This window comes from Aristolochia californica, unplaced genomic scaffold (genome assembly GCF_029961685.1).
Source record: "Aristolochia californica isolate CCGP_79_NKW_82.1479 unplaced genomic scaffold, dmAriCali1.0.hap1 SCAF_4, whole genome shotgun sequence".
NCBI classification, from domain to species: Eukaryota; Viridiplantae; Streptophyta; class Magnoliopsida; order Piperales; family Aristolochiaceae; genus Aristolochia; species Aristolochia californica.
Window position 1 is genome coordinate 2,998,795 of NW_027182103.1, and position 141,084 is coordinate 3,139,878.

Genomic DNA, 141,084 nt, shown 5'->3' on the forward strand with positions numbered 1-141,084 from the left:
GGAGAAAACGTTGCTCCAGTTGCTCAAATTTTCTTCCTAGACCTTTTATGGGAGATTAAAGAGTTCGATATATGGTGTGAAACATGCGAAATCATGATCAAAAAAATAATAATATAAATAATAATAATAATTAAATTTTTATTTTTATTTTTTCTCTAAAAATTCAAATAATAATGATTAAATTCTTTAAATTACAAAAAAAAAAAATCTTTAGGTTTGTGCAGAAAAGGCTGGAAAAAAATATCTGCTAGAGATATATTAACAGGACCGATATGACTCTCAAAACGGTAAGCCACCGTTATCTGATAGGCCCCACCCAAGATCTCCCTCATCTTTTTCATCCCATCATATAAACAACGTCACACGATCAACAACTCCTCGAGATCTTGTACCGGGCCCTCCACCCAATACGTGGCGTTTCGACATTCGCATCGATCCGCGTCACCGGCAGACACGAGAACATGCATCACAGGCACGTCTCCACGTGTCCTCTCGCATGAATACCCTAACCTAAATTTCTCTCTCAGTGCGACTGAGAAAGCTGACCTACCAGACTGGAACCGGAGTTGGGATTTTTATTCGTTTTCATCGTTAGCAACTATTATTAGGGTTTTGAAATTTTGATTGATTGAGGAAGAAAACCCGGAAAACAACTTCCGGCCTATGGGAATAGCGGAAAATGCGACCGGAGGGTGGACGAGGATTCAAGGCGGATAATCCATGTCGACTCGAAGAGAGTGGTGTCGCCTGGAGTTCCAGAGAATTCGAACGAGAGGGTCCACAAAGAGGAGGAAGATGATGATGGATCCTTTTCTTTGTCCTGAAAGGGCTTGGGAATCCCTGGTATTCTCAAATGGTCGCCTTTTGGTTCTTTTAAGCATAAATCCGGCACAGTGCGTCTTCCTCCTTTGAGAGCAGTCATGGATTCCGTCCCCGCCATAGAGAGCCTACCACGCATGGAGACATATCTTGGAGATGCATATCGGAGAATCCCACTTTCTCAAAAGAGTTAAATATGTACTGGTCTTCCTCCGCGCTTCATACGGATCTACGGAAACGCCATCTTCATGGAAATTATAGTATTCTACGCTGTAAGTCAATCCTTCTCTGGGTCCTCCTCTCGGTCATGTCACGGCGCTGAAAGCTCTTCTGAACCATAACCCTGATTAGCGTCCAATGAAACGACTAATGCGGTCAGAATCTCTTGACTTGAAAAAATGGAGAACCAACCAGGAAGAAACATGCAAATTACAGATAATCTCATTGTTTCGATCTTACCGTATGTCTTCTTGCATGGACGTCACAGTGGCTTTCAGGTCAGAGAAAGAGCAGCTTAGTTCCCCTTTCCCGAGGAGAATACGGCACAAAGAGCCTATCAGAGAACGGCATCCTCGTCGATACAGTAGTTAGTTGAGAAATCTGAGCTTTTACTGAAAAAATAAGAGACATTTTCTTTTTCTTCCTTTTCTGGGTGAGTACTGAATCATGTTATCGAGAATTCCGAGCAGAAATAGAAGAAATCGAAGCAGCCAAGTTTCTAATTTGCTACTAAGGAGTTCGACAAGGAAATCTTTGAATGAAACTTTATCAACAAAAAGAGAAGCTGCATCCAGATTACAGACAATGTCCATAGATCTAAAGAAACTGAAAAGAGTACTTCGTATAACCAAAAAATATTTACAGGATTAGCACTTCCTCACCCATGCACAGTAGCAGATCGATCAAGAGCTTGAGAACAAAATCTTTGAAATTGAAGCCGACCCATATGAAGAAAAATAACCATGCAGATTCAAATGCGAAAGAGAGAATTATATATGTACATGATTTTTTTTTTCTTTTTTTCTGTTTCTTCTATATGTTTTTCTTCTGCAACTGCGAGTCTTCTTCATTCTGATGTCGAAAAGATTAAACGAAGTCGTCTTCTTGTATATTACCGTTCATCTCTTTCATCTTCCTAGACAAAGTGCAGTGTTCACGTCCAGCCTCCAAGCGCACCCACCGCCGGCCATCCTCCAGACGTCGCAAGGCACCGTCAGCGAGTTCGTCTCCTTCTCGCACGTATACTGCACCCTTACACGACACGAAAACACCGGGACCTCCGCCTCCGGCAGCTTCTCCTTGGTCGCCAGCGCCAGAATAACCCCGGCTCTGCCCGTCTGCCCCACCATCCTCTTGTACGCATCGTTCACCCACCTCACGCAGTTCCAGGCATCTGTCATAAACGCAGGACACGTGTCAGCCTCCAGCCTCCACCGTTTCTCCTCGTCGCTGCCGCCCAGCTCCCAAGTGTCCGTCACGGACTCAACAGTCACGCACGACCACAACGGCCTCACCGGCTGCGGCACGGTCACTGCGGGGCTGACCGGGAAAAGCCCCTTCAACCCGATTGGCTGATACTGTCCGGAGATATTCTCGGACGACGAGGAAGAAGAAGCATAGGAAGGCGAAGAGTCATCCCCCGAAGGAGGCGGATCGTCCTTCCTTTCAGGCGTCAACGGCAGCAAAGGCAGCGTCACAACCGGGGAATGACTTTCCCCACCCTCGCTCCCGTCGCTGTTCATCGTCCCCTCCGGCGACGTCCTCCTCTGCTTACGACACCTCTTACTATCCCTCACGCCCCGCCGCCTCGGTCTAACAACACCAACTTTTCTCCCAGCGCCACACCGGGAGTCCGACCTCTCCAGCGGCGAGGACTGCAGAGGAGGAGCCCCCCCCGCGGCCGGCTTGGGCGCAATCGGCCGGTATCGGAGCATGATCCGATCGACCTTGGATCCCAAGTACCCCATTGAGCCAGCGTACCTCGCAATACAACAGCCACCTTTCCCCTCCATCTCAGGCAAGTGTACCTTCAGACACCGCCACAGGTATTTATAACAACAGTTCCGACTGCCACGTGACAGAGGGAAGCTAATGAGTCCGGCATATTAGCCAATGGGAGCGCGTCGGGTGGCAATTCGAAAGAGGAAAGCGACACGTGAGGGGAGGGGATACCGGGGGAAATAAGGAAAAAGATTAGAGGAGAAGGAAGGTGGATGTTCGAGAAGGGAGGCACGTGGACCAATGGGAGGAGGGAATGGGGAACCTACCGTTTTTTCTTTTTGGGGTTGGCGTCGCTTTCTATACTTAGTAGGGAAGCGGGAGTGGGACACTTGTTTGGAAGGAGAGCGACGTGGATCTACGGCGGAGATCGATGACGTCAGCGGAGCAAACAGATTTTTTTCCTTAGTTTGTCTCCCGAATTGAGGATTTGTCTCCACTAAGATGGATAAGATCCCCTCGTGTCCCACTCACGTGTGAGCCTTTTATTCGGATGTATTTGATACTAAAAGGGGGGTTAGTCAACCAATTAGAAATTTGATCTTCATCTTTATCTCATGCATTTACGTGATCTTCATCTTCGAAGGGTGAAGTCACAAAAACAACTTAATTGGTGAAACACATTGGCATCTTGATTTAATGTAAGAATGGTAATGGGACAAGTTTAATTTGAGTTGGGTTTTTCACAACGTGATAACACCTTATTACCTTGTGTTATGTCTTGTGTTTGCTCCACATTTTCCCTCGATGTACCCTATTGTAGGTGAAAGACCTATCATATTAGGTGACGTTAAGTGAACTTGTCCTTATGATCCTTATCCTGAGTGACATTTTATTCTCAATACACTTGATAGTTCTATATCAAATGGTTGGGCAAGTACCCCCATCTTTGCCAGGTTACGCAAGGCAGTAATATTATGAATCCCCCTTCAACTATAGCCTTGACAAACTTGGTAGGAATCATAGTTGATGTTGAATTTCTAGAAAAAAGAATATTTCATTAAATTGAGTACTGGAGCATTTATTTATAATAGAAGAAACAAGTAAAATCCAATTATAATTAAACTAACCTTGTCCTAGTTACACCCAAAGTTAAACACTAAAAGATAAGTCCTACAACAATTGAACAACTGAACATAAATAGAAGATTAATATAACTAAAATATCTTTAACTGAGATTCTTCTGTGAGACCTCATCTTGTAAAACTTCTGTAAGACTCCATAAGAATTTTGGCTTTGTAAGACTTGTTGTTGTGAAAAGTCATGTGAGGCTCTTCTATACCTGCTTTTCAACACTCCCTCAAGCTGAATTTTATAACTTCAATTTGTAATGAAAATAATTATTGGTATTCAATCTTTTTTTTCTTAAAATCAAATTCTCCATAAATGCAAAATTCTTAATCTTTTGTGTTCCACCCCTTGCTTGAATATTTTGGACACACAAAAATTATTACAACATGTGGAATAAAATACATATTTCTTATACTTCCTACTATTAGGAATTTGACTTCCTAATTCCAAACTAACGAGGGCAATACTAATAATCACGAAAGAAGGAAAAAAACAAACAATGAAAATAGCGACAAGATTTATACAGGTTTACCTCAAGGTGAGACTACGTCCTGTCTTTTGTCGTTGGAGTAATCCACTATGAAGATGAAATAGTTTACAAAGAGAAACCGCACACACTTACATGTGTTTTTCTCTAACCTCTTGGGCTGCAACTCCAGATGCTCCTTAGGATGATGATACTTGCTAAAGTGATAAAACCATAACAACGACGCCACCATATATAAAGAGAAAATTAGGGCAACTGAATTACAAGTGTGAAATCCCCACACTACTCTTAATGACACAACAATCAATATACCGCGCCAGAGGGTAAGGTATTAATTAGGCTCCACAAGTTAACACCTACTTCTCCTCCACAAGGTGGAAGGTATTGGCGTAATCCCAACTTAAAACAAAAATATAATTGTATTTATTATCTCCTCCATCAAGGTGTCTTGAGCATTAGAACTCAATCAGATATCGACTCTAAAAAAATAAGATGGGTGATGTATGTATAAAGAAAGTTTGAAACCAACCTCGTAGGATTTCAAACAAAAGTAGTGATAATAATCACCAAAAAGGATAATGTATGTCACTCAAAGGATGACGATAAAAACCCACTTAAGGGTACTCATAAAAAAATCTCAATGGACTTAAAACACCTATATGTATATAAAAAAAGAAACCAACCGAAGCAACGCACGAGAGGTTGGCACAAAGGGGTATGCAAAAGTCAAAAAAGGATGCTAGGAGAAAAGTAACCGATAAAAAGGAGTATGTGGGGAGTGTAACGAAGGAAAAATAACTACCTCGATAATAAGAAGGAGACAATAACGATATAAAAATAACTTAAAATTTTTGACCATGTATGACCTCAAGATAATTTCAGGAGGTGAGAAATTTTTTTTCTAAGTTGACGATGCAAAAGATATACAACCAATTAACAAAAACACGAAACTTGAAAATAACATTGACTACGAAAACTCTAATAATTACATAACTTAACTTACAAGTTTTTGTTTCCAAATTAATCAATCCATAAGAAACTACTCAACAAATAATCTCGAATACTTTCTAGATTCTACAAAATCAAAAAAAAAAACTTTGTATACTTTCCTAAATTAGACTTTACAAATATAAAAGACTTCTGGGATCAAAGAGGCTTCAAAAAAGAAGATATTGTTGATAATAAGAGAGTAAATAGAAAAAAAAGATTTTTTTTACAAAACTGACATTTGGTACTTCTGATACCAATATCTCCCAAAATATAGCTTAGAATCACAAACGGTTTGTATCTCAAGAAACTAGACTTAGAGAAATTTAATTTGATACCTAATTTGATACAAAGATATTCGTTCTTGAATCTTTTATGACCTCTTGATTCTCTTCGTTCAATAGCTTGACCCTTGCTGACTCCAATGAGAATATCTCCTTAAATAAAGACCCAATTGACATGATATTTTCTCCTTCTGAAACTAGACTTAAATAAATTTCATACAAGTATAAAATATGTTTATAAAATATAATTCTTTTGAGATAAATAATTTGATATATTTTGGACTTTATAATCTAGCTAAATTGAGTACTCTTTCTTCTTTAGCCAGAATGACCATCAATTCTTCCAAGATCGATATCTACCTCTAGAAAACTCAGATTGAGAATTGGTTGAATAGGTAAAAAAATAGACTTACAAATATTTCTTTTGATATATAATTCTCCATATAAAGTCTTGTTCTTAATGGTATAAAATGGCTCAAAAGTTGAAGTTTTTTGCTGCTGCTTGAACCTCTCTTGCAGTTTGACATTTCCTTTTTTGAATATCGATTTGTCTTTGTGGAAAACTCTAATTACAAAAATTCATTTTGTGTTGGAGAGTAGACTTGGGGATCTTTTCGTTCATATATAATTTGAAATATTAAAAGCTCAATATGGAGGTTCGAATGCTAAGAAAATAAACGGTATTGGGACTGAAAAGAGAAAAAAAAGAAAGAATACGAACCTAAAATACTAGAGATCATAGATAAAAAAAAAGAATCACTTTATCTTTGTGGGTTGACCAAGTAATTCACAAAACCTATACCATGTTGAATTTCTAAAAAAGATAAATACTTCACTAACTCGATGTAATTTGGGTACTTGAGCCTCTATTTATAATAGAGGAAACAACTAGAATCCAATTACAATTACATTTCTTTTATTCCAGTTACACCCCAAGTTAAATGCTGAAAGATAAGTCCTACAACAATTGAATAATTGAACATAAATAGAAGAGTAACATAACTAAAACAATTTTAATTGAGACCTCCTCTTGTGAGATTCTTATAGTACTCCACCATAAGAATTCTAGCTTTGTAAGACTCGTTGTTGTGAGAGTCATGTAAGACTCTTCCATACCTGCTCTTCAAAAGTTGATAAACACACATGAAGGGATATTTTTTTTGAATCTGTTTGTGCTGGTTGTTTTAATTAAAAGAGGTAAATTTACAAGTGAGAGAATATTTACTAGCATTTCACACATCTAAACCATAGAAACGTGCATCCAAAACCTAATATATAATTAATTAAAGTGACAAATAGAAATGGCAAAGAGTTTCAAGCTATCAAGACCTATATATATACAAGCTAAAATATTTAAGATAATTAAAAAAAGGAAAGACTTGATATGGTTGAATCAAGTTATAATCTGAATATTTAGTGACTAGCATTAGTGAATATTATATGAGTTATACCTGCATGTCTTGAAATATTGCCTACTTTTACCTATAATACTCCTCAATGCAATTCGGTTGTTGTTATATATAGATATGTTCTCAACCAGTCAAAATTAGGGTTAACTGATAAGTTTAACAACAGGAGCATAGTGATAGTTTTGATAATATGAATATTAAATTGAGGAAGTACATTTTTTTTATCATCTTTAGGTGACATATATAAAGGTGCACTAATTTATTTTGGTACCCAGATACTCTAAATATTAAGTCATTGATAACAGAAATTGTCAAAAAAGAGTTTAAGAGCATAAGGTATTCCTCTTTTTTTTTTTATCTATTTCTAGTTTTATTTTTTTTAAGTAGGTAGTGTACTTGAATTCCGAATCATCGAGAAAGCTATGATCAGACAAATATGACTAAAGATATCTATACTAAAAAGTGCTTTTATTTGTGCACCCTTTGAGGATTATCATATTTTTGTTTGACAATATTGCTAATCGGTGCAGCCTAGCATACTTTATCACTTGTTGCCGCTTGATAGTGGATTGGACTAATGTTTGAGAGAGAGAGAGAGAGAGAGAGAGAGAGAGAGAGAGAGAGAGAGATGTGAACACAATTGATAAGGATAAGGTAGGCTTGCCCATGATTTTAGGGCAAGAACGTAAGCGCCACAACTCCAATTGTAATCTTGTCTTCTCTTCTAGAAAATGTCTATTTTAGGTGAAGACCTAACAAGAAGACTGCAACTATCATCCTTATCCTCTATAGACATGAGTGCTTCCCATTTTAGCATTTTCAGGTTGTGTTATCATCATATAGCTGGCTTATCTCTCTCTCTCTCTCTCTCTCTCTCTCTCTCTCTCTCTCTCTCTCTCTCTCTCTCTCTCTCTCTCTCTCTCTCTCTCTCTCTCTCTCTCTCTCTCTCTCTCTCTCTCTGTTGCTATATGAAATTTAGGTCCAAGACATATCCTAAAATAATATCTAATGAAGTTAAGAAACCCATTTCCTTACTAATAAATCTGTAACCTTTTTATTCATTTAATTTTTCCCTACTTGAGCATTTACTTAAGATTAAGAGAATTTTTTAACCCTTCAAAATGGTTAATAAGAGCTCCTACATGGAGGAAAGTTAAATGGACCTCTTATTGCCTCTTATAGGTAAATAAATAAAAATTAATAATCAATCTAATATATTAATATACATATCGGTAAATTTTTAATCAAATAAAATGTCAAACACAAAATTGCTATGAAAATTGCCTCATGCTAAAAGTATTATAGCATCAACTATCAAATACTTATTCAAAAAATTTCTATACGGTTTTCTAGCCCATCTTGGCAAGAAAATCTTACTTAGAAAATTATATGATTTTTTAATAAGAATTTTTAATTATAAAAACATTTCTAAAAAACATGAGGCACTAATAGTCCCTATATTTATACTAAAAATATTTTTTCAACATTTATTGAAAAAAACACTAATAGTCTCTAGAAACGTATTTCTACTAAAATGTCTTTTTAATTTCTTCAAGAGCCACAAGGGACAAAAATATTTTTTTTTTAGGGGGGGGGGGGATTATGTCTCCCGACTTAGGTTGACTTTGGACTCTAGTTTTCCGTCGAGACGACGTAGAGCAAAGGCATGGGGTCGGCGAGGACCTGTCATCGGGGATGGAAGTGTGGCGACAGAAACAGAGGCGAAGAAATTGGAGGAAGAGGAAAAAGTTGGCCGGCAAGGAGCTGTCGACGGCTACAGAGGCGGACGGGAGGGGCATGGCGTCCCTCCCCTCTCGCTCCCACTCCCGATCCGGCTCCCGCAACTCACGAGACCGTTAACGAGCCGGCTTGCGAACTTTCGAGCCGAACCTTGATTCGGTCGAGCTTAGCTCGTTAATTCAAACGAGCCGTATCTGGATCTCAAACTTGGTTCAAGATCTAGGTATACCGAATCAAACCGAGCCGGCTCGATTCGATGCCACCCCTACTTCCAACCCTTAAAAAAAATAAAAAAGTATTTTATTTACAATGTTATATTCATTTGACCATCACTATTTTAACTTACTGGTTGAACTAGTTGATCAATTGAAATTGACCACTTCTACTATATGGTTATAGATTCAAACAATGAGATAATAGTGAGAACAAGCAGCAATCATCGAAGCTCTACTAAAAATATATGATAGAGATAGGTTTCTCTCTCTTCACTCAAAGTTCTTGATATGATTTCTCACTTCCCAGTTTACTTGGATTTTTCTCTAATTTATAGAGACTCAACAATAACATGATTAAATTCTAAATCTTTTTATCCTTAAATACCATCTAGGTTTCGTCTCTTTAAAATCAAATTTAATTACTTAAACTACTTAAAAACTTTAGTATATACTGTATTATACAAATATTTTTCTATCATTCTCACTTTATATCATGTTTATAATAAAAATTCTCAAGTGGGATGGCATCCCATTCATTGGACGAGTCCATTCACTAGCCTAAATAAATAAAAAATATTATCATCAATGCATTCATATCTATCAAAAACAGTTCTAAGTAGAAATGCTTTCAAACTGGACTTGCTTTCTTTGAAGCTTGAATTGCCAGGTTGAAAATTATTGATTAGTGTTCAATCATGGGTCTTGAATGCCACAACGAGAGACAACCATGCAAGCAATGTATTTGACTGTAGGTTCATCCTAAGCTGTGACATGCCAAAAATAATATAAAAATGGGACAAATAGATATGGTTATAAACTGGGCAAGTTTAAAAAGACTCATTAATTGTCTCTATTGTTCATGAAGAACCCTTAATCTTTAATATTAGCTTGAGAGAGAGAGAGAGAGAGAGAGAGAGAGAGAGAGAGAGAGAGAGAGAGAGAGAGAGAGAGAGAGAGAGAGAGAGAAGTTATTAATGTGATTGGTCCCATGAGTAAGAGTCTAACAAATTTCAACAATGTAAAGTCACACTTGTTAAAATTAAATGAAAATAAAGGAAAATTTTGACATTGTTCAATCATATAGCCCCTGGTGAGAAAGCAAACAAGCATTATTGATATCAAGATTTTAATCAAATGATCCCAATCTCCTTAATTTCTGCAGCCAATACTAACTAAAATCTATTTGCCCTTGACTTTCCAAACTACATGAAATTTACTAGACCAATCCCTTGAACATATAGGTGGCATCATCATGAAACCTAGGTAGTGGCACTATTAAAAGCATAAAACCTGGTTCCCATGTGTTACACCATGAGCCTTAGCAATGGGTGGAAAGTGTAGTGGGATGGTGGGGGTACTCTATCTACTGTCAAATACCAGTCGCCTCATTGGGCAAGATAAAATAATCTCTAAAGCTGAAACACAAAGTCATGTGTTCACATATCACTGATATGTGACGTTTATGCATGAATGTAACGATATAATACATATGTAAGGTGAAAATGTATAGGAGTAATCCGATACGAAAAGTTATTTGGTACGAAACACTATTTCAATTGTCCGATCATGATCAACGGCTATCTCAGCCGTCCGATTATGAGCAATGGCTAACAGTTAAGATAACCGTTTCGTATGTTTTACACTAAATAACTTTTCGTATTGGATCAGTCGTTATATCCGAAATACTTACATACTATAAATGTCCACTAAGCATATAGATTAGGGACAAAAACGATATAAAAATGACTTAATCTCAGCATATTAAAGTGGGTACAATGATGGAGGAAGCAACTGGAGGCATTCAGAAACTTTGTTTGATGAACCAATGGTCTCATGGCTTGGTAACGTCCGCAGTTGATCCACTCAACAAAAGATTAGCATCAGATACGATGACTTTTGTTTCTGTGGGAAAGAGGACAATGGTTTTCTTTGTTTTCATCCTCGTCCATATCTGAAAGCTTTTAGCAGCTCAAAGATATCAATTTGAGCAGTGAAAGTTCGGCAGAAACTGACAAAAATTTGTAGATTTCTTCGTCCACTCGCAAACCCCATTGGAATCACGGAAGACAGAATTACTTGATATGGTTGTTGTCGTTTTCTTCTGAATAATACCTCATATGAGTCCAAACAGAGTTTGAATGAACTCTTATCAATGATATGAGTTCCATTTACAGTAAATTTCGAAAGCGGTCTGAAGAGCTCTCTCTTTTAATCTCATATTTTTTATAAACTCATCTTAATGTCTTACAGTAAATGAGTTTTTTTCATTTCTTTTTCGTATATCGATGGATACCGAGGATGAGATAAGGTACCAGACAATGCAGACAAGGACAAGGTTGTAGTGCAGGCCTTTCGGTGCCCAGGCAATCAGCCAAGGATCACTTCAAGATCTACCATCACTATGATTTGATGGGCAATTCTTTGACCAAGACAATAAATAGTTCAAATTGAATTCCTCCACTCCATCTCTAGAAAGGTTCATTTCATCTGAGTAGGTGGGGAGTAGTGTCTGTTCATTGGATTTTTCTTCTATTTTAAGCTTAAACAAGAGAAACCTTGGGTGGAGTTGGTGTCTCTCTGCATGGTTTCAATTTATTTCTTTAATCACGTATAGTTTGGTGAGATTTTATGAAATATCTGGGTCTCTGTAGGGTGAAAACCCACCATTTTCTGAGTTAAAGCAGATAAGCATTAGATCTGAATACTCTTGCAGCATATTCTGTTTCAGCTTCTAACCCAAGAAAGTCAAATCTAAGGCACTGGAATAACTACTGGTTGGCCTTGGGCGAAAATTATTTGTTTAAATTAGCTCCAAGCCACCTTGATCCTGGAATGCTTGCTGACACATTCCTTTTTTTTTTTTTTTTTTTTTTTTTGTTTTTTGTTTTGTCAACTTAAAAAGCTCTTGTATTTTTTTCTTCACACTCCTCTGGGTGAAGAAAAGAATATTAACCTGTAAATGGTTGAGAGATTTTGATACCCATCTGGGTGACAAGCAGCTTTGAATATACCAATCTGAAGGCCATATAGATCAAAGCAATGACTGCAACCACCAACCTGTCAAAGCCACACTTGTCGAGTCTGGGCTGTGATCTTCTTTAATAAATGAAGAACGTTTAGTTTAAGCCTCTTAAGTCTTCATTGGGTAAACACCTTTCTTGAATTAATTTTTTAAGTCAAAGATATTGATGAGATCATATGGTCTTTAATGTTAATCCATACTTCTTTTGACACAAATCTACTCTTTTGTCTGCTAACATTTTCTCAACCACAGGAATAATAAACAAAGATGTGGAATCTCTTACTTTTTCACTTTCACTTTCTCCTCTCTTGTTTCTTATTAAACCCTGTTAACGTAATGCATTTAGGTCTCTCCTTTTTCTTGTCGATTCAGGGTTTTCTGAGTTGTATTCATGCAAGACTGGTACGAATCTATCACCTTAATCTCATCTTAAACTGAATCATGTTTCGATAAAAGAGACAAATATCGGCCGATGTTAACTTCTCTATTATTTATTCATAGTAGAACAATTACAGGGAGGGGTGGGCATAAGTTAGGTTGAAACGGGGAACTTAATCCGTCTTAAATGAATTTGGAGAAGAAAGACTTGGTGCAGAGATGAGATTTGTGTCTAGGCAGCCCCAAGTCAGGCCAAGTCCATTCGAGTTGCAGTCTCGACTTGGGTGATCCAACTCAGAATTTCAGAACCCGAGTGAGGCTTACATTCAATGCTTGTCAAAATAAACTGGTAGAAGATGAATGATAGACATTAAGTGAAGATAAGGAACCTGTGAGATTTTCTGAGATGGAGATCAAAACCAGATGAGATAGCAACCAGGGTGATTGATCTATTTACGTGAGATTTATGTGAAAGGAGAATCTAATCACCGTCTCTTATCGAGACACGTCTCAAAGAACACTAAATAGACAGGTGGGGAGAAGGGTGGAGGACTGTGTCATCAAGGTGAAGCTCATTAATATGACCTGAGAGAGAGATATAATTGGCCGGCAACCTAGAATTAGACCAACTGCACTGAAACCGACGGGCACCCTTATGTCGATTTCAGTCTCAGCCACGTAAAGAGAGATATAAAGACCAGAGAGAAAACAAGCCACTGGGCGGAAAAAAATTCTTGATCTCCTGCTCATTACAGGTTCGTTATTGTTTCACAAGCTTCAAGCTCTCAGAATTAATCTGCTCTTTAGATATCCATGCAAAACGAAGGCGATGACGATATCCCATGCTGGCTGAGGCCATTTCAACCTAATCTTGAAGGGATATCTTAATGCATAATATAATAAAGTAGCAAGGTAGCTTTAATGGGAATTTAACCAAAAGCAGGTAGGCGTGACACTCAAAGAACTCATTTTATGAGCACAGCTTCCGTTTATAGTAGGTACTTGTCAATTTTGTGCTACCCTGGTGGAAGCAGGGCCTGAGATGTTTGTTTCAGGACGGTGGCTTGTCGCCCAAGGGGGAGGAGGCAGCGGGTGATCTTGTTTCAGATATATATCTCTAGCAGTGATCCAATACGAATCCTGATTTTGTGCCAAAAATACGAAATCGCATTTCTTGCGATTCGATCTTGATCAACGGCAGAGCCTCTCCTTCCCCATTTTTTCCCTTTGTTCTCATTTCATCCCATTCGCCTAACCCATTCGGACGTAGTCACCTATATATATAGAGGGGTGATCCAATATTGGTTGCTACCATGTATATATTAGGAATTAGATACCCTAATTCAATACTATTAAGAACAATAATAATCGCAGAAAATAAAATAATCAAACAGGAACATACAATTTTTAAACAGGTTCACCTTAAGGTGAGACTTCGTCATGTCTTTTCACTACTGCAATCATTCACCAAGATGAAGAAGAAGTTTACAAGATAAAATCACACTCACCATTTTATCTGGGTTTTTCTTTAACCTCTCTCTACCCAACTCATGATAGTCAATCAACCCTAATAATGATGTCCCCTTATGCTAGGAGAAAACTAGGGTAACCAAAATACAAATATAAAATCTCCAAACTATCCTTAATCAAACAACAATCAATATATCGTAAACTTTTTGAGGGAGACTTCCCGCTCGCCTTCCAACTCCCACGGCGACCTTACTGCGAAAGTTGATCCACATACTGATTCTGTGTATCGGTGTTAATAACTCCAAAACTTAAAAGTGTGCGTTTCAATCAGGTCCATCCCATCTAGTGAAATTTCAGATTACTTGCAGGAAAAGTAAAAATATAGAATAAGAAACAATATCATCCTGTTAGTGGTTGAGAGATTATGATACCCACCAAGCTAACAATAAGTTTTCAGAAGACCAATCAACCTCCATGCCAAAAGATCAAATCACTCGGTCAAAAATAAAAAATAAAAAAACGTGGCAAAGCTTGAATTGTTGAGCAAGGGTTTGGATTCTCCTCTGATAACGGAAAGAATTTAGGCCACAAGGTCCTCATTGGATGGTACTCATTTAATATTAGCTTTCTGGTCAAAGAAACTGATGAGTTCAGATAGTCTTTATCCACTTCACTGGACATAAATCTACTCTTTTGTCTCTCGGCGTTTGTCCAGAAACTGAAGAAGCCATTAAAAATAAAGAAAGAAAGAGTGGCAACTTCTTACCTTTCATTTTCTGCTTTCCTGTTCGAGTAAACATAAAGCACGATCCTTACTTAAATAAATCTGATTGACGAATCAAAAAGGGCAACGTTGAAAGAATCATTAACCTATAAAGTAATCCATTTGATTAGCTTGTTTCGAAGTCGACAGTCTTTAGCTCTTCGAAACTGTTGATGTTGGCCCACTCCAACCATTTTCATATTTCTCAGGAAATATGAGAAAAATAACCCAGTATGATCACTCTCTCAGTAGTTTTCCTCTTCCTACACAGACGGAAATTTAGAATTATATCAATGGCCGGCACTGATAGTGATCGGCTTGCCTTTTTCTCATTTCAGAATGCAAAACTAATGGAAAGAAAACAGCATCGGATCTGCAGAACAGAAACCTATATTCAGAAGCATAGAATTGAATATCACCCGCATAGGTTCTTTACACTTTACTGAAATCTAAACTTTCAGAACTGATCAGACAGTTCTGGTGCTTGCCCTTGAAAAAGGGAAGAGACTGGTTTTCTGTATCAAAACATGGGAATTGTCAATGGATGCAGATTTTCGTTGTAGCATTGAAACCCCAAAACCGTGTCTAGTGTACAGATACAAAGGATCCATAATAGAAGAGTTTTAAAATAAACCCAGATTTTGATGATGATGCAAGTGAAAATCCTCCGTAATCTTTTCTCGCAGCAGATGATGGGACGCAGAGGGTTACCTACTTTTGTACATATCTCATATTTGTATTGCAGAAACAGTAGTTAGGTTTCATGGGAATTTTACCAAAAGCAGGACGGCGTGACACTCGAAGGATCAGCCCGAGGAGAAGTGTCAGATTATCGGCCAAGCTTCCTTTTTCGGTTGGTATTTGTCAATTTTGTGCTACCCAAGTGGAAGCAGAGCCCCAGATGTCCATTTCAAGGCGGCGGATTGTACCCTCCATGGACCTGCAAGAGCAGACGATTTCCTCTCGAATTATGGAGGAGAATCCTTTTTCAGGAATCCAAGGCTCGTTTCCACCTCATTCGGAAAGTAATTCCTGATACGGCACAAATCATTCTCCGGTAAAACTTCAAACAGATAGTGGCCTTAAAATTGCGGAAGCCACTATGAATCAACTTCAAAATTCTTGTATCACTTCACATATTCCCCTGAATCAAAGTTGAAAAAAGTAAATAAACCACAGTAGCCGCTGTTGTTGTAGCTCCGATCGTCTTCACAACAATAGTGACCCTCTAGCACTCTTTCTCTCACAACAATAGTGACCCTCTAGCACTCTTTCTCTCAATCCTTTTCAACTCCACGGAATCCAAAGCTTCAGCACTTCCACCAGCGACGGAGACGAACAAATATCCCCAGGATTTACGTAAACCTAACTTATCTGATCCTCGGTATGAACACTTACGACCGTAGTCATGCTCGACGGCTCGTTGAAGATGGAAATCCATCGTAAGGTTCTACAGATAGAATTTAATATACAAAACGTTCGATCCATGCTTTGAATTTGGAGAAAGGAGCTCGACGTGCCAAGAGGGGATTGAAGAAAATCAGACGTCTAGAACGCAATCATCGAGACAAGGAACCTAGAAAAGAGGGTGATAGCTGCTTCAATCAATGGCACCAACCCAAGTAAGATTTTTATTAAAAAAAAATTAAAAAATTTAAAATAAATAGAGGAGATTTAAATAATTAAACCCTTATAGTTAAATTTTAATAAATAATTATTATTTAAATAATTACCATAACTCAACATAAAAATAGCAATATCAAGATAAGGGTGGTTTACATGGTAAAGTGACAAGTGACCTCTCTCCTTTGAGAGGTGGGAGCCTCTCTTTTGTGTGAATCCATTTTTTATTTTTTATTTTTTTAAACTAATTTTTGTAACCTTTTATGAATGGTTTGTTGGGTATATTTGAAAATATAACATATTAATGATCGAATTTAAAATCAAGTTTTCTTTAATGTGTAAGTGGCACTTTAAAAAAAAAAAAAAAAAAAAAAGGGAGACAGCCAGGCATCAGATGCACTTAGGGTTCATGTTTGTTTCTAAGCTACCTAAGAATTAATTTCTTAATTATAAGAAGTGGGATGTCACTTGGCAAATGTTACATCATGTGAATGATACATAATAGAACCAAATCTTCTATTTTCTTTTCTTTTCTTTTCTATTCTATGGATTCCAAACAAACCCTAATTAAATTGATCAATTAAATTAGATTCAAGCAAATTGGGTCCTTCCTCCTGCTAATGAACTTTTGACTTAAGAATTAATCAAATCTAGATGAAGTAAACATTTTGAAGTTAAAAGTAACTTGTAAAGGAATGGAAGGATGTCCATTAATTTTGACCTAAGTATACCAAAGTTAAACAAGTTAACCTTAAGGGTCAGATTTAAAAATTGTCTTCAAGTCTTAAGGTTTTTGAATTTTGTTAAAAAAGCTTTCAATAATTGGTTAATAAGAATGAGATGCATTTTCATAGTTCAAAATATAATCACAAAAACAGAAATAAGAAAAGAAACATTTCTTAAAATGAAAATTTTATTAAAAAATTATCATATATGGTCAGGAAACTTGGTTTGGCACCCTTTTTGCTCCCTCTGACCTAGGGGACCCTATCCTTGCTTCTATAAAGGGTTTTCTTAGGAAACTTCTATAAAACTTTGACAAGAAAATTTCTAAAAATACATAAACCCCATTAGTGCCCCTGATTGGAAAGGAAAAGCTAGAAATATTTTTCTTGGGATATATATTTCCAAGAAAGTTTCAGAATAAAAAATAAAAACTTATAAGCTCAATAACTAGTGATATTAAAAAATAAATGTAGTAGTTTTTGTTGATAATTTCCTTGTCATGAATCAAATCAGACTATAAATATCGGTTATGATGTAACTTCACCAACTTGATCAGCTTACAATTTACATTCATAACAATGATAAACCAGAAACCAGTGACCTATAACCAGAGATGGGAAAGAGCTTTCCCTCTTTGACACTTGGTAACACACTCGAGTGTGAATTCTCTCAGTTGCTCCTCCACAGCTTCCATAGGAAGGCAGGCATCAACAATCTGCAAGTTAAAAGGGTGTCAGCCACAATATAGCAGCAAACCCTGTACATGATACAGATGCACAGACACACACATGATTTTCTATATAATGAAAACCTAATGTCAGACAAACAGGTCCAGACAGGAGAACTGTGAGTTACCTACCAAGTATTATCACGTAGTATTTGGTAATGCTGAGCCACTTTTTGTTGGAAATCGAGCTGCTCGTATCTCTCAACTCCATAACCTCCCCGATCTGCTGCTTTCTGTAATGAAACCAAATTTGAGAAAGATTATCAAAATCATTCACAGAGACTGCCTACTGCCTACAGATAAACATACCAACAAGATGTTAAATATAATGTAAATGTCAGAGTGGTTCCGTCCACTCTTGTTAGAGTTTGTGGTCTGAGTTAGGTACTTGGCTTTCCGCACCTTAAACGACTAGTCTTTTCGGGTTGTATTGGCTAAGTATCTGACTCAGAACTCCGAAGTTAAGTGAGCTTGGGCAAGAGTAATTATAGGATGGGTGACCTCCTGGGAAGGACTCTTGCCTAGGACTTTGACATGGTATCAGAGCTAGGCACGCCACGGCCCGCGTTCGTATCCCGTGAAAAGCGGCTCCAGAATGGGCGGGGTGGGTGTCAGAGTGGTTCCGTCCACTCTTGTTAGAGTTTGTGGTCTGAGTTAGGTACTTGGCTTTCCGCACCTTAAACGACTAGTCTTTTCGGGTTGTATTGGCTAGGTATCTGACTCAGAACTCCGAAGTTAAGTGAGCTTGGGCAAGAGTAATTATAGGATGGGTGACCTCCTGGGAAGGACTCTTGCCTAGGACTTTGACAGTAAAAGAGTAGTTTGGTCATTTTACATAATCTGTTTATATCAGGGAGAGTACCGGTAACCTCAGGAAGTATATAATTGTCTATGGTCCAATTTTCACAACTTTGGGACAAGTATCTACGGAGATATAGTGTGTACTTGTATGAGGGGTAGAGAGGAGTTAATAAAGGCAGGCTCGAGCTTTTCCCCTAATCCAGAGCTTACACTCTTCTCCAAATCCCTTTCTTCTTCTCTTAGCCTCTCTCACTCTCAACTCGTTTCCTTGATATTTTTCAACAGAAAAGAACTAGAGTTGGAAAGTGGTCTTATAGAGAAACTGACTAACAAAATAATCAACTCCAAATTAAGACCAGACAAGTAATAGAGAACATAATGCCAAATAATGACTTGATCTAGAAGTTCACCAGGATAGGAACGGAACAGGCATGTTCAAGACTGTTGACAATGGAGGCTGTATTCAAATAGAATTCAAACTAACTACTAGTTTTAAGTAATAGTTCTAAACAATAAGCTTTAAAAAGTTGTTCTAAACTATAAGTTTCTTTTACACCTGGATAAATGATGAAGCTTAGGATCAAAAGAAAAAACAAACAAACAGAACAAGACATAAATTATCTTAAATTTCAATCTACATTGTTAATATCAACTTTTACCAAATTCGTGAAAGTTCATTCTTAACTTTGCCTGGGAAAAGACCAGATCTGAACTACGCCCTCCACTTCAGGTCAACATCCTGACTAATATCCAATGGCTGGATTGGACACATTTTGGACATAAAAGGGTGCATTCAACTCCAGTTTCATGGGTCAGGCTACTTGGAGCAGGGTAGCACCAGGGCCCATTGTCAGGCTTACTTATCTGAGCCCTTTTTTTTTTTTTTTAATCTTTTTACGAATGATTGAAAAAGTTATTTTATTGCCTAAGGAACAAGCAAAACAATATTTCAACACATAAAAGTTTTGTTATATCCCAATTGCTACATCCTCGGCTAGAAGTGACTCCCAATAATGGGAATAAAGAGGAGCAGTATACCTCCGGTGGTATGTCAAGGTACAATACAAGATCTGGAGCCAGCAACCCCATCTCTGGTGCCTGAAATAGAAAAATCATTACAACCCCATCTCTGGTGCCAGCAACCCCATCTCTGGTACCTGAAATAGAAAAATCATTTTTCATATAAGACAGGAAAAAGATTCCCGGGATGATTATAAGAAGCCTAAAAAAAAAGCTTACTTTGCACCATTGAATATCAAGTCCTTTCGCAGCCGAAAAAGCCACCCGAGTAAGAATAGTGATCAATAACAAGAGTAACACCACTCCTTAGCTTAGTTTCCATCAATGACCTGCCAAAATAAAGGTCTGAATACATGCAGCAGCTTCCTCTTTAGCACAATTAAGTTTGTAAAAGGACCAAAATAACCCATTGTTAGTTCTAATGCTAAAATAGGCAGTTCAAATACACACAAACCTCATAACCATTCCACCAACTCCAGGTTTATTGTTAATTCCAGAAAGGCAGCAAAAGATATGGAAAGAGCCCCCATTTGGGTTTGAATGGAACCTGTCTCCATCTTTAAGAATCCCCTTCCCACTAAAATTTAGGTACCCCTACATCTCTATTTCTACAGAAAAACTAACATAATTAAAACACTTTTAATTGACTCTTCTGTAAGACCTTTTTCCTGTGATACTCTTGTAAGACTCCACCATATTAATTTTGGCTTAATGAGACTTCTTACTATGAGAGTCATGTAAGACTTTCATATTTGCTCCTCAACACTCTCCCTCAAACTGAAGTTTATAACTTCAACTTGTAATAACAAGGATTCTTGGTCTTCAATTTTGGTCTACAATCTTCATAAGCTAAAAAAAATTCATAGATGTTAAATCTTCATCATTTATTCTCCCCCTTTCTTGAATATTTTGGTCATATAAAAACTACCACAACATGTAGAACAAAATACTTCTTTCTTGTACTTCTTTTACTTCTCCCCCTCAAGCTAGAGATAAAAAGGACATAGAGACCCAGCTTGGACTAAACACAATGTAGGAGAAAAAATCACTAGTTGTACAACAAAACTCCATACACCAGCCAAAACGATCATAGTCTAAAACACACTCCGTTCAATTTTAAAAGCGAAAAAACTAGACAACTTTAGGGTTTAACAAAGAGAATACTCACTTTTAAGGGTAACCCAAACACAAATCACCTCTTGGGTGAAGAATAAAAGACTTGATTCGAGTTGAATATTGGACACACTCCTAAACTTTTAGACAGTGGGTCTAGGCATTGCTCTCAGGTGATGAAAACACAAAAAGATAAACTGAAGAAACACTAGAGAAAAACAATTTTAACTAAAACAACTTTAACTGAAAGGAGACAACCATACAACATTCATACTTCCAAAAGAATTTAGAATATGACCTTTTTCTATAAAAAAAAAAAAAACAAGGGGAGACCATAACAGTAGAACTTAATACATTTGACCAAGATAACTTTTTTTGGGGTAACCACAATTTTTGGAGTTAAAATACACAATCAAGTAACAAAAACTTGAAAACAACATTGAAGCAAGAAATTTTTGCATACCTTGAATGAGCACATCATGAAGTGATTAAGTTTGATTGAAACTCTCTCATTCGAAGAGAAATTTGACTAAAAAATAAGGATTCTAGGAGGAAAGGAAACTCAATTCATGCTAATGCATAGAGAGATAATAGGAAAAAAAATAGGAAAAAGGAGATTTTTGACTAAATTGACTTTTAGTACTTCTTGTTAAATTGGGTCCAAGGCCTATCCCAAAATGACTAACCACCTTAGGAAACCTTTTTTCCAACTAATAAACTCAAAATCTTTGATCTCACTAATCCATGTGGGACTATTCCTTAATACTCCCCCTCACGTGTAGGCATGTGGATAATTTAGGTGGAGGCCCACATACAAGTATTTGCTCTGATACCATGTTAAATTAGGTCCAAGGACTATCCCAAAATGACTAGCCACCTTAGGAAACCACTTTTCCAACTAATAAACTCAAGATCTTTGATCTCACGAATCCATGTGGGACTATTCCTTAACATTTCTAATATCAATGTCTCCCACAATATAGATCAGAATTTGTGCCAAATTGGGTCCCTCCCTTCAATCTCTTGTTGTAAGGGGAGGCCTCCCTTGATGTATTTTCTTGCTTTCTTTTGAAATATAATCATCATCGTTTCAAAAAAAAAAAAAATCAGAATCACAAACTGTGTGTTGCTTACGAAACTAGACTCAAAGAGCTTTAATTTGATATTTAATTTGACATAAAAAACTTCGTTCATAAATTTTTTATGACCTCTTTATTTTCTTCCTTATGAAATTTGATGGTTGATGACTCCAATGTGAATATCTCCTTATATAGATCAGATTGACACAAAATTCTCCTTCTGAAACTAGACTTCGATACCTTTCATAATATTTCTTCATAAAATATACTTCTTTTGAGATAAATAATCTGATAGATTTTGAACTATGTAATCCGACCAAACTGAATACTCTTTCTTCTTTGGCTAGTATGACCATTCAATCTTTCAATATCGATATCTCCTTCTAGAAAACTCAAATTTAGAATTGATTTGATGGGTAAGAAAATAGACTTACAGATCTTTCTTTTGACATATAATTCTCCATATAAAGTCACGTTCTTGATGGTATAAAATGCCTCAAAAATTGAAGTTTTCTGCTGCTACTCGAACCTCTCTTGTTGTCTAACCTTTGCTGCTTCAAATATCGATTTCTCTTTGTAGAAAACTCTAATTGTCAAACTTCTTTTTGCGTTGGAAAGTATACTCGAAGATCTTTCCTCAATATATAATTTGCAATATGAAAAGTACAGTATGGAGGTGCAAACGCCAAGAAAATAACAGGCATTGGGACAAGAAAAAAAATAGATAGAATACAAACCTAAACTACTAGAGATGATAGATAAAAAAAAGGATGACATAATCTGTGTGGATTGACCGAGTCAACTCACAGAACCAGCTAAATTCATTATAATTTAAGTGCAATGAGCTTCTATTTATAATAGAGAAAACAAATAGAATACAGTTACAATTACACTACTATTGTCCCAATTCCACCCAAAGTTTAACACTTAAAGATAAGTTCTAGCATAGTTACACAACTGAACATAAATAGAAGACTAACATAACTACAACACCTTTAACTGAGGCTTCCTCCTATGAGACTCCTGTATGACTCCACCATATTGATTCTAGCTTTGTGAGACTTTTTGTTGTGAGAATCATGTAAGACTCTTCCATACTCACTCTTCAACATAGGTCTTAGATGCAAATTGAACACGCAATCCTTCATTGTTGACAAATTTACACTTTTGGCCACTGTCATGAAGAGCTTGAAAAGTTTTTAAGTATCTTAACAACAATTCATGCAATTTTATGAGGTGTAGAGATGAGGAGAATGAGAGACAAGTTGGTAATGAATCAATAAAAGAAGCCCAATGAAGTTACCAAGTCGATTTACTTCAATATGTCTACAAAATTTCATTTAACGGTAAGCATGGATCTTAAAAAATCAAAATTCACCTTTTCCTCACCATCAACGTCCACTCAACCAGTAACAAAAATCACCTACTCAAACTACCCATAGAACTTATCTCCCCCTCCTCTTGCAACGTATCAAAGGAAAGGAAAAAGAATTCAAAGAAGGCTCCTCCAAGAGGAATCCAACAACTCCCTATTGACACTACCATTGGACGCATCGTCTTGCCACACTGCCTGGAGAAAGGTCTCACAAGCTTGTTGTTGAGTTTCAATCCGAAAGGCACAAATATGATGAAGAAACTTGGCTCCATATGATGGAGCTGGTAGAAATCATGGGGGTGGTCCACAAAGGAAAGTTGTTTGGAGTCTCGAAGGATAAAAGAGTCACAAAAATCTAAGCCCAAGAAAAAATGATACTCACTTTCTGGGACATTCGCAAAGTTGGCTCACAAAGAAAAAAGCAACAATTTGAAGCCACCCTGCTTCCACCTATTCCTCTATTGTCATCCTCCAAGAGACCAAAACCCAATCCATAGACTATTTAATTGCCCATGACTTGTGGCATTGCACCGCTCTAAGCTGGACTACAGTGAAAGTTGTTAGTCACTATGGGGGCATTCTTATCCTTTGGGACTCGAACTGGTTGATGTCAGTGCCGTGATGCATAACTCTTTTGCCATTGCATTCAAGCTTTGTGATTGTTGCTCAGGGAATATCTGGTGCTTAGCAAGTGTCTATGGCCCTATGAAATACCAGGATCAACAGTCCTTTTGAGATGAGCTCCTTCTCTTCACTCAGTAGCGGAATCTCTTCTAGCTGTTTGCAGGTGATTTCAATGTCATCCGTTTCTACAATGAGAAATCCCCCCACGCTCCCTCAATGAGGGATTTTGCTGATTTCATTGGCAGCTGCGAGCTTGACAAAATCAGCACTTCCAGCAAGCCATCCACATGCTCCAACGGGCAGTCTCAACCTATTCTCTCCAAGCTCAACCATTTTTTAGCCAACAGGAATTGGTTAAGACTCTACATGAATGCTATAGGCAAAGTCCTCAATTGGGCCAGATATGACAATTGGCCAATAGCTAGATTGCAAAGCCTGGGGAGCCAAACGCTTCCTAGCTTCGAAAATTCGTGGCTCTTGGAGGAAGACTTTGACAACTTACTCTCTGAGTCGTGGTCCAACATCAGCATCTCTGGTGCCGTAGGTTGGAAGCTCCCTTAGAAGCTCTAGGCTCTAAAAGGCAACCTCAAATCTTGGTCTTCAACTGCCATGCGTTGTTTTTACTGAGAAGACGTCCCTCCTATCCCAGATTACTAATGGGATGGAAGAACAAAGGCCCCTCTACCCCACTGAAATTTTCCCACCACATCTCCCTTTCCAACAAATTTCAATCTATCTCCAATCTTGAGCACATTAAGTAGAAACAACAGGGTTGTTTCAGGTGGTTGGCTGAAGGCAATTGAAACCCTGAGTTCTTCATCATCATTGCCTCAGTCAAACAAAGGATTAATCAAATTATTTCATTATGCATAAAAAATAAAGTAACTTCAAATAGACCTCCATTACTAACAATCTTATTAGATTTTTTTGTAGATTTGTACATGGAAGAATGCCCTACCCACTCTCCGAAATGTCTTCGTGTGTTGCCTCTCTCCTTGAGCTCCCATTCTCCACCAAAGGAATTGAAGTTGTTGTCCTAGGAATGCCAAATGATCGAGCTCCCAATTTGGATGGATTCAATGCCAACCATCTTAAATGACATCCTCAGCATGGTCCAAAGTTTCTTTCACAAAGGAATCACCAACCAAACCATGAATGCTTCTTTCATTGCCCTCATCCCCAAGAAGACTGCTATGGAGCACCCTCGAGACATGAAACCCATCAGCCTCGTTTCCAGCCCCTAGATCATCATCAAAATCCTTGCTCATAGCCTTAAAGCTACTCTCATGACGATCATTCATCGTGGCCAAAGTGCTTTTGTTAAGGGGCATAACATCCTTGATTCCAAGATGGTTGTCCACGAGATCATTGACCACTTTAAGCAATAAAGCCTAAGATCATCATCAAACTCGATCTCAAAAAAACCTTTGATCGTGTCAGCTGGCAGCTTTTGGATAACATCCTTGAGCGATGGACTTCAGGAAACAACGGCGTTTTTTTATGAAGAGTTGTATCTTATCGGCCTCATACTCCATCCTTCTCAATGGTACTCTATGCGGCTATTATAAAGGCTCTCGTGGCATCCGTCAAGGGTATCTCCTCTCCCCCCTCCTCTTCAACTTCATTGCCGAGTATCTCACCTCTACGGTTTACTCGACAGGGAAGTTGGATGGCTCTCACCGGTAGCTGGTCTGCAGGAATTCGATGACCCCCTCTTCCAATTAGTTGATGACACTCTCTGGTTCGAAGATGGCTCCTTAGATCAGATCAAGCGGATCAAGGCCCTCCTTGGTCTTTTCGAAATGACTTCTGAATAGAAAACCAATTGACACAAAACCACTCTCACGGGCTACCAAATTGACTCGAAGGAACTCCAATCCATGGCAGCCTACCTTGGATGCTCCCTTACGACGTTTCCACCATGTATCGGGGACTCCCCCTATTTGGTTGCCCCACCGCACAAAAGCTTATGGTCTCCTATGATCAAGAGGATGGACCATCGCCTACCCACTTGGCGCAAAAGGCTTCTATCTAAAGCCGGCTATCTCATCCTTCTCAGCTCCTGCATTGCTGGCCTTCCAAACTATTTTCTCTCCTTCCTCCCCTTCCCTACGCAAACCAAAGGCTCTTGGTGGATTAGGGATTAGGCTTATCAAAGACATGAACTCCGACCTCCTTCTTAAATGGTTGAGGAAGTTCAACCCTTCTCCAAAATCCATTTAGAGACCAATGGTCGTTGAAAAGCTAAATCGGGATGTGAATTGGTGAAATCTGGAGGCTCGCACCACAAACTCTCTCCTCTCTGACACTCATTCCTTTTGGTCCCCACCTTTGCGGCTATTATAAGATTCTATGTTGGGAACAGTCAATGTATCCAATTCTGGAATGATTAGTGGACAAGATTCGGGCCTCTGAATGACTCCTACCCTGCCTAGCCTTGCAAACCACCCTTCTATCTTCATGGCTGATTCATGGGGCCCTGACACCAAGTGGGGCCTCCATCTTCTACGCAGCTTGAATGACATAGAAGCTTTTGATGTTTGCTCCCTCCTTGATGACATCAGCTCCATCAAAATGAGAAGCCACCTTGATGATAGACTGGTCAAAAGACCCACTGATAGCAGTACGTTCTCAATTGTCTATGCCTATCTTCACATCTCAAGCTAGACAGTGGACCAAGAGATGCATCGTGCTGCTATTGCCTGAGAGGCCCCCCCAATGTCAGATTTTTTATCCAAAGTGCTCTTCATAATAAAATCCTGACCATGGACAATATCCGAAGAAGAGGTAACTTGGGCCCATGCATCCAATGCCACCTTTGCAATGTTGACGAAAAAAGTGTCTCTCATATTCTTCTCCTAGCTGCTCTTTACCTGGAGGGTGTGGACATAGCTGATCAATCTGGTCAACCTTCAAATCTGCCTTCCAAATGACCTCTCAGCCACTCGCCAATTGTTGCTCAGTACCCCCTCCCTCGCTTGGGCAAAATCCTCTTCTCGACCTGCATTACGCATGTTCCTTAGGACTTGAGGAGAGAAAGGAACAATCGTCGTTTCAACTAATTTTTTTCTTTCTAGTGTTGACGACGTCTCAAACGACATTGTTGGCCACGTCTCCACTTGGATTCACTCACAAGGAAGGAATTTGAAGGCCTTGGTGAGATCCCCCTTCACAGCAATTGGTGGGCCACTGCTCAAATGTTTGGCCCCTCCCACAGACCCGCTATACAAGAATGGAAACCCCTGCCCCCCAGTGTCCTCAAGTTCAATTTTGACAGCAGTGCTCACGATAACCCAAAACAACTGGTTTTGGTGGAGTCTTCTAGAACTCTGATGGCTCCACACTCATCTCTTATTTTGGACGGACAGGAAATTTGGACTCAACCTCTACAAAGCTCAGGGCCCTCCTTCAAGGCCTAACTATTTTTCATGACCACTTGTATGGCCCCCTCATTATTGAAAGTGACTCCAAAGTGGTGATCAGTTGGTGCTCCTCCTTCTCTGAGCTCCCTTGGCAGCATTGGGCGACCTTTCATGACATAAGGGACATTTCCTCTTCATTTTCTTGTTTTTAGCTTCATGTTCTGAGATCAACCAACTCTTTGGCTGACTCTCTTGCTAATCAAGGAGCATCTCTCCAACCGCTTGTTGTAACAGGAATGCTTCTTTGATTGTTTGTTCTCTTTTTGCTCAATAAATCTCATCCCTTGAAAAAAAAAAAAAAAAAGATGTGAGGAAACTACAAACAACAAGTTGCCAGGAGGCTCCCTTCTTACAAACTTTAAGAGAGAGAATCTTAGCCCAAAATTTTAAAATAAAAATAAAAATCATAATAACAATAATAAACTAAACTAAACAGATAGCAAATAAACAAAACAAAACAAACAAACAAACTTACTTTAAGAAAGGGCATGTGTTCCAACTTTGTATGCCCATCTTTGTTAACATATCCAATTACAAGACAAAGTGAGTCCAGACTAGGCAACTGCATAAAGAATGAAAATAAAGTTGTACTTATGCAAAAGAATCCTTTGTGTTCCAACTTAAGTCAGGGGCCACTAATTCAAGTGTTGGAAGTACATGAAAGGGCCTTGCCAATGGATGGATAACAGCTATTAAAAATTCAATATCTAAAAGACATCCCAGTTGTTGTAAGAGAAAACAAACCTCTTCTCCCAGAGATTTGCACTGAAAAGCAAATGAATAGTTTGATCATCAAGGTGCAACTGATTGGAAAGATATAAAGAAATCATCTCTCCGACACAGGTCTTTCGGTCTGGGAACCTCCACGAGTCTACAGAGAATCCTTTCTCCTCCAAGAACGAAGCAAGCTTAGCAGATAGTGAGGTTTTCCCACTACGATCCAATCCTTCAAGCACTACAAGGGCTCCCCTTGAATCATTACTGTCTCCATTCTCCATGTGAATTTGCCTGTTTGTAATCCTGTAGGGTATGCTTGAACAGACCTTGAGGGACCTTGAAGTATCTACAGCTCCAATATGACTAGAAAAAAGAGAGACATGTTAGGGGTCAGGCTATATCCAAAATTTACATACACATAGTTACATATACTGTAGAAAAAAAATGAACTTTATTCTTTTTAAATCATATATTTGTTGAGTGTTTCATAATAGCATTTAAAATACAAGGTACTCTCAGAAAAGAATGAGGCCCTGAATTGCTAAATGAAGCATTAATGAAGCTAATCAGAATCAGCTGTCGAGCAAATAAGCTGGGAAGAAATAAATAGGAACAATGAGAAGAAAAGGTGAATGACTCTGAATCAGAAAGTAAAGTAGTGTAATTCATAAAAATCAGTATATAATTTAGTAAACCAGAAGAATCTTTTCAGGATTTGTATACTTTTTGTAATGCATCTCTCATCTTAAGGGAACTATTGTCATTCAAAAAACAAAGGGAATCTTTGAATTTGACCAGCAATAGCATACTTATAAAGCTTTCGCAAAGGTCAAAGCAATGGTATTTTGCATGTCCAGCACCTTGCCAAACAATGGGAAAAATTTAGGTGTTGTTTGTGATTACATAACAACTGATCAATCAGGATATGGAACAGAAAGATAATTGAGTAAAATATTTCTGGAAACAAACAAAAAACCACGTACCTCCTTTACTTTCAGAAAAGAAAAGGAAAGAACCGCACACAGTAACGCAAACATACCAATTCAGTTTTGCCTAGTTGCTTGAATCACATTCTACCTTTTATGCACAAACAAGATAAAAACGATGGTTAGACAATATAGAAATGCTCTGGGGAGAAGAACAAGCACAGCGGAAGTCGCTCTTAGATGGTTAAGTCATTCTAACTCAACCAGCTTGCTTCCAATTGACCCTAAATGTTACATCAAGTTGACAGTTAAGTGACCTGAATTTCATAAACAATAATCATGTTAAATGTACTGGAAAGGTATTTTGGTCATTTCATAATATTCCAATTGAATCTAGAAGAGTGTCATTAGTTTCAGGAAGTTTAGAAGTGTCTGTGGCCCAAATTTCATAATTTTTGGACTTGTATATATGGAGATATAAGGTGTACATGTTAGAGGGGTAGAGGAGTCTTTTCCTCTACAACTCACTTAAGTTAATAAAAGGGGGTCAGGGGGCCTCATGCCTCACTTTAATCCAGATAGTAGGTCTTATCCAAAAAGGCTGCCGCCTCCTCCTCTCTTCTTCTTCTCTTTCTCAACCCTATTTCTCTCAATATTTCACAAATCAAGTTATCCTAATTGAGATTTTCACATGATCCCATTAGAAGACACTAAAAAAATGAAAATCCAACACTTCAACAAAACAAAACCTCAAAGAGTTTAAAAACATGGCCAGACTTATTGCACAAACAAGGAACTGAGCCTCAGTCCCCCTATCATTAAAAAATAATATATAAAATCATGAAAAATGCTACAGAAACATAGCAAGCATGTTAGAGATGAATAGAGAGAGGCCTTAATTATAAAGGATCTCTCTAAAATTTAATGAGTGTATTCAAACTGTCCACATTCCACACCCAGTGGCCCTTCTACATAAAAGTATCAAAATCCAAACTACCCAAAGTTAGTACACTTTTATTCTCATTGTTCTCAAAGCATAAAAAATGCACAAAGAAGAGAGGGGGGGGGGGGGGGTGTGGTGGCGGGGGGTTGCTCATTTTAGGTTTCTAAATTATTAGTACCACAATATAAGGCTTCTAAATGCAATGAAATTAGTACCAAAAAATGCTCAGAAAGAATGAACTCTTGCACATCATCACAATCATTACAAACCAAGTAATGAGTTCACTATCTAATAAAAAATAATAGATTATTAGTTGGAGAAATTTTTATCATGAAAAAGGTAGGAGGGCATGAACAAAAAGCTAAACAAAAGTAAAAGAAGGGATGCAAACAAAATAACGAACAGAGCTAACAGGTAACTAAATAAAACACAGTAACTAATGTAAATCCAACAATAGAAAAAAAACAGCACTGATGTTTGCGAAGAAGATAATTCATACTCACATAATAAACAGATGCAAATATATATCTGTTTTCCATGAGTCAAATTTACTAATGTTTTTTTTTCTCGAGTTGTTGTTTCCTCAACTCATTGCTCAGATGCTTTCAGCACCTAGTACGCCGAGCAGAATCAAATAAAAAGCTAACACCAGAGTACCCCAACAATAGGATCAACAGAAAGAAACTGGGACAGGGAGGAGCATCCCCCTCCACTCCAATGTTCCTGCATGGAAGGGAAAACCACTTCACCCTACCAAAAGGGGAAGAAAATCTCAAAGGTCCCTTATCCAGTTTTCATTTAATGTTCTAACAGTTTTTTAAGTTCCTCCCAGTTTTCAGTTTTCAGAACTAGACTATGATCTGGTCTAGTCGAACCAGTTTCAACCGGCTAGTCAGCTAATTCCACTGGTATTTGGTTGCCTTTTAGTTCCCCAATTACCCATAGCTAAACAAGTAAAGGAAAGATAAATAGATGCTACAGATTTAAGAGATAGAGCTGCAAACAGGCAATGATAGGCTAAATATTAAAGACCACTCCAATTGTATTAGTTACCTGATTGACTGACTAAGATTTTACCATAAGATTATTAAAACATCCAGGTAAAGTCATCATTTTTAGTCTTCAGAATAACAACGAAGACAACAGCCATGAGATTAATTGAAGAGGTGGGTAAAGTAATCACTTCACTTATATGAATAATAATTTTTCTTCTACATCCTCTTGAAAGAGGTCGGGAGTGGAAAAACAGATAATAGAGTAAAATTGCTGGTCTCAATAAAAGTTAACAGTGAAAATATTGAATAAACATATAAAAAAAGCATCTTTGATTACACGCTTGTTTTCAGAATTATGGCATCCTTACCTATGGACGGTTGAAACTACAAAACAATCCCTTTCTCTATCAAAGTAAGTGGTTATTAAGTATTGAACAACTTTCACCTATACATGCTACTGTATGACAAGCATTATGCAGGTTAGCACGTAATTGTACCCAAAGCCTAGTGTTGATAAAAGATTTTGTTCAAAAGCTTTATTAATTGATGTGTAAAGTGGTGAAACCAGTAATCAAGGAAATCTGCCAACTCTAGATTTATATTAAATTTTCAGGATTTGATTTTGCAATGATACTACTTACCAGTACGATCAACCGCGGTCCAACCCAACTTACAAAAATAACTTGGACAAACAATACCACATAGAGCATAACTGTCCGCATTGGAGTTAAAAAATAGTTCTAGAACGTGACTTTTCCCTTTTTCTTTGAAAAAAAAAACATGGTAATGAAATTAGTACTAAAACATGCTCAGAAAGAATGAACTCTTGCACATCATTACAATCATTACAAACCAAGTAATGAGTTCACTCTCTAATAAAAAATATTTTAATGGAATAGATTATTAGTTGGAGAAATTTTTATCATGAAAAAGGTAGGAGGGCATGAACAAAAAGCTAAACAAAAGTAAAAGAAGGGATGCAAACAAAATAATGAACAGAGCCAATAGGTAACTAAATAAAACACAGTAACTAATGTAAATCCAGCAATAGAAAAAAAACAGCACTGATGTTTGCAAAGAAGATAATTCATACTCACATAATAAACAGATGCAAATATATATCTGTTTTCCATGAATCAAATTTACTAACGTTTTTTTTTTTCTCGAGTTGTTGTTTCCTCAACTCATTGCTCAGATGCTTTCAGGTCTTAGTACGCCGAGCAGTATCAAATAAAAAGCTAACACCAGAGTACCCCAACAATAGGGTCAACGGAAAGAAACTGGGACAGGGAGGAGCATCCCCCTCCACTCCAATGTTCCTGCATGGAAGGGAGAAACACTTCACCCTACCAAAAGGGGAAGAAAATCTCAAAGGTCCCTTATCCAGTTTTCATTTAACGTTCTAACAGTTTATTAAGTTCCTCCCAGTTTTCAGTTTTCAGAACTAGACTATGATCTGGTCTAGTCGAACCAGTTTCAACCGGCTAGTCAGCTAATTCCACTGGTATTTGGTTGCCTTTTAGTTCCCCAATTACCCATAGCTAAACAAGTAAAGGAAAGATAAATAGATGCTACAGATTTAAGAGATAGAGCTGTAAACAGGTAATGATAGGCTAAATATTAAAGACCACTCCAATTATACTAGTTACCTGATTGACTGACCAAGACTTTACCATAAGATTATTAAAACATCCAGGTAAAGTCATCATTTTTAGTCTTCAAAATAACAACGAAGACAACACCCATGAGACTAATTGAAGAGGTGGGTAAAGTAATCACTTTACTTATATGAATAATACTTTTGTTTCTACATCCTCTTGAAAGAGGTCGGGAGTGGAAAAACAGATAATAGAGTAAAATTGCTGGTCTCAATAAAAGCTAACAGTGAAAATATTGCATAAACATATAAAAAAAGCATCTTTGATTACACGCTTGTTTTCAGAATTATGGCCTCCTTACCTATGAACGGTTGAAACTACAAAACAATCCCTTTCTCTATCAAAGTAAGTGGTAATTAAGTATTGAACAACTTTCACCTATACATGCCACTGTATGAAAAGCATTATGCAGGTTAGCACGTAATTTAGTGTTGATAAAAGATTTTGTTCAAAAGCTTTATTAATTGTTGTGTAAAGTGGTGAAACCAGTAATCAAGGAAATCTGCCAACTCTAGATTTATATTAAATTTTCAGGATTTGATTTTGCAATGATACTACTTACCAGTACGATCAACCGCGGTCCAAACCAACTTACAAAAATAACTTGGACAAACAATACCACATAGAGCATAACTGTCCGCAATGGAGTTAAAAAATAGCTCAAGAACGTGACTTTTCCCCTTTTCTTTGAAAAAAAAAAAAAAATGGTTCTCCCCCTTTCTTGTTTATTTTCCAAAGTGACACAATGATAAACTCAAATAAAATCAAATGATTGATAAATGGATTAAAAAAACACAGCAATAATATGTCTAAGATCTCTCCTCTCGAAAAAATCACTGCCAACGATTTAGGAGCAGAAGTTTTCCAACTGCCTCTGTGAGTATTTTCCGTTAATGTACACCAATACAATGGCACCTAATGTAAACCACTAGAAGTGGGAATTGAAGAAAACTTCGCAAACCAAAACATGCAACTGAAAAACAGAAGCAACTGAAAAAGACACTGAACCTGCTAGTTCCTAATAGTCCTGTACTCTCTACAGCAGTATGTGTGATTCGAAAAGAAATAAAATCGAGACTTCCGGGATCAAGATTTCCGAGAAAAAAATAAAAGTATCGTACGTGAGAATGAGGGCAGCTACTTCGCCACTCTCTGGCCGAAAAGATGGACCTGAGATAGGGAACAGGATAACCAGTCTCAGGTTAAGAAACCGTGGTAGCAAGTTATAGAAAGGAAGAGCAAAGAGATAAATATAGACTGAAGAACTGGGAGACAGGTCGATGAATTCTTACCAGTCCAACAATGGCGGCGAGATCGATCGGAAGAAAAAAGAAAGCCCGATTCAGGAAAAACAACAAAAATTCAATTCGTCGCCTGAGAGATTCGAACTCTCGCGGGGAAACCCCATGTACTTAGCAGGCACACGCCTTAACCACTCGGCCAAAGCGACTTTGGATGCATGTTTCTTAGACAGTGTAGTATTAGTTAAAAAGTTTAATTATACATGAAGAATTCTAAGTGTATAGTAGAGTGAATGAAACAATTTTCTATCATGTTACCTGACCACATTTGTTGTCATTTAATGATATTTCATAATGCAATGTATTTGTATTTTATTCTTTTAGTTCTTTACATACCACATGAACTAACATATATGTGCCACTACTTTATTTATTAGTTCATGTGAACTTTGAGGCTTGGGGACACATGCCCAAGATTTATAATGTAAACAGACTTTTGATGTGTGATCTTCCAATTACTTGGACAAAAGTCTTGTAGTAAGTGATCATTTATGCAACAATGTCAAAGCTAGGTGGTTTTGGTCCACATGGGTTAAGTTTCGTCCATCCTTGGTCCACCAGTTAAGTACTTGGCTTTCCGCATCTAACAAATTGGTCTATTGGGTTGTCTTGGCTACGCATTTGACATGGTATCACGTTCTGCGTTCGAATCCCGACGGAAGCGATAGAGAACAAGAATGGTGGGTGTCAGAGCTAGGTGGTTCCGGTCCACCTAGGTTAAGTACTTGACTTTCCGCACCTAATAGACCGGTCTCTTGGGTTGTTTTGGTTAGGCATTTGACATGGTATCACGTTCTGTGTTCGAATCCCGGTGGAAGCGATAGGGAACAGGAATGGTAGGTGTCAGAGCTAGGTGGTTCCGGTTCACCTAGGTTAAGTACTTGGCTTTCCGCACCTAACGGATCGGTTTGTTGGGTTGTCTTGACTAGGCGTTTGACAAACAGAACAAACAAAAATATTTATTTAAAATAAATTTAGTTATAGTTTTTAACAAAAATAATGTCTATCGCTATATTATTTTATAAATTTATTAATACAATTATACAATTTATATATTTCACATAAATTTTGATTTCCACAATCTATGATAGTCTATGCAATCGACAACTTTAGATATAATGTTGTTTTTATCTTTTTAATATTTTTTATTTCTTATTTAACATAAATTTGATTTTTGTCCATGCATAAAAAAAAAAAAAATTATTTAAATGAAAAAAAGTCCAACTTGAATTTAATCTAAATCCCACCAAACAAGTTTCACACCAGACATAATTTATAGTGTAATAAAGGGTTCAAATTAGAATCTGACCGATTAAAAATAAATACGAATAAGAAACATAGACAAGGCCATTTAAATGCCTACCAAATTATGTCACATATTTTTTATTCCATTCACTCTAGCACTATCTAGTTGGTGGGTGACATTTAAATTGATGAAACCACTTCAAAAGTACAACTCAATTAATAATATAACCAGTTTCCACATTTAAACCCCTAAAATAAATAAATTCTAAGTACAATCTTTAATCTCTTCTTCCCTATTTAATACAAAGAACATAGTGTCTCCTTTAGGAGATGACTAGGTCCATGCTACTAGCATACCACCATATAAAATTGGATACATATAGGTTAACACATTTTACATATCAACTGAATCAGGATTTGAATTAGGTCTTGATAATTAGTGTCAAATTAGGTAAATTTGAATTACGACTAATGAGTTGGTAGTCGAATTTGGGATGAGTTGGAGACGACTCACCCTGGAGAAGTGTCAAGTTGGACCCTTAGCCTGATACTTTTGTTATCGAATTCGAGTTGAGTTGGCTAAGTTGTGGATATGTACTTACTTGTGTTGACCTTAAAAAATATTAGTAGAATTATTAATATAATTATATTTTAATAGTATCCTAGATATAATATGCCTAATTTAATGTCATAAATATAAGCTAGATAGGCCTATGGTACCGGACCAGACCACTTTTCAATCACTCGTGTCAAGCTTGCACGTACCACGCGACATTATGTAACACGCGACGAACGTAACAGCCGGTCCCACCAAAGACAAGTACTGCTCCTAACCGAAGGATTATGCCTTAACCTTCTTCTTCAAGTTAGGTTAACAGCCACATCACACAACCTGGCCCACAGGGCCAGTTTCAGACACAAGATGGTCCCCACACACCTGCGGTCCAGATTTGTTCCAAGTGGTGCTTACCAATTAATGCGGAACGCAGTGGCAGATAAGACAATTAAAATAATAAATCACTAAATTAGCCCTTTACTGTTAGGTCCAAGAAATTCCAGTAATCACAACATGCCTCCAACTTCAGCCAAATTAGCCAAACACGCCCTTCCTAACCACGAATAATTACGCAATTTTAGAAAAGAAAAAGCGCGGCGGCAAATTCGTGGTACCATGGGCGCAACATCTCGATCGGGTGGGCTCCACTCGTGGTCCCACCGGGAAGACGAGAAGTAGTTGACTTGCTCAATGTGGGCCCTACGGATTCACCGGTCGTGACTCCTGCCTGTGCTCCGTTTTTGTGTTTATCTGCTTTAATTAACGTATTAATTATACTTAATCCGGAACATCTCTGAGAGAGTTCTCAGATTGAGGGCTTGGGAATCTTTTTCCCTTTTTTCTGTTTTTTAAATCTCACGTGCTCGGAGAAAAAGGAGAAAAAGCTAACTGGAAGATTCCGGGGAGAATGCGTTAACGTAAGACGAATATGAGACGCACCGCGCCCAAAAGACACCAAGTTTTTAGTTACTCAAACCGGGTTGGGGAGGAAAAGGAACGGGTTTGGTTCAATAATGCAAGACCGGACCATAAGTTTGTCGAGTCTCACATGAAGGCGACTCGTGAATTATTACTGCGCTGAGAACTGATTTTACTCTCACAACTAATTTCCTTAAAAATCTTCTGCCTGAGTGGCAGTTCTGTAAATAATCGCAGCGTTTATCTTTTGGAAATGAAAAAAGAAAAAAAAAGAAAAAAAAAAAACGACAGTATCAGAGCAGAGAAGAATGAAAGCTTGCTCTCGAGGAAACCAGCAGAATCTCCACACGCTGTGTGTTTTCTCGTTGCGTTTGTTTTCTTTCGCGGTAATTCTTCACATTGGGAGCAGAAAATAAAGTTCTGTGTTATTTCAGTGAGAATTCGGCGAAAATCTAGGGCTGCTTCACTTGATCTTCGCTCGGGATCCGTCGCTTGGAAATCTTAAAAATGTGGCAGATCCGAGTCTCAATATCCAGAATTAAGACAATCTGCGGCCGGAATATTGTCGGAGCTGAGTGGAGAAATACCCTGTAGAAGATCTTTGGTATTACTGGCTGATTTCTGAATAAATTATGATGCTGCTAGCTGGTCGTTTGGTGTGGAAGTGTAGTTAGGGTTTTTCTCTCTTGAGCTGAAGCGGCAGTTAGGAAGTGAAGTTTTGGTTTTGAAGCTTTGTGTTGCTTTTCGTCTGGAGAGAATGCGAGTTTGTTGGTTCCGGGTGCTGGGTATGCTGGGTGTAAATTCGTGTAAAAGGACATGGTGAATTGAGTTGATCTCTTTGACAGGGAATTGGGTGTGGCAACATGCCACCTTCTCCGGCATTTCGGTTCTCTCCGCGGGAACTGAATCACAGGCGTGGACGAAGTCTGGAAAGCGGACTACATCTCAAACAGAAGGATGATGATCTTGCGCTCTTCAATGATATGCATAGCAGGGAGAAAGACAACTTCCTGCTTCACTCCTCTGAAGACATTGATGACTCCTTCTGTAATTATCTTATTACTTTATTTACTTCTGCAGCTCTTTTCTTAGATTATCATTTGCTTTCAAAACGGTATGCGCGTTCTATGGTCTGTTTATTTCAATATGGAAAGTTCTAGCTCTATTCCTTGTAGCAAAGTCCATTATTTTCTTCCTAAGACGCATCATCGGACTTGGCTGTTGTTCCTATAGATACAGTTAAAGTTCTCGCCTTTCTTCTTTTCTTCATATCCATTTTTTTCTTCATCAGCGACACAATTGAAGTACTTCTCAGACTACAAGCTTGGAATATCTATTCCGGTGCGAGGAGAGAGCAGTGATCTGCTTAATGGAGACGGTGACAAAAATGACTACGATTGGTGAGTAGCTCAGTGAGAATCTGTTTTCCTGTTGAATAACTCCAAATGTTTTTTTCATTTTTGGGTCCTATACCATGAACATGAATCAGAAAACGATAAATATAATAGGTGATACTGATCAAACCGTTGGTTTTCTTGTATTTTTAGGTTGTTAACTCCCCCTGACACCCCACTTTTCCCCTCATTGGACGATGAACCTCCACTGGTAAAGCCAGTTCATAGGGGCAGACCACGAAGTCAACCCATTTCCATATCAAGGACAGCTTTGGTATGCTGTCGAAAATATCAACATTATTGACTATTCATTTTTGCATTTGTCAAAGAAGTATGAATCCTAACATGTTTCAGTGTTTTTACTATGATAACTGTCTTTATGGTATCAGGCAGAGACGAGTCACCGGAATACTAGAAGTAGTGCGAGCCCCCATCGTTTGAGCCCCTCTCCTCGGTCTGGGGGCAGCACTTTCCAATCTCGAGGAAGAGCTTCTTCTGCTCCCCATGGTAGTCCAAATCTCCTATTACGGCCAACAACCCCCATTCGTAGGCCATCTACACCACCTAATAAGCCCTTGACTCCTGCTTCTAGGTCTTCTACTCCCACGCTCCGTAGAATGAGCACAGGAAGCAGTGGAAGTTTATCTTCAACTAAGAGAAGTGGGACTTCCCCTGGGAAAACAAGTCGAGGGAATTCTGCCTCACCCAAACTTCGAGCTTGGCAAACCAATCTCCCTGGTTTCTCTTCAGATCCCCCGCCAAACCTTCGGACTTCTCTGTCAGATCGGCCAGCTTCACATGTGAGAGGCGTATCACCTGCATCAAGAAGTGGTAGAGGCAGACAATCTATGTCACCAACAGCTTCTAGAAGTGGTTCTTCACATAGCCATGATCGAGACCGTTTCAGTACCCAAAGTAGGGCTTCAATTGCATCATCTGGGGATGATGACATGGATTCTTTGCAATCTCTTCCAGTGGGAACCATAGAGCGACCTGCAATAAGGAAAAGTAATTCATTTTCTAGCAAGACAGTGGTTAAAAAGCCCTCTAAAACGTTCTCTTCATGTTCTGCTCCTAAGAGATCCTTTGATTATGCACTTCGTCAAATGGTATGATGCTCATTGTCATTCTCATTTTGATCATAATAATCTATTTTTTTTATCTATTATGTTCAGAGAGAGAGAGAGAGAGGCTGCATATGTTATAATGTTGCTTACTTTATAGTTTGTATCTTGTTGCACGTTGCTAGTACATAACTACAGTTTCTTTGCACATTATTGGTTCATACAGTTTGAGACCAATTTTTATTATGCATATTATATTTTCTGATGCTTGGTTTTGTGTCTTGATGTAGGACCAACGTAAAGGTCCTCAAAATATGTTCAGGCCACTTTTATCAAGTGTCCCTTCCACCACCTTCTATGTTGGAAAATCCAATTCCACACATCGTTCAATGATCTCTAGGAACTCTTCTGTCACTACCAGCAGTAATGCAAGTTCTGAGCTGGGGGCCAGTATTGCACCTGATACTGAAGGCAGTGATCATGAGCAAGATGATCTAACTAGTGAATGGGGGAAGGCACCACATGCAGATGGCAAAGAAGAGGAAATATTTGTCTTTGATAAGTTGGATGAGGTCAACGAACAGGTCAAAGGTGAAGAAGGGAAACAAAGTCTCGATAATTGTAGGGAGGACAGATATGCTTCAAGTCAACACGAGCTCCTGGAAAATGAAAAGTTCAGCAGTATCCATGCTGTGGAGACAGTTGCTGGGACTACTTCTGAATCTTCACATGTTAGTGGTGTTAATCATGGGGAGATGGTGGTGTATTATTGCTCAATTTGTGGCAGCAAATTTTGTATAACTGGATCTGTAGAGGGTGATATCCCTTTCTGTCCAGATTGTGCTGCAAAGGATAGATTAGCAGCATTTAAAGGTCAGGCTGAAAACATTCATGAGAAGGCTCTGGAGGGAAGTGAATTTTCTGAAGTCCAGGCTGATATGGGTGTTATAGTGTTGCCAGAAAGCAGTCGCAATAACTTGATTGACCCAAGCAAATGGAAGGCTGTGCAGGTATCTGGTCTCAAGGGGAACACATTGGAGAAATTTGAGCAGTATGTTGTGGGTCCACAAGTTTTAGCACTCGAAGAAGTTGAAACCAATACACCTGATAGCAACATGGTAAATCACCAATTGCGGCATCTTACTTCCCACCCAAGCTTAAAGATTGATGGATCAGAGGGAGCAGGCATCTCTCTGCTGTTGAAAAGGTCAGTTAGCAGTAAATGGCCAGTTGTTCAAGGAAGAGCCTTTACTGCCACAAATATTCCTTGTGATGATCCATCTTATGTAAGGGATAGCCTAAGCTCTGTGAGAAGTTATAATGGGCCTGGTACCGCGTCTGCCTCTTCATCTGTAGATTGGAGCTCGCATAGGCAATCAGACACTCGTTTTCAGCGACAGTTAAGTAACAAAAAGGTAGACCTGGAAAGTTCAAGAGATGATTTGAACACAAAACTTCTACACACCAGATCATCATCTTCTGGGCTTTCAAATGATGCACATGATGCCTTGGTTCACGCCAGAAACATGAGTGGTAACCATCTTCTTGATTCGGCTGTGGATTTGGCAAATGGACCATTAAACGAAGTGAGATTAGTGAGAAGTGCAGATACTGGAGCTTTTGAAAGTGTCAATATGGATAATACGGATATTTCTTTTGGAGGTAAATCTATGCTGGAAGATGATAAGCCTGACCAGTCTGCCAATGCAAGGGTAGTAACTACTGCTTTAGACCTATCAACCAATGTTCAGAGTATCCAGTTTGTGGATGCTTCTGGGGCAGATATTGTGAATTCTGCACATTGTTGTGCAATGGAAAATGCTGAAGGAAATTTCTCAAGCATTTCAAAGGATTTCTTGGACATGGGGGTACCAATTGCAGAAGTTGAGACCTTTGTGATTGATAAAGAAGCAGCAGTGACAGCCAATCTCCATGAGATTGAAGTTTCTGGTGCTTCAACACCTGACTGCATGTTTATAGTAGCCAGAGAAAAAGAAGAGAGCCTCACAAGTACCATGTCTTCACAAAATGAAGATTTGGCTTCCCCAGATTCAAAAAATACAACAGAAGCAGCACAAAATTCTTCAGACTCTGCAGTCATAGATAAAGATGCTCCTGTTTCAGCCTCAGAATCTGACATGACAGATAATGGTCAAGGTATAAATGGTATGTTTTACCCAGTTAAATGTTGGTTTGAATTTTTCCATTCCATATAGTCAGTTGCTCCTTATTTTTCATTACCTTTACTTCTATAATTCAAGCTTTTCTGTATGTGGACTAAACTTCCTGGGTTTTAGGCAGGAGAATTGTAGTGGCTAATAAGATTCAACCAACCAATCTCCGACCATTTAGTCTCCTCTTATCTGAGTTCATTTAAACAGCTTTGTTCTTTTTGACTAAACTTCTTACATGAATGGTAATAATTTCCTAGTATTTAATAATGTTTATTTAATATCTCTCTCTCAGTAAACGCCAATACGTTTTTAGTTTACCACTGTTTGACAATTTGTAGCATCTATAATTTGATTCGAAGCCATTTTTCAGTCTTTTTTAAATAACTATATTCTGCACTGTTTTGTTGCCATTGATCCAAATATGAAGTCAGAACCTTCATAACAAAATTTGGCTTCAGACCTTCTCTTGTTGTTATAATTCCATTTCGAGGGTATTTTAGTCATTTTACATATACTGATTGATTTTAGCATGGTTCTGTTAGATAGATATTTTCATTAAGCTCATATGTTTCGAGTTTCATATAATTCTGAGTTGTATTTTATGAGTTATAGGAGTTTTTCTAACTAAGGGTATTTCTGTCTTTTCTGTGATTATGGCTTAAGTGGTGAATAAAAGGGGAGAGCTCATACTTTTCTGACACAAACTCTAACGCAGCTCTTGCTGCTTCTTCTCCTTCTTCTTTTCTGAAACTTTTCTCTCTCAAATCTCCTCCTTTACACTTGTGTAGGCTGTTTTGTGGAGATAATGACTGTGATCATATTTATCTAAGGGCCTCTAACTCTTATTTACTGATTCTATGTTTTACTAGTTTGTTTATGGTTGTAATCTAAGGTGTAAGATGTCACGGCTTCAGATTGAGCTTATTTTTAGCCACCTTTCCTGATTAATGGTGGGAGGAAAACGAGGACCTTTCTACTTACCCTGACATTATGAGTGGTGAAGGTCACGATTAACATTTTATTTGTGAATTAAGTTCTAAGGTCATGTAAAGTCAGTTGTCTACAGTGTTTGTTCTTAGAACTTCTTGTTTGGAGATGTACTTTCAGGTGTACAGATTCACTAGCTAAGGTTGTTTTAGTCTCTTCTTGTTGTTTATGTTGGTCCATTTTTTTATTATTTGAATGGTGAATGTTGGTTGGATCACAATTTCTATTAAGACTATTATCATGGCTCTGCATTGACTTTAATCTGTTATTAGAACATTATATGGTGGCACGGTTGGACACAATCTCTTGTTACTAGGTCTAACTTTTTGTTAGGATTTATGCTTATATTTAACTGGCCAAGGTTGCTTGGTCTCTTCCAGTCGTTTGAGTTGGTCTATATCTTTATTATTTGAATGGTGGATGTGGATGGATCACTATTTCCACTTGGACTAGTAGTAGGGCTCTCAAGTTTGGCTGCAATCTGTTGCTTGAACATTATATATGGTGGCGTGGTTTAAGACAATCTCGTATTGGCTTTTACGAGGGCTATTTTTTGTCCATGGTTGATTTACTCATTATTATACCTTGGAGGATTACCTATCATAAAGTGGATCCTGACAAATCTGTCTGATTTTTCATACATAATACTTGAATAACCTATCTCACTACTCTATTCTTTGATTTTTTCATACCTAATGTTCTGTTTTATAAGTTAATGGTTCAGACAAAGCTATTGTTATTACCTTTCCTTATGTTTTACATGTTTCTGTATGTCACATGATCACATTTTTGCGAAATATGTATAATATGGGCAAATTGGTTGGTTCAGGTTAAAAACTAGAGGGTTACAGAGGACTAAACTGAAGCCAGAAACTTTTGGGTCAAAATAGTGGGTTTATTTGCAAAGTCACATTGAGTTGGTTCTCTCAAATATGAGTCCTATTTGGTTTGAGGTAGGATGCTAATAGTCTGGGATGTCTGCTCTGAATCTGAAAAGAGTTTTGATTGGACAGCAATGGAGGTAGTGGATAGGACTCCGACTCCTTCAATTTGTTGTTCAGTAAGTTAATTATTCTATATGTTCTCAACGTATTGCTAAAGGGAGGATGGGATAATTATTCTAGAAACTGGTTGCTACTAGAGCAATAACTTAAAGTTACCTCTGTACCACTTGAGAGATTTGCTGAAGGTTCTGAAGAATTTTGGGCTGTAGATTGAGGAGCGATGAAGTGTCTGAGAGGGAGAATGAGAAGACTTAGGAAGAAGATGATCGAGCAACACAACTGAAAACAAACCAAAATCAGCAACTATGGAGAAGTCTCTCTGGGGAATCACCCACCATGAACCTGAAAGAGTGGGTCAGAAAGGAAAAGACAAGCTAACTTCTGTGAAATGAAACAAAAACAAAAACAAAAACAAAAAACAAAAAAAAAACAAAAAAAAAAACTACCAGAAGTCAAACCTGATATTTTGAAGAGATAGGCTTTGGTAAATGCACAAGAACTTCCCGGTTTCAATGTGCAAAAGATGGTGAACTTAAAAACTACTTTGATATAATTGCACGGCCACTCTTGGGCCATAAATGTTACAGAAGAAGACATTTCGGGATGAGATAAATCAGGTTGCCTGAAGCTGTTGAAGTTTTCATGTCTTCCTTCAAGAAAGACACTGCTTCCAACTCTGAAGAGGAAACTGTGGATAAGAAACGGTGTATTTCTCTTTACTTTCCAAAAGCACTAAATATTCAGATCTGCAGGATTTTTTTGGTCTGCAGAATTTCTGAGTGGAGGACAAAAGAAAATTCTGGCAAGCATAGTATCCCAGATAAAATTATAAAAGTACAGGCTACTCCCGACCTGGAGGCACCTTCACACATTGTTAACAGCATAGAGAGCCTATGGAGAGCCTTTATACATCTGTCTTTAAAAATGCTGTGCAAGACACTGCTTCTGGAGAGCAGAAGACAATTTCTAGACTGACCCCTAATCAGAAAGAAGCCATGGGGATAAGTGGGACCCAACCTTGCTCAGTTAATGGGCTTTAGAAACATGGAACATCCAGAATGCTCCCATAGTCTCCTACTTGGGGGCAAATTTACTTGTTCAATTGTTCAAAAAAATATAAGAAACAAACTTGGTTTTCTACACTCAGGAGCCTAAACAAAAAGTCCAGATTTTATCTAAAAAAGAGAAGGTTCAAGAGTATTGTTAAATTGGGTCCAAGGCCCTATCCCAAAATGACTAGTCAACTTAGGAAACTCAAGATCTTTGTACTCACTAGTCCATGTGGGACTATTCCTTAACACTCCCCCTCACGTGTAGACCATCTTTTGTGGCTCTACAAGTGGATAATTTAGGAGTAGGCAGTTTAGGTGTAGGCCCTCTTTTGTGGCTCTACATGTGGATAGTTTTAGGTGTAGGCTCTCTTTTGTGGCTCTACAAGTAGATAGTTTTTAGGTGTAGGCCCACATATGAATACCTGCTCTGATACCGTGTTAAATTGGGTCCAAGGCCCTATCCCAAAATGACTAGTCAACTTATGAAACCTCTTTCCCAACTAATAAACTCAAGATCTTTGTACTCACTAATCCATGTGGGACTATTCCTTAACAAGTATCATGATAACTATTACAGTATGTTGATGACATTTGTGATAAGTGGCAAGGAAATAAAATAAAAAGAGAAGAAAAGTAGGTTTTCTGAGATGTTGAGATCACCAATTTTGAAGATGATATTACCTTTTGGGGCGAAGAAGTCTGCGTAAATCTTGATGCAATCATCCTGAATTTAGGTTTATTACATATCAAAGAAAGTCATAAAATATCCATGATGTTTCTGTTTGTTGCATTGGCATCATCTATTAAAGAATTCTTAGCCCCTAGCCATTTTAATTGGCAAGAGGAAAGCTAACATTAACTCTGTAAGAGATTTGCTTGCAGAAAAAGGTTTCTTTGCAAATAACCTTACTGACAAATTCTTGTTTGAGATTTACTTAAAAATAAATCGTTATGAAATGTCATATTTAGTTTTTCTGTTTAAAGAACTGAAAATATTTTTATTGAATTTCATTGAGTGATCAGAAGCCTAAAATACAGGTAGAGATTTTGTCAGTTACTCTGTCAGAAATAGAAAGTTTAGAGGCTGCAAGATGTGTGCTTTTATTCTGATTCAAAGGTCCACCAATTTGCAACATTATGCCTCTGTTTTCTTTTGCTGTTATGTTCTTCTAGCTTCTTTCACTACCCACTTCTATTGATCACTCGGTGCATTACTTTCATTATTTCTTCTTTTTGGCTTTAATTGTATTTACTCTTAGACAGAGAGGAATGTGATGAAAACAAAATGAATAGAATGGTGCTAAGAGCTAGATTTTGATTTTTATCATCTTATTGTTTTTGGAATTAGATCCTTCGTACTGGATCTTTTGTTGAATTAGTACTAACATTAAAAGCCTCTTGCAAAAAAATATTATTAGTAGTTGCCACAGAATCTTCGTATTAGGAGGAAGAAGAGAGCAAAGTAATCTGGGCATCGAATGTGTGATTTGGGGTCCCTCTCCCCACAATTCTATCTAAAAGCCTAGGGATAAATTTTTGTTTCAGTGTCTATTAAAGAACAAAGTAATATCTTTTACCAGCCTCTGTGTTTGATTTTATTTAATCCCTTGGTTCAGCATCTGTGAAAATTGGAATTGTCAATAAGTTTTCTTTATCTCAATATTCGAAGTATTGGTGCAATCACATTTTCCTGTGAGTGGTTATTATAAATAGGAACATGTAAAGAGATATTGAGGGAGGCTCAGTAGAGCTCATTTCCTATGGTTAAAGTTATGATATATCAGTTATTATATGGTCGGAAAGTGCACATCATCTGTGTAATTTATTATTGCATAAATCTAGAGAACTGGGAATTTAAACATCATGTTCAAGGTCGTAATCAACAAACATAATTTATGAAAATGTTAAATCCACTTTGATCTTTTTCTCATGGAGGTGATTACTGTGAAAAAAATGAATGCAAAGTAGTAGAAAGTTTTTAGTTGATTTACTCAGGACTTCTTTGACAAAAATCTTAAGCTTTCTTGTGGATGAGAGCAGTGCACAAATTTTAGTTCTTAGGAACCCTGGGTTGCACCTGCTGGACCCTCTGTGGAGATTTAGATGTCTGAGTTGAAAGGTTTGCCTTTGGCATACAAACCTTGATAATTAATTACATGAATGTGTCTCAGGACTGAGCAGCAGGAGTTGTTCTCGAAGAAATTTTGGAGGTATATAGGTTGCTCATGCTTGATTTCCCAATCTAACTGAAATGGTCATCTTATTTTTTTTGCAGCTAGTCTCCAGTTTCTATTTTTCTGTTTCTGTTTTATTTTATTTTATTTTATTTTTGTATGTTAAGCCCGCCGCATATATGTTGTTGGGAACGAAGAAAGAGCTTGGATGATACTTTTTTTAGTTCTCTTGACATAACTCCATTAAATTGTCAAAAACTGACGTAGAGATTGCCTACTCAATGTGATTACTGACCAAAGTGTCAATATTCTTCTTGTTTCACAGAAGAGTCTACCGTCATGGTTGAGAGACCCAAAGGACGAAAAGCAAGAAGCCTGACGTTGGAAGAAGCAACTGATACGATACTCTTCTGCAGATCAATCATTCAGGACCTGGCATATGAAGCTGCAACAATTGCAAAGGAAAGGGAAAACTCGGTCCCTGTAGATGCCCTTGAAGGTTCCAGACCCACTGTGACTATCTTGGGTGCACACTCTCCCAAAAAGGACCCACGCAGACGGCCATTGAAAGGAACCCCCAAAGCTCAAAAGCTCAGACACAGGCGTCTGGACTCGAATTCAAAGAACCCATCAAGAAAGGATGAAAATGAGAAAATGGAGGAGAATCTGGTAGATGATTCAGCGGCCCCTGCAAGGCCTGACAGTACTAAACCCCCAAAGCTGGAATCTAAGTGCAATTGCACGGTGATGTAATACAGAAAGGGTTGGTAATTTAAGAGATTTTCACATTTGGAGTGGGGGCGGAGTGCAAAGAAGGCCCCTTTCGGTTTCTGATAGTCCTCAATTATTTGTAAGAAACACCACGTCGTGTTGCTCACATAATCACTGTATAAATTAATTTGTATTTTGGGTGATTCCACGAGAGGAATTAGATTACTGACCCGTCTGTTTTGATGAAAAATAGGCGTTCTGTGTGCAGATCTCAAACTTTTTTGGTTGCTCTTGTACATATATTATCAATCCAATAAGTCTCATGACCTCTCCCCCCCCTTCAGCAACCATTCACTTCATATGTGAATGTGTACTATCTAATTTGAAGAAAAAATTTATCTCAAGGTTTCAATTGTTTGTATTTAGTCTAAATTCCTGCCCAATCATCTTAGTAGAATCACCTTTGTTGGGTGTATTCAATCTTGATTTTCTTATAGTGATATGGGCAAACTTGATCTATATTTGTAGAGGTTTAAATTCTCTATAAATCCTCCCCAATCACACCATTTAGGTTTAAACCGGGTTTGGGTCGGCATCATTGAGATGCCACAAGTACCACATTCAAGACCGATTTACAAAATTATATCCCCAAACAAGAACAAATTAGAAATCAGCCCTTTTACCTGACTGGAGCTGCGGCAAGCGAGAGATAAAAGAAACGCACTGATCACTATCTGCGCTTCTGAAGGAAAACCCTCGGTGTGAAGGAGCGGCGATAATTGTGAAGTTCTCTTCTCCTGCGTCTCTATCAATTGTACGCACGAAATAGAGGTAATGCATTTGTCTTTCACTTGAGTGCTACGATCTTGGATACTATTTAGGCTATAGATCATATCCGATTGTCTTGTTTTTGGGTCCCCTTTTGTGGATCTGCTCAGTATGGGCATTTTTTAACCTGTTTCAGACGAAGCTTTTTGTTTGTGTCAAGGAAGAATTGGATTATGGGTATCTCGCTTGTTTGCATTTTTTTTATTTTTTGGACTTTTTGGTGTGTTTTTTTTGGCGGAGGTTGGTCTGATATGTGGGTTTTCATCTGGAAAAAAATGAGTTTAGGTAAATGTTGTTACTGCCGGATATTGATGTTGCGGTCATCATTTCCGATGTTGCGTGTCCTCATTTCGGATGTTGCGTGTCATCACGTTGGTAGTTTGCTGTTTTGATATAAGTTTTATATGATTTCGGATACTAGCTTTGGCTGGGGTATTTTTTCAATATCATGGCCTTTTCATTCTGACATACTTAATAAATGATTATGCAATTTTTAGTTCTTATGTTTTTGTGCTTGTTCAAAATGTCAACGGGTTCTGCAGTAAGCTAGTATTATGTTCTTCAATTGATTGTGTAATGTGCTATGTATGGGTCTCTTTGTGGTTCTGACCCATCATTGTGAGTTTTCTAACTTATCATCTCTACGTTTTGTTTGTTCGCTGAAATTTGTTGTAGGACGATGGCATCAAAATTGATGCAATTGCAATCCAAAGCGGTCCAAACTTCCCAGTTTGTGGCAAAACATGGATCTGCTTACTATAGGCAGTTGTTGGAGCAGAATAAGCAGTACATTCAGCATCCACCCACCGAGGAGAAATGCAATGAACTATCCAAACAACTATTTTACACTCGTCTCGCCAGGTTAGTGTTTTGACAAACAAGATAAGATGTTGGGCAAAATTAACTATGTTATTACTACTTGTATACATTCTCTCATCTTTCATTTCACTAACATACGGGGACAAATCAGTCATCCTCTGTTTTTCATCTATATTACTTTTCAGAAAGGGAACATTCAGCTTTGTTTGTCTATCTTATGTTGGATCCAGTCCTTGGATTATGCATTACTGCCGAAATAGTTAGTTTCCAAATTCACCTCTACAATTGTTTGCTGTCTAGTAAAAAAAGAACCAACGATGGTTGACATTTTTGCCTTGTGTAAGCCCTATGGTGGTGAAGATGTTCTATCCAGAACTCTTGTCTGGCCATTAAGAATTGTAATCAAATCACCGGATTATGATCCCTTCTTGATATGGCTTTGTTTGTTTCTGCTGCATTTTCATTTGATATACGGTCATTACTCAACCGCTTGCCTCACTTCATAATTGTTGGTGGCAGCACAATTAGAAAAGTAAAAAAATCACACTCTTTTAGTGGACCGGATTTATGTAGATGTGTCCTGAATGGCCATATCTATTTATCACTTTTTGGGTTTATGTTTTAGAACCAGTTCTATTCTAGATTATCTCTATTACTGATATCTATCACGGATGTGTCCTGTGCTTATGGAGACACTGACCTCCACATTTCTTGTGCAATCAAAGGGGATCGTGTAGAAGAAATGCATGCAACTTATCAGGCAATCACTAAATTACAAATCTCAGGTGAGGCTAATAGTTTTCATTACACATCTCATAGAAGACCATTTTCACTCCTCATGGCTTTGTTTCCCAGTCTTCCACTGACCTGCCATTAGCTTTACCTCTGAACCCTGAAGGATTAGCACATACATATGGATTTTGAAGTGTCTGATGAGATGGATAGGCCAATACAAGCTGACACTTGGTCTTCTATCCACCTCATCGGCTTTACTATTTCAGGTTTTTGGATACCCAGGCCGATGCTGAAACCATGGATCTATTAATATTACTGAATTACAATCTCATGTTGGTAACTCTGTCAAGTCATTTACTTGTTGGTATTGGTCTTTGTAGCTGAAATGATTAAGGGTGAGAATTACAGTATGTCAGACCATTTGGTAAATGTTTTCACATGTCTAGAAATAAAACAGTAATCTTTTTGGCCAAAGATGGGCTGGATTCAATTCTTGATGTGTCCTGCCTGGGGCATTGGATATACAGCATCATATCTCAAAATGGATTCCAAGTCATCTTGTTATGTGCCATCCTTTGGCTTTTGGGTTGGATTTTCAGTTTGAGGCATCTTTGTCGAGTTTTAAGGCCTAAAAGTGGAAATCCATCTCAGAAACCAAAGGAAGGTGAACACCAAATTTGATTCGCAACCCTACTTAGGCATATTAGCTAGGGGTGGCATCGAACCAAGCCGGTTCGCGAATAGCTGGAGTTCGGCTTGGTTCGGTTCGAAAATTTCTGATCTCGAATCGAGTTCAAGATTGGATTTGGAGTTCCGTTTCATTTACTTAAACCGGTGAGCTTGGGGGATTGGTCAAGAGAGGCGTTTGTCTCGACTCTTCGGGTGGCATTCAGCAGCAGAGGCATTCGTCGAGAAACTAGGGCAACCACCCGACTCCTCTTCCTCTCCATCGACTTTCCCTCAACAATAACCACAAAATCAGAGCGATCTTGCCTTGTCTCCCATTTCTCTACCATGTTCGTCTTCGCTCTTCGCCGTCTTCACTTTTCAACATCTTCATTTCCATAGCTTCTTCCAAGAGGGTGAATTTCTCGCAGCTGGAATCCAGAGCTCATCCGAGGAATCGACAAGTACTTCAGATTGAAAATGTATCACAAAAGAAATTCTGGTGAGAAAATCATAAATCATTGAACTCCTTGTTGATCTGCTGCTGTAATCAAGTATGTTCTTCTCCTGTTCATCTTCTATTCTCCTGATTTTCATTGCATTGATAATTTCTATAATGATTAAGGGTTTTTCGTGCTCTCCAATCACTGTCCAATCATTCATTTGATTCGGGAACCTCACGCAGAATACCTCCCTCTCTTCTCTCAATTCCCTACTAGTCTTCCTCTTTCAATCACGTTAGAAGCTCCATCACGATTCTATGCAAGATATGATTGGCAAAGCCTGCTTTCATGAACAAAGAGGGATGAGAGAAGATTTTACCTTTCCTTATTCAGGTAAAATTGCAAGGCCTCTTAAACTATCTCATTGATGTTAGTAAAAATCACAGCTCAACTTTGATGAAACGTCACATGCAAGTAATAGTGGAATTAAATGAGAAAAGGGGTTTTAGGGAATGCTTGTTCACTTTGCAGTCTTGGACTAATAAACATTAAATAAAATAGGCTGTCATTTACATGTCTTCTCTGTTTGTTTTTATGGTATTTGGTAGATGCTTATGCCTTTGAGAAAGCAATCTTGAATGTCCACTATGGTACTTTAAATCATTGTTCAGTTATAGCTTTCAGGAGTCGGTAAAAGTGAGGCTTTGTGGCCTAATGGTAAGGCACCACTGTTAGTGGAGATTTATGGGTTCAAATCTGGCCATTTTACATCTCTCTTAGCCTACTTGTTTTTGTTTTTTTTTTTATCTTTTGTATTCTCGTTGTATGTCCTAACTAAAATAGCAAAGATTTATCGAAGGGGAAGTGACAGTTGTTGCTAATGTATGTTTTCTTACTGTCTTGCATGTTACTGATGTGTTCTTATCATCACCATCATTGACAAAACCTTGTACCCATTTTGATGCTCAGCTGCATGACTTGTTTTCTTCCATCCCAATCAATCATATATTAGGTCCATTGTCAGGGCTCCTCTTCACAAATTGCATATCTTTTTCAGCCTTTTTTTCCTCAACGCAGGAGCTAATTCTAGTAAAGCCAAATTTTCAGCTTAAAGTATTGGTCCTAGTCTCACCTTTCCTGTATTATAACTTGCTGATGATCTCATTGCTTATAAAATGATATTTATCAGTTAAACCTCATAATTATTATTGAATGAAGGTTATGTATAATACTATGCAGTATATATGAACAATTTTATACAGTGTATAGACAATTTTATGCAAGGTTCATGTAGGGGTCATACCCAATTTTATGTAGGGGTTACGCCCAATTTTAAGTAAAATTTATGCATAATTTTATATACGATTTATTTGACATGTATTTTATGCAAAATTTTAAATATAGGTGGAAACTCGGCTGGAGCTCAAGCTCGAACTCAGTTAAAATTATTGGGCTGGAGCTCGATTACAATTTTAGGCTCGAGGCTAGGCTCGGTTCGAGCTCGAATTCGAAATATTTAAATCAAATCTGGCTTGAATATAGGCGGGTTCGGGCTCGGCTCGATTCGATGCCACCCCTAATAGTAGCTAAATTTTATATCCTTTAGAGACTTTCCATGGGTGCCATTTTTAGGTATTGGGGAAAGAAAGGGACAATTGCACTTTTCAGGGTCACTTTTACTCAACTGGAGTTACCATAGGAAGATTCATCAATTATCTCTTACTTTAGGCTAGTAAATTCCTGAACCTTAATAACTTGTCCAGTGCTATTATCCAAGTCCCCCTGGAGAACTCATTTAAAAAAAAAAAAAAAAGTCCCCCGGAGAATTGTGGCCAGTTATTCTCCTTTACGTATGAAGGAGATTGAGTAGGTTCCACCTCAAATAGTGTATACAATAAAATTTCGATAGGAGTTCAAAAGGGAGGCTGCCAGGCTGGGACCTGCTGTCAGATGTGAAATGATCCATAGCTGTCCCTTTCTTCCATCTTTGCTAAATAAAACTCACTTGCTCTTCCAAAAAGAAAAAAGTGATCCATGGCTGTGATGGTGGGTTCATGCTTGTTCTCTCTGCCACCCTTTGGGCATGCAGATTCTGTTGAGCAGAGTTGAGAGCTGTCCTTGAGGGCCTTAGATCCTCTTTCTCCAAGCCTTTGATGGTTGACAATGACTCATCTTGCATTGTCAATTGGGTGTCTCACTGATATACTTCTCCGTGGTGCCTCATTTGGTACTACTATGACGTTATGGACATTGTTAGCTGTGTTGTTACTATACATCCCGCATAAGGGCAACTCAACAGCAGATTGACTTGCAAGGGAAGGAGTCTCCCAACAATACCCTCTTATGGGTATTCCTACTCCCTTGCTTATTAATGTATTTTCTTTTTTTATCCCATTGCTTTGTCTTCTTTAGTTTGTATCCTCTTGCCATTGGGGCTTTTCTTCCTCATAAAATTCCCCCTTTGTTTAAAAAAATAGCTAAATTTGATGTACTCAACTGAATTAAGGGAATCATACTCATGAGTGTTAAAAATGTAACTTTTGATCCAGTTACTTGAGACTTCAGTTTATTATTTATCACTAAAAGTTTCAGATTCTCATTGGCATATAGCAAATATTCTTAAGTATCTTCTATGTCATGTACAAGTTTCTTAGAATTTGCGGTAAGAACGATGATTTCCAGCTCAACTCCTCACTGCAACTCTTTTTATGGGTTTATTTTGTGGCAGTGGAATTACAAACCTATTTTTGTACCTAGATGCAGTAGTGTCTTTTGGATAAAAGAATGCACATGTCATTGGGTTAAAATTTATTGTGGAGGGTGATTGGAAATACGGAGGTTTTAGTGAATTTAGCACTAATGTATCAGATGACTTGTGAATTGGGAAATTTAGCTTAATGGTCACATAGGAGTTTCTAGTGTGAGGTTTTGGGTTCAAGTATCCCCAGGGGTTAAGGGGTGTGCACGTGTGTATTCAACATTCAAAATAAAAAGAAGTATCATATGACTTGCAATCTGATAAATTTTGCATGGAAAACAAATATTATTGTTTTGAATGGCGTAGAAATAATTAGTGCAAAGTTCAGCCTGTAGCATGGGTTCAGTAGTTAAATAGTTTGAAGTCAAGGGAGAAATTCGCTTTACTAAGAAAGCCTATGGATCTTCATGAAAAAGAAAAATATAGGAACCACCAAATGCTAAATAACAACTGTGATATGAATACAAAAAACTGAATAAGGAAGAATACCATATCCTCATGGAAGTAAAGAATTTAGAGCATTAAAGGTGTTGCTGCTTCCCACTGGGACAAGGAAGAGCCACTTAAGAACTAGAACAACTATCATTAGTTGTTGCATTCAAAGACTATGCTGCTTTCTAAAGAGAAAATTAAGAGACTTGTTCTTGCCGGCTTGGGCTGTCTTTGGGACTACATGTATGGTTATTTGTACGTACTTTATGTGACAAACAAAATCAGGCTGTTGGACCAGCGAATATATTTATGAATCAATCTGTTCTGTTTTCTTTGTCAAACTCTGAACTATATTTTTTTCTTCTTTTCCTGTGGTTGCTAAATGAAAACACTCTTGATCGTTGGTTGTGGTAAATTTTGAGCCTGCTACCACTTGTTACCCTTTTTTCTGTTGCTTTGTGAAGTTAATGTTCTTATTCTCCATTATGATTCTCTTGAAATGTTTCTTATAGATCAGTATACAGGATTTGGAACTGTTAAGGTTCCAACTAAAGTAATTTTTTGATGGTTTAGAAAATGACATTTATTCTGAAGATGGCAAAATTTCTATTTATTTTGCATGCCTTCTGGGTATGTTACATGCTGACTTAAATCTCTTTTCTGCATGCAGTATTCCAGGACGTACTGAAACATTCTGGAAGGAAGTTGATTATGTGAAGCATTTGTGGAAGAACAGGGGGGATCTGAAGGTTGAGGATGCTGGCATTGCTGCCCTCTTTGGACTTGAGTGCTTTGCGTGGTTTTGTGTTGGTGAGATTGTTGGAAGAGGTTTCACATTCACCGGCTACTATCCCTGAAGAAATCCTCTCAGTGGCATCCCATGTACGTTAGTCGAGCTATTCAAAGGGGTGGTTAAAGTTATCAGCTTCCTTTGATTTTGTTGCTAAATTTTGAGCTGATTTAGTCAGCATAAGAAGGATAACTTCCCTCACAATAAATTGTTGATTAGATGATCTTTCTCACCTGCTTCATGACAATGTGTTTACTCTGCTCTTATTTCTTTGATTTCATTAGAACAGCTGTTGCCCTGATACTTCAATCGTTTTTCCAATGGATTGCCAGATTTCTTCTCTTTTAAAGTAAGCTGAGCCGGATGAATTATGACTTGCACTTTTTTTGCTTGTTGTTCCCCTGCCAAGGAGAGAAGATCTTCCTTTTTAGTTTAAATTTGTACATATAAGATTTTTTCAAGGGAAATCTAATTTTTGGCAAGATGAAGATTGTGAATGTTATTGAAGAACGATTATGGGGACTGAATCTTTCTTCACGACGAAAATTGAAATGTTGCTCAGTTGTTTTGTACTGCACAGGAGAGAGACAAATCCCGTTCAACCTCCGAGAGTAATTGGATTAACCTCAACTGGTTCGCCTGAATTCATCTCATTCGAAGTCGAGATTAAACTAATTCAGTTGGATTTTAATGAAAATATTTATATTATTTTATTAATAAATTATCTTATTTATTTATTATTTTTATGATTTTTAATATTATTTTAAATTATTAATTTAAAAGTGATAATTAAGATATTGATCAAGTATTTAGAGTAAACATTTTTGTTTAAGTATTCTATTTTTATAATTAATTAAATTGATATTTTCATTGTAATTATTGTATTAATTTAGACTAAACAAAACTCTTATCTTATTTTATTAATAAAATATCTTATTTTATTTATTTATTTATTATATTCATGATTTTTAATAGAATATTAAATTACTAATTTAAGAGTGGTAATTTAGATATTATAAAAGTAGTCATGTTTATTTAGGTGTATATATATATATTATATTTAATTAATTTAATATTTTTATTTTTAAAATGTTAAATTATTTATCTTATTTTTAATTAAAAAATTAAATAAAACTATCAAATCTATCAAAGTATTTAATTAATAAACTTATTCTCCATTTTTCACTAATTTTTTAATTGTACACACTAATAATTTAATATATGATATATAACCGAGTTTAAAATTTGAAACTCGCTCTAGTAAATCACCCGAGTCGAGTTTTCATGTGATCGATCCGATCCTCATTCCCAAGTGCTCTTCCGCTTCTTGAGTGTTGAGAGGCTCGCCCGATCATTTTTGCCCGCGAAAAATTGTAATTGTGTACCGTCATTTGGCGGCAAAATGCTGCCAGTTGAAAACAAGCCATAATCGAGAAAAGCTTCCTCCGCTTCTCCGTTCCTTATCAGTTCGTCCTCCATGGAGTCGGACACCGACTCCGACGCTTCTCACATCTCTGCTACTCCTCCGAGGAATCCCTTCCGAGAGCCCTCTACTTCTACAAATAGGGTTTTCCCCCCAGCGACTACAACTTCAAAACCCAGTTCAGCCAAAACGCTGTCCAATCGCTTCCAAGAATCTGAATTCTGTAAACTTCAACCCGAGCAGGCTGATCCTTCACCCTCTTCTGAATTCGCTAGCATCGCTTCCAAGACCCGCAGCTCATACGCTCAAAATCCAGTTCGCAGCGCACCGATTTCGAAAAAAAACTTTCGTTCGAGTGGCTCATCAAAGTCCAGTTCTATTCCAAAATCTTCGAAGAGGAAAAAATGCAGATCTCCTTCCATCGAACGAGAGGCTGCATTAAATCCCCGGTCCGCGATGGGCTGCTCACTAAGTTGTGCTGATCAGATTGATTCGATTAAAATCCAGCGCCTGGGCAGTGGAAAGATAGCTAGTTCTGTACCTAATTCGGATGAAAATGTTCGTGCTGCTGCTCATTTATCAAAGTTCCAGGCTAGATTTGCAAGCAAGCGGAATTTGTCGTTAGATCCATCGGAGAGAGAAAGAAAGCTGGAATCGCATTCAATGACTGACATCGATAATAATGATTGTGTCAAAAGTGGAAGTGATCAAACTGAACTTTTCACGCCAGTAAATTGTGTAGAGCTTGGCCATGTTGTTCAACGTCCGAGGTTAGTTAAAAACCATCCTAATTCGATTTGTCGTTCTGCGGCTACAGCACCGGTTAAGCGTCCAAAACGTGTAAATGAAGGCAATTTCGTGAAGCTCAATATTAATGGCTTTGGGCGGAAGAAGTTTGGAAATAAAGGTGGAAGAAGAAAATTTTCTTCCTCACGTTCTCAAGGCCAGAATTGTCGATGGAAAAGCAAACGGAAATGTAAACCCCAAACTAAATCCGCATCCGATGTTGGTGAAGAAGATGATTTGGTCTCTGATCAAACGCTTCTACAACAGAAGAACTTGAATTTTAATCATGAAATGGTGGAAGAGGCTATAATGGCAGCTCGGGAAGATCCATCAGATCAAAATCTGCAGAACTTGCTGAAGATAACATATGGCTACAATTCTTTCCGTGATGGTCAGCTAGCTGCAATAAAGAAGGTTCTTTTGGGGCAATCTACCATGCTGGTGCTTCCAACTGGTGCCGGAAAATCATTATGCTATCAAGTAATTATACTCCTTCATTTTTATTGTATATTGAAACGGCCTTCAGTTCTCTTGTTTTTGGTCCTAGTTGCAGAACATTGGTTATAATGCTCTGAATTGAGTATTTCTGATTGATGAGATGATCAATTCATATGATTTTGTTGGCCACCATGATATCATTTAGGAAAACCAGTTTCTGAGATTCATTGGGCCTTCGATGAGGTCTCCCCTTTGATATTGAGTGTTCAGCAAGACCAGCTGGTTTGATAATGACTTTGCACTGATAAAAAAATTCTACTGACATTTTGGTTTGATGCAGTTACCTGCCCTGGTTTTGCCAGGAATAACTTTGGTGATAACCCCTTTGGTGGCATTAATGGTTGATCAACTAAAGCACTTGCCTGCGATACTTCCAGGTGGTCTACTTAGCAGCAGTCAGGTAACTCTTTTTAACATTGGAAACTGTGCATGAATTTATTATTATTATTTGTTTTAGACATATAGGAGAGGAAACAAGACTTCATTGTGGTAGAAAGTCATGAATCAGGGATATACCCATGAATAGAGCCAATGGGAGTAACAATAAAGAGAAAGAATGTATAAGAAATAGATAGTGCACATATGCTAAAAGACTTTCTCAATAATTTATCGTTGGAGATGCTATTCCCAGAAAAAAAAAAAAAAAAAGAATACCATTGTAGATTACAGCCGCATCCCTTGTGGAGTGAATATGCTTCTTTTTTCCTTTGAACATTGATTAGTGACATCCCTAAATACCAAATCGTTTATGAGATTTGAACCCAATAATTCATGTTTCTATGTGGCCATGTAGGAGAGGAAACAAGACTTCATTGTGATAGAGCTTGCATCTCCCTTTGCAGCACTAATTTGCTGCACTGTACTGTTAATCACTTTCTTCATTAGACATTGTTCTTGCATTTAACATCTTCCTGTTCACAAGCCTTCTGAGCAAACCAAGAAATTGACCACTATGCTTTGATTAGGCTATATAGACCATTTGTTTGCTTTGGGTACAAAGTTTACTAGTTCACTTACAATTTCTATGTCAATTTTTTTTTATGGGCTTTGAGCTGTTACAACTCTCTCTTTTTAGTTTATTCTACTACAAAAAAATTTATACTTATGAGCTCCATGTTTCTAATGAGATCTGTATTTTGCATATATAGTTGGGAAATTTGAGTAATTAAATGTTAAAATTGATGCTTTTGCAGACAAGTGGAGAAGCTTTGGGAACCCTTGAACAGCTCCTGGCAGGAAAAATAAAGGTGATTACATCTTTTTACTCATCTACGAGTTCATAATTTGGAGTTCTCTGAAGCAGGAAACAGATTGTAACTCACAAAAAAATCATCTTGTCCTATTTACATGGTGTCTGTTGAAGATATCTACATTTACAATGTTAAAGAGATTGTGCTTTTGTTAAAAATTTAGTTTAGAGATAGAAATGTTGTTTTAAGTTTTTCAGTAGAAAGAGTTACAAACCTTCATTGTTATGGGGGTTTTTATGCAAGTCATACACCCAAGTTAAAATCTTATTTTTGGTAAGTTAAAGTCAGTTTGCTTTGGGAGTCCTAGTCTGTTTCTTTTCTGAGTGTTGTTATACTCATTTTGTGCTCAAAGTTTATTATAAATTGTCAATCTCTATCCGTTCTCTGAAAGATCAATTTAACAAGCCTCCTTCCAGCCCCTCACTAAGTGTTTTATGATCTCTTTTTTTTAATGATGCTAATTTAATTAAGGAAATGGAAAGATGGAAGAATACAAAAATGGTGGGAAACAACCTTCCACAGTAAACTGATAAAAAAGTTGATGGGGCATACTATGCCATACAAGAAGATGTTGACGCTTCTCAATCTCTTTAACAGTAGATCTGCTATTGTGTTAACAGACCTGAGAATGTGGTTCCAAGAGATATGAAATCCCTGTGAGATATCCATTGAGCCACAAGGTTCTCAACATCCATGGGGGCTCCAGTTACTTTTCCATCCATCCAATAACCACTTTAAAGTCACCCTCAATGATAATAGGGAGCTTAAATCAATATTTGAAGAGTATTAAGCCTTGAAGGAGAGCCATAATTTTGGCTTCAAGAGAATCCTCAATGCCAATCAGTAAGCAAGAGAATGTCACCATGATTATCGTGAAGCATTCCAATACCAGCCATCCCAGGATTGCCTAGTGAGTTGCCATCAAAGTTCAATTTGAGAAAACCTGTTTCGGAGGAGACCATTGATCAATCAGTTGGGGGCTTTGAAGCCAGCATATAACATCAAATTTTTTTCTGAGAAGAGTGCCTGGGGTTTCTTGTTCTCTTTGTTTCTGTGTTTAACCTTTTATTTCATGCAGTGTGAATAAAAAGTAAAAGACTTAAAAAGAAGGTCACTAAAATAGAAGGATAACCTCCTCATTGCTTCTAGTATCTGGATGGAAGTAGCTTGAATACAAGGTTATTTTCACACTTGCTTGGGGTTATAAAGTCCTTCAATTCATACAATGAGTGGAGTTATTGAAATATTTATACAACATAAGTTATTGAGTTATACTCTTTGTTTGTATTTCACATCTGGAAGCCAACTTTGGAATTGCCCCTCATGACTCTAAGCAAGTACTATCTCATTTTGTACCTCAGGTGCTTTTTGTTTCGCCTGAGAGGTTTCTGAATGAGGACTTTTTGTCAAAGTGTGAAACTCTTCCACTTATTTCACTGGTGGTGGTAGATGAAGCCCATTGTCTTTCTGAGTGGTGAGTGACTGTACTGAATCCATCCCCTTTCTCTGTTCTTTAAGTTGAAGGGAGCAAGGTGATTGCAATAATTAAGATGGTGATACTGAAATTCAACTCTTATCAGTAATCAAATTGTTTCCATATTCGTATTGTTAGATAGTTTTGGCTATGTTCTTAGTGGTAGTGGATTGTAATCTTTTACTTGTTCTATAAATTTTGTTCTGATGTTCTGCTCTGTTTTAGGTCCCACAATTTTCGGCCATCATTTTTTAGGATCAAAGCATCACTATTACGAACTAGACTCAATGTTGGATGCGTTCTTGCGATGACAGCAACTGCAACAACAAAGACTGTGCATGCTGTAATGTCTGCTCTTGAGATTCCCACTACCAATCTTATACAAACTTCTCAGTTTCGGGAAAATTTACAGCTATCTGTAACTCTAAGTGGAAGCAGGCAAGCATATCATTTGTATGCAAGTAGAATAAATCATTTATATAATGAAACACACTCTTTCATCTTTTTATGTATTTATAATCCAAATATTAAGGATTTGATTGATGCAGAATAAAGGATTTGATCACTTTGATGAAATCATCTCCTTTGGCTGAAATTCAGAGCATCATCATTTACTGTAAATTTCAGGTAAATCTCACTTTAGTGTGCTTGGCCCCTTCTGTTTCACTACCTTTAGAACCTACTGAAGTTTCTGAAGAAGTATTTTTTTAGACTCAGGCCATGATTATTTACTATTAATTTTGATATGATACTTTCAAATAGCAAGAAATTAAAGGAAAGAGCAGGCTACAAGTATTTAATTAGAAGCACTAGATAAAATTTTAGAGGTCCTACGTAGTAGGGCTTTATTAATTATTGGCCTCAAAATTGATATCTTCCTTGAGGTGTCTCTAGAAAATTTCATTTAAATGTATCTGTAATCTAGTTTTTACAATCTGAAAGGAGCTGGTTTTGTTGTTTTGCAGTTTGAAACAGATATGGTTTGCAAGTATCTTTGTGACAACAATATTTCTGCAAAGGTCTGTATTTAATTTCAGATTTCAGATTTTCCGCTAACGGTTCGCCATTATATGGAAATTTTATCATTTGCAATTACACATAGGGTTAAACTTGGTTTCTGCTGGTCCTTACTTGTGTCGTGTTAGACATCATCCTAGGAGTATTTCTGTTATTCTCATGCTTATGTTGGGGTAGTTTAGGAAGATGGGTGTAAGCAGGACATAAAGAGAATTGCTTTTGTCCGTAGGGGTAGTTTAGTCATTATGAACTACAACTATTTAATGGAAGCTAGAGCCCGAGTTGGGGAAACAAAGAAACCTAAACTTGTTTGCTATCTCTTAGTGTCTCTTTTCCTGTATACCCATAACATCTCTCACTTAAACTCATGCCCCAGCCACATTAAAATTCTTGTCTATATTATATAATGAGTACAGAAAGGTTCTCAATAAATTGTGTGATTATTCCTTCTATTCTTTGCAAATTATATATCCTCACTAAAATCCTTCTCTATCTCATATGAAGTCCATAGAGGTTCCTAATACGTTGTGTGTGATTATTCGCTCTGTCGGTTAAAAATTAGTATTCCTTGCTTCTTAACAATTGTACACAATAAAAGTGATTTACTAATTGTCTTTTTTGCCCATGACCACATTTTGGTAACTCAATTAATATTGCAATCTTCTTATAGAGCTATCATAGTGGTCTTCCTGCAAAAGATAGGAGTCAGGTGCAGGAGTTGTTTTGTTCAAACAAGATTAGAGTGGTACGAACAAGTTCCTTGATGTTTCTCTGCAATATTTCTGAATCTATCATTTTATTATAATTTTGTTTCATAACTACCAGACTAAAGTTTGATCATTACCTTGCAAAAATAATTTTTCCTTTAATAATCATGGCAGGTTGTAGCAACAGTAGCATTCGGGATGGGCCTTGATAAAAGTGACATTGGAGCGGTGCATATCCTTTTTCTTTCTATCTCTCCCCCTCTTTGTCTCTCTCTCTCTCTCCAGAGTATTCATGAATTCCTTTTCTTTTCAGGTGATTCATTACAGCTTACCGGAGAGCTTGGAAGAGTACGTTCAGGTGATCACTATAACAATTTTCATCCTGATGTAGTTCTGAGAGAATCTTTGGTTTCCTATGAGAAAATTTAATGCTTATGTAGGAAACTGGGCGCGCTGGAAGAGATGGTAGGTTATCTTATTGTTATCTTCTTCTAGAAGATGCAACTTATTTCAAGCTACGAAGCTTTTTATACAGGTGCCAACATCTCTTTGTGATTCTCTTTCTCATTCACTCTCTTTTTATCTCTCTTTCTGCTAAAAGGTTTTTGTTTACAGTGAAGGTGTGGATGAATATGTGATAAACAAACTCCTTTGTCAAGTTTTCAATGATAGCGTGAAGTTACCTGGGAGTGTGTGCTCTTTGGTCAAAGAGTCTGCATCTCGAAAATTTGATATGAAAGAAGAGGTACAACTGTTCTTATGTACATATTTCTTTGTTTCATTTTATTGAGCTCAATTTCAACATTATGATTTTACCAATACCTTCACATCTCTCTCAGCTTTTGCTTCAAGTTGTAAAAGTTGGGTCTGACATCAACTATGGTGCTATTTGTTGGATATCCAAAAGTATTAACTCATTGCATTTGTTTGTCCATGTTCCATCCACGTTATTTTCAAACTACTCTGATACGAATCAAACTTTGGAATTACAAACATTGCCCATGTACAGTAATAGTTTCAGTTCTTAAATTGTGAACCTTCTCTGCATTGATTTGATAAACAATGCAGACTTTCTAAGCACATCTTCTGTAACCTTAATTGTTTGTTTCAAGATTTGCCTTCCACTAAAAGAAAAGTTTAAAATTTGAGGAATGGGACAAGTTCCTGTCCATGCAAAGTTTAAAATTTGAGGAATGGGACAAGTTCCTGTCCATGCAATTCACTATTTAAAAAAATATTTTGGCATATTATTATTTTGCATTGTTATGTGGATTTGGCCTTTGGTGTGATGGACATATGAGGAACTTTCTAGTGCGTCGTCTTGAGTTCAATTCTGACCAAGGTATGGAATTCAAAATAATAAAAAAACATTTTAATAATGGGAGATCTAGGGTGAACTCCTTGGAGAACTCCATTGGGATCATGTTGGGATTATAATTTCCAACATGTCATGCATGCATTTTCAGCTGAATATCTCCATAGAGGTCCTATGATGGAGGCCCTCTTTGGACGTCCATGAATGATACTTCCAAGTGATGGTTGCAGGTGATCCTCACTGTTCTAACATACTTGGAGTTGGGTGAAGTGCAGTACTTAAGATTGCTCCCGCATCTAAATGTGAATTGTGCTTTGCAATTTCATAAGGTAAGTACATGTTGTAATTAAGATGTATTATGAGCTGCTCTTTTCTTTGTTATTTCTCTTGATCTTCTAAGATAGCTCAATTTAGCATCGCTGCAGACATCCCCAGAATTGTTTTCCAGGAAAGACAATTTAGTTGCTGCAATTTTGAAGAAGTATGTGTTTCTATCTAGTTTTTGGTTTTTATCAAAGTGATTCAAATTTGCTAAGTAAAGTTTGTTTATGATGTTTTCAGGTCTGAAATCAAGCAAGGAGATTATGTGTTTGACATACCAACCATAGCAAATACTACTAAAATAACTGTAACTGGTTTATTAAATCAGCTGCAGAAGCTAAAGGTATGGATAATTGGTCTGCTAATTCTTATTTGAACTTTAAGGTGGGGTTAGTGATAGCTGGTGCAAAAGTTGATATGAACTAACAATTTGTAAGTTCTTTTATGTCCATAAAAGTTCATGAACTCAAGTGACATCTCTAAAGTCTGCATTGGTGAGTTTAAATTGTTTTTAAAAATTTAATTGCCAACTGCTTGTGCGACCAAAACATGAAAGAACATCCACAGTACCTTTTTTTCTTTTGAATGTCAATTACACATGTTCTTCCTCAGTGATACTTGAAACCAAGACCTCAAATTATAAACCCCTAATGTGGGCATTGAGCCAAAAAGGTTCAATGCTCAATGCCCACATTCAATGGTACTTCTTTTGTGGCTTAAATCTTCACCTAGGGTCCATTTGTTTCTTGGACTAGTGAATATACATGAGGTTATGATTATCGTGAACCCCTCATATTCACCTTAATTTATCCAATATACTTCATAATATTATCCAAATCACAATTGCTTCAACTGATAATTAGTAAAACAGAAGTAGTTCAATTTTCAGAGATATTGATGTCATCAGCTCCTAAGACTTGAATCGTTTAAACTTCATCATTCCAGTGGAATTGAATCTCTACTTCAACACATTTCAAACAAGATATATAAAGAGGGCCGCATTTTGTAGACTAATTTCCTACCTTTAATTCTTTTAGTTCTGGACAGTCTTTTAGCTGCAGAATAATTTCTAAACTTGCAAGAGTTCAGAACAAAATGTTCTACCTTATTAAATCTCCTCTAGCCCCCCTTGCCACAGCACTTTTCTTTTTGGTTTGGTGATTATAATTAATGTCAGTAATACCTTTGTTTTTATGTTTCCACCTTGAATTCTTTTCAGCTTGGTATAATAAGGTGTATATAAATGATACTTTTTTACGATAATATGATGGTTAATCAATATAATATATCAGTAAATAGACTTGCCTGGTTTTTTGTCTAGAAGGCCGTGTCGTACTATGTCATGTTTATTCATTCGAGTTGGTATTATGAACACTGCATTTTCTCTTGTAGACACTGGGAGAAATAACTTATGAGATGAAGGATCCAGCCTTTTGTTACACCATTGAGAAAAAGCCAAGTGATATTTGTTCTCTCACTTCACAGATCACTAGATGGTTATCTGAGGTTGAAAGCTGTAAGGTGTGTTTTCCTTTATTGAATACTTTTTTCCTTTAAGAAATCTATTTTGATAGTAACACTAAGAAAGCATTGATCCAAGTTGTAACAAATTAGACTTGGTTTATTAAATTGTATTATTTTTTCTAATATTTCTTCACAAAAAATTAAACATTCATTTGCTTATTGATCATGGAGTGAAATGTAAAAAAAACTTATATTCTTTAGATTAATTTTTTGTTTATTATCACTTTGGTTTTATTTAAAATATATCATGTAATAGTTTATATAACAAATATTTAGGATTCAAAAGATCCTATGCTTATTAATTGAGAAGAGGCCTCCTAATTTCTGTTAGTCATTTTGGGATGAATTTGAACCCAATTTTAACTCTATACTTACAAATGCATGGGTAATGCTGATTAGTTTTTGCTTATGAATAGGTTAAGAAACTAGATACCATGTACAATGCTGCCATATTTGCTGCAAAAGAATGCAAGGGAGCTCAGGGATGCAATGAGTCTGTGCATACACCTTGCTTACAAAGAAAAATCTCTAATTATTTTTGTGGAGACCATGATGCATCTGATAGCAACTTCTCAAATAATACAGGATCAAGAAGGTTGGTTACAACATCCTCTCTCTCTCTCTCCTCCCCCCTCTCCCCCTTTCTCTCTCTCCCTTTCTTAACACTAATGTAGGATAGTGAACAGTTCAATTTGGGAGAGGTTTAATTTAGGTAAGAGACACAGGATGTTGGAGACAAATTATTTAGGCTTGAAAAGAATTTAATCACATGCCAAATCTATAAAAAATTTAACCTAAAGTGTGAAAAATAATTTGATTGACCACAAAGTGGCACTTATAAGTAGGGGTGGCATCGAGCCGAGCCCGAACCTGCCTAGACTTGAGCCTAAAATTGTTATTGAGCTCGAGCCTAATAATTTTAACTGAGTTTGAGCCGAGCTCGAGCTTCAACATTCATTTTAAATTTTTCAAAAAATGCATGTTAAATAAATTGTATATAAAATTATGTATAAATTTTACATAAAATTGGGTTGGGGGGGGGGGGGGGGGGGTGTCGATTATTTCTTCCCAATACTTAGGTATCCGCCGAGACGACGCGGAGGAAGGGGATTATGGCGCTGGCGAGGACCTGTCGTCGGGGATGACGGCGGCGGAAACAGAGGCGAGGGGAGGAAGAAATCGAACGGACGGCCACAGAGGCGGCCGACGAGCAGCTGTCGACGGCGACAACAACGGACGGGAGGGGCTCAGCAATGACAAGGGGAGGAAAAAATTTTCCACCCCTCGCTCCCTCTCTCGACTCAGCTCGTTAACGAGCTGTCGAGCCGAACCTGGATTCGGTCGAGCTCGGCTCGTTAATTTAAATGAGCCGATCCCGGATCTCGAACTCGGCTTGAGATCCAGGGATACTGAGCTCGAGCAGCTCGCGAGCCGGCTCGGTTCGAAGCCACCCCTACTTATAAGATACTAGAAAAGGAGGGGATATACCTTTATGATGATAATCTTCCTATGCATAATTCTCCTATAGGATTTGAATTTGTTTCCAACACAATAATTTTTGTGGTTTGATTCGGTAAGACATCAGGGTTTAAGGGAAAAAAAGAAAGTTGAGGAATCTTGTGTTTTTCCCAATTTGGTTTCTACAATCTACCAAATAATAAAATTTGATTATGAAACAAGAACGAAAAGTATGTACAATGAAAAATGATGTTGAAATTAGAAAAACATTGGTTGAAAAACAAACCCTAAGGGTAAAATTGTACAGGTAATGAGTAAAACTGTACAGGAATTTGCTATAGTTATAGATAGCATCTGGCTATAACGGCCCAAATTAAAACATTAACTAAAACTAAGAGTCAATGTTAAAATCATATAAGAAACCTTAGAGGACCTAAAGCAAACCCAAATCAAAACCCAATTAAATATATGCCGTACAATGGATAAACCCTAATAAAATAAAACAAAAATTAAAATAAGTTTCTAAATTTGCTAAAATTGCATGAACTCAAATTTTTGTTTCTTTAGCCCAATAGCCAAGTATATTTTTTCCTTCCTTCGGTAAAAGATTAAAACACTGGATCCTGATCTCACTCACAGTATTACATTAGTTGCATGATGGCTGTTATGATTAAGTGGTACTGAGGCATATGTTGTTTGATTTGCAGCCCATTTTTACGTGCAGATATAAAGGTTAGTTATGCTTGCAGTTCATATCTTTAATTTGAAGAGTTTCATGTTAAATAGATGACAAGGTTTTTTGATACTCAAAATGATTCTATATTCAATTTTTGCTTCTATAGGTGTTTTTGCAGAGCAATTCACAAATCAAGTTCACACCGAGACAAGTTACAAGAATAATGCATGGTGTCTCCAGCCCAGCATTCCCATCTGCGGCTTGGTCCAAGACCCATTTCTGGTCTTTACTATATACTAAATCATGTTCTTTCAAATGCATTTTAACTGTTCTCTTCCCCACACCCCTCTTTTCCCTCGTTCTCTATCATTGTCTATATCTATGTATATGGTCTGTAACGTATTACACTACCACTAACAACTACAATAATAGTATATGAGTAAAAAATAGTAATATTTTGAATAATGAGTTGGTTTATAAGGAGTTACTAAGATACGACAGCAAGACCCACCAGAAAAAAAGGGGGGAAAACAAAAAATGCAAAAGAGGGTAGCAAAATTGCTACACCCTGAAAAACAGTTTGATGGAAGTTCATAACAGGGTATTGATGGTCAGCCTATTCCCTTAGCAAGACCCACCAGAAAAAAAAAGGGGGGAAAAACAAAAAATACAAAAGAGGGTAGCAAAATTGCTACACCCCAAAAAACAGTTTGATGGAAGTTCACAACAGAGTATTGATGGTTAGCTCATTCTCTTACCAAGATAACCATTGACGTGAGTTGATCAATTGAAGCATGTACTACCACTTGATAGGAAAAGAGGATATGCTTAGAAATTCTGCATGATAGCAATCAAATCAACAAGAGGGTAAAGAATCTTCTCTTTTGCAATGACATGCTTGTAAAAAAGTTTTTAAAAAGCTTAACTAATAGAGAAGGCACAAATCTAAAGTCTCAGGAGACACAGGTGTAATGTGATGGGTGTGAGAACAACTGGAACCTACTAGACCTCCTTTGTGGGTAAGCAAGACTGCTCCTAATGCAAATCACATCCCATATTGCCTTTTGGAATTTAGAAAAAGATTTCAGGTCATTTAATCTTAAATTGATGACATTCAGATAAAGAAATGCTAAATAATGTTGTAGTCTTTTAATGCAAGTGCTTTCTATGTTTAAGTTGTAGTAGGAAAATGTCTGTTTGACACTATTGGAACTTCCTAACCTTAGTAGTTGTTCTTAATGTAGATCACCATAGAGCTTCTGTTCAGAGGTTCTGCAATGGTGCTTGATGCATATTGCCTTAGATGTGCTTGAAGCATGATGCATACTAGTACCTTAGGCTTTGGGTTATTATATACGTAGGAAGTTGAATAACTCAGCTTAATTCAACATGCCTTGTACCTTTTATGTACGGAATTTCTTTGACAATCCTTAAAGTTACATGCTTACTGGATCATATAAGAGGTACAAAAATTAAAGTGTTTTGCCTATTCTATGCTGGTTTAAACTTTAACTGAATAGTTGTGTTTTTAGACCTAGCCTTCATCATGTTCATTAGCAAAAAAATTTAGGTCCAGTGGAGCTACTCGTGTTGATTCATTTCCATTCAATTATAATTTTTGCATGTGTTGATGGGTGCTGCATGGAGATTACCATAAAGCCACCATTTCATCTATAGCAAGCATTACAAATAGGGTGCTCATGGGTTGGGTTTTTAAAAACTTGACCTGCCCCATGAGCCCCACCCAAAACCTGTCCTCATGAACCCTTGTCACAGGATTGGAAATCCAACCCTGTCCCGCTTTATCCCCTATTCCCCCACCCCATCCTTGCATCCCTGGCCTATTGGCCCATTCCAACTCTCTTTCCAAGAATGCCCATGTTTAAGTTAGTTTATCTTTTTTTTAAATGTTATGTCAGTCATGTTTTTAAAAGGAAAAGGCATAAGACCATTTAGATTTCTGGCTTAACTTGTCCTTTTCCTCAAATACCTTCTTACTACTCTTAGGAAAAAAAAAGAGAAGCTATATAACTTTTTAAAACATATCAAGGGTGATAAGACCACATGGGTTAGGGTGAAGAAATCTCATTCCCACCCCAAACCTGTGGTGATGGATTGATCCTTCCCCCCGCCCCCCCACCCCGGCCCAAACATACATACACACCATGTGAACCACTGCTTGTGAAACATTTGAGGTGATCAAAGGCTTCAATAGAAGTGTTATAGTCCAAAACCTCTGGGAATGAAATAATTGCAGTTACAACGCTTAAATCTGCAAGTTATTGTTACTAATATTAAAAAGCAACTTCTCTATCTTGTCTGTATCAGTTGTTATTATTTTTGGTATCCTTTTGGCTCCCTCGTTTTTGTCCTAGGCTGTTATCTGGTGGGCCACTAAGCATTTATTCTTTTGCTCTTTAAATGACATTTACAAAAGCGACTTTTTATGGCCAAAATAATGTGACTCTATTTGGATTTGTTTCATCAGCTATTTTCTTAAATTGTGTCATATGGGTACGATTCCCAAGGTTAAGTTTACTCTCTGTAGCTGCTTGAGAAGCTAAGCTGATTACGGTTTTGCATCTGATAGGGGGCGTTATTCACAGATAGACTTCCCTGTAGTCATGGAAGCTGCAAAAATGGAGTTGCTGAACTTTTCTCAGAAGGGTACACTTTGAAGGCGGCAAGTGTTTATAGCCCAATGAATGTTTTTAGCTGTAAGAAGGCCAAGGGGGAGATGAAGAAAATTTCTGACCATGTGTTGGCTTTTGTCTTGTTCCTCAGAGTATGTATCTTCTCTAAAATTATCAATTTTACCGTTTATCTTTTTAATATAAATCAGAAGCACATTCCAGCAATTTTACCGTTTATCTTAGAGTATGTATCTTCTCTAAGATTATCAATTTTACCATTTATCTTTTTAGTATAAATCAGAAGCACATTCCAACAACCTTCTCTTGCAGCGCTGGTCTAGCAACTTTTGAGTTCAGTGTCCACATTCAGCTATATCTGCTGGAGTCTGTCAAGCATTTAGAAACATCTTTATCTGATTCATTTTGTGGTTCACTGTAGAGAAACTGAAAATGTTTTTTTTTTAATCCAAAAAACTTATTTCTCTCAATAAGGCATATCTTCATCCTGCTGAGAGTAAAAACCAACCAACCAAGCAATTTGTATTGCCTTAGCTCTTTAGAGCAGTGGTATCTGAATTTATAGAATGAAGATAAAAAACTTGGATATCTTCTATCCAGGCCAGTCAAGCTGGACTTAATTCAAAAGTGCCAGTTTCAAATGATCTGGGCAAGTCAATTTGAAGCAGATTCTTGTTCCTCACTCCAAAGGTACGTTCCTTCTTCAATCAATCTTCTTATCAGAAATAATATAGTTAAATCAATTTACAAGTGCATTCTGTTTTCTATCGATAAGAGATGTATAAATAATATGTTTTCAATATTCTTATGGTGATTTTGACTCCTGAACTATAAAAATGGTCTTTAGGAAAGATACCCTGAAAGAACTAAGATGTTCTTCTATCACTAAGGTTTAATATTTACTGGAATGACATAATGCAATAGCATTTTTGGTCTGAACATGAGTGTTTTGCTGATTTTAATGGTCAAATTTCTCATATAATTTGAACATTAAAACGTGGAGAAGCTTTGTGACATTGATGTATTGGTCTACACAGGGTTGAAACATGGAGCTTCCCGGCAGTTTATTTGTCACCGGCGAGAAGATATGATGTCTGCAAAATGAATTTTATGTTCTTGAGTGTGTAGAGTTGTACAGTGGAGCTCAATTCCTGCTTTCTATTAACCTTACACTTGTTTGTTTGTCACCCGAACTGAACCTTGGTAATAAATAGCTTGGTAGATTTTGCTGTTGGATCTTATCAAACTGATTCAAAGGGATACTGTGGATAAGGTTGCAAAGGGTGAAGTGCAGGTCCTGTTGGCTATTTTCTCTGCATATTCTTTATATATATCAGCTGTTTGAAGGCTGGTCAAATTTTGGTACAGAATTATTCCTTAAATCCCTTTTTCTTCCTGAACCAAAGCTGGGAAAGGGAGAAAGATGCGACGGCGAAAACAGAGGAGTGTACCAAAGCAGCTTCCAACACGGGATGAAGGGAGGTATTGGTGATGTGCTATCCAAATCCGGCTGAGATTCTCCCGTAGATCCTCTAACCAGAGCAGCTTCCGACAGAGGTATGAACACGGATCATACACTATTATAGCGGTGAAACTGTGGAATTCGGCTTGATTTGCTCGTGTGAATGTTTATGGGAGAGATGTTCTCCTGGGGGGAAGAAGATTGAACAGAAGCTATTTTACGAAATCCTCCCAGAGAGAAAGGCCTCTCTTCTCCAGATGTTACATTCACTACACCAGGCTTCTCCCCCCTATTGAGAAATGAAGAACGTCGTCAGTTGCAGAGGTTCAAAATCGGCGAAGCCGAAGCAGTCGACAAAGAGGGGAAATCGAAATTCGAACAAGCAAATCGATCGACAGATCAGCTAACGGCCGATCCTACCCGGTCAACTAGGTAAGATCCCTACCGTTATATCTGGCAACGGCCGAAACTATCGAGGGAACTCGGTCAGATTTCTTTCCGTGTGCCTGAAAACGCCTGTTAACTGAGTCACCGGTTGGACTCGGTCAGATTTTTATCATAATGCCTGAAACGGCCGATTTAAACGAGTTAATTCGGTCTGACTCGGTAAGTGTTGTTGCCGTTACATGTAGAAAAAACGTTACAAAGCCGTTACGGTCCATTGGTAACGTCCGATATGACGTTACAACATGTTTGTAGCGTCCGATATGACAATGTAACGGTCTACTTTAGTGTTTGTAACGGCCGATACAGGACAAAATAGATCCGATATATCGGACATATATCGTAACTCATCGGATATCGTAACATACCGGTATGTTACGATACACGGAACGATATCCATATGTTACGATATGTATCCGATATATCGGGCCTATTTTGGTCATGTATCGACCGTTACAAACACTAATGTAGACCGTTACATTGTCATATCGGGCGATACAAACATGTTGTAACGGAATATCGGCCGTTACCAATGGATCGTAACGGCTTTGTAATTTTTTTCTACATGTAACGGCAACAACACTTACCGAGTTGACTCGTTTAAATCGGCCGTTCCAGGCATTATGATAGAAATCTGACCGAGTTTACCTGATTGTTTTGACCGAGTCAAATAGATCGGAGTGGGCTGATTGTCGTAGAACGCCGAGTTGACTCGGGCTATCTGCAATTATATACCGAGTTGACACGGCTTTGTTCTCTTTGAGTAACTCGGATCACACGGACGAACCGAGTTCTCTGCGTCACACCAATTCGCGAGAGATCAGCGTTGGTCCCTCGCGACGGTGTGAAACCTTTCTCTCTGCTTCGCCGTCACCAGATCGGAAGAAGGACAGGCTTCAATGATATTTTCGAAGATAACTCGGCAGAAGGGGAGTTATCTATTTTATTCAGAAAAAAAAAAAAGGCTTTTTGCTGAAATGGCGAATGCAGCTTAATCGTCGACGACAGAAGACTGTAAAACACCCGAAGCTAGAGGAGAAGAACCAGGGTATCATCAGAACAAAAAAAATGAACTGACTAGTTTATAGAACCCGGACTCAGCCGTTTGAAGGCTGATCATGGTGGACCTCCCTTCTCAGAGACCGGTCGAAATCAGTCCATTAAAGCTGCTTAAAAGATTTTTCTTTTTTCGTCCGTCTGTTCAGTAAAATTCCGAAAGACCTTGCTTCTCTTTTCGTCAAATAATCAGAGAAGAAGGGGATGATGGATCGGTTCGTCGACGATCTCAGCTAAGCGAGAAATTGATTCTAACTCTTAGTCCCACATGGATAAATTAAACCTGGATTACCGAAGTTAAATAACGTGCAACAACATAGTTCTATCACGACCTTACTTGAACAGGATCTGTTCTATAGATCGTACAATTTGTGTCCTTTGCACTAAGGAGACAAGCACCAAAGTCTGGTTGATGAATCAGGACCGTGCGATCAGAGCGTGATTAACGGCCAAGGTTATCCTCTCGGGGATTGTCCATCTGGTTGCGGAGGATCGTTCTCAGCTGGTCTCGGCCGGCTGAGATGGTCGCATGGTTGTCTGACAGACTCCGATCTCTCTTTTTATCAAATTTTGGTACAACAGATTTATTCCTTCAATCCCTTTTTCTTCAAAGCTGGGAAAGGGGGGAAGATGCAACGACGAAAACAGAGGCTCTTCGTCCCTGCAACCAAAGCAGCTTCCAACACGGGATAAAGGGAAGTGAGATTCCCCCGTAGATCCTCTAACCAGAGCAGCTTCCAACAGAGGTATGAACTGTGGAATTCGCCTTGATTTGGTTGTGTGAATGTTAATGGGAGAGATGTTCTCCTGGTGGTGTATTATTGCTCATTTTGTGGCAGAAAATTTTGTATAACTGGATCTGATCTGTAGAGGGTGATATCCCTGTTTGTTTAGATTGTGCTGAATAAGGATAGATTAGCAGCATTTAAAGGTCAGGCTGAAAAGATTCATGAGAAGTCCCTGGAGGGAAGTGAATTTTCTGAAGTCCAGGCTGATATGGGTGCTATAGAGTTGCCAGAAAGTAGTTGCAATAACTTGATTGGCCCAAGCAAAAGGAATACTGAGCAGGTATCTGGTCTCAAGGGGAACACATTGGAGAAATTTAAGCAGTACGTTGTGGGTCCACAAGTTGTAGCATTGCAAAGGATTTCTTGGACATGGGGGTAGCAATTGCAGAAGTTGTGACCTTTGTGATTGATAAAGATGCTGCAGTGACAGCCTACTCCATGAGATTGAAGTTTCTGGTGCATCAACACCTGACTGCATGTTTATAGTAGCCAGAGAAAAAGAAGAGAGCCTCACAAGTACCATGTCTTCACAAAATGAAGATTTGGCTTCCCCAGATTTAAAAAATACAGCAGAAGCAGCACAAAATGCTGCAGACTCTGCAGTAATAGATAAAGATGCTCCTGTTTCAGCTTCAGAGTCTGACATGACAGATAATGGTCAAGGTATAAGTGGTATCTTTTACCTAGTTGAATGTTAGTTTGAATTTTTCCATTCCATATACTCATTTGCTCCTTATTTTTCATTACCTTTATTACTTCTATGATTCAAGCTTTTCTGTATGTGGACTAAACTTCCTGGGTTTTAGGCAGGAGAATTGTAGTGGCTAATAACATTCAACCAACCAATCTCTTTACACTTCCAACCATTTAGTCTCCTCTTATCTGAGTTCACTTCAACAGCTTTATTCTTTTTTATTAAATTTCTTACATGAACAGTAATAACTTCCTAGTATCTAGTAATGTTTGTTTAATATCTCTCTCTTTTAGTTCTTTGATTGTATTGTAGGCTTGTTTCAGTAAATGCCAATACGTTTTCAGTTTATCACTGTTTGACAATTTGTAGCATCTATAATTTTATTCGAAGCCATTTTTCAGTTTAAATAACAATATTCTGCACTGTTTTGGTGCCATTGATCCAAATATGAAGTCAGAACCTTCTGTTGTTGTTAAAATACCATTTCGAGGGTATTTCAGTTATTTTACATATACTGATTGATCTTAGCATGGTTCTGTTAGATAGATAATTTCATTATGTTTCGAGTTTCATATAATTTTGAGTTGTATTTTATGAGTTATAGGAGTTTTTATAACTAAGGATATTTCTGTCTTTTTTCTGTAATTATGGCTTAAGTGGAGAATAAATGGGGAGAGCTTGTACTTTTCTGGCACAAACTCTAACTCTTGCTGCTGCTTCTCCTTCTTTTCTGAAACTTTTCTCTCTCAAAGCTCCTCCTTTATACTTGTGTAGGCTGTTTTGTGGAGATAATCACCGTGATCATATTTATCTAAGGGCCTCTTACTAGTTTGTTTATGGTTGTCATCTAGGGCGTAAGATTGCATGGCTTGAGATTGAGCTGATTTTTGTTGGAGTCAATCCTTAACCACCTTTCCTGATTAATGGTGGGAAGAAAACAAGGATCCTTCTACTTACCCGGACATTATGAGTGTTGAACGTCACGATTAACATTTTATTTGTGAATTAAGTTCTAAGGTCATGTAAAGTCAGTTGCCTACAGTGTTTGTTCTTAGAACTTCTTGTTAGGAGATGTGCTTTCAGGTGTACAAATTCACTAGCTAAGGTTGTGTTTAGTCTCTTCTAGTTGCTTGTGTTGGTCCATTTTTTTTAGTTTGAACGGTGTATGTTGGTTGGATCACAATTTCTATTTAGACTAGTATCAGGGCTCTGCAACATTCAGCTTTTATCTGCTGGAGTCTGTCAAGCATTTAGAAACATCTTTATCTGTTCCATTTTGTGGTTCACTGTAGAGAAACTGAAAATGTATTTTTTTTAATCCAAAAAACCTATTTCTCTCAATAAGGCATATCTTCATCCTGCTGAGAGTAAAAACCAACCAACCAAGCAATTTGTATTGCCTTAGCTCTTTAGAGCATTGGTATCTGAATTTATAGAATGAAAATAAAATTCTTGCTTATCTTCTATCCAAGCCAGTCAAACTGGACTTAATTCAAAAGTGCCAGTTTCAGATGATCTGTGCAAGTCAATTTGAAGCAGATTCTTGTTGCTCAGTCCAAAGGTATGTTCCTTTTTCAATCAATCTTCTTATCTGAAATAATATAGTTAAATCAAATAATATGTTTTCGATATTCTTGTGGACCTTTTCTGCAAATTGTTGAGGTGAACTTTAGAGGAATCAGTCATCCATCTTTTCACATTGTTTGGAATGTATGGAAGGTTACTACCATTTCTTAGCTGTAGCTCGTCATTTTTCATTATTTTACTATTTGGAATTGGCTACTTCATTGACCATCAAAGCGCTACTCTCAACTTCTTTTATACTTTCTTCTGCAGCTTACCTGACCTTCTCTCCCCATTTCCTTCCTCCCCTTTGTCTTAGATATTCTTCCTTCTGAAAAAAAAACACATTTTTTACTTGTATCTTAAGGCCCTTCAAAGCATAAGAGATGACAGCAAAGGACTCCTAGGTCTGTGAACGATGTTATCCAAGTACAATAGGTATAACAAAACCATGTTTGGAACTGACTGTTATTTGTTATTGCCAAAAATATTTTCAGAATCTACTTATTTCAATTTCTTCCATATGTTGTGTTCATTGACATAGGCTTGAGTTTTTATGATAAGCAAAGCGATAAAGCACTCCACCTAAAAATGATGTAACCAGTTACCTGAAAGAAGATTTTGAAAGTTAGGTGCAAAGGGTCTAATGTCTGACGGAATCAGGAAATAGCTGCTGCAATCTCACTCCTTATTCTTATTATGTAGAACCTTTTTCAAGTTTCTTCATTGGCAGACCAGTATAACTATGCTCTCTTGCAACTTTTTCTTCATAATAAAGGAACTTTAGCTGAAGAAACTACCAAAAAATTTCCTGCAATCCTTTGTCTTCCTGAACGAAAACTGCTGTGAAGCAATGAGTCACAGTCTCAACTTGGTTCTCCAAGTTTCTGCTATAACCTTCCTGGGTTGGGGATCATCAGGGCCTCTGTCCCTCTGTCCAGATGTGAAATACAGGTATCCATCCCAGTACCCAGCTTGAGTGGTCTTACAGCGATAGGGCATCCTCCCTACAACTGACCATTCCTGCATTATTTACACAAAAACATAGTAGCAATGCAGATTTGGTAATCCTCAGAAACGCATATAAGTCAGTTCTCTGATTTTACAAGCTTGAGAAGAAGATGGATAACGGAATGAGAAACCATACCAGTGTATCAAATTGGAATTGGAACACTTCCCCGACCAGAATCATCCTCTTGTTCACTGGATGCTTTTCTGTGCTGCCACCTACTATGATTACGGAATTCTTCACTATAACCCATGAACATTCTATGTGGGAGTTGGGTTTTGGCATAGGTGGCAATTCCTTCCACTTCATCCCATCATCTAACATGAACACATCACCATACACTACCTGAAACCACAATCAAGATAGTGGTGTTCAAAATGCGGGCTAAAGAAGAAGTAGGAGAAAGCTAGGAGCAACTCCATCATTATACCTCGTCCCTCCGAGAACATTTAAAAATAGGTGATCCAGGTTTTGCCATGAAATCACCCTCTTGACCACCGATTACATAAAGACAATCATCAAATACGATACAAGCCCTGCCAGTAAATTTATTAGGACAATACTGAGACTTGTGAAGAAAAAATAGGAAAAAATGTCAAAAAAAGGGCATTAATCTGTGACAATAGTGCAGGGCTAAACTGAAACTATTGGTGAAATTTTTTGGATTACGAAACTAATAAAACGGTGAACAAACCTGTGAGGGCCACCGCGGGCAATAGGAATTTCAGATCTCCATTGCTTTTCCAACACTTTGCCATTCTTTACTGCTATGCTCCAATGCTCTACTCCAGGCTCATAACGGTCCTCCTTGCTGCCACCCATGACATGTAGCCTCCCTCTCCAAAGTTGAGTTGCAGGTGCATACCTGGTAAGTATCATGTCAAAACTCCATTAAACATCTGAAGTAAAGGCTGTTATAAACCTTCTACCTCAAACAGATTCTTGCAGTTTAAATACCTCAGACTCAGTGAGTAGGGGTCAAGCCAATCCGGCTCGCAAACTGTTCAAGCTCGGCTCGAAAAAAGCTCGGTTCAGTTCAGTTTTTACTTGAGCTTGATTCGAGCTCAAACTTGAAATAAGGCTCGTTAAGTATAACAAGCCAAACTCGAGATTTTCCAAGCTCGGCTTGTTAGCTCGTGAGCCGACTCGTTAACAAAGATTTTTTTATGAAAATACCTTTTACTCTAGTTGCTCTAGTCAATTCCCTCTTTAGTTGGTTGATAATTACTCTTATTTACCTCAAACCTCAAGGACGATCGATCGTTCAGCCCTTTTGGGACCCTCAACATCTAATGTTGTTATTTGCCAATGGAATAAACACTATTGATGGAGGTGTTTGTTTTTTCTTTTAGGTCTATTAAGTTGGTTATTATACATTAGTATGCTCCATTGCAAAGCCTTAGACTCCTTTGTGATACCTTGTAGTTCAATAGTAGCAAGGTCATCACAATATTCTCTTTATTTATTTTTTATTTTCAAATGTAGGTTGAAACTCAAACTCAGCTTGAGCTCAGGCTCAAACTCGGTTAAAAATTTTGGGCTCAAAGTCGATTCCAAATTTAGGCTTGAGGCTGAGCTCGAGTTCAAAGTATTCAGATTAAGCCAAACTTGAATATACGCAGGTTCGAGATTGGCTTGGCTCGATGCCACCCCTACTCATGAGGTCCAAGAAACAAATAGGAATATGAAGAAAAAATGGTAAGAAATGTAATTCATGATGGCAGATACCTAGGAAAAGGTAGTGAGGGCAACTCATTCCACTGTTTTGTCTGTGTATCCAGAACAAAGCTGTGAGATGTGGGGCCTCTACATTGTGGTCCATATTGTCCAGAGATCACATAAACATATCTTCCATCTGAAACTATTCCTAAATGAGAGTTTGCCATTTCTTTGGGCGCACTGAACCTTCCACCCCATGTATTGTCCGAGAAGTTGTAAAAATCAACATGAGAGTGAACCTTCAGCATATTAGAAGACAACAGTAAGTATAAATCAGTAGGATCATTTGAAATTTTCAGAGATAACCCATGAAACCATGCATGATGATTTGTTCTACTAACCTGTTGGCAGTCCTGTTTATTAAGTTAAAAGCTTAAAAGTTATTTATGATACTTAACATGTGGTGTTTTGTTGAAATTCATTTTACTAAATGACAAAAAAGCAATATAGCCTGCTTACTGGAAAAAATCTATACAAGGTATTGAAGAAATGAAACTGAGTAAGACTAAATAATTTGGTAGCAAGCTTTAAGCATGGAGATAAACCAAATCTTCATATTAGATTGGATTCAAAAAATCCAATTTCTAACCAGGCAAAAAGTTTCTTACATAATCAAGGGAAGCATATCCAGAAAACACATATATAAGATTTCCAATCTGAATGGATGCTCCATCAAGACGAGGTACAGGTGCTGGTGCCATCTCCTCCCATTCCAATTGTGGAGCTGGTAAGTCAGCAAATGTTGCATTGAATTCACCTGCAGAACCTTTCTTATCTCTGGATGTTGTTCCCATCTACAAATGACAAGAATGAAGCAGAAGGATAGAGCTTTCTTTCCATTTATGCCACAGAAAAATGCTAGTTGATCACTGCTATTTAGACAACAATGCAGCAGTTTTCAGCTCTTTTATCTGCTACATTCTCCCTAAACCACAGTTTGATCATCTTAAAATCCACAGGCTTAATGAACAGTGCTCTTAGAAATAAAATGAGGGTTCAGATCTGACGCACCTTTTCAACCTGCTGTACCATTAGATTTACAGATTTCTCAACTGACCAATTTGATGCCACCGACAAGTATGAAGGTTTAGAAGAAACCCAAAGAAAATCCACTGTAAGAGCAACAACTGCTAGGAGCCCAATACATAATGCAAGAACAACGAGTTTCACCCAAACATGCTTCCTGCTTGTTCTTGGTGTCATTATTCCGTAAACCAAGATCCTGAAGTTTTTAATCTGTTAATAAGACTTATGCTGAAAGAATTGGGTTCAACAGGTAAGAAAAAAACTAAAGGAAGCTTACCTAAAAAACTAAACGTAGAAGGTTCAGTTGTTGACGACAGAATGAGCTCAGTTTTAGTAAAAAACCCATGTCTTTTCCTGCTCTCTGTCTGGTCTGGATGTGTTTCGGCGTACGGAAGGAAGCGTCGAATGGTTGTATGGAAATGGTGATCCCTTTTCAGCGCAGAATCGATTTCATATCAAAGAACTCCACGCCCCGGATTTACGAGCTACTCTGGAGGTAACTGGTGAAACTCTGGAAAATCCAAAACTTTCAAATGAAGAGATCAAACAAATGCCGATCAATGCTGGAAGCAGTAGACGAGAAGGTAAATAAAGTTAGCAATCTCAAAGAATAATCATAGGAGAGGAGACGAATTTATATTGAAGGCTGGCATGTTCGCGGTGGCGCTGTCGGATTAGCGAGCTCCTGGTTTCCGGTTCATGGTTTTCCTTTCTGGTGGCGCGTCTTTTAACGGCTAATAAGAGGGTGGGGGTCAATCCTGTGAGAGTGTCATAGTATGAGAAGCGCATGAGAAAAAAAATTCTTCTGTTTTTATGAATGGTTCTTGTTTGCTTAATGGTGTGATTTAAGGATGAAATTTAGAATAAATATGGATAAATTTTATTTTATATTTAATAACATGATTATAAAAATAAAAATAAAGCCTGGAGGTAGTTTTTTTAATTTTTAATTAATCCTCATGTAATCATAAGAGAAAATATCTCTTTTTATAGATGATAATATTTTATAAAAAATATTTTTAAAAATAACTTAATTATATATGTTGTTAACATTTAAAAAAAATTATACCATTTTTGAATGAATGACAAGATGCTCCAATGATCCCAAGAAATAATTTTTTAAAATTTATTTGAGATTTTTAAGTGAAAATCACCTAATTCACTAACATATTGTAGAAAATATGAAGGTTATGCATATGTTAAAAAAGTCCCTAACCCAATTCCACCAGTTTTAGAGGGGTATGCTTATGTAAGTGGGTTGAAGGATGGAATCGGCCCTTCTTTTTCTCTAGCAAGCTTGTTAAGAATTAGTCTCATATGAATTAGTGATATCAAAGATCTTGAATTTATTAGTTGGGAAAAAGGTTTTCTAAAGTGGCTAGTCATTTTGGGATAGGCCTTGGACCCAATTTCACCCAAATTATTCATGTGCCTACACGTGAGGGAGAGTGTTAAGGAATAGTCCCACTTTAATTAGTGTGATAAAAAATCTTAAGGTTATTAATTGGCAGAAGAAGTTTCCTAAATTGGCTAACCATTTTGGGATAACCCTTGGACCCAACTCCACCAAAATTATCTACATGTAAGAGCCCAAATGGCTTACATGTGAGGGAGAGTGTTAAGGAATAATCTTACATGGAAATCAAATATCTTGAATTTATTAGTTGGAAAATAGGTTTTCTAAAGTGGCTAATCATTTTGGGATAGACTTTGGACCCAACTTCACAAAACTCCCCTCCCCCGAATTGTTTAAGCTTATATGCTCTTCAATGGCACCCTTGACAAGAAATTCCCGGCCAAATTCACGTTATTTATGGTGATAGGTTTGGTCCAAAGTCAGAAGGACAAAAGAGCTAATTGTTTCGCATTTCAATCTAAGTTCCAACTGCCAAGTTGACAATTACCAAAGTGCACCTCATGTTCTGTTATATCGATCGCTTTAAGGGTTTGTTTGGAACCCATAGAAAGAAAATAAAATAAAATAAAAAATTACCATTATTATTTCCAAAAATAATTAGTGATATTAAGTTATAAAACCTATTTAACAACTTACGTAGAGTCAACATGAATTGCAAGAGAAGTTAGAGAAAATAAGAGAGAAAATGGAGTGCGATTTTTTTTTGTAAATTTCTTCTCCATCATAGTAAATGATTATAACAGTAGACAGACAGGACATAGTTTCACCTTGAGGCAACTTATATAAATATTGTATTCGCGCTTGATTATTTCTTTTTAAATAATAATTATTATTTTCAATAATATTGAATTAGAGTGTCTAATTGCTAACAAGCGAAAGGCCCTAAAGGCAATTCCAGTCATTTGAATTCCAGTTGACAAGAGCCATCTAATGGGACTGACAAGATAACATGACAATGGAGCTCAAGTGGTCTGGTAAGTCCAAACGTTAAAAACCAAACCTTGCACTAGACTGAATTGAGAGACCTGTCAAATCAGGGTTTTTTTCTTTCTGGAAATCAGTTTCCCTGTAAATTTAGTTTGCAGTGATAAATACCATAGCAAATCACTATAATGGAACTGTAACAACAAAGAGTAAATGTTAAATCGGTTTTCATGTCATTTGCTGGTAAAACATGTTCCTGTCAAATTTGTTAAAAGACAATTGCTTCAATGTAAACATGGTTTTCTGAAAGGGTTTTCTGCAGCCTTATCATATATTCCTTTTCAGGGTTGGAACAGAGTATTAAAGAGTAGAGGCTAGAGATGAAAAAGGCAGTGTTATAATTTACTTATTGCCGAAATATAATGGAGGAAAACATCAATTTACTGACAATTACAGAAGGGAATGCAAGATAATTAACATTACATGGCATATTTTGGAGTCATTACCAGCAAAGTGAGGGCAACTTGAAGAAGAACGAAGATGGCAAGTGACCTGTCCTCCGGATGTAGTCTGCACTTTCGGAAGTCTTCACCCCTTGCTCATTCAGCTTCGCCTCAGCATTTGCTCTCTTCTCTTCCGCTATCCTCCGTGTTGCAGCAAGCTTATTCGCCAATTTCTCTTGTGCTCTTGATTTTAATCTTTCTGCCTTGACCTATGTGTTACACAAAACTGTTAGTAAGAATGGAGTGGCAACAGCAGTGGCAGAATTGAACGGGAATGATTAAGCATCTTCAGATCAGTTCAGAGAACCATTTACAAGTCATACCAAACGATTTCTGCAACATACCCTGTTTCAAGTTACAAAATAACTATGAAAGATAAATGCATACCCGATTGAAGAGGACTGATCCAATACGAAAAAATCATTTGGTGTGTAATATGCAAAACGCTATCTCAGCGGTTCGATCAATGACTATCTCAACCGTGCTGAGATAGTCGTTTCTCATGTTTCACACCAAATGACTTTTCGTATTAGACCAACCCTCCTTGATTGAGAAACATATAAACATAATGAAATGGATTCCAAAGTAATTGCATCACGTAGGCAAGACAAGATGTGATGAAAACATTGCAAGTAGGGAGGACTATCATCACAATTATCAAAAGCTGATTGTGAAAATTTTGCTTGGCATGGAATTGCATATTTTTGCAGTTTTCTGCAGTAGTTCAACTCAGGCTCTACTGTAACTGTCGTACTAAGTACAACTATAAGGAAGAGCATAATAGAGAAGAACCTCTATCTTCCTCATTTCCAGTTCAGCTTTTTTTTTCTGGTGACTTTCCCAAGCTTGTATTTTCACTTCTTCTCGCTTGTACCTGCAAACAAGTCACTGGGAGATTAGTTTATAAGAGTCTGCAACTTCATTGTGGTGTTAACAGAACCAAGCGAAGAAGCATCACATCTCCCTTTCCTAAAATGCATAAGATTAGAACACCATTAACAAAAGAGTTAAAGAAAAATAATTGCAAACAGAAAGAAGATGCAAAATGCAGAAGAAGATGAAAGAGACAGAGTACTGAAAACGACCTAGCCATGTATTTTGCACGTTCTGCTTCATCCCAAGCCATGGCTCTGCTCTCTAAAGGACTGGGCTGCCTTCCTTGCTCTGATTTCTTATTCTCAACCACCTTACAGACCCCTTGCTCTTCTTCTTCTCTGGACTGCCACCCATGCCCACTTGGCCTGCCGAAAGCTGCGTTGTCATTCCTTCCCTCTGATGGGTTGAGACCAGTTTGGTAATTCTCAACTGTCTGACTTCCTTGCCGAACCCTCCCTGGGGTAGATGATCTTGATGAGATTGGGCTCCTTAATGCTGGAGTTGTGGCTCTAAGTGGAGTAGCCGTTCTTGAAGGTTCTTGACTAGCTATAGGTGTCATCTCCGTCCCCATGTCTCTCACACTAATCGATCTAACAGAAGATAATGAATCTTCCATAGGTTTATTGATCCGCCAAAATGACTCATTACAGTCAATCTTCTTAGTTTCTCCTTCTTCTTGGTTCGGAGTCTCAGTTCCCACATCATCAGTGCCTTCATCAGTGCTGCTACCAGAATCCTTCCCCCTATGAGGAGGGGGAGCTATGAGCCTTCTATCTTCAGCATTAGAATTCCGAGGTTTGCTTTTGCTGTGGCCATGGTCGGCACCGCCCGCAGATAAGCCAGCTAACCACTTCTGGGCATCATCCCATTTAGAAGGAGTTTGTTTGCAGCGCGCACCTAAGATTTGCCGCTGAGTCCTGTGTGAACCATTTCCTTTATGAAACTCGAAATTGCACGCGTTACTGCTTGAATTATCCACGGCTCCACCAATGCAGCATCCCTTGTCCTCCACAGGCCTCATTCTTCTCCTTGTTTAAGCTGATATCTAACGATTCATGCTTCTCTGTACCTGCGTGAAGATCAACCAGATAAATTAAAAAATGTGTGAAGATCCTAATTTTCTTAAACGATTAAAGACGATTAAGACAGTATGAAGTTTTTAGTTGTGGGATCAAACCCAGATGAGATTTACAGATTCGAAGGTCAAACCAGAGGTGTAATGGTTTACGTAAAGCTCATACGACATATTGAAATTCCTGATGTCAACTCTGGCCCAAAATCGGTAAAGCAGATCCAAATCACTATAACTTGTCCCAAACTTCACGTTCCATTTCTTATGCAATCTTGGACACCAAAACGCACCAGGTAAAGCAGAAAAGGACAGTTCATAGACAATTAGAAGTACGAATGCAGATGGGTCTTAACGAAAAAAAAAATCTCATATTTCTTAGAAGCACTGGTTCACTGACCATGCATTAACCAACTAAAAACACTTATCCATCAAATTTACAGGGAGAGCTCACCTCCACTTACTCAAGCCACGAAACCATAAATCCGCACTACTCTCACAGAGAAAGCTGACCACCAGAAACTGCGCCAGAAAAGTCCTGAATCTGGATACCACCAACAGCACAAATTCGAGATGGGCTCTGCGGAATAAGCTTCACTTCCCTCGACGAAGCCATAAAACCATGAAGCTCGAGGCTTGCATTGAAGAAAACTCACAAAAGAACGGATCAAGATCTGTTCCAAGTTAAAAAAAAAAAAAAAAAAGCACTGGTTTATGATTAAACTAGTAATAAATGTTGAAAGGACCTAAAAAACGGCTTCAGCTTTCTATGGTAAAAGACGTTCACTGAAAAAAAACATTTATTTTTACCTGGGAAATGGAAGCCCTTCTCTTGAATGCAGATGGGAAGCATCTCAAAATAATATTCTGTGCCAGTGGGTGAACAAAGAGGAAAAATGCTGTGGCTCTGACCCCCATACGATGGAGAGAGTGGAAACAGGAGTAAAAATGTTTAAAAAATGGAGATTTTTAACGGCTAGTCTCTGTTTATGGGCGTCTAGGGGCGTCCTAAGGGCGTCAAGGGGTAGAGAGAGAGAGTACGAATAGGATGGGACCAGTGATCAGCAACCTGCAAGTCCTTGTGTCTGGGTTCACGTGGAGCAGAGAAGGGTGAAAGATAAGTGGCATCATTGGTTAATTTAATGAGTAGATATGAAATGATCACCACCTTTGACCAACTTCCTCTCTCATGGAACAAAATAAACCGAACAAATAAATAAAATAAAAATAATTTAAAAAGGAAAATATGCCCGTTTTACTTTCACATAAAAATATATATCCAAAATCCCAATGAAGACACACAAGGTGTCTCTTCCAAAAAAATCACAGGCCATTACTCCTCTAGCATCACTAGGGTAGTTTTCTTTTTTATATGAAGCACATATAACTATTGTTTGATGTGCTGTTCTTCGTGATTTAGAGTTAATTAAATGCCATTTTTAAGACAAGTTTAAAATGCATGTTTTTTTTTAATATATAGAAGACATGTTTAGCTGTACTCACTTGGTTTGATCATACAAGCTGAATTGATAATTAAAAGAAAGTTCAATCTCATATCCATCTTGTGAATTACATGAAAATTATCTTGCTCTGGGGATACTTTGAAATGTCAAAGCAGCTTAATTATCTAAGATTCATATGAGGAGCCCAATAATAAGCTCTTCATTGACACAAAATATAAGAGCCTCTGAAATCTTGCCTGTAAACAAGAGATTACAGTGTTATACTCCTTCCTCCGTTCTGGGTTTTATTTAAATCACTGAAAATAAAAGCAGAAAACTGAAAAATAAGGTTCCACCGGGACAGTACAGACTACAATTATAGTTTTTTGTTTTGTTTTGTTTTTTTTTGTTTTTCCCAAAAAAGTAGTTTGAGAGTTAAAGGAGAAGGAAAATCTGACGACACATTTCATTACCCTTCTCTCGGAGTATGGGACTGGGTGAGCAGAACCATCTGATCCTACTCTGAACAGTCATCATCTTGTAATAAGCAGCAGTCAATTTTTCTATCAAGGTAACTGGGTTCGTGTTCTTTTTGTCTCTTCTCATTGTTTTTCCTATTCAAGCATTTTATCATACACCTTCTGTGCTCGGAAGGGGCAGTGAGCAGCACATGGCTGATACTGTTCTCTAAGCAAAGCCTCGTGTTTTGACAAATATTCTCATGTAAGTGTGGGTGGCCACGTTAAGAAGGAACATTTTTCTTCATAAAAATGCTAAAAAGAAGCAGAAAGAAGAAAGGAAAAGTAACAACAAGGGTGAAGATCTAAAGCTGGTGGAAAGATCTATAATAAAAATATGACAGAGAACATTGCATTGGGCATTCAAACTCAGAAGAAAGAGCATGAGGATTATGAGAAACTGATAAAACTCAATCCGATCCGAGTAATGGTGCAAGGATTGAGTCAATTGGTTGTTACCATTTTCCGAGGCTTTCCACGTATCCCAAAGGAAGAGTCGAGACCCAATACCATGTTTCTGCAGTTGGTTTTGCTATGTCTTCGGTGCTTACTCAATTTGTTTCAATGATGTAAACAAGGCCATTGATGGGTTTGAATGGGTCGCTAGAGAAGTGAGGGATTCTGAATTCTTACATTTATGAACTGCCAAGGAGGGATTTCTGAAAATAGAGACCCACCTCACTGTAGGTCTGGTCATTTCAATCATCAATCACCAAATGTACTACCACACTCATTTATAATTTCATGACCACACAGATCAGTGTTTTTACTCGTTTGAATTACTGTAAAAAAATTTCTAGATTTCGAAATAAAAATAAAAGATTGGTTGAATGGGAGATTTGAAAGGAAATTGAATATGCATTAGTTCTAGCTTTAGGGAAAACAAAATTGAAATCTTGAAGAATTTAGAAATTTAAAAATGGGACTGAGGTTGATTTTCTTGGGATTTAAGAAGTTATATCATTTTAAGTGTGTTCAATGGAAAGTGCAGTATTAAGTACTTTTATATGTAAGTGTGCACGATGAAAAATATAGTGAAAAGTGGATAATAAATTTATTAATAAAATACTCTGATAGATTTAACTTTAATAATATAATTTTATTTTTATTTAATTTTAAAAATAAGAAAATATTTTTAAATTAAATAAAAATTAGATTAATTAAATATAAAAATAATATACCTAAACAAACATGGTTACTTTTATAATGTCTAAATATTTAATCAAATTCTTACTTTTTATGATATCTAAATTATCACTCTCAAATTAATAATTCAAAATACTATTAAAAGCCATGAATGTAACAAATAAATAAATAAGGTATTTTATTAATAAAATAAGATAGATTTTTGTTTAGTCTAAATTAATACAATAATTAAAAATTAAAATTAAAGTATTAATTTAATTAATTATAAAAAATAGAATACTTTAAAAAAATATTTATTCTAGATACTTGAACAAATTCTTACTTTTACGATATCTTAATTATCACTCTTAAATTAGTAATTTAGTATAATTTAAAAAGTCATAAATATAATAAATAAATAAATAAATAGGGCATTTTCAATCAAATAAGATGAGTATTTCCATTAAAATCCAATTGAATTAGTTTATACAGAAAAAAATATACAAACTGATGTGAAATCTTTTGGAATATATTGAAAGAAAAATAACAAAAATGAAGAAAAAAATACTCAATGGCTCAATAATAATAGCAAAGAAGACGAAACCCATGATGAATTTCTTTGCACTTGATCGCTCTTTGCAACAATTTTTTCCCTCTTTCTCAAACATACAAAGAGAAGAAAGGAGATCCAAAATTTTCATTCAACCTACTTTGATCTCTACTCGAAGAGTTCATAAAAAAAAATCAATCTCGAATTGAAACAACCCACAACACATTTTGCCTATGCAATAAACATAAGTCCTCAATAATTCGACATTAGCTGTGTAATTTTGCCTTCCTCCACAACCATCCCTTACTCCGTCAGTCCTAACCAAATATAGACCACTATGAAACTCACAACCAAGCTCAAAAAGGTCACTCCCCAATCCGGGCCTTAGAGGCAATTGTTGCAGACATTAAAAGATGATAGGCAACAAGCATACCCTATTGTTGCAGAATGGGACCAGTGAGTTGATTATTGTGGAGGTTGATGTTGTTGAGGTAGGCACAATAGGCGAGCTGAGGCGAGATAGGGCCGATGAGATGGTTGGAGGAAAGGTTGAGAATGGTGAGATTTAACAACGACTTAGATAATGGGGGATAGGGCTGAGAGGAAGGCATCAAAGCTCAAAATCAGGCATCAACAAGCTTCGAGAGAGAGGTGTCAGAGTGGTTCCGTCCACTCTTGTGAGCAATAACTTTCCGCACTTAACCGATTAATCTTTTAGGTTGCATTGGCTAGCCTCTTGACATGGTATCAGAGCTGGGCATTACATTTTGCGTTTGAATCCCAACGGAACAACTCTGACACCCAAGATTCAAACACGGGACGTGGCGTGCCCCAAAACGCCCGATGTCAAGAGGTTGGCCAATACAACCTAAACGATTAGTTAATACAACCTCAAAGACCGGTCAGAACTATCTAGCTTTGACAAGAGGGACTATTGATAGAGAAGCTCACAGTCTTTAGGTCCATGAGAGGAACAAAGAGAGATTGATAAAGCTTGTTGGTGGATGGGTTGAACCGGAACCAAAACAAGGACGAGGAATAACAAGACAATAGAAGAAGAAAGAGGAAAAATGGTGAGTAAAACGCTAATGGAGTGAATTCACTTTCACTCATTTTTTCACTTGATAAATTCACTTTTACTCGTCACTTACACGTGGCAGGCGCTTTTGGAACCTCCTTCCTCGTGAAAGTGATACCCTGAGCATTAAGGGGGGGTTAGTCAACTTGAAGGACGAGATGATCTTCAACCACATAACGCCCTTCAACACTTGAAGTCGTTAGTGGAGCGCAGATGAATCTTCATCTCGATGCAGGGGATGAAGGGGACCTTCATCTCCACGGTTTAATTTCAATCATGTGGAAGAAGGCCCTTTTTGATCTTCTTCGAATTGAAGGACGGGCGACGCTCAAATTTTTCCCTCTCTCTCCTCGCACCCCCCCATCGCGCGTCGTCATTTTTCTTTTTTCTTCCTCTCTCCCACACTCCCTTCCCTCTCTCGTCTCCCTGCACCCCTGACGTTGATCTCGTCCTTTGTCTCCCTGCGCCCCCAACGTTGATCTCGTCCTTTGTCTCCCTGCGCCCCCGACTTTGATCTCATCCTTCATCTTCGGCCACCATCTCAGTTCCCTTTAGTCTCCAGCCACCGAAAGCTGACGGACCAACGAGGCTGTACCCTAGCGGGTTTGTAAGCTCTCTTTTCTGCTCAAAAACTACTGGGAAGTGGAAACTATTGCTCTGTCTTGGGCTCTGCAGCTCGTGAATCGCATCCGATTTGGTCACAGGAAGGAAGAAAACCCGCAAATTCCAAAACATGACGGGTAACGTATTCTTTGTTTTGGTTCTGTGGGTGTAGAATTCAAAGCTAAGTTGATCAGAACACGCTGAATCACGAATGTCGTGGACTGATTGTGGTAAGCTCTTGCTGAAGAGAGTGAAGGCGTATTATACGAGATGAGAATGTTAAGGTGGATAATATTCAAGCAATGTTTCATTGTTTGGGGATTTATAAAGATCATTTCAACATGCCTTTGTTTGTTGAAGGAGATTCTAAATTGGTTATAGGCTGGATGCAGGAGACACTAAATCCATTTTGGAGACCATAGGATATGTTTCTAGTTGCTTTGGAGTTGGATGCATTGCCCTTGTTTTCCATTTATTTGTTTTATCAACAAAATTCACTGTTAAAAACAACGTATTTTAAGATGGATATCAGACAAAAACAGGGAAGGCAAAATCAAAAATAAATGTGGTAAAGAGTGTTTAAGAGAAGAGATAATAAGGACACTTAAGAGAGTCATCTTAAGATGATGGGAAGGACATATTGACAGAGAGGGATATATTTATGATTTTTAAGACAATATATATTTATAAACTTTACCTGTAAAAAGGATTTTCTTTTTCTTGAAATCATTTTATAAACCACCAAAAAGTTGAGGAAAGCACACAATGACACTGATGGAAGTGGGGTGAGTAGGTCAGCTAATCTAATAAAGGAATGATATATCAAAATGGATGAGATGACTCAAATAGCTGAACTTGGCATAATTGGGACAATGCATTGATGATGATGGTTTTTGTATTTGCCATTAACAGTGCAACACTTGTTTGTTTCCAATTCTTACAATACTTTCCTTAACAAATCGTAAAGGCTTGATCATTTCTTTAAGAAAATCATTGAAGCATTATTCTTTAACAGATTGTGTTTGGCAAGATTCAACTTTTAATTTGACATGCACTTTTGACAAAAATGTCATTGCAGTTCAGCTCGCTCTAATTTTCTCACACACAGAAAACTATCCAGATGAGGGACCACTTCTCCATGTGAAAAAGGTCACTTTAACAGATGTTGCTGGTGGAACCTAACTCTAAGAATTCCATTTGTGTAACTGTTGGTTTACATTCATTTATTAAAACTTAAAATTGATCTATGCAGTATACGAGGAATAAAACCAGAAGATCTACAAATTTTGAAAGAAAAGCTTGAGCAGGAGGTAGTTTGATATGCTTTATTTGTTCATAATTCTCTGGTTTGATTCTATTTTGGTCCTGTATGTATTTTCTGTTCTTACAGAGGAGATAATTAGACCTAGCCACCAAGCCAATTGCAATGGCACATAGATAAAAAGAATTCCTTAGGAAACCATTTCTGAAGGTCTTTTTTCCATTAAGTGACCAAAAGACTGGCTTACATCTATGAATTAATCAAGGTGTTAGGTGATCTAAAAAATCTCCCTACTCGTCCTACATGAAAACCAGTTATGAAATTCTTGAAAGAGAGGCATACCTAAAAGCTCAAAGACCTGTAAAAGCTGACTCTCTGAATATTGATCTTCCTACCTTCAATCTGAGATACAGTTAGGAGTAAACAAAGACCACGCATGTGTACTCGCTAGAGAGAACATCAGATAAGTATCTTCTTGAATTGCCATAAGTCATGAGTTCTGTGCAAGAACTCATTCCATACCTCTCGAATAGATAAAGTCTTATTACAGTACAGGCTTTCAAAAGACTTTTGGAGTTAGATATAGACCACTGAAGGTAAAGACGACTCCCCACAGATACCTAACAGATTCAAGTGAAGAATGCAACTATGAGGGTTCTTCACTAAATAGAAGACATTCATCTTTACGGAATATTATTGAGCGAACTTTTGATGCTTTAAAAGCTCGATTTCAAATATTAAAAGGCACTCCTCCATTTTCTTTTAAGATCCAGGTGAAAATTGTACATGCTTGATGCATATTGCACAATTATATACGTGCAGAAGATTATGATGATATATTTGAAGATGAAGATGATGATTCGGGTGGCGAGCTCGGTGGAGGAGGTGATGCGGTCCAATTAGGTGCAATGGATGATACAGACAGTGACGATTGCGATGATCTTGAGGATGTGGGTAGCCAAGTAACAAGCATTCGGAGGCAGAGTGCATTAGAATCCACAAGAGCCACACAATTTCGAGATGCCATATCGACATCCATGTGGAACGATAAATGATGGTTTACTCTTATTACTTTTAAACATGCGTAATTTATATGTACTAAACTTGTAACTCGTTGATTGTAATATTAAAGGCACGAACTCGTTATTTGAATAATTTTTTTTAGGTTATTTTAAAAGTTGTATATGTATTTATTTATTATTTTATTTTATTTTATTACTATATTAAACTTCATATTTAAGTCTCTGGTAAATAAAATATAATTAAATTATGCATTTGATTAATATATCATCATTAATTATGTCAAAATATATATTATTAATTAATACAATACAAATCTATCTTATGTTATTAATATAATATTTTTTATTCATTAATCATAATATTTTTTATTTACTCTATTGTATTAGTGATTTAATAGTGGTAATTAAAATATTGTTATCTCAAACATTTTGGTTTAATTAGTTCATTCTTATAATTATTAAAATCAATGATTTTAAATTTCTAAGATGAAGATGAAGATGAAGTTGTCCACACTAACACCCTATTTCAAATATTTCGAAGATGAAGTTGTCCACACTAACAACTATTTCGAAGATGAAGATCATGTAGATACATAAGGGAGGGGGGTTAGTCAACAAAATAAAAATTTGATCTTCATCTTCATCTTCATCTTCATCTTCATCTTATGTATCTACATGATCTTCATCTTCGAAATGGGTGTTAGTCAAGACAACTTCATCTTCGAAATCTTTGAAATAGGGTGTTAGTCAAGACAACTTCATCTTCATCTTCATCTTATAGAAATGTAAAATTATTGAATTAATAATTATAAAAATGAACTAATTAAACCAAAGTGTCTGAGTTAATAATATTTTAATTACCACTATTAAATCACTAATACAATAGAGTGAATAAAAAAAATTCTGATTAATGAATAAAAAATATTATATTAATAACATAAGATAGATTTGTATTGTATTAATTAATAATATATTTTGACATAATTAATGATGATATATTAATCAAATGCATACTTTAATTATATTTTATTTACCAGAGACTTAAATATGAAGTTTAATATAGTAATAAAATAAAATAAAATAATAAATAAATACATATACAACTTTTAAAATAACCTAAAAAAAATTATTCAAATAACGAGTTTGTGCCTTTAATATTACAATCAACGAGTTACAAGTTTAGTACATATAAATTACGCATGTTTAAAAGTAATAAGAGTAAACCATCATTTATCGTTCCACATGGATGTCGATATGGCATCTCGAAATTGTGCGGCTCTTGTGGATTCTAATGCACTCTGCCTCCAAATGTTTGTTACTTGGCTACCCACATCCCCAAGATCATCGCAATCGTCACTGTCTGTATCATCCATTGCACCTAATTGGACCGCATCACCTCCTCCACCGAGCTCGCCACCCGAATCATCATCTTCATCTTCAAATATATCATCATAATCTTTTGCACGTATATAATTGTGCAATATGCAACAAGCATGTACAATTTTCACCTGGATCTTAAAAGAAAATGGATCAAAGTTGTTTTCACCTGGATCAAAGTTGTGAATGCAACCATAATTGCAACCTTTTCATCGTCTGTCATAGTATCCATGGAAATCCACAAATTCAATCGCCTAAAATTCATAAACACGAGTAAACATCAATCTTCAATCATAACCTATTTGCAATCACACCTATAAATAACCATATTCATCCACATTCCCACATCCTACATTCAATCACACCCTACATTCATCCACATTCACACATCCTACATTCAATCACATCCTACATTCATCCCCATTCCCACATCCTACATTCAATCACATCTACATTCATTGACATTCCCACATCCTACATTCATCCACATCCCACATCCTACATTCATCCCCATTCCCACATCCTACATTCATCCACATTCACACATCCTACATTCAATCACATCCTACATTCATCCACATTCCACATCCTACATTCAATCACATCTTACATTCATCCATATTCCACATCCTACATTCAATCACATCCTACATTCATCCACATCCTACATTCAATCACATCCACATCCTACATTCAATCACATTTCACATCCATACTCAAAACACCATATTTATCTATGCAATATATAAACACAACAACATATCAAATTTAAATACAAACCATACTAATAAGTTTTGCAACGTCATAATTCAAATATCATGTCTACTACATAATAATATTCCAAAAAAATAGTGTATTTATAACGCATTACAATTAGTTTTCAAAACAAAATTTAAGCCACTCAACCCGCTCTTCCACTGTCATTTCCATAAACATGACCTTCTTAGTTGGTGTATCCAACCATGAAGGAGCGCGATACTTCAATTCTGTAGGCAAGTCCGGGATTTCCCTGAGGGCGTTGACGCAACCTCTTACAATATCGTCTTTCATCATGAAATTCTGAAATGTCTGAGCAATTCGATCTATTGCATCAAAAATTCTGCTACTAGTGTCGTTATCGGGCATTTCGGTTCTCTTTCTACGACGACTTGAAGATGACCATTTACTTCTTTCAGATTGATTACCTAGAGACTCATCCATGCTTAATAATGGTGATGGAGTATCCCTAACTATATCAACATCCACTGGCTCATCCATCGGGACATGTTCCGATTCATGGATCACCTCATCGCCTTGATCTACAAAGGTTGTAGCTCCTGACCCTACCGCTATTGTGTTTCCCACCACCACAGCTAATTTGTCGTACAGGGGGCAGCCTTCACGTCTGTACTTCTCAGCATCTTTATGCTCCTACAAGAATAAAACATCATTTAGACGTCTTGGAATAGAGTTATACTAACGCGAAAAACATAAAAAATATTTTATAGTACATCATATAGTCGAGCCATACAGATTTACTGACCTTTATGTAATCAAGCCATACAGAATTACATGCAGTAACTCGTTGTGTGGTTGCATCCCAACCAAACCCACTAGTGTTGATACAGCTCGTTACCGTTTGGTATGTTTTCTTCTATGCTCTTGTTCGATTCTTCACCTGCTCAATAGTTTTTTTCATGACTGTGTCTTCATTGAACTTATTTACACAGTCCATGTATACCTCATGCTTCCACACCCCGTTAGGCAACTTGTTCCCTAGATTGACCTGCTCGACCAAGAAATCGAGCATTTTGCTATCATCATCGAATGTCCAAATATCATATGTTAGACCACTTGGTTGTCTTCTTGCAGCCATGTATAATCTAAATCCGATACGGTCCTCACGAAAAAAACTTTATCAGACAACCTTTACTCGTCACGGAAACACAAACCATAAAAAAAAATACCATGTGGTGGATATGTATAATACCCGAATCTCCTCACCACATGGCAAAAATATTTCATAGCACTTCAAAAATTCTCAACAACATTCTCACACATTTCAAAATTAATTAAATTATTTTCACTAATGCATATGCACTAAACAATGAAAACACACACACATCAAATCCAAATTCACCGAAGACCCCTTGTAGAGCCCCATATAACTTCGCAGTCACTATGAACTGTACCTCGTCAGTGATGGGGGTCAGGTTTCGTTGGCTAATGGACGCTCATGTAGGCGACTCAACCTTGTTTGAATTGGACTAAAAACCCCTAAACACTAATTCCAGAACTTAATACCTTAAAGCCCAAAACCCTAAACCCTAACCCCGCCCCCCCCCCCCCCCCCCCCCCCCCCCCCCCAAAACCTAAAAAACCCTAGAGCTTACAAACATAAAACCCCCAAAATCTTAAAAACCATAAACCCCCTAAACCTTAAAAATCTTAATCCGTAAAATACCCTAAACCCTTAGCCTAAACCGTAAACCCGAAACACAAACCATAAAAAAAATACCATGTGGTGGATATGTATAATACCCGAATCTCCTCACCACATGGCAAAAACATTTCATAGCACTTCAAAAATTCTCAACAACATTCTCACACATTTCAAAATTAATTAAATTATTTTCACTAATACATATGCACTAAACAATGAAAACACACACACATCAAATCCAAATTCACCGAAGACCCCTGGTAGAGCCCCATATAACTTCGCAGTAACTTTGAACTGTACCTCGTCAGTGATGGGGGTCGGGTTTCGTTGGCTAATGGACGCCCGTGTAGGCGACTCAACCTTGTTTGAATTGGACTAAAAACCCCTAAACACTAATTCCAGAACTTAATACCTTAAAAGCCGAAAACCCAAAACCCCAACATCCCCCCCCCCCCCCCCCCCCCCCCCCCAAAAAAAAAACCTAAAAAACCCTAGAGCTTAAAAACACAAAACCCCCAAAACCTTAAAAACCATAAACCCCCCTAAACCTTAAAAATTCTAATCCCTAAAATACCATAAATACCCTAGCCTAAACCCTACCCGAAACACAAACCATAAAAAAAAAAAACTAAACCATCAAACCCTAAACCCTATCACCTACTAAACTCTAAACACTAATTCCAGGACTTAATACATTAAAAGCCCTAAACCCTAAACCCTACACCCTAATTCCAAACCCTAAACCCAAAAAACCTTATAGCTTAAAAACCCTAAACCTTAAAAACCCTAATCCCTAAAATACCCTTAACCATAAACCCTAATTACGCACTAAACCCTAAACCCTAATTTAGACTATAAACCGTAACCCTAAATCCCAAAATAATGCACAAATAACACCCAATTACGCACTAAAAATAAATTTAAATCAAATAAAACACTAATTTAATGAAAAAAAAATCGGGTTTAGGCATACCTTCTGAAATTTGGGGAAATCTGAAGCCGAAGGGGGAAATCGAAGGGGAAATCCGAAGCCGAAGGGTGAAATCGAAGGGGGAAATCCGAAGCCGAAGGGTGAAATCGATGCCTAATCGAGACTAGCCAGAGAGATAAGGGAGTGGGAGGCCGAAAGGGAGAAGAGAGGGAGAAGACAGAGAAGAAAGGGAGGTCGGGAGGGAATAGAGAGAGAGAAGCGAGAGAGAGCTTGTCCGAGAGAAGAGAGGGAGTCACGGAGACGAGAGAGGGGGTGCGACAGAGAGGGCGAGGCCGAGAGAAGACCGAGAGTTGAAGCCGGAGACGAGAGGGAACTGAGATAGTGGTCGAGATCAACGTCGGGGACACAGGGAGACGAAGGACGAGAACAATGTCGAGGGCGCAGGGAGACGAGAGAGGGAAGGGAGTGCGGGAGAGAGGAAGAAAAAAGAAAAAGACGACGCGCGATGGGGGGGGGGGGGGTGCGAGGAGAGAGAGCGAGGCCGAGGGCGTCGCCCGTCCTTCAATTCGAAGAAGATTAAAAAGGGCCTTCTTCCACATGATTGAAATTAAACCGTGGAGATAAAGGGCCCCTTCATCCCCTGCATCGAGATGAAGCTTCATCTGCGCTCCACTAACGACTTCAAGTGGAGAAGGGCATTATGTGGTTGAAGATCATCTTGTCCTTCAAGTTGACTAACCCCCCCGAGATGAAGATGAAGATCAAGATCAAATTTTCATTTTGTTGACTAATCCCCCCTAAGAGTATAAAAATGGAATTCGCTTAACAGTCCTAACTTTCTATTACCAAGCTTTGGTATCGGGAGAGATCCGATATTACCATTCTACCGTTCAGAGTTTCTCGAGAGTATCGAGATGCGGCAAATAGCTTTCGTCTATCTGTTTACAAACCTGCTAACGTCGTTTGAGTGAGACGACATTAGCAGTGCTGCAATCAGATCCCTCCGTGAAAATGGAGGTGCCTAAATTACTGGAGACGTGGAGAGGGTTTTGCAGAACAAGAATCCAATTAAACCCACTTCGTACTACTCCAATACGGTGCTACTCGAATGTTAAAGAATCTGGGGGAGATGACGCAATTCTACCAGTTTTGATCGTTGGCGCTGGTCCTATCGGTCTCGTTCTCTCAATACTTCTCACAAAATTAGGTAGCGTTCGATGCTCTCTTGACTTTTCACTCTTTTGAATTTAAAGGTTGACGTTGTAGTGTCCCTACGCGTTGTTCGTTGATTTGTAGAGATGTTCATGTTATGATGAAAGATTTCCATATTCTTGGCTATCTGATTTCATTTTTCGTCAAAATCAGAAGTACTTCCTTGTTTCAGTATATTCAGTTCTGGACTAGTTCATTTGGTCTCTTGCTCCGGGTGGGAGGGGGACTATCTCATATTTATAGGAGTAAAAGCTATCTGGGTTCGGAGGGTTCCTCTGTTTCACCTGTCTGTAAGAAAAAATTGTCACTACTTGTGAGATAAGTGGAAAATTGGAAAGCCTTTAGTGAAAGTTGTGAAGAACCAAGCGTAATCGACATGATGCTGGTAGACAGAAAATTATTAGTATTGACTGCGAAGAGGTCATTATAGTAATTTTGCGTTTCATTTCTAGCATACCATTGTTCTGGTATACTGGGTCTGAGAAAACAGCTATCGTGTACTACTTTTAGCTTGAACAGCGATGTTCCATATATTTGAAGAAATGGTGCAGGAAGAAGAGGTGGAGTACGAGGCCTTTGGCTCCTTATTCTGGAGCCAGCACTTCCAGTTGATTTACCTATTCCCTATGCTTATTTGTGAACGGACAGACTGCATGGACAACTACATCCCAGTGGTTTTATTTACTAGTTTTTGTGTTTAAACTGTTTATAGGTCACATCTTTTTAACGTTGATTGGATGCTAACAATTTACCCATGTCCATTGTTTGTAGGAATCAAATGTGCAGTTTTGGAGAAAAACATGAGCTTTTCTCAGCACCCACAAGCACACTTCATAAACAACCGGTCAATGGAGGTTTTTCCCTCTTAGTAACAGTTTAATCAAGTATTTGGTATAACTAGTATTTATAATGCTGTAAGGAATTCTGTGCCAAATCACAATGTTTTTGTTGAGACCCTCTTTATTTGCTCTGTAACTCATTGTTAACATCCTAAGGGAGAAATTCTGAAACAGATGGATTACCTCCTTCTTGGGCTCTGTTTTGATGTAATTGCTCTTTTTAGATATTTCGCAAGTTGGATGGGCTGGTGGAGGATATACAAAGGTTGCAGCCACCAGTTGATCTCTGGAGGAAATTTGTTTACTGTACATCTCTTTCAGGCCCCATTCTTGGTTCAGTAGATCACATGCAACCTCAAGGTATGTTTCTTGTCCATGGACTAGGGTATTTTTCTTTTTAAGATTGTCTTTCACCACCAAGTGTTCAGTATTTTGCAGTAGTGGGCTAGATTTGTCAACCAAAACCCTCTGAGGTTGTTAGGATATACATTCTCTCAAGAGGAATGATCCCTCCTTTTACTCTACTATAAGCTTTAACCTGTACTGGATTCAGGGTTTTTTGAGTTATGGTGGGTAAATGATTTGGTTACAGTATTAACCTCACCATTTATTTTCCAGACTTTAAAGAAATACACAGCCCTGTATCTGTTGCACACTTCTCGCAGTACAAATTGCACCAACTTCTTATGAAGCAGCTAAAAGATCTCCATTTTAATGTCTATACATGTGATGAGTTAGAGGTTCCTGAGCATGGTTGGGAAAGGAAAATTTGGATGGGTCATGAGTGTGTATCCGTTGAACCTTCTTCAGACAATATCACTGTCGGTGTTTCATATCTTAAGGATGGTCAAATGACAAAGAAAAATATCAATTGTAGTATTCTTGTAGGTTCAGATGGGGCAGGAAGCACAGTGAGAAAACTTATGGGAATAAATATGAATGGCAAAAGAGACTTGCAGAAGCTTATTAGTATCCATTTCTTGAGCAGAGACCTTGGAGAATATTTACTCTGTCAAAGACCTGGAATGCTCTTTTTTATTTTCAACTCTGAAGCCATAGGTGTTCTTGTTGCACATGATCTCAAACAAGGCGAGTTTGTTTTGCAGGTATGCATTAGTGTGTTGACTTAATTCTTCTTTGTGCTAGAATTTGCAGATTTTGTGATATAAAACTCGTTACTGCATAAACTTGACCACCTGGACCAAATCAGTGATTTTCAGGTCAAGTCAAACAAAGTTTTTTCGTGGGGTGGCTGAGCTTTTTGTTTTTTACTACAAAAGACTAGTTGACCCTCTACTTTTAACATCATGTGGTAAGGTCAAAGTGACCTGGCCAATCAAACCACAGCTGGGACTTAACTGGGTATGGTGTAGTTTGGACCTGTGGTTTTGAATCAGCCAAGCATCCCTGCTGGCTTCATTAGTTCATCTTGTAAATGAGCTCTCTTAATTGGGTTTTTCAACCTTGAAATTTTAGGAAATAACTTAATGCTTAAGTCATAAGGTTTTTTACTCTCGTTAGCAAAAAGGTCATTTACTCATTCTATAGCAGTAAATTTTTTGGGGTTGACCCGGTGGTTCAACTGCATTAAATTGTATTGAACGGGAACTACGAGCACAGACTCGATGGCTGGGGTTTGTCTTTAACATAGTTTCGGTGCAAGTTCTTTCACCCAGATTTTTTGTAAGTCTAATTCTGAAATGTTGATTTGTGTTTCATGTGTTGTTTGAGACAATAACTGGCTAAACTCAATATTTTGATCTTTTAATTCGTTTTCTTTTCTGTAGATACCTTTCTATCCTCCTCAGCAAAGGATGGAAGACTTCAGTTCTGAGGTACTTTGTTATTTTAAGTATTAAATGTAGCTCCAATGCTTTTATCCATTAAAAAATTTCATTTAAGTGTTTGTTGAGTTCTTTCAAATATGTTATCCCTAAGTAAAGTGGCCAAGTTACTCCATCTGTGGACTATGCATGAGTCACCACTCCCTGGGTGTGATCTTAGATGATTTTGCACTGGTATATTTCTTAAGCTTATGTTAGAAATTTGCTTTGGTAACTTGTGAAAATTAAAACATAATTTAGGTATGCAAGGAAATAATCTTGAAGTTGGTTGGCCAAAAACTTGAGGACGTTAGTGTTAAAGATGTGAAACCATGGGTAATGCATGCAGAAGTAGCTGAACAATTTGTCTCCTGTGATAACCGTGTCATACTTGTTGGTGATGCGGCTCATCGTTTCCCTCCTGCTGGTGGATTTGGTAAGTGTGTGTAGTTTTATAATATCTAACTTGTGCTTGTTTAAAGCCTTTCAATGCCTCTGGGTTTTTAGCTTAAAGACTGTTTCTGAAGATAGTAACATGAGAAAGTTCCCTTGTTGTCATGCTGAGCATTGCATGCCTATGGAATACCAGTGGAATATTGCACTTACGGAACACCTCTTCGTAGAGCCATTTTTTGCTCCATGGAGAACAAATCATAGAGCTATTTTTAGCTCCATGGAGAACAAATGAAATGAGTGCTTTACAGCTGCTGACACCTTGACAATTTTTTCTGAGACGTGGCTCCACAGAAAAATCATTATGACAGAAGTAAGAAAAAAGTAATCCCAAATATGGATGTAACGTATTTGGCTCGTGGTCATGCTTCCAGTTCTAAACTAATCACCTAGAAAAAAGGTAGTTGCTTTGTGAGAGAAATAGAAAGTGTGGAAATTACTGGATGTGCTTACAAGCCCACTGACAAATGGTTGACATTTATTTTGGACCACAAGCATGTTTATTACAAATAACTAAAATCTAGATGAATTACTCCAAAGTCTGGTATATCCCTCTAATATTGTCACAATGTATGAAGTTAGCATTAGCCCATAGGTGGGATGTGTTTTCTTTATTTTATTGGTTTTGGAAGATTTTTTATCTAAGCTAAAAGGAAAAGCTGGAATCTTGTGTACTCATATAAAAATTGACCAAAAAATTTAGGCTAAAACTCTATCTATTAGCCATGGAAATGTGTTCAAGAAAAATTTTGTTTAATTGTCATTGAAAAATATGAGATTTTGGGGAGAAGTTAAGAGAAATAAGAGAGGAGAAGAGTTGAAGAAGAGTAGTAAGAGGCTGCGTTGAAGTGTGTGCCTGAAAAGCACCCCCTTCCAGCTTTTATTTCAGGTTTTAAGTGAATTTTACAAAAAGGACAAAAATGCAACTTGATACATAAACTTACATATTTCCTTAAATACCCCTCTAAATTAAATGAAATTTGAACCATAATCATATGTAAACATTGTCTACTTAATAGACATGAGATAAAATAAAAACATAATATATGAAATAACCAAAATACCCCTGAACTGATATCTTCACGATCCCCCTCAAACTGATGAGTAAATATGAAATAACCCCAACTTGTTACAGAAAGGCACATTTTCACGTCTTCCCAAATACTTGGTAAACACATCTCCCAACTGGTCTAAAGATTTCACATATGGAGTTACACCCTTCCCTTGCCTAACTACATCTCTAATCAAATGGCAATCAACCCCTATATGTTTAGTTCTCTCGTGGAATACAAGGTTTGTTGCAATGAAGATGGTGGCCTAATTTCACACTTCATAGCCATAGGTTTTGGTAAATGGAAACCGAATTAGAAGAACAGACTTAATCCACATAAACTCACTAATTGTGTGAACCATTGCTCTATATTCGACCTCAACACTAGACCTAGCCACAACTGTCTGTTTCTTACTTTTCCAACTTACCAGGTTACCTCCAACAAAACAACAGTAGCCTGATGTAGACCCTCTATCCATCTTATACCCAACATAATCGCCATCTTTGTTTGCAAGTCCTAAAAAACACAAGAAGTAGGATAAAATGATACTAAACAGTTTAAGAACTTAGTAATATGACTCATAGTTGAGAGATTGATTGGAAACTTTGAAACAAACAGATTGAGTCTAAGGACATCTGTGAAGTAGTGTGAGTAGTACCCTCCCCTTGAATGGGAGAGGTGGACCCATCAGCTAAAGTAATTTGACGATATGAAGGAGATGGATTAATGGATTGAAACAATGAGGGCATACTTGACATGTGGGTAGAGGCTCTTGAATGAATGATCCAAAAGGGAGAATGAGACACTTTTAATACAATCATACTTGTACTCGCCATTATGGCACTTGCTGAGAATGAATGATGAGTCTCAACGGTTGGAGTAGTAGATGGTGCAGTCAATTGGCCAAGTCGTTGTACTAACTGCTGAATCTCTTCATAAGACCTAGTGTGCAAAGATGCATTTTTTTTCTGTGACTATAGAATTGGCCCATGTAGGTTTATCAAATTTCTCTCAACATTTTTTAGAAATATGGTTTGACCTACTGTAGTGAATGCATTTCTAATCCCTTCTATCATTCCGACCATCGCCACGGCCACGGCCACGAGTAGAGAAGGAACAACCTCTACCCCTATTATTATTACCACGAAATTGACCATCAGACTTACCAGTAGAAAACTGGAGGTTAAGAGCAACTGCATTTGAGAGATTTCCACCTATGTCATGTTTATTCATTGTTGCACCTTCTGCTCGAAGAACTTGATTAAAAGTTTACTCTAGGGTTGTTACATCCTCATTGTCAATAATTGGGCTCGAATGACGTCATGCTCAGAGCCCAAACCATTTAGAAACCTGGCTACCTGAATTTGATTCTCCTTCTTATGAATGTCCTCAATAAACTGATGAAAGGTGTTGATTTCCTGTGGTACCCCTCTAACCTCAGTAAGTAATCTATCACTGATCGATTTCCTTGTCTCATATTAAAGTATCTCACATACAATTCATAGATCTGAGATAAAAAAAAATTTGACATAAAATAGATGCCAAGATAATCCACATTGCCTTAGTGGTACTATAACTCAAAATCTGGTCACTAAATCGTGATTCCATACTGTTAACCGACCAGGTCATCACTAGAATGTCTTTAGCTACCAACCTTCTGTAATAGGTACAGGGGGACCATCTGTTATGTATTTGGCCATCCTTCTAGCCCTCAAATTCATCAAAACAGACATTGATCAATTCACATAATTTGATCCATTCAATCGGATTGTAGTTATTTGAATAGGTTGAGAAATTTTTTCATTTGAACTCTTAGTTGTCCTTTGGATAACTTGTGTGCTGGATTCGACTGTCTAAGACCTCAAAACAACCACAATATTAAGATCACTTTAATTACTATGCCTGTGCAGTCAAGTGGGCCCCACAATTGAGTCAATTAGGGCAAACCAACTGTCAACATAGTCAATTAGTAATGCAAAGAGCTCAAACTCAGCAATTAAGATCACAAATTAAATAAGAAATGATCCAATGGCATGAAATTATGATGATGCAAGCATCTGAGTTGATGATGAAGGGTTGAGCATGATGCAAGCAAGAATGAAGTAATTTTTCAAATAGAGATCATTGAATGACTCTAAATCTCAATAATCATCCAATTAGGAGTAGTAGCCAGTAACCCAAACGTTATGGTAGACAAAGAAAGGGAAAAAATGAGATTTTTACCCTATCAGTCCAGAAATCTGGGAAGAACCTTCAATAGAGTTGTTGAAGATTGAGAGAAGACCCACAAAACTGGAAGAAATCTGCTCTAGATGGACGTTACCGCTTTGATATCATGAAAAATATGAGATTTGGAGGAGAAATCGAGAAAAATAAGAGAGGTGAAAAGTTGGAGAAGAGCAGCAAGAGGCTGTATTGAAGTGCATGTCTGGAAAGCATCCCCCTCCAGCTTTTTCAGGGTTTAAGTGAACTTTACGGAAGGGACAAATATGCCCTTTGATACATAAACTTACATATCTCCTAAAATACATCTATAAATTGAATGAAACTTGAACATAGGCATATGAAAACATTGTCTATCTAACAGACATAAGCTACAATAAAAACATAATATAAGAAATGACTAAAATACCCCTGAATTGATATTTCAATAGTCATCTTTTTATTTCTTAGGATCAATAGAACATAGTGGGATGTTCTAGTAAATTTTTTCAACAACATTGATGATGGATGCCTTTCAAAACCCTAATCTCAGTAGTTGACCTGTGAATGACCTTGATATACAATACTGTCAAATATTTGTGTACGGCCTCATTTTTTAGGCTTACAGCTATATCTAGAAAAACCAACAGGAACAGAGTCTTGTGTGCAACTTAGAAAGTGTCTTATTCGTAACTTGGTGCAGATGCATGAAACCAGGCAATGTTTGACGTAAAATACCTTTCCTAAAGAAAGGTATAAAATGCCACTGTCTCTAAACGTTTCTGAAACCAAGTCATACTCTGGTATGGATTTTCTGTCTTTAAAAAAAATAAAATTTAGAGCATTACACATAAGTCGAGCAACTTGCCAGAAATAGACATGAAAAAAGTGCACTTTTTTATAAAAAAAGAAAAAAAAACGTAAAAAAAAAAGGAATCACTGGAAATTGCTTATTATTTTTAGTCAATCTAGTATTATTCCTATTTTTTGTAGTCAGTGGCATATCAAGCATCCTGGTCTATTGAATTATTTATGAAATAGTCCTTTAGTTGCTGTTGTAACTAAGACATTTAGATCTATTGTCTCTTTTCCCATTTCCTTTTACTCACTTTGAAAGTGATATTCATCTGCAGGAATGAATACAGGCATTCAAGACGCTCATAACCTGGCCTGGAAACTAGCTTGTGCCATAAATGGAGTTACCTCAACTTCTTTAATTCAAACTTATGAGATGGAGCGCAGACCTGTAAGTATTTTTTCATTTATCTTTATCCCTATATTTGACCCTTGTGTACAGAATTTGAAAGAATCCCTTGCATTTCCAGATTGCTCACTTCAACACTGAGCTAAGTGTCAATAACTTTAAAGCGGCCATGTCAGTTCCCACTGCCCTCGGTCTTGACCCTACTGTTGCAAACACAGGTGGATTTTTGTTACCTACTGAAAACTGTAGGCTTCACTTGATTTACGGGGAACTAACTTTGAGATCAAGATCAAGTGGCTAGCATTCATGTATAAGAGAATTATTTTTTACCCGATGTACAGTATTAAACATTTGCCTTTGCATGTTGGTTTATTTTTTGCAGTACATCGTGTAATTAATGGTGCGGTTGCTTCAATTCTTCCCTCTGGACTGCAAAAGGCCCTTTTAGAAGGGATTTTTACTGTAGGTCGTGTGCAACTCTGGCAACCTATATTAAGTGAAACAAACCCACTTGGATCCTCAAGGCTTTCTAAGTTGAGAACTATTCTTAATGAGGGGAAGAGTCTCCAGCTCCAGTTTCCTGCTGAGGATCTTGGTTTCAGGTACATTTTTGTTATTTTCTGTAATTTTAAGTAAATTCAACTTTATTTTTCATAAGGAACAATCCAGTGGAAGTTTTACACCACATATGACATACTGGAGAATAAGAGTAACTCATCTACTCATCCTATCTGTTGCTCAGTGGAAAGTTGTGTACACTTCTGTTTTGCTGAATGTTTTTAGATGCTTAGATCTGGTATTTGGCGATTTTTTTGTACTTATCGATGTTCAAATTGGTACCCAACTATTCACCTTTTCTACATAATTTTACACTAGCTTGACAAGCAATTTGCCTCTGGATTGTTCTTTATCTAACATGTTCAATACTTAGAGCTCAAGTTTTTTACTATTGATATTTATGTACTATTACATGTGTCATACTACATGTATTACCTGACCATTAATAAATGTATCAGATATCTTGAAGGAGCACTAGTTCTTGATAGTAGCAGTGAGAAAGTAAATAAAATACACGCATCTACTGGTCGTAGGAGGGACTATGTTCCATCTTCAGAGCCAGGTTCACGCTTACCTCATATGAATGTGCGAGTGTTAAACATTTCATCAGACAAGGTTTGTGGGTTCTAAAAACTTTCTTCTTGTAGTCTTCTTTTCTACTAGTGCTATAAAGTTTCTTTCATTTTAGCTCACTACCATAAGCTCTTATACAGGTGACAGTATCAACATTGGATCTTGTAAACGGAAATATAATCGAATTCTTACTAATAATTGCTCCTATGAGAGAATCCTATAAGTTTGCTCGAGTTTGTTGTGGAGTGGCACAGAGATTCAAAGTTTCTTTGCAGGTGTGTGTTATGTGGCCTCCTGGGTCTTTTACTGAATATAAAGATGGAAGCAAAGTCGCATTACATCCTTGTTCGAATTTTATAGATGTTGAGGAAATTAGGAGATCAGAAATTAGGTCTTCATGGTGGGAAATGTGTCAGATGACTGATAAGGGTGCCATTCTGGTTCGTCCTGATGATCACATTGCTTGGAGGGCAAAATCAGAAGTGTTTGGGAATCCTGTTGTGGAGATGGAAAGGGTCTTTTCTTTAATCCTGCAAAAGAAGCTTGACTGAAAATTTCATATGGTTTGTGAGTATGCTCACATTAGAGGGCAAAGTCATTAGTCCCTCGGAATCCTGTTGTGGAGATGGAAAAGGGTCTTTCTTTAGTCCTGCAAAAGAAGCTTGACTGAATTTTTTATATGGTTTACGAGTTTGGCCAACATAATGGACAAAATGTCAAACTCTCTTAACAATGTCCAGATTACCATCAAATTGCTTGGAGGGCAAAAATCAGAAGGATTGGGGATGCTGCATTGGAGATGGAGGTGGTTTCTTCTCTCCAGTCCTGAGAAAGAAGAAGAACTGAATTTTTTCATGTGGTCTGAATTAGGCCAAAATTGATGGGTATAATCTCAGACTCTTTGTAATAGTCTTCAAATTATGACTTTGATTGGCCACTTCTTCAAAAGACTGGGCGATAATCAATTTGCAGAATGGGTAAAGAGTGAAGCTTAGTTGACTTGTGTTGCCATATGAGGAAGTAAATTTTGGTGGGGATTGGTGCAAACTGGGGAAGTCAGACCCGGAAATAATAACACGTTTGTGATTTGTACATTAACAGTTGTTAATGTTTTCTACTCCAAGTGTCATTCTAGGCTGGAACAATGCACTTGGAAGCCACTATACATCAGTCCTAGTTACAAAAATACCCACACGTCTACAAGATCATGGATGGATACGAACAACCAGTGGTGAGTGTTATTATGAAAATGGTCAATAAAAACTATAGTGTTATTTATATAAATCGTGGTTTTCTGACTGGCAAGTTAATTTGTAACTCAGGAGTTGGAATTGCGCTTTCTATTTTGGGCAATGTCGCCCCAAAATAGGCACCAGTCCAGCCTTGGACACAGATGACCTGACTCTGTTTGATAGGACTCAGCCTTGGTCTGGTTCGAGTTGACAATGGGGTTTGTTATTTGTGTCAAGGGGTGGCATCTAGTCAAGCCAAGCTCAAACCTGGATATGTTCGAGTTTGACTTGATTTGAATATTTCGAACTCAAGTTCAGCCTCGAGCTTAAAATTGGAATTGAGTTTGAGCCCAAATTTTTTAAACGAGTTTTGAACTTGAGCTCGAGTTGCGTTCGAATTTTAACTTATATTTAAATTATAAATTAAAAAAATAAAAAAAGGAGAATATTGTGATGAATTTAGTACTATTAAACTCAAGTTATCACATAAGACTTTGTAATGGAGTATACTAATCTATAATAATTGGTTTAATAAACCTAAAAAAAAAAACAAATACTTCTACTAATAGTGTTATTCTATTGGTAAATAATAATATTAGATGTTGATAGACCCAAAAGGGTTGAACGATCAATCATCTTTGAGGTTTGAGGTAAATAAGAGTAACTATCAATTAACTAAAGAGGGATTTGACAAGAGCAATTAGAGTAAAGGGTATTTTCGTAAAAAAATCTATGTTAATGAGTCAGTTCATGAGCTAACAAGCTGAGCTTAGAAAATCTTGAACATGAATTGTTATATTTAACGAACCTTATTTCAAGTTTGAGTTCAAGTCGAGTTCAAGTAAAAATTGAACTAAGCAGAGTTTTTTACGACTCAAACTTAAATAGTTAGCAAGCCAGTTTGGCTGGGTGCCAACCCCTACTAGTGTCTTCCTTGTCTTTTAAGCTCGACCATAGAAAGAGAATTTTTTTTAACAAAATAGTATGTTGTTCAAAATTGAACATTTTTTGTTTATTAAGTAATAAAATTAGACCATTATAAATGATTTTTAAGCTCAAATATTAGTTATTTCTTATTAATATTGTATAATGAAAGCAATATCATTTAAAAAAAATTAAATCACTGAAAATACCTGCAATCTAAAATTGAAAATTGAAAATCTTAATCCATTGTACTGTTATAGGCCAAAATCATTCTATGGTAATCTGGGCCAGACTTCTTAAGGCCCACCAAATCGTTACAGGGCCGATCAGAGCTCTTAAAAGAAAACCTAGCTCGCGGCTGCGTTAACCAAAATTTCCTGACACGGTATTTTAGTTCACTGCCTTCTTCTTCGAAGAGAATTTAAGACGATGGTCAGATCTGATTGCATCTGTGCTGCGGATTTTTGAAGCTTTGTAATGGATTCTACTAACGGTGGTAGGCCTGTGCAGCCACAGATTCTCACACAGGAGGCTCTTTCCCTATTAGGGGAAGGCATCTCTCTGGTGCTCTCTCGATGGACTGCTCTTCAGATGGCCATCGAAAATGAGTGGGGCGGGAAGGATTCTCGCCAGAAGTCTTCTCAGCTCGCATCCGACATTCTCAGCTGGTTCGCTCAGTCCAAAGGTTGTGTTTTCTTTCACTGATTTTCATATTTTTATACTTTTGCTTCTCTATGCATAGGATAGTCTGTGAATAGTGGAAACGAGTGGTTCTACTGCTCTGTCAGTTTCATGGATGGAGTTGGAAACGTTAAAGTTTGATTAAATTGCTGCAAATTCCCACCTGATCTTTGGCGACTATTGCTGTTATAATTTTGTTTAGTAGGTTGTGAAATATTTTATTAGATTGGAAGAAGTCTATACTTGTAAAGAAGATATATTGTGGAACTTTCTCTTTTCAGAATATTCTTGCTTTGAAGTTCTCTGATACCCGTCTTTTATATCATGGAGAAGCAGGATATGATGCAAGTAGAATAAACTCCGACATGTATATGGTCTTCTCTGGCCTCTGTTTAGTAGTGAAAAAAAAAAAAAAAAAACCATTTTCATGTACAAGTTCAGAACCTTAATTTTGCAGCAACTGGGTTGTTACTGATACAGATGCTTGGCAGACTAACTGACAACATTTTCTTCGTTACAGTATCATGTTAGATGTGGATATGTATGTCAGAATTTTAATTTGATGGTTTTTTTTTTTTTCAGAGACACATTATATTGATGACCTAGAGAATATTTTGGACGAGAGCATGGTACTCTCTTTCAATACAGAAATAGAAGATGGCAGTGTAGAAGAGGTATCTTTTAGTTTTAGATTTATTTTTTCTATTTTTATCTGTTTTATTTTGTTTTGTTTCTTAGATTCTGCTATTTATTGGCATTTCTTTAGTCAAATTGTGGTAAGTTGAAAATTATGAGCATGACTGTGGAGAATTCTCTGTTTTATTTGTGCTATTATTTGTTTCAGTGCATTGATTCAACATTCAATGAAACTTCATTTCTAACAGGACTAAAAATTCTCTTCCAGCTGTGGGTCGTTCATCATCTAAACTTACTCTGCAAATATATCTCACCATAGACCTCTCTGGTTGGGGGATTTAACTGCTCCTTACCTGGGTTATAGCTTGTTAGAATGGCTTCAATTTGTTCTCATGATGAGTTTTCACTATGAAATTCATTTCCTGATTTCAGTATGTCAATCAGTAAAGCTGAAAAATCTTAGACAAATCTGCTTTTACATTGGATCCTATTTGACCTAAATTTTGTTATTTAAAAAAATAAATATTCATCAAGCTTGAGTTGCATCAGAATTTGATCTTTTGACCATAAGCTTGCCTTGAACAGAACTTTTGAGTCAAGCATCAACTAGTTTCAAGAATTTATTTGGTTTGGTTTGGGCTCAACCTGGCTAAATTATGTGGTTATCTGTTACATACAGTTCTTTAGATTTATGCCTAAAAGTGGCTGAGGAATGATTCGTGAAACATACATGGACTTTGTTCAAGAATTTACTTCAATTTGGCTGGGGCTAAGTTTTGTGCCTAAGACAAATTTGATGTATGCGGTTACATTTGATGTATGAAAACAATTTTGGAGTGATTATATCCAATTATGTTCTGCTAAACATGGAAATCACCTTGGCATGTATTGTCCAAGGAAATATACTGAAAAACTATTAAAAGTTACAAGTTTACCTTTAAAATGTGTTAGTATAAGTTGTTATAATAACTTGAGTTGATGCTGAACTGCTACTAACGAAGATGGTATTCAGTCAAGTCAAACCATGTTCATCATGAGCTTGGCTTGTTTGGGGCCCACCGCAGGTCATCTGTTGGCCTGTTGAGAAAATGAATTAGGCACGAACTCAGTATTTTATGAACTAGGATGTCTGGGTATGTGTTGGTGTATGATTTTATAAGGACTGGGCTTGATACTGAACTCCTTACAGACCAAGATGGAGTTCGATCAAGTCAAAACATGTTTATCATGAACTTGGCTTGTAAAGGAGCCACTGATACCAGGTCTACATTAGACTTGATGGGGGGATGAGATGGGCACAAATGTGCAGCTGAGCTAATTTGTAAACTGGGCTGGCTTGTTTGCACCACTAGCTATGCAATGTATCTTGCAGTCATACAGTTCCCTTTACTTCCCACACCAATTTTGATTTTTCTATTTGGAGTCATAGACTGTCAAGTTCTCATTTACATAAATTTGCTTTTACGTGGTTAATGGTACTTGTTGCTGTAGTTTCTGAACTTACCTGAAAGATTTTGTGTTCTTATTTTTATGCCTCCTAATCAGATAGCAGAAAGGTTGATGATAATGCATGAAGACTGCCTTCAAGGGAATTTTGACTCTGTTGAAAAGCTAAGGAACTCAAGTCCTTCTGTAAATGCTGTTTCTGAAAGCAGACAGGTAATCCTTAGTTGCTCCTCTTAGATGAGAAACATTTTTCTTTGCACCAGTACAGTGGTTGAAGGGGAGAGAGGGAGAGGGAGGGAGTTCTTCTCAATCTTATACGATTTGCACATCGTTTGGTTGTTTTAGGTCATTGTTGAAAACGCTGACGAGAGTTCAGATGAAGAGGATTCAGCAATGACTGTTGATTTGCCAAAAACCCGGCTGTCCATGGTGGAGCCAAATCCTAAGCCAAAAAATATGACTGTATATGAACCTAATATGAAGGGCCCAGAGGATGCAGATGATGGATGGACTGTTGTTCCCTCTAGACGAAACAGGGGCCAAAAATCATGTTGAGAGCTCTCATATTTGAGTTAGTTTTGTGTTGTATACAGGTAAAGATATCTATACTTTGTAGAACTCTGCAAACTACTTGGTTCTGATAGAGTGAAATCGTTTTATTTAAGGCAGTTTTGGATAGAAAAAGAACATCTTCTTTTACCTGCAATGGAAATAATTACAGATCTGAGAAATAAAAAGAAAGAGAAAACACTTTGATCATGTTGGATTCATTTCTGGAGTAGTTTTATTTACACATATCTTCTCGATCGACCTTTTTTCTCTTTTAAAAATACCAAATGCGAGTCATACTTTACGAACAGACCTTAAAAAATTCAAAGAAGCATTAGCAGAAGGAGATGGCAAACTGCTCGGTACACAACGAAAGCAGCAGCACTGTAACGCCACTGGTATGCCAGTCCCCATTAAAGCCACCAGAAGTTAAGAGAGATTCAGGAATAAGAAATGAACCGTGCCAGAAATTCTCTAAACTATTTCAAAAGCAAAAATTCCCCAAATAGACCCATTTTTCCTTCAGACCTGTCATAAAAAACAAAACAAAAAAAAAATCCAATAGAAACTAGTTGCTGCAATTTAATGTTACAACCTCAGGCCAGAACAAGCTTTGAAGCAGAACTGACATCAAAACCTCCCAAACGCCCATCCCCTGCTAAAATTGGACATCATCCTGCAGAAGTGCCAATAGCTCAGTCCTTTGTTTCCAGGTTCCTGCTCTTACCTGCATCCTTTGTTTCCAGGTTTCTTCTCTTTCCTGCATCCCCACCAAGGAGCCCCAACCACTGAATCTCCTTTTTCACAGAAAAAACATTTTTTGCTTTATCTATAATGTCTACTTTCTGATACTAAATTCATCTTACTTGACCTTTTGATGTGGCTGAAAACCTGTCAAACTCCCCCATTGAATGGAGAGAATTTTCTACCAGAAAATGTGCAAATAGAAACAGGAGATGGAATGAACCAAGAGGAAACCAGTTTCAACTTTTTCTATAACGTCTACTTTTTTTGTTTTATTTTTTTCATTGAAACAGTTTTTCTAAATGGTTGCATTTGAATTATTTGCATCCAGTGCTCTTTCAGGAGCTTTTCTAATTTCTTCTCTTCTTTAATATAATTCTTGTAATCCAAAGAAAGAACATAACTTAAAAAGGCACTTTCCAGGCACTTTAACAACTTTCAAAAGAAGTGCCTAAAAGGAAAGATTTGGGTAAACAGTATATGCAATTTGTAAAAATATGGCAGAAAAAGGTTGAAACTGAAAATTAAAAATTTAGCAGCAGCCATCTGCTCTTTAGTCAAACCCCTCAAATATTGTAGCAGAAGGAGATGGGGTCTATCCCACACAAATTGCTAATGGCACCCTCAGATTGTTCCAGTGACAAGGACCTAAATTTCTTTTTCCTTTTTTTAGCTATATTCAACTGACATATTCACTTTAAAAAAAAAATCCATCTCATCTTAACCTAGAAAATTGTATGCCTAGTATAACATCTCCAAGATGTGTTTCATCTCATGATCTTCGTTGGTTGTTAAAATAAAATGAATATCAGCCAAGAGATGTGCATTTTCCAGTCTTAGGCTAATCAGACAGCAAGTAACCAACAATGAAGGAATCCCAAGGTTTAGGAGAACAACTCAAAATATAAGCAGATACATCAAAACAAGACCTAGAAAAGTAACTTAGATACTGAAATCCAAAACAAAACAGCAAATAATAAAAAAGGAGCCATCTGTCAACAAAACACCATTTACACAATCAAAACCTGAAAAATCTCAATTCCATGACAACCACCTTGACCCATTCTTTTAGTGATTATTCTCCACGACAAAAAGTGACAGTCCAACCTACCCAACCTCCTTAGACTACAAGCTACAGTCAAAAGCAACAGGAAATCAAGTAAAGCCTAAGCTTTGCTCAACCTTTATGATGCTTCCTAATAACAGTTCTATCCAATCTAAAAAAATAACTGTAACCCAGTAAGTAACATACACAGGTGCCAAAAAGGAACCACAGCCACGGTGATAGGAAACTCCAACAATGACTGAATCATGCTGCTGTATCCTGATGGGTAAATCTTCATTATAAACCAGTGACATTAGCTAGGAGCTGATATAACATATATACTAAAAATAAAAAAAAGCTCCATAAATGACCAGTGCTCCTCACCACATCTGTTATTCAACAAGCAACCAGTAATTCTTAACTTCCTATATTTAAAAAAAAAAAAAACCTTTATTTTTCTCCTCTATCCATGGTTTCCACATAGACCAGTCAATAGGAACTGCAACTAAAATGAGTCATTTGAAGCAAATTAAATACATAGATGCTACATGTTTCATAAACAAAAACTACGAGAATCAATAAAGAATGAGAATAAATAAATAAAAATGTCAACAAATTAGTTACAAAGGTACATTCCTCCTTTGCACACAGATTTTCCTCCACAATTACCTTCTCTTAAAATCTGGAATGGTAATGAGAAACTGAACGCAACTGTTTGCATTGATTATGAGTTGTGAAAAAACTCAGCTCTTTTACCACTTTCTTCAAAACTTGCCTTACCAGAGAAACGAATAAAGCATAACAAAACACGACATGTCATAGTACTTCCAGTGTCTGTAAGCAACTATAATGTGTATAGGTTTTCCAACAGAAGGAATGCGGTCCAAGTTGTTTAGAGAAGTTTACATATAAATGGAAGGATCAATTACAATACAAATAAATGCATCCCTAAATAGTTTGTAATGCATTTATGGTTTAATAATTGTACAAGTAAAACAATTTAGCCAAATTTGGGTTCTTATGCGAATACATACAACACATGCCAGTATGAAAGGTTGTAAAGTTGGGTCCAAGGCCCATCCCAAAAATGACTAGCCAACTTAAAAAGTCTCTTTTCCAAGTAATAAACTCAAAATCTTTTGTACTCACTAATCCATGTGGGGCCATTCCTTAACACTCCCCCTCACATGTAAGCCCTCTTTTGTAGCTCTACAAGTGGATAATTTAGGTGTAAACCCTTTTTTGTAGCTCTACAGGTAGATAATTTTAGGTGTAGGCCTTCTTTTTGTGGCTCTACAGGTGGATAGTTTAGGTGTAGACCCTCTTTTGTGATTCTACAAGTGGATAGTTTAGGTGTAGGCCCACATATGAGTACCTGCTTTGATACCATGTGAAGTTGGATCCAAGGTCAATCCCAAAATGACTAGCTAACTTGGGAAGCTTTTTTTTCCAACTAATAAACTCAAGATCTTTTATACTCACTAATCCATGTGGGATTATTTCTTAACAAAGGTAAGCTAAAATTTTGCACATCTTGAGTTCAGTCTCAATCTTACTTTAGCCTTAAAGCACTAAAACCAACAACCTGCAAAGCATGGATCCAAATAAGTGCAACACAATTCCATCATTAGAACACATAAAAGAACATTTGTAAATTGCGCATGAAATCAACAAGGTTCATCACAAGAACACCTACACAGACCTCTGTAGAAGAGCAAAAATTCATCTTATAGACTAAACTTCTTTTATCAGTCATTATAATTCTCAAATGCCATAGGAAGCAAATCATTTGGAACCACACAGACCAACTTGATATTGTGCCTCTAACCTCATGGTGGAAGTACTAATCATGCTACAGAATCCTCATACAATGATAATGTATCACAACTGATAAAAGCACAAATTAAAATAATTTTTTTGGCAGAAACTGTCACTCATGGTAAAACCACCACACAGATATGATGGTAGCGGATGGTCAATTCAGAAGAATAACTCTTCATCTATTCACTATTTTTCTGAAAATTTCAACACTGTGATACTTGTTATAGATATCATGTGTTAGATACATCAAACTAGCCAACAGCCAGGGTAGCCACATGTTCATATAAAACAAACTTTAGTAATAAAAGATTTGTCTCGAAGGACAGTTTTTTTAAAAAAAAAAAACTACTGTAAACAAAACTAAAATACATCGAAGTATACAAAGGAGAGTAAAAAAGAAAGAAAGAAACTATTTGATTCCAAAATTTCTCAAAGTAAATTAAAACAAAAGCAAATGAGCACCAACCGTCTCGGACATGCTTTTTCCTTCTTTCCATGACCGATTAGGCTCTCCTCAATTGCAGTCACAGCACTAAAAAGTCTCACGAGAAACCCCTTCCAAGCTTTTGGATGGCAGCAAACATTTTCCGACGGGACCCGACAGCATTTATCCCCATATCCTTTAAGTCCTCCAAAGTCAAAAGTGGCAGCACTTCCTCATCCACTTCATGTATCTCAAATACTGGAGCATAGCGGCCTAATCCTAGCGCATTCAGCCACATCCGAACTCCGTCTTCAAGCGTTCTACCCCGCTTCTCACTTCCACCATTTCTCTCGACGCTAGTTCCACATTTCCAATCCCGACCATCAGTATTGTCTGATGGAACATCCAATTCAATGGCCTCGTGATCTCTACTCTCGGAAACCCTAGCTCTCATCAACCGCCGATCATGGTTCTTGTCCATGCCCAAGTTCTCCTGGGAGCGTATTGGGCTCTCCCTCAACGGGCTCTCAGAGCCCTCCGGATCAAAATCCCTAAATTCTTCTTCCTCCCCACTAAGCTTCTCGTCGGCGCCTTCAGCTCCTTCTTCTACTCTAGAGACCCAGTTCGTCCTTGGCCGCTTCAGCACGCCTCCGCCCCGCTTCACCTTAAAATCCTTGGGCTTCCATATACCTACCCCCACCATCGAATCCAAATTCCCTTCCGCAGGTCCCGTCTTTTCCTCATCCTCTAGGGTTTCATGACAATCCCCGTTCCCCAAAGTCATTAAAGGACGAGTCTTCGAACCCTTCCCCTGCCCGCCCGGGTCTTTAGCCTGGTGCGCCATGGAGGGGATTTTCCACTGCTTCCCCCGGCGAGCAAATGCATCGTACGAGATTGCCGCCGCCGCAGCTGACTGCTCCCCAATATCCCCCAGCCTCACACTCGGGCGCCGCTGCCTCTTGGAGCCCAACCCAGGTGCCAGATACTCCGGCGGCGGCCCGTTCACCGCCTGTCCATCAGCCGGCAGCTGCAGCTCCGCCATTTTCCCCTTTATTCAAAATTCAGAATAAAGAAAACCAAAAAGAAAAAGAAGAATGATAAATCCCACCAAGCAAAACAAATCCGCCTCTTTATCTCCTTCCCGCTGTAGTCCTCCACTTCTCAATATTCCATTCACCCAGCTGAATTGAAATGGACTACAAGTAGAGAGCTGTATGGTCCTCGCGGCATCTCAGGAACCCGAAAAGAAACCCACTGAAGAGCAAGCAGAAGGGTGGAGAGTAGAGAGTGTCTCACAGTAAAAGAGATGAGGACGAAACATTCGTGTGAGAAGGGTCGTTTAGTAATTTCGTTTTTAGTCGGTTTACCGCTTTGCGGATAGTGGACTCAAGTAGATCCGGCTGCATAAAGCGAAATGACTGATATACCCCTATTTGAATCATTACCTCGGAGTTCATGTTGATCATGAAGTCACGAGTGATGTACGCACACGTGGGCTTTTAATGGAAATACCCATATTATTTTATTAATAAATATTTTATTTATTTATTTATTATAATCATATTTTAAATATTATATTAAATTACCAATTTAAGAGTGATAATTAAGATATAATAAAAATAATAATTTAATCGAGTATCTAAAGTAAATTTGTATAATTAATTAAATTAATATTTTTATTTTACTTTGTAATTATTGTATTAATTAAGAGTTAAAAATTATTTTATTTTATAAATAAAATACCCTATTTATTTATTTATTATATTCATGACTTTTAATAGTATATTAAATTACTAATTCAAGAGTGATAATTTAGATATTATAAAAATAAGAATTTGATTAAGTATTTAAACATGTTTTTTTAAGTTTTTTATTTTTAAATTTTAATGAATATAATACTTTTATTTAAAATATATAATTTTTATCTTATTTTTAATTAAAAAATTAAATAAAACCATCTTAATAAAGTTAAATCTATCAAAAGTATTTTATTAATAAACTCATTATCTACGTTCCACTAAATTTTTTATTATACACACTAACACAAAAAAGTACTTTACACTGTACTTTCCATTGAGCACACTAATACAAAAAAAGTAATTCACTTTCACTTTCCACTGCAATAACTTCCACTTAGTTCACTACTACTATAGCAGAAGTGGATTACACACCAGCATATTGATATGCTTATGCAAATAAAAAATAGAGTCTAGCAAGTAACAAAAGAGAATGAGATGGCGAAGTTCACCCAATGTTCTCAGGAGGGACGTGCTTCTCTCTATCGATCTCATCTTCTTTTCTTCAAAATCAAGGATGAGCAGGCCAAAGCTGCTGCAGTCGGCCCCATCAAACTGGGCTTCAATATAAATCTTTAGCTTGAACATTTACTGTGCCACTTGGGAAAGGATAAGTTGAAAAGATTTAATGGCACCAAAATGGTTGGATTTGCAACTTGCTTGAACCTGTGCACCAAATCTTTTTTTTTTTTTCTCACCAACTGTGGTAAATCTCTGTCTCAAGCTCAAGTAGCTATGCAATGTGCACTCTATTTCAAGTAGATCAATCTGCAGTAATTGTACACAGCATTCCCTGTCCCAGACTACGTTCTAGAGGGTACATAGTAGCATAATTCACATACTTTCGGTGTTTATTAGCTTCCTTTCTTAGGCCGGTAATCTCTCTGCCCTTTCCATTGCTTCTCTTCTTGATAATTGAACAAGTACGAAGAGGGTTTGATGTCCCAGCTCCAACTCTCCTGCTCAAAAGAACATAAAGTTCTTGTTTTTTTCAGAACAGTGATATATCCAACTTTTACTGAACTAAAATGATTATGATACAAAAGTGTATTTTTCTGTTAAAAAAACTGCCCACATAGACATCTTTTTACATAATGCTACAAATAGGTCTAAACTCCACCAAGTACCCAATATCAGAAAGATAGAGCAAGTACCCTTTCTGATGCAAACAATTTTTATTTTTTTCTGAAAGACACAGGACAATTGTAGATTACTTTCTGAGATCAACTTTTACTGAACTAAAATGCTTGCAGAGCAATTGTATATTTTTATATATTCAGAAAATTACCCACAGAGACATTGTATAGATAGTGCAACCATAAGGTTTAAACTCCACCAAATACCCAATGTAAGAAAGATAGAGAAATTACTCTTTCATGCAAAACAACCTATTTATTTATTCTTCCAAATGAGGCAAGATAGTTGCAGATTACTCTCAAAAAATTTGCCCTGCACCTAGAGTTACAATTGAAGGTTTATTGTCTTCTCCATCTCTCTTGTAGACATTATAAACCAGTATTTGTTGTAGCATAAAAAAATGCACCTTACCCTGGTGAGACTTGAACCCATGACCTTACACTAGAAACTCCTCATGTGACCATTGAGCAAAAGGCCCCATCCACACCCAACCTTCATTGTAGAGTCAAATAGCTTCCTATTTGATATGTAGGCAACTTCTTTATAGCAACATAATGTTCTAGGCAAATCCTCTTCCTAGTTGATTTTTCACATTTTTTATGTATATATATATTCCTCTTGACGTAATTATATCCTCTTTGAGGAGTTTCTTTTAATGAAATCTCACTTATAATTGCTTAAAAAAAAAAAAGACAAATGGCATCCAATTGTGAACTATTACTTCCGAAGGTAAGAAACAGAAAAATAAAAGCAGAGATTTGCTCTTGATCAGGACAAGCAGACATCTGAACAACTAATAAAAGTCCAAAGTTGCTAAAGAATTTGATTAAAAAAAGGCAGAGATTTGCTCTTGACCAGGACAAGCAAACTGCTGAACACAATAGAGAGTCCGAACTTTCTAAAGAAGAGCTTCAGTCAAATAAAGTGGTCATAACCAGACTGGACCATCATCTTAACCCATGTCCTCAACACTGAACTCTGGTTTAACTATTTAAATGCCCTAGCCTTGCGAAGTATGTGGAGAAGGTTCTGTCTGCTGGAAAGGGCTGATTAGTCTGAGATCAAGTACCCAATGACTCCAACACCAAAGGCAGGGAAGGATGAGGTCGTAAGAGGGATAAAAGAGGTCAGATTTTCCGAGAAGGATCCAGTATATAGTATTTAAACATCAAACTTAGGATAAGAAAAATGCCAATAAATAAAAAATAAATCAATCTTAAATGTCAGATATCGCATACAAGATGCTGCCACAGAAGACCTTTAGCCAGTCCTACTTATTTTATGTTTACTACGATTTTTTTCTTGAAAGCGAGCTATAATGGTAGAACTATCAGCAGCAAGCCTCACCCAAATGATAATAAAAGATGCCAGTTCCAATAGAGGTGAAGGTACGCAAAGTTTACCTCGACAATTTCTCTGAAGCAATTAGTGCAGCATGAAGTGTAGTCTTGCTGGGAACCCACTTCACCTCTCGGTTAAAATCTGCCCGCATTGGGGAATGAATCTTGATAAGCTTTAGAAAACCGCATACCATGTACCATTAGAAAATCATTGAAAACACAAGATTCAATACCAGAATGAACAATTTCAGGACAAAGAAAAGAAAGAAGTATATAAAAACATACTCCAAGGCATTCCATCATCTGGTAATAAGCCCTGCCATGTAATGGAGTATGTCCTTTTCTGGACTCTGAGAAGTATCTAGTCCTGAGAAAACCAGCTTCTCCAATCAGAATGAGACTCAGAACTGAGAGCATAATGATAGCATAAGGCATAATAAAATGATCAGAAAAAGCAAGTAAAGGTGTCAAATTAAATAGAAGTGCATAGCAAATTAGCACAACAGAATTTTTACCAGAGTTGCAACTTACCATTCTTTATAACCTGGATCAACAGTAAACCCATACACATCAAGAGAATCGCATATGGAGAGAGCAAATTCTAGAGCCTTGAGCCCAGTTCCTTTTGCTGCTGAACCAAAGGATGCACCCAGCATGAGATAGACAGGATTATTTATTGGAATTTCCTGTAAAAGGGATAAAATTCTTATTATCAAACAGAAGGGATTTAAGAACCAGAGGTGGGACAAAGTTAGAAATCTCATCTTCTAATGCAAAGCTGCTTTTGGAAAGTACTTTTTGACTTCAAGATCTAGCAAAATTAGATTCATGTTTCTCTTACTACCAAAACGAATATGTGAAACAAACTATTCTTGTCACAGTTTTTAAATGCAGTACATTCCCTTACTGGGTAGTGGCAGCCATAAGATATTAGTTACAATAATTTTTTTAATACTGAAAATTTTGTTGAATACAAAAGAACTACAACTCAGCCAGCAGGTCAAAGGAGGAAAAGATACATGAGCATGAGATGAAGCGGGGGCCCTCCATAACAAAAAGTTGGAGGCCAACTAATGAATAGCTATTCTACCTACTTTGGCTGGGCAAGGCATATCAGACTATCTCACAGCAGAAATCTTTGTATATAAAACCTCAGTGGCAGTATTCTTTGTCAACTTTTCTAGTCAAAGAATTAAAAACCAAAGAATTCAATTAACCATAATAAAACAAAACAAAGGAGCACTGCTAGCATCACTTCCCTCTATTACTTAGGACCCTTGGGTATTACTGACTCAACAAAATCTGAGTTCTATGCGCTCCTCAATGGGCTCAAGCTTTACAAAGCCAACTTGATGTCAGTTATAATTGAAGGGAACTCGAAGGGGGTAATTTCCTGAGTTAAAGGTGAAATCCCATTTGCTGGGCAACTCGCCCAGGAGTTTTGCCAGATTAGTTTCTGGGCTGAAAGTTCTCAGATTGACTGGAAGCACATCCTTTGTAGCACCAACTTGTTAGGCGACATTTTGCTCGCATGGGTCATGCTTAGGAGGACCTAGTTATAGACACCATGGCTTCCCTGCAAGCTTCAAAAATTTAAACTTGTATTTTTGTGTGCAGTTCCCTGCTTTCCAGCTTTGACTAGTTTATTGTTTCTCTTTTAATAAAAAAATTAGCCATTTAAAAAGTAAAAAAATTAAAAAAATAAGGTACATATCTTGGACCATAGAGCATCTCTCAAAAGCATGTGACAGGCACAAATGGAACATATAGTACCATGTGCAAAGCTTTTAAAAGAGAAGAAAATACTCAGAGAGAGAGAGAGAGAGGTATTTAAATACTATTTATCAATACTAACACTAGTTTGAACAAAGATCATTGTAGTTTTTATCTAACACTAAAACTGACATGGTAGGAAAGCTTGAAGCATTCTAATACAGTAAAAGAATACTTGTTACCACAAACAATCTGCACAGAGACCAAAGGAAGATGTGACTGGTGGAAACAGCAGTTTGAGTGTCTAGGTGCGTGTGAGAATCAGAGAGAGAGAGAGCAGGTCAGACATTTACAGACAACATTGGCTCCTACTGCCAGTAGCAGGGAGGAGAGAAAGAACTGAAACCATATCTGGTCTGCAGCATCTAAAGGTAGAGCAAGTTGGAGACAGATCAGCTACCGGGGTATCACCAAAAGCAAGCTAATATACATAATATGGATGTTGGAGCAAAGCAGACAAGTGCCAGACTAGATAGTTCCCATAAGTGAGGCCATAATTTTATGTCTTATGTTCTGGAAGATCTCTTAAATAGCAGCAATAATATTAGTTCTCAGGCCATTCAAAAAAAAAAAAAAAAGGTCTCAGGTTTTGGTAGGCCTTAAATAAGATCATTTGCCTAGAAAAGATGCTTCCATTGAAGGAACACAAATTTGGAACACAGCAATCACAACTCATGAGAAAACAGAGTATTTCATAAGATTCACGAATAGTTGGAGTCACTATAAAGCTAGACTTTCAGAAATCCATCAGCAGGGAAAAAGGCCATTCCTGAAGAGAATTCACGCATTGGTAGAGCCCATAAATTTATATACTATGTTCCGGAAGATCTCTTAAATAACAGCAATAATATTACTTCTCAGGTCATTCAAAAAAAAAAAAAAGGTCACAGGTTTTGGAAGGCCTTCAATACAATCATTTGCCTAGAAAAGATACTTCCATTGAAGGAACATAGATTTGGGACACAGCAATCACAAGTCATGAGAAAACAGAGTATTTGATAAGATCAAGTATAGTTGGTGGAGTCACTATAAAGCTAGAATTCGAGAAACCCATCAATAGGGTAAATGCTCGTTCCAAAAGAGAATTCACCCAATGAATTTCAAGGTAAGATAGCAAAAACAGTGCTGCCGTTCATTCCCTATCTTCTAAGTAACAGATCAGAAAATTGCTATTACATGAATAAAGGTCAAGGTATGATCAACCCTCTCTTCCCATTAGTTTCTCTTCATCTGGAGGCCTTGCTCCATATTACTTTTGAAAACCTGGGAAACAGAATAATTTGAAGGATTTTTTCTACATAAATAAGGGTTTTGAAATGCATTAATGATTGACTAATTTTGGGAATCAACTAAAATTTCAATATCAACCAGAACCTCTAATGACTCCATTCTGACAAATCTCCTGGGAGAAAATGATCAGGTTCCACAGTTTATGAATTGACCTTTATGTTCTCCTCTGATAAAATCTAATTCCTGGCTACTCTATCAGTAGTGTAATATTCCCCTGTTAACCGTCTCCTCTTGTCCACTCGCACACCTCTTTGTGAGTAAGTAATGAATGACTTTCAAAGATGACGGGAGACTGTCATTCCCTACAAAGCAACCAACCTAAGCCTATTTTATCCAATCTCCCCATCCAATATTTTTTCTTGAATCTCTAGGTTCAATTTAGGTAAGTTTGAAAAAGGATCTGGATAAGACTCCTGTGGCAAGGGTAGTTATCTCCTTATAAACCAAGGTAGTCTTTTTCTGATAAAACAAAGGGTCCCATGGGGAGAAGGTTGGAATTCAAACTCTTTTCTTACAGAAGGAATTCAAAGCCTTTGTTTTAATAACAATGACAAAGAGGAACAAAAGTCTTCACTCTGATTAATTTTTGCCTTGTAAGTTAAGTGGTTGTGAAGACTTGATTCAGAGACTTATTGTCACGAGGTCAGATGAGCCTAAACTCACTTAGGCTAGCGGAACTCCAACTCCCGTGAAGGCCAACCTTTAATCCGTCAAAGGTAGTGCAACCTCTCGCCCCTTAGATCAACGTTGCAAACTCCTTCCTCAGAAGTGAAGCACGAGCAATGAAAAGGTAGAAAGACAATGGAATAGAGAGAGAAAATAACCTTGTATTAATACTAGAAAAGATTACAAGGACGTCCAAGGTGGAAGGTCAGCACTCTACATACCCTCTCCCTCATGTCTATGTTTTACAAGCTATCCGAGATGCTGAATGAATATACAAGGGTCGAATGCCTTGGTATTTATAGGCTTCGACCCCCTCCTTTCTCTCATGCTTCCGTCCAATGAGAGCAAAGATCCTCGCTTATCAAATCTCCTTGATTTGCTCTACCCTTATCAAATCTCCTTGATTTGATCTTTCTCTCATGTTTCCGTCCAACGAGAGCAAAGATCCTCCCTTATCAAATCTCCTTCTTTGACTCAGTTACGTTTTTGGACATTTACATGCCTTCATACACTTGGCCGCCAACTCAGCCCTTAGGCCATACCATAAAAGAGTCCTAGATTCCTTAGGGGTTGAATCTGAGTGGCCCATGAAGGGTCCCACTCGAAAACGGTAAGTTCCTAGATTTTGCCACGAAACCATAATCATAGTTCTGCATAACTCGGACGGCCGCACTGCCGCACGGACGTGCGGGCGCGCGTGCTGCTTCTGCGCCGCGCGCGCATCTTACCTTCGGCAACCCCATGTACGTTTCATCCGCCCGCTGCTTGCACGTTGCCTTGGTGTCGCGCACGCATTTCTCCCACGACAACATCAAACGCAGATGCGCCTTCTGCCTAGGCCGTGTGCGCATCCGTTGCAAATATGGTTTCTGTCTTGGTCAGCTGCTAGGGCCGTTGCGCGTCTTGGTGCTTGGCCATCCGTCTAGCCAACTCAAGTGCGTCTTCTTCCACTGCAGCCGCGGCCGGGCTAGCCATATGGTCTCTGGGTCGTGCCTTTGCACTTGGCCTTGGCCGTCGCTGCTGTTGTTGTGCTTTGGACTCGCACAGTTTTCCCCCTTGGTGCCTGGCTTCACTATGGCTTCGTCCTCCGTCTCACTTATGTATTATTTGTAAATGTCCTAGGAAAAAGATGGACCATTAATGTACATGGACTTCCTTATTTCTGCATATTTATAGGCACTTCTAGAGTTTGCCAAGTTGCTACGATCTTGCACATTGTAACACCACAAATTAGATTCTAACCTGGATGTGAATACTGTATTAAGTCTTGGAAAAATGTACTGTGTGGAGAGTCAATCTTGCAGATTACCAAGAATCCACAGAACCCTAAAATCATATTAATAACTCCAAACTCCAATACTCTTTCTCTGTTGTTTCTCCTTTGAAAGTTCATCAAACTGTGATCCATGATAACAGGTTCATTTGATTGGCTTGATTTGAGATTGGCATTAGGAAGGGAAGATTCTGAGCTTACGAAAAACTAGGGCACCTTTTGGTAAATTTAATTGATTTATATAATTTCTACTTCCTCAGGAAAAAGGAGAAGATCTCATGCAAGTCAACACCTCAGGATCAGAACAGGGAAAATAGAAGCCATACAGAATGCACACATTTAGGAACCAGGTGTCTAGTCAGAGATTCATAAATTTTAGGGCACTTAGTGCATCAACTGGAATATGTTGTGTTCGATTTTTAAATTTATCACTTCTTAAGGGTACAATAAGAGTGAAGTTTATTTTACCAAGTTGATGTAAGAAATACTTGTGAATCTAGATTGACAAAATGGGAGGTTATGTTTTCCTTTTCTGTTGGTTCTAAGATAACTCTGTTAGGTCAGACAAAGAGATAAAACCTCCAAAGGCACTTGAACACATGGCAAAAACTAAATCTAGTTTATAACTCCAATATATAGAGGAAGAAGATAAAAGTGAGTAACAGCTAAACAAGATGTATGCTTCTCATGAAATTTAAATTTATGTCCAAGGCAAGTAAAGCTCACAAACCCGAATCATCTTGTTCATAATATCATGAATGGTGGTCTTAACAATCAGGACCTCCCTCCGAGTATCTGCAGAACACCTGTCTTAGCAAGCTTCTAGAAGAGGAGAGAATAGCTAGCAAGGAAAAAGTGCAGTTCTCATACCATCTAATTCCACAACCTTATCCAATGCCTTAGCAGATCCTCTATTAAGAAGACGAAATGTAGACTTTTTACCAACATACTTGGTATAGTTCTGCAGCAAGAAGTGATTAACATAGTATATAAAATATTAAAATTTTCCAGTAAATCAATAAATAGCTACAGGAACATCAAGTATGTATATAAAATCATGCTATAGAACCTGGATTGGAGCACCATTTTCCCGTATAACAGCATCGTAGCCATCAATCTCATCCCCAAAGTTTGTTTTCAGAAGATCCCCTGAATTACCTACTACAGCACAGCGTGCAAATTGCCGTGGCACATATGGTGGGGATTCAGGAAGAACCAATGCAAGTTTTTCCATGCATGCTGTATTATTCTTGCAATTGTTGCTGCAAATTTGGATAAGAAACACAGACAGTTGTCAGCAAGATGTTCATTTACTATGAGCTGAAGTATGAGATACTCACAGAAGTAATCCTTTGTTGATCCTACGCCAAGCATACTCTTGCCATCCATTAGGCAAAGCATCAATGAACTCCTTGGTTAGTATTGTGGTACTATTACGAACCTGCACCATAAAAACCAACATAGTCACACCTACTAAATACAACAGTAAGATAAAGAAAATCATAGCAGAAAACATGAACATTCAATAGGTGAAATCAAAATGCAACTTTAATATACTACCAACACCCAATTACTAATGTTTCTACATTATAGAAAAGAAGATTTAACGGGACAATTAAAGATCCACAATTTTCATCAGACAAAATGAAGACACAAAGAAGGCTAATGAGACACCATAATGGAAACGTTACCTGTTCCCATGTTGCCAATGTTTCACAAAGGTCGAATTCAAAAGATAAACCCTCCGGTTGATTTGTTACAGGGTCCCTCTGTACTCATTTAGCAGAATAGAAGACAAATTGCAAGAATTATGGCACTAAGATACATTATTTAAAAAAATAAGAAAAAAAAAACAGCTAGAGAAATCAATAGCATGTCATTGATGGAAACTAAAAACAGACATAACATACCCACTTGGATACAGTATCACTAGGAAATTGTATGGTAATCTGGCAGTAATTACTTCCACTTAGAGCTTGTAAGCCTAACCCATTTGCTCTCTGCAATATCATACCAGATGATTGTTACATTATCGCCTCCGTAAGTCATTGATTCTTATGCGAAAAATATCGTCAATCATTCTAGCCACACATGCAGCATACGCTTAAATTGTAAGGACAACACACTACAAACCAAATCTAGCAAAAAAAAAAAAAGCATAATACACATCTACGGCTTAACAAAAAAATATAAATCTGTGATGAAAACGTGGCTGAGAAGAACAGAAAATTCAGACAATGGAAAAGCACTACAATCTAAGACTCACCACACACTGCCTGAACTCACTCTGCAGGGATTCCAAAACCCTCAAATCTTCCTCTGAAACGCTATCACCTAACAATCAAATCAGAATGCCAAAACGTCAGCCCTCTCACTCTGATTACCCAAGACAAATGCTGAAAGAGGCTGAAACAGGGACTGCTTTCTAATTTTTTAATGATACTAAATAGTCGAACATCAAAGTGATTCGACGAGATGAGGACTTACTAAACCACGAGAGACCAGTAACATAGACGATAATTGCAGCGACTCCAGACGTCAAAGCGATTAACAATCCCAGTTGCAAGATCCTCATGTAGTCGATGATTACAGCAGATCCAACGTCGTTAATACTAAGACAATACTACTTTACATCGAAATGGAAACCGAAAATTATAGAACGCACCCTGAACGTGACATGCAAAGAGACCGAGAAGAAGATGGAGTAAGGAACAAGCTGGCATCGAGGTTCTACACTGCTACTCGGTGTCTCGCAGTTACACGGGCAGATCTGGCGGAGAGAGAGTGGAGCTCGAGTACAGCAAGAAATCCGAGAAGCAGTACCACGACTCAAGCGGATCGAGATTTCGGATCTTCGTTTGGACCTGTCGCGATTCGCGAGTGACTAATGGAAGCCGGATCGGGGTCATTGGCAAACCCGGAGATAATTTAGGTCCAGACTGACTTGGGCCAAGGTTTTGCAACTCGGATCAAGATCCGACTCAGCATATCCCTATCCCCTGTCTGATTCGGCGAGTTGGCGGCCGATTCGGCCAGAAATAAATTTCAAAAACAAAAATTATGACAAAATATTTTTATTATGATATATAATATATTAAATATAATTATCTAAACATCGTAATTATTTTTCAATATTAGTATGTTGTAGCTCTAAGTACCTGTTTAGCAAGCAATGATCTTGACTCGGTGTCCAACGATCCTCAGATACGATTAAGATTTTGGGAATTGGGATCAACATTGTCAACTTACTCATATAACTTTCTATAGGGAGACTCGGTTAGAAATATAATTCAAAAAAAATAAAAATAATTAAAATAACAAAATATTTTTATTTTCATATATAATATATTATGCATAAATATCGTAATGGCTTCCCAGGTAACTCGGAGTCATGTTGGCTCACTCGAGTCCCTAGCCTGATGAGGCCGGCCAATGGGATCGGTATTACATTGGTTCATAACTAATTTAAACATAAAATTTATGTAAAATAATCTAAAAAAAAATAAGTTATCTATATGAACAGTCACATATATTATTAATTATAATTAAAAATATCATTAATTAAGAAATCTAATGTTAATATTAAATTATTAACCATATAAACAAATAATCTACTAAATCATTATAATTTAAAATTAGAAATATTTGAATTATAAATAATTTAGAAATAATGTTAATAATTTAAAATTAGAAATAATTGAATTCCATTAAAACATCAATAGTAGCCAATAGTTAAACACATTAGTAAAAAGAAATACATAAAAACATGTGTTCTCAGGTAAAATTATGCATAGTCATTATAAATTGTATAATACAATAAAAATATTTTTAAAAATATTTAAATAATATTCTTCCAAAAAATAGTTGTTTTACAAGGAGTCGACTATTTTTACCTATTTGAATGCGTAAGTTGATATGGTGGGTTAGTTTAGGTTTTCAAAAATGAAAAAATTTCAAGAGTGATCCAGACCAAAAATCGAAGAATCGTAATATTTATATTATGATGTCAATTGATGTAATTTTTTTTTTTTGAAATTACTACTACATTCGATATCGTCGAAACTTTCATAAAGCAAACCATGTATAAACATGTCATTGTGCTTAATGGTGAAAACCTAAATAACTAAAAAGCCAGTTTTCAATTATAAATAACAACAAAAATACCCTAGATCGGGTGAGGCTTTCACGTGTAAGATAGGGGCATTTATGCCATTATATTTAAATACAATACTCATAGATATCCTGCTTTGGGCGATCTTACCACTCGCTCTGAGTTCACCCAAATCCCGGTCTAACTTGGACGGTCAGACTCAAAACCGGGTTGCTAGAACCGCTTCACTAATATATTCCTAAAATCGGGTTCCTTTTTTCGTCGAATCCTTTGGGTCCGATTCAATATCCTTCGCCGTGTCTGCGATGGTGTGATTATTTCGATCTGCGTTCAATTGGGAATTTCATCTTCCGCCATTCTTGCCCCTGTGAGCTTGCTCCCCGTCCTCTCCTCTGCACGAAGACCGACCCACCATACCCCAGAACATTCCGAATCTCAAAATTGCAGTCTTATGGCTGCCGCGACGAGATACTGGACAGTGTCTCTGCCCGTCCAATCATCCGCTTCTTCAACATGGGGTCGTTTGCGGGAAGCGATCTCCAAACAGTCGTTCGACACTCCCGTCTACAGGGTAAAAGATGCAAATTTTTGAAATGGATCTGTTCAGGACATGTCAAATCAGCGATGCATGAATTCAATCATGATACTTCTAAATGCATTTTTGCGTTTTTGTGAATTTTTGCAGTTCAATACGCCTTCTCTTCGGGTTGGAACCCTAGATTCACTTCTATCACTCAGTGACGATCTATTGAAGGTGCGATCTTCGGTTATTTGGTATGGTATTTGTAAGTTTGGTGTTTTTATGGTTTATTCATAATTTTGAAACATGTTGGTTATGCAGTCGAATAGTTTTATTGAGGGTGTTTCCCATAAGATAAGGCGTCAGGTGGAGGAACTGGAGCGTGTATCGGGCATCGAATCTAGTCCTTTGACGGTAGATGGGGTTCCTGTTGATTCTTACCTAACAAGGTGACCGGATTTTTAGAATTTGGTCGGAGGGTTAGTGTTTGACCTGAATTCCGTGGAAATAGGTTTTTGCGATTTGCAACTTAATTCAGTGGTTTGTTGTTTGCAGATTTACATGGGATGAAGCGAAATATCCAATAATGTCACCACTCAGGGAGATTGTTGACAGTATCCATGTCCAAGTGGCCAAAATTGAGGACGACCTCAAGGTAAATAGATGCTGATTAATATGAGTGAAGACTTGCATGGTTGCTTTTTTTTTTTTTTTTTCAAACAATTAAATGGAAACAGATTTAGTAACTTATTAATTGTATGGAATGGATTCTTCTACAGTTGCTACCCTGCCTGAAGGTGGTTGATTCCTCTTTTAGAACTGTTATTTTGAATCTGGGCTATTCTTTGAAATTGCTCCTTTTTGTTTGCATCTAAGATACTCATGTTTAAAGGTGCACTGAGCAGTACAAAGTTTTAGGCCTCCTCGAATGGATTTATGGTCTAGTAAATCGAGGAGGAGAATCCTTAAGTCAGTCACATTTAAACATCCTTAGCAGGGAGCCAATTTTGTAATTTTTGTATTATGCAACCTTTTGGATGGATGGTAGGTAGCTGGGTAGGGATCGATGCTGGAGTGGCTGATATAGGGGTCTTCATTTCGGGTAGATGATGTGAAATTAGTCAATGGGCTAAAGTCTCATAGATTCTGTCTTAGGAAGTTCTATCATGGTTCTTTTCATCACTTTTTGCTCTCTCCTTCTCAGTCACATGATGGTCTAAGGTTCATCAGTATCCTTACTGAATTAATCTCTTTCATGAGTGTTTCTATTAGATGGTTGTTTTCTCTGAATCTGCCTTTTCACTTGCTTTTCAGGCCCCATGCCATGCAAATCAATAAAGAATTTTGTAAACACAGGCAATTGACTAGTGACAATAGTCATTTTTATCATTCACATAATGATTTCTACTTATAAGTACTGTGTTTTTCTCCTCAATGGTTAGCATTTCTTAATTTCAGTATCACATTGTCCTTGAGAAGCCATACCAAGATCTCCACCTTAAGCTACAAATCTAGAATCCTTTTAGCATTTTTTATAACAAAAATAAAAAGGATTCCATTATGTGGCTCCCAATGGATTTAAAGTACAATTATTTACTAGTACAATTTTTCAAAATTTTTTTTACTAGTACAAGAGGCATGTCAGTAAGAAAAGGAAGATATACAGAAACAAATCAAAGTGGGAGGGCAGTGCCAACAGTTAAGGCTGTTGAGTCACTCCCCTTGCCAATCATTGGCTGTGCTATTGGCACTTCTAGGGGTATGAGAGAAAGTGATGTTTAAGTTTTTACAAGTGTCCTTGATCTAGAAAAATGACTAGGAAATAGCGGGAAGGGCATATCCGCCTTGGCGACTACCACGATAAGTTGGGCCTAGAAATGTCAGCTTTAGAGCTGCGAAGCCTGGAGGAAGGTTCTCAACTTTGCTGTCGTAACATAGCAGTGGCCAAATGGCACTGAGTAAACAAGAAAGATCATACCTGATGAGTCCCTATTAACTCCACCACCTCCAGCCTGACCAGGGTTACCCTGTGAGCTGTGATTAAAGTTTTACTTTGACCAACCCCTAGGAGGTGGCGGCCAAGCTACAGGATGAGGGATGATGTGATCAACTGAGGTAATGATGTCCTTTTAACTTCTCCTTATTATTGAGCTAGGGAGATGGGAGGTCCCTTGAAGTTTGCTTGCCTCAAACAAAATGGAATGAGATGGGAGGTCCCTTGAAGTTTGCTTGCTCCAAACAAAATGGAATGTAACTGCAATGAGACTTTTGCTTGCCATCAAAATTCTGTCGGTTCCTTTATTTCCAAATATTCCAAATTGTGGTAATAATAGATATCATCCAATAATTCTTTCTAATTCTCCCGAAGGCACTAAAACTATTTGTTCAAGGAGGCCAGGCATGGAAGAGGTAAAACACGATTGCAAACCAAACTTGTGAAGAAAAGAACCTGACCCAAAATCTGCCATCAAAGTGGACATTGGAGAAAAAATTGTCTACAGCCTCAGTATCCATGGCACAAAGCTTACAAGTTTGGTCCTCAATCATATTTCCCCTCTTACGAAGTTGATTCACAGTAAGGATTTTATTTTTGGTTGTACACCAAAGGATTTAGGCTTTTGCAGACGGTGGCTTCCAACACCTTTTCCTTATGTGTAGCCACTGGCAAAAGCATATTGGGAGGTGATAGTATATGATGTGGAGGAATCTTTTTCAAATCATAATTTCTTCTCCTGATCCTTTGATGTAATCGTCCTCATGGGTCGTTAGAAGATTGAGTGATGCAGATGTCTCATCTTCGATTAAGGCCCTCCTTATGTTAGGGTCCCAATGTTTTGAATTTGACAAGGTTACAACAAATCTTTATCTAAACTACCCGATTCTGACCAAGTCTAAAAATTGTGGGATCTGTGCTTGCAAGATTTTGTTTCCTTACCCAGGTATCTAACATGATGTATTTTCTCATTTGCAGAAGATTTGCAGAATCCCTTTTGCTATGAAATTTCATTGTTGTAATTCACAGTTTCCTTTTGATTGGTCCTTGCAGGTTCGGGTTGCTGAATATAACAATGTACGCAGCCAGCTCAATGCAATTAATAGAAAGCAGAGTGGAAGGTTTGTTGGATGGTTCTTTGAATAGCTCATTGGTTGATCATTTTATTGGAATTAAGTCCCCTGATAGATTTAGGTCGCATGTTCGAAATTGTCTCTGGCAATTTTGATTTTGTGTCTCCACTTTGTCCTTATTTATATTAGATTTTCATTCCTTGCATAATTTGAGTTAGGACTGAAAATATCTATTACTTATTTCAGCTTGGCTGTCCGTGATCTTTCCAATTTAGTGAAGCCGGAGGATATTGTCACGTCAGAACATTTAGTGACTCTCTTAGCTATTGTTCCTAAATATTCTCAAAAACAGTGGTTATCCGAATATGAAACATTAACTACTTATGTGGTAAGATCTGCTTTTATCACAGCAACTCACTCCTGTCTATAGTTAACATTTTCAATGGACAAAAATTGCATGGGTAGTTAAGGAAATTTTTTCTATAGTTAATGAAATGATATACAATGTCATCACAAGTAGAGCATGGAAGCTTCAAACTGTTCTTGTAAATTTATTTTCTTCTGTAGGTATATTGTGTGAATAGATGTCAGTGCTTCAGTTTGTTTTAGATATATATCATGTATATTTAACTATATTTTCTCAACCTTCAGTTATCAAGCTGAGTAACATTTACTACTTTTTAAGGTATTCATTTATTTGGCCCTTAAATTTTGATAGAATATAATGCTAATGGAGAGCTATGAGCTACTTTGTTTATTTGATCTTAGCTTGTTTCTATTATAGTGACCAATTATTTGAGAGAGATGCATTATATATTACTGTCTTTGAAATGTAACACGTGTGAGGAGCTACTGATTTGTTCAGTCAACCATAATTTTTGCATGGTTTTGGGGATTCAGGATTTTTTACAGAAAAGTAAATTTTTAATTGGGAATCATGAGCCCATCCACTTAGTTTGAATTCTAGGATGCTCAGTTATTGAATATTAAACAGTTCATACTTAACTAACATACTGTAAGTTATCCACTCAATTCTAGGTTTTCTGTGGATATGACATTTTTCATCTTTTATTTTTGTTAAATTCTTCTTGTCTTTCAGTATGTTTTCTGTTGTGGTGCTTGTTTTCTTCCCTTTTTTTTTATTCAAGTACTTCTAAATTTTAAATTTAATAAAACTCTTGCAGGTACCGAGGTCCTCTAAGAATTTGTATGAGGACAATGACTATGCTCTATACACTGTATCATTATTTGGTAGAGTTGCTGACAACTTCAAAACAAGTGCACGCGAAAAAGGATTTCAGGTGATTTGCTGTTTAAATTTATTATTGTTGAGTCACGTCCAGTCTATATCTTATCATAGTGGAGCTCATGTTATTTGAGTTTTGTAGCATCTATATCAGGATACATGTAAGACGAGAATCTCCAGGATTACTTTCTGCATGGTTTTCTTTAATTTATTTTATGAATGTCTTCAGCAATGCATTACTAAAAAAAGGATCTCTCTTTGATGCTTCCTGCCCTCCAGATTCGTGATTTTGAATATAGTCCTGAAGCAGCAGAGAGTCGCAAACAGGAATTGGAAAAGTTGATGCGAGATCAGGAGAACATGAGAAGCTCTCTCCTACATTGGTGTTATGCTAGCTATGGAGAGGTACATTTCATGATGACTGATAGATACGTTCCAGTATCATGTGCAAGATTTATTTTCCAGTGTCTAGAGCAAAGATCAGATTTGCTACACCCATGGTTGGGTGGTCAAGACAACAAGCTTTGACTTTGTTGCTAACGTCAGACCACACAGCCATGTGGTTTGCACATCACATGACTGTCTGATTTTGAAGAGAACAGCATGGTGTCTATCAATCAGTGTGGACTATTGCTCTCTGTATCAGCCAAACCATCTGTTGCATTTCATGTTCTTGGGTGGTTTATATGCACTAGATTCCTAGATGTAAGACATGCTTACAAGATTATAAGTGTGTGAGAGGATGAGAAACTAGACATCTTTGTATACCACCAATGTTGTATGTCATGTTTTGAAGGTTGGACACATGAATCATCATTATTCTTTATCTGCTTGCTGTTTCTCTTGGCATCACTTTTGTGGTTTTAATCTCATGGGAGCTTGGAGGTAATTTCAAAATGAGTTACTCTGTGTACCTTGACTTTGCAGGTTTTCAGCTCTTGGATGCACTTCTGCGCAGTCCGTGTCTTCACAGAAAGCATTTTAAGATATGGCTTACCACCATCTTTCTTGGTAATCAAAATCTTACATAATTCCTTCATGTGAAATACATTGCATCATAGGTTTTATAGAAAATTCTCATGTCAGTCACTGCTACGATATTTTTTGTTGTGAGATAGGGTTGCAATCAAAATTTCTTGCTATCAAGATGCTTCACTTTGTGCTATCACATAACATTCTGCTTAATTCTGTGGAGCCAGATAATCATCTCAATCTTCAGTCTCCAAGTTGTTAATGTTTTAATTATGCTGTCGTGAAAATGATCCCAGGCAGCAGTTCTAGCTCCATCTGCAAAAAGTGAGAAGAAAGTGCGCAACATATTGGAGAGCCTCTGTGACAATTCAAATAGGTAAACTGTCTGCCTATATTACGGAGCGATGGGCGTATGGTTCTTTTTGTCTTTGTTGTGCATGGTGGCGTAATATTTTTAATACCCAAGCATGAGAGTTTACGCCAAACGCATCATCAGTAATTCACATTTAGTTTGATTTTCCCTGTGTTTTTTTTTTTAACAGCATTTACTGGAAATCAGAAGATGAAGTGGGAATGGCTGGTCTAGTTAGTGAATCTGATTCCTATCCCTATGTCTCCTTCACAATCAATTTCGTGTAACTGAGAGTGGTGCAATTTCTCTGTCCGTTTAGTCCCTGTTTTATAGGGGGAGTTAGTTTGTAGTCTACAATAACGACGGTCAAGAATTCAGGAACTGCCATTTTTCTGTATATTAGCCGTGCTTATACAATTCTTTTTTTTAATCCATATTTGGAGGTTTTGGTACTGGCATCGATGTATTCTAGCGGCCAATTTGTGCATCATCTAAACTACAGTTTTGGTGTGACAAATGATCAAATTGTGCATTTTTATGCTGCAAATGTAACATCTGGGGCAAAGTGTTGCTTACTGCACCGAAATTCTATTCTATGTGAACTACTTGTTTCCAAACCACTATGTGAATATTGAAGTCTCAGTGGATTTACCCTCCTAAAATCTGGAGCTAAATGTCCAGTGAACAGATTTCGTCTACGACATTTGGCAAGCGATTCTTTTATTTTTCAAAAGGCTTTCCAAAGACAAATGGATTCAGCTCTCTTTCCTTCTCTAATGAAAGAACCTGTCAAAACAAAGACGTGACGACTGCTGGGAGCCTGAGCCTCTTACCGGTTCACAAGTTACACTGACGATAACAAATTGTACCTGAGACAGATATGGTACAGCTTCAATATCATATTTCTTAATATTGTCGCCCATACTTTTCTTGCTCACGTTTCTCAAGATTGTAGGTCGCCTTCTTTTTATAATTTGAAAACCAGTTTCATCTTGTTATTGGAATGTACGTGTTCATTGATAATTGTGAACCCGAAATTCAAGTTTTTTACACTATTTTTACAAAAACTCAAAAGGATCGGAAGAGCAGCGGCATTGGTAGTGAATGGGGCAGATAGAATCTGAGGGAGCACATCGTCTGGTGAAGAGATGTGGAAAAATAGTAGCACTGGTAGCGGGTGGGGAGGACGGAATCGGAGAGAGCTTCCTTCGGTGAAGATAAGTGGAAGATTAGCGGCATTGGTAGCGGTTGGGTTGATGGAATCAGAGAGAGTGCATCGTCTGGTGAAGAGATGTAGAAGAACAACAACATTGTTGGCTGCTGGGGTGGAAAAAATCAAAGAGAGTGTATCATCTGGTGAAGAGATGTGGAAGAACAAAAACACTGTTGATAATTGGGGTAGATAAAATCGGAGAGAGTGCATCGTCTGATGAAGAGATGTGGAAGAGCAGAAGCATTGGTAGCAACTGGGGTGGATGAAATTGGAGAGAGTGCATTGTCCAGTGAAGAGATGTGGAAGAGCAACAACTAGGGTGGACGTAGTCGGAGAGAGTGAATCGTTCAACTAGGGAGAAGTTTTTTTTTTTTTTTTTCACGAGCCATAAGAAGGCAGTGACGATGAGGACAATGTTGTAGTCGACAAGGCCGGAGTGCAGCCAAGTAAGATGTTGTAGAGGGTTTCATCTTCGGCAAGACGGATTTGTAGAGACAGAGATGCAGAAAAAGGAGAGAAAGGTGTGGAAGGGGCGTAGGGTCTTCATCGACAATAGGGAGTGGCGACGACAATAGATGGCAAGAAAAGATAAAGCGGCGACAAAGATGGAGTCGGACTAGGGACGATGGTGATGATGGACATGGAGCCAATAAGACCGATGGGAATGTCCCGGGTGTGGTTCTTGGTCTCCTCCACCATGGTGGTGACAACGACATCGAAGCCAACATCAGCGAAGAAGAGGATGACGAAGGCTTTGAAGATGTCGTGAAGGCCGAAGCATGTGAAGTCGGAGAGGTTAGAGGTTTGAGAATGGGTGAGGTCGACGATGATAATGAAGAGGAAGATGAAGACGGGAAAAATAATTTTTGGTTTGTGTAGGAGAGGCAAAGGGCAGTTGGTAGGAGTGATGGGCGAAGAGGTGGAGGACGAGAAATATTTCTCTTACTTATTTAACACCATTTAATATCAATAAAAATATTTATTAATTAAAAAAATTTATCGTTACACTTTTATTACTTTATATTTTAAAAAATAAAAAATAAAAAAGTATACTAATTAGATTTAAAATATTTATAAAAGTAAAATATTTAGAAATTATTTTAGAGTTTAAAAATACATTTTATTTGTATAATTTTTATCACATTATTTACGAAATAATAAATTATTAAAAAAATATATTATTTAATTAAAAATCTTACAACACCTTTTATTATCAATTAAAAATATTTATTAACTGAAAAAATATGAAATTTTTACTTGAGTTTAAAAAATAAATGTACCGGTAAAATTTTTATTACCTTATATTTAAAATAATAAGTTATAAAAAATCTTACTCTTACCTATTTAACACCTTTTTATTATCGATTTAAAAAATATTTTAATTAATTTTTTCGAAAGTTTTAGTTTTGAGTTTAAAAATCAAATTTATCAATACATTTTTTTCAAATTTATCAATAGACTTTTTATTACCTTATATTTAAAATAATTAAAAATAAAATAAATATACTAATTAATTAAAAAATCTTACTCTTACTTATCAATTTAAAATATTTTTTAATTTTTTAATTGAGAGGGGAGCATTGAGGGCGAGGCCGAGCAATGGGGAGTGGCGACAGCAGGCACTGCGAGAGGGGAGAGGAGAGGGGGCGAGAGGAGAGGAGAGGAGAAAGATGAGCGGGGAAATAAAAAAGTGTATTTGATTTTTTTATTTTTCAAAAAAAATTATTTAATTTTTTTATTTAATGACATTGTGGATGATCTAATGCATTTTTGTATTGATATTATAGAGCTACTGAATGCTTACTTGTTACTTAGCTGTAATTGCAGCAGAACAGGCTAACAATCTCTCATTTCTTCTTTGGGCTCTCCTTTCAATCCAGGAGAAATGTAAGTCAGAATCTTCAAAAAAATAATCTTCCATACATAACCCACAATGACACTTTCTGTTCTCACCTAGCAGATATAGTGAAACTGTTAACCGTGTAGAAAGAAATAAGTATTTAGTCAAATACCTAACAAAATATGAACAGAGAGAGAGAGAGAGAGAGCATAAGTTAGACAACACATTAAAAAATTTTGGTAATTCAAAACAGAAAATAAATCATCAGAGCTCTATCATAGGAAAACAGCAGAAGCTTGGAGCCCTCAACCTGTACTGTGGCCCAGAAACAACGATTCACCCTCAATATCCACCTTAAACTGTTTCTTTCAATTGTCTTAACCTGTTAAAGTTAATCTCAAAAACCATATCTAAAGAAAGAAATGAAACCTTCTCCTTAACTTTGTTACATAAAGAAGGAGAAATTGTACACAATGAACTTTCTCCTTCATGTTTCCACACCAGTGTAATTGAGATGAAGAATAGGCCAATGGAATTTGTCGTTTTGAACCAAAAGAAAATAAAAAAGCATGACCCTAGAATACCAGTATGACACATAAAGACAGGACAAAGGATAGTTTTTAGTGTGAGGTCTTGGGTAAAGCTCACAAGGGTAAGGGAGGTGTTTGTGTGTATAATCAGCATTCAAAAAATATGCCACATATTTGTTAAAGGGGGAATAAAGCAAGAAAATTGACTTCCTCCAAGCAAAATTATACCCAGAAAATAGGAGGTTGAAGATGACTGTAAAAGTCATCTTACATGACTCATTATTCAACTGGGAGTTACACTAAATCTCCTTATAACCTATCTGCATAAAAAGAATGCTCTGACTTCAATACCTTATCTGTTCAAACTTTAAAAAAAAAGTATATTATTTGCTCTTCCCATGGATTGACCATTCTCTCATCTCTCCAGGTCATGTCATGAAATAATATCCTTGCCATGTCCTACTTCATACTTCTCATGGTAATTGTTACCATAAGGCAGCACTAAATAACAACCTGGTCACTAATGACAGAGCATGAAACTTCCACCAGATTAATGACTTAAAACTACTACTGCTTTAAAAAACTGTATGTACTGCATCCTTCATTTCATGTAATATTTCAATAGGCTCATAAATACCTTGAAGGCACTCTTCATGCACAATCATCAACTGTTCCGCTACCTGCATAGAGTCATCCAAAAAAATCTCTATGATCAATTCCACTGATAAACATTCACAAATGACATGGATTATTTACTAGAAAATCATATAAAAATGAATGCTAGGAAAGTAAGGAAGAAGATTATGAATTGGCACATAAATGCATAATATTTTCACTATCCCACTAAAAGGTACTATCTGGTAAGGAAGAAGATACATGGATAACTTCCAAGAGGCAATCACTAAGATGCTTAAGCTTGTGTAAATAGGCAGTCATGGAGAGTAAAAAACTCATGTTTATATTCTCAGCCTTTCTTCAAGGTAAAAAACTCATGTTTAAGATGAAAAAGACGAGAAGATGGCTGATCCAGACAGCACTTTTCTTTTTTTTGAGAAAGGATCCAGACAGCGCTTTTTAATGGCCAACCATAACTCCTTCACCGTAGTAGTTGTGTTAGATAGAACAATTTCAAGAATTTCTGTGGACAAAGTAGCATGGATCCATAAAATGACAGTGATACCTTTTGCATCCAGGAAACATAAAGATGACAAGCATATCCAGCTTCCCCATTGCAATGCCTAAAATTCAGGCCTAAGACTCTACTTTCATCTGTGACTACAATCATATCAACCTGAAAAAAGAGACTACTTTCTTTCAAAATGTATAACAAGTGAAGGCCCAAGTATTACTGCCAAAATAACAGACACTTATACAGAAATTCTGTGAGATATGAAACTAAATTTAGGTCTGAAAAAATCAATCAGGAAAGATCAAATGTGTTAGAACATTCAGGATAATGTTAGAAAAGTAGTACCCACTTGTTTTGACCCACTCCCAATTGCTGGGTCAATCCTGTCTATTTCTGTTGGCACTTTCTTTAAATGAAACTTATCTTTCAGTAGTAACAAATTGTTAATTAATTAATCTGAAAAACGTCAAAGAATTGATCAGCGGGCCAGTTGTAAACCATTGACATCATTTCCCCACGATCTGCAGCACTGAAATATATCCCTCTAGGTCTCCTGAACAAGCCACTGTAGTTTTGGCAAACAAGCCCAACAGTAGGTGTATACACTATTGGTGCATATTCAATGTTGTCTAACAACACGTGCCACATATCAGCCAATCCACCAGTTCATTTGCTCTATGAACAAAGGAAGTATCAGACCAAAACGTAAGCAGTGCCTGGAATCCTCTTTATTTGGAAGTTGGTAGTTAGCAAAATGTAATGAGAAATGTAAAACAGTTCTTTGTGCTTACCTTATAGTACATGGTCCCATTTCTGTCATGCAACCTATTGAGAATCCGCCACTTGGCCAAAGAAATTGTGTCAGATGGTCCATCACAAGCATTCACTTCCCACCTTTTCAAGTCAACCACTACAGAATTGGCGGATGTGGGCAGAAAGGGGTGACAGTTTATCTTAGAAATTTCTGACTCAGCACTAGGAGATGGACAG

The 141,084-nt window shown here is 37.4% G+C and overlaps 12 protein-coding genes and 2 non-coding genes across 19 annotated transcripts; 7 read left to right on the forward strand and 7 right to left on the reverse strand.

Annotated features, from left to right (window-relative positions):
- Window positions 1-1,854: 1,854 nt before the first annotated feature.
- LOC137962188 (uncharacterized) lies at window positions 1,855-2,831 on the reverse strand. Its single transcript, XM_068808919.1, has one exon. The coding sequence runs from the start codon at window positions 2,829-2,831 to the stop codon at window positions 1,947-1,949; it is 885 nt and encodes a 294-aa protein (XP_068665020.1). The 3' UTR covers window positions 1,855-1,946.
- Window positions 2,832-17,496: 14,665 nt separating this feature from the next.
- LOC137962969 (thymidylate kinase-like) lies at window positions 17,497-33,775 on the reverse strand. The gene is made up of 9 exons (XM_068810125.1): window positions 33,685-33,775; window positions 33,514-33,562; window positions 27,898-28,233; window positions 27,629-27,715; window positions 22,726-27,436; window positions 19,760-19,869; window positions 19,559-19,677; window positions 17,852-17,952; window positions 17,497-17,707 (listed from the first exon to the last, which is right to left on the reverse strand). Coding segments are annotated over exons 6-9 (231 nt in total). The 5' UTR covers window positions 19,770-19,869; window positions 22,726-27,436; window positions 27,629-27,715; window positions 27,898-28,233; window positions 33,514-33,562; window positions 33,685-33,775; the 3' UTR covers window positions 17,497-17,706.
- TRNAS-GCU (transfer RNA serine (anticodon GCU)) lies at window positions 33,761-33,842 on the reverse strand. The gene has a single exon. It is a non-coding gene; the product is annotated as a tRNA-Ser (tRNA).
- Window positions 33,843-36,698: 2,856 nt separating this feature from the next.
- Window positions 36,699-47,371, forward strand: LOC137962986 (uncharacterized). 2 transcript variants are annotated; one of them, XM_068810149.1, is made up of 6 exons: window positions 36,699-37,459; window positions 37,704-37,812; window positions 37,960-38,080; window positions 38,196-38,915; window positions 39,161-41,036; window positions 46,587-47,371. In XM_068810149.1, exons 1-6 carry the CDS (start codon window positions 37,276-37,278, stop codon window positions 47,012-47,014), a joined length of 3,438 nt encoding a protein of 1,145 aa, XP_068666250.1. In that variant the 5' UTR covers window positions 36,699-37,275; the 3' UTR covers window positions 47,015-47,371. The 2 variants fall into 2 exon arrangements, with proteins under 2 accessions (XP_068666250.1, XP_068666251.1); XM_068810150.1 differs by having other exon boundaries at window positions 39,161-41,027.
- A 286-nt stretch (window positions 47,372-47,657) lies between these two features.
- LOC137963516 (uncharacterized) lies at window positions 47,658-54,966 on the forward strand. Its single transcript, XM_068810627.1, has 3 exons — window positions 47,658-47,803; window positions 48,476-48,661; window positions 54,324-54,966. Exons 2-3 carry the CDS (start codon window positions 48,480-48,482, stop codon window positions 54,508-54,510), a joined length of 369 nt encoding a protein of 122 aa, XP_068666728.1. The 5' UTR covers window positions 47,658-47,803; window positions 48,476-48,479; the 3' UTR covers window positions 54,511-54,966.
- A 954-nt stretch (window positions 54,967-55,920) lies between these two features.
- Window positions 55,921-69,654, forward strand: LOC137962472 (ATP-dependent DNA helicase Q-like 5). Its single transcript, XM_068809356.1, has 20 exons — window positions 55,921-57,132; window positions 57,431-57,550; window positions 58,344-58,397; window positions 59,762-59,874; window positions 60,100-60,312; window positions 60,423-60,501; window positions 60,840-60,893; window positions 61,562-61,636; window positions 61,773-61,826; window positions 61,912-61,956; window positions 62,039-62,133; window positions 62,214-62,343; window positions 63,144-63,242; window positions 63,339-63,394; window positions 63,475-63,577; window positions 64,627-64,755; window positions 65,175-65,353; window positions 66,924-66,948; window positions 67,059-67,174; window positions 69,483-69,654. Exons 1-20 carry the CDS (start codon window positions 55,921-55,923, stop codon window positions 69,568-69,570), a joined length of 3,039 nt encoding a protein of 1,012 aa, XP_068665457.1. The 3' UTR covers window positions 69,571-69,654.
- A 3,178-nt stretch (window positions 69,655-72,832) lies between these two features.
- LOC137964398 (small nucleolar RNA U3) lies at window positions 72,833-73,052 on the forward strand. The gene has a single exon (XR_011115594.1). It is a non-coding gene; the product is annotated as a small nucleolar RNA U3 (small nucleolar RNA).
- A 3,191-nt stretch (window positions 73,053-76,243) lies between these two features.
- On the reverse strand, window positions 76,244-79,949 carry LOC137963053 (kelch repeat-containing protein At3g27220-like). Its single transcript, XM_068810236.1, has 8 exons — window positions 79,582-79,949; window positions 79,290-79,500; window positions 78,887-79,072; window positions 78,288-78,517; window positions 77,254-77,424; window positions 76,990-77,095; window positions 76,698-76,904; window positions 76,244-76,573 (listed from the first exon to the last, which is right to left on the reverse strand). The coding sequence occupies exons 2-8, from the start codon at window positions 79,479-79,481 to the stop codon at window positions 76,409-76,411; spliced, it is 1,257 nt and encodes a 418-aa protein (XP_068666337.1). The 5' UTR covers window positions 79,482-79,500; window positions 79,582-79,949; the 3' UTR covers window positions 76,244-76,408.
- Window positions 79,950-82,026: 2,077 nt separating this feature from the next.
- LOC137962773 (uncharacterized protein At3g61260-like) lies at window positions 82,027-86,657 on the reverse strand. 4 transcript variants are annotated; one of them, XM_068809837.1, is made up of 6 exons: window positions 86,513-86,657; window positions 84,904-85,178; window positions 84,548-84,767; window positions 83,234-84,093; window positions 82,941-83,022; window positions 82,027-82,357 (listed from the first exon to the last, which is right to left on the reverse strand). In XM_068809837.1, exons 4-6 carry the CDS (start codon window positions 84,043-84,045, stop codon window positions 82,148-82,150), a joined length of 1,104 nt encoding a protein of 367 aa, XP_068665938.1. In that variant the 5' UTR covers window positions 84,046-84,093; window positions 84,548-84,767; window positions 84,904-85,178; window positions 86,513-86,657; the 3' UTR covers window positions 82,027-82,147. The 4 variants fall into 4 exon arrangements, with proteins under 4 accessions (XP_068665938.1, XP_068665939.1, XP_068665937.1 ...); XM_068809838.1 differs by lacking the exon at window positions 86,513-86,657 and having other exon boundaries at window positions 84,558-84,767; window positions 84,904-85,550; XM_068809836.1 differs by lacking the exon at window positions 86,513-86,657 and having other exon boundaries at window positions 84,904-85,549.
- A 10,689-nt stretch (window positions 86,658-97,346) lies between these two features.
- On the forward strand, window positions 97,347-107,584 carry LOC137962554 (uncharacterized). 2 transcript variants are annotated; one of them, XM_068809486.1, is made up of 11 exons: window positions 97,347-97,629; window positions 98,406-98,488; window positions 98,698-98,833; window positions 99,092-99,579; window positions 100,261-100,308; window positions 100,558-100,732; window positions 105,137-105,249; window positions 105,329-105,425; window positions 105,590-105,809; window positions 106,224-106,380; window positions 106,479-107,584. In XM_068809486.1, the coding sequence occupies exons 1-11, from the start codon at window positions 97,434-97,436 to the stop codon at window positions 106,887-106,889; spliced, it is 2,124 nt and encodes a 707-aa protein (XP_068665587.1). In that variant the 5' UTR covers window positions 97,347-97,433; the 3' UTR covers window positions 106,890-107,584. The 2 variants fall into 2 exon arrangements, with proteins under 2 accessions (XP_068665587.1, XP_068665588.1); XM_068809487.1 differs by having other exon boundaries at window positions 99,362-99,579.
- Window positions 107,585-108,879: 1,295 nt separating this feature from the next.
- Window positions 108,880-111,956, forward strand: LOC137963768 (uncharacterized). Its single transcript, XM_068810962.1, has 4 exons — window positions 108,880-109,179; window positions 109,758-109,849; window positions 111,357-111,470; window positions 111,603-111,956. The coding sequence occupies exons 1-4, from the start codon at window positions 108,972-108,974 to the stop codon at window positions 111,810-111,812; spliced, it is 624 nt and encodes a 207-aa protein (XP_068667063.1). The 5' UTR covers window positions 108,880-108,971; the 3' UTR covers window positions 111,813-111,956.
- A 3,850-nt stretch (window positions 111,957-115,806) lies between these two features.
- LOC137963744 (uncharacterized) lies at window positions 115,807-117,099 on the reverse strand. Its single transcript, XM_068810925.1, has one exon. The coding sequence runs from the start codon at window positions 116,880-116,882 to the stop codon at window positions 115,959-115,961; it is 924 nt and encodes a 307-aa protein (XP_068667026.1). The 5' UTR covers window positions 116,883-117,099; the 3' UTR covers window positions 115,807-115,958.
- Window positions 117,100-117,857: 758 nt separating this feature from the next.
- On the reverse strand, window positions 117,858-127,865 carry LOC137962755 (sialyltransferase-like protein 4). Its single transcript, XM_068809803.1, has 12 exons — window positions 127,603-127,865; window positions 127,382-127,449; window positions 127,026-127,115; window positions 126,807-126,884; window positions 126,456-126,556; window positions 126,185-126,377; window positions 125,986-126,076; window positions 125,846-125,910; window positions 120,645-120,799; window positions 120,399-120,480; window positions 120,177-120,286; window positions 117,858-118,595 (listed from the first exon to the last, which is right to left on the reverse strand). The coding sequence occupies exons 1-12, from the start codon at window positions 127,688-127,690 to the stop codon at window positions 118,400-118,402; spliced, it is 1,317 nt and encodes a 438-aa protein (XP_068665904.1). The 5' UTR covers window positions 127,691-127,865; the 3' UTR covers window positions 117,858-118,399.
- A 1,646-nt stretch (window positions 127,866-129,511) lies between these two features.
- LOC137962485 (V-type proton ATPase subunit C-like) lies at window positions 129,512-135,984 on the forward strand. Its single transcript, XM_068809375.1, has 11 exons — window positions 129,512-129,797; window positions 129,912-129,980; window positions 130,068-130,195; window positions 130,302-130,401; window positions 132,793-132,860; window positions 133,059-133,200; window positions 133,997-134,113; window positions 134,338-134,463; window positions 134,986-135,069; window positions 135,327-135,406; window positions 135,573-135,984. Exons 1-11 carry the CDS (start codon window positions 129,678-129,680, stop codon window positions 135,667-135,669), a joined length of 1,131 nt encoding a protein of 376 aa, XP_068665476.1. The 5' UTR covers window positions 129,512-129,677; the 3' UTR covers window positions 135,670-135,984.
- The last annotated feature ends 5,100 nt before the right edge of the window (window positions 135,985-141,084 follow it).

What these genes read in the sequence shown, in the direction of transcription:
- LOC137962188 (XM_068808919.1), bottom strand. Translation starts at nt 2,831, where the DNA reads ATGGAGGGGAAAGGTGGCTGTTGTATTGCGAGGTACGCTGGCTCAATG.
- LOC137962969 (XM_068810125.1), bottom strand. An exon ending in ACCTTGACATACCACCGGAG is followed by an intron (nt 17,953 to 19,558) that starts GTATACTGCTCC and finishes GTTTCATTACAG; the next exon opens with AAAGCAGCAGATCGGGGAGG.
- LOC137962986 (XM_068810149.1), top strand. Translation starts at nt 37,276, where the DNA reads ATGCCACCTTCTCCGGCATTTCGGTTCTCTCCGCGGGAACTGAATCAC. An exon ending in AGACATTGATGACTCCTTCT is followed by an intron (nt 37,460 to 37,703) that starts GTAATTATCTTA and finishes TTTCTTCATCAG; the next exon opens with CGACACAATTGAAGTACTTC. An exon ending in TAATGGTCAAGGTATAAATG is followed by an intron (nt 41,037 to 46,586) that starts GTATGTTTTACC and finishes CTTGTTTCACAG; the next exon opens with AAGAGTCTACCGTCATGGTT.
- LOC137963516 (XM_068810627.1), top strand. Translation starts at nt 48,480, where the DNA reads ATGGCATCAAAATTGATGCAATTGCAATCCAAAGCGGTCCAAACTTCC. An exon ending in TTTTACACTCGTCTCGCCAG is followed by an intron (nt 48,662 to 54,323) that starts GTTAGTGTTTTG and finishes TTCTGCATGCAG; the next exon opens with TATTCCAGGACGTACTGAAA.
- LOC137962472 (XM_068809356.1), top strand. Translation starts at nt 55,921, where the DNA reads ATGGAGTCGGACACCGACTCCGACGCTTCTCACATCTCTGCTACTCCT. An exon ending in GCTTGGAAGAGTACGTTCAG is followed by an intron (nt 61,957 to 62,038) that starts GTGATCACTATA and finishes ATGCTTATGTAG; the next exon opens with GAAACTGGGCGCGCTGGAAG. An exon ending in CTGAGGTTGAAAGCTGTAAG is followed by an intron (nt 64,756 to 65,174) that starts GTGTGTTTTCCT and finishes GCTTATGAATAG; the next exon opens with GTTAAGAAACTAGATACCAT.
- LOC137963053 (XM_068810236.1), bottom strand. Translation starts at nt 79,481, where the DNA reads ATGACACCAAGAACAAGCAGGAAGCATGTTTGGGTGAAACTCGTTGTT. An exon ending in CCCTCACTACCTTTTCCTAG is followed by an intron (nt 77,425 to 78,287) that starts GTATCTGCCATC and finishes GATACTTACCAG; the next exon opens with GTATGCACCTGCAACTCAAC. An exon ending in AATTCCAATTTGATACACTG is followed by an intron (nt 76,574 to 76,697) that starts GTATGGTTTCTC and finishes TAAATAATGCAG; the next exon opens with GAATGGTCAGTTGTAGGGAG.
- LOC137962773 (XM_068809837.1), bottom strand. Translation starts at nt 84,045, where the DNA reads ATGAGGCCTGTGGAGGACAAGGGATGCTGCATTGGTGGAGCCGTGGAT. An exon ending in CGTGCAAAATACATGGCTAG is followed by an intron (nt 83,023 to 83,233) that starts GTCGTTTTCAGT and finishes ACTTGTTTGCAG; the next exon opens with GTACAAGCGAGAAGAAGTGA. An exon ending in TGGAAATGAGGAAGATAGAG is followed by an intron (nt 82,358 to 82,940) that starts GTTCTTCTCTAT and finishes TGTAACACATAG; the next exon opens with GTCAAGGCAGAAAGATTAAA.
- LOC137962554 (XM_068809486.1), top strand. Translation starts at nt 97,434, where the DNA reads ATGGAGGTGCCTAAATTACTGGAGACGTGGAGAGGGTTTTGCAGAACA. An exon ending in AAGGCGAGTTTGTTTTGCAG is followed by an intron (nt 99,580 to 100,260) that starts GTATGCATTAGT and finishes TCTTTTCTGTAG; the next exon opens with ATACCTTTCTATCCTCCTCA. An exon ending in GCTGAGGATCTTGGTTTCAG is followed by an intron (nt 105,810 to 106,223) that starts GTACATTTTTGT and finishes TAAATGTATCAG; the next exon opens with ATATCTTGAAGGAGCACTAG.
- LOC137963768 (XM_068810962.1), top strand. Translation starts at nt 108,972, where the DNA reads ATGGATTCTACTAACGGTGGTAGGCCTGTGCAGCCACAGATTCTCACA. An exon ending in AAGATGGCAGTGTAGAAGAG is followed by an intron (nt 109,850 to 111,356) that starts GTATCTTTTAGT and finishes CCTCCTAATCAG; the next exon opens with ATAGCAGAAAGGTTGATGAT. An exon ending in CTGTTTCTGAAAGCAGACAG is followed by an intron (nt 111,471 to 111,602) that starts GTAATCCTTAGT and finishes TGGTTGTTTTAG; the next exon opens with GTCATTGTTGAAAACGCTGA.
- LOC137963744 (XM_068810925.1), bottom strand. Translation starts at nt 116,882, where the DNA reads ATGGCGGAGCTGCAGCTGCCGGCTGATGGACAGGCGGTGAACGGGCCG.
- LOC137962755 (XM_068809803.1), bottom strand. Translation starts at nt 127,690, where the DNA reads ATGAGGATCTTGCAACTGGGATTGTTAATCGCTTTGACGTCTGGAGTC. An exon ending in GTGAGTTCAGGCAGTGTGTG is followed by an intron (nt 127,116 to 127,381) that starts GTGAGTCTTAGA and finishes ATGATATTGCAG; the next exon opens with AGAGCAAATGGGTTAGGCTT. An exon ending in GCTTCAGAGAAATTGTCGAG is followed by an intron (nt 118,596 to 120,176) that starts GTAAACTTTGCG and finishes TCTTTTGAGCAG; the next exon opens with GAGAGTTGGAGCTGGGACAT.
- LOC137962485 (XM_068809375.1), top strand. Translation starts at nt 129,678, where the DNA reads ATGGCTGCCGCGACGAGATACTGGACAGTGTCTCTGCCCGTCCAATCA. An exon ending in GTTGATTCTTACCTAACAAG is followed by an intron (nt 130,196 to 130,301) that starts GTGACCGGATTT and finishes TGTTGTTTGCAG; the next exon opens with ATTTACATGGGATGAAGCGA. An exon ending in CACGCGAAAAAGGATTTCAG is followed by an intron (nt 134,114 to 134,337) that starts GTGATTTGCTGT and finishes CCTGCCCTCCAG; the next exon opens with ATTCGTGATTTTGAATATAG.